The sequence below is a fragment of the Euprymna scolopes genome, chromosome 29 (assembly GCF_053919585.1).
Source record: "Euprymna scolopes isolate OS-2025 chromosome 29, ASM5391958v1, whole genome shotgun sequence".
In the NCBI taxonomy this organism is placed as follows: domain Eukaryota; kingdom Metazoa; phylum Mollusca; class Cephalopoda; order Sepiida; family Sepiolidae; genus Euprymna; species Euprymna scolopes.
This window is the reverse complement of record NC_136510.1, coordinates 78,318,083-78,462,261: the sequence shown is the minus strand read 5'-3', so window position 1 is coordinate 78,462,261 and position 144,179 is coordinate 78,318,083. Positions and strand designations below refer to the sequence as shown.

Sequence of the window (144,179 nt, the reverse complement as noted above, 5' to 3'; positions counted from 1 at the left end):
TGGAAGAAATTAAAAGCTGAAACAGAGAAGGTGAACAAACTTCTCCTATACATCCCAACAGATACTGTTACAGATTTAGACAATATAATTTATGCAGGTGCCAATACAGTAAGTATGAAGCTTAAAGAAAAAAACAAGATGGGAAAAGAAAATGGACTGACAAAACCTGGATGAGAATTCAGGCTGAAAACTAAAATCAACAAACTCTAAAAAGAAGTGAAAGCGATAAACAAGATGAAAGCGACTAGTAGAGGATGGAACAGTAGAAATGTGACTAGCAGGAAGAGGTTAAACAAGAAACGGGAAGAACTGAAACAAAAAATGACAGAAAAAGAAGGTAGACTAAGACAATACAGATACAAATCTGAACAATGCACGCAAAACAAGACCTTTGAAAACAATGAAAGCTAATTCTATCAAAATCTGAATGGGGGAAAAACACGAACAGAACAACTGGACTCGACAGAAACAAAGCACTACTGGAACCAGATATGGGAAGAACGACAGAATCATAAGATAAACGCTGAATGGCTGAAAGACATGAAAGATAGTATAATAATAACAATAGTAATAATAGTAAGAGTACTAGGAACAATACCAAAAAACTTCGAAAACAGAGTGGGAGAGATTGGAATCAGAGGGATTGGCTAAAAAGATACAATGGATAACAATAATGAAAACAGCTGAAATATTAAGGGAAACCTTTGAATGTGGACACTAATACACATGATCCACAGGTACTAGCTGAACATACAGAAACTGTCACAGAGGTAAAACACAAGGAAACACCACATGGAATCATGAAAACTGAAAAGGTAGAATAGTATGTTAACCCCTCCTGCACCCTTCCCTTCTGTTTCCCCCACCCTTTTTTTTTTCTTTTTTAGTGTCATCATGCGTATTCTAATATTGATAACATGAATAGGTTAGCAAAACTATATACGATATCAGGAACGTTTTGGTTCTTGTTTTTTAAGAGATGGTGGTGTTTGATCAACATTGCTGGGGAAACATAATAGAATATACTGTTTTGATTTTAAACTCCACAAACAGTTTTCCATAGTAAATAACTGATGATCTCTGAAATGACAATAGGATTAGTATGAATTCCTGAAAGCAAACTAATAAAATGATTGCAAGAGATTAATTGACTCACAAGCAAAATAGATTTCCAATGAAGGACTTGGAATTAAAAGTTTGTTTATTTTTAATATAGTTTTAAAGGCTGAAAAACTTCCAAGACATAAAGGAGAACGTGTTTGAGGACACTTCTCAACCTCTAAACTCAACCAGTTTTTGATCTACAGACTTGAAATTTGGTATATATGGTATTCAGACATGTGACAAACGTTTTAATCGGTTTTCATCCAGATAAAAAAGCGATGCTAAGGGGTCAAAATTGTTACGTGAAGATCACCGGATTTTTAGATGTTTACTTAATGTTTCACAAATGCACATGCGTGAATGGTTAACATTACGGATTTTTTATGTTAAGAATAAGTAAGTTTAAAAAACTTCTTAAAGATTATGTCAAGCTTGCCTAATGGTTATCGTACTTGACTCACTGTCCTTAGGTTTTGGTTTCGATTTCAGCTCGAGTATTTTTTTTTTATTTACAAGAAGTGAACAGTTTTAAAAAAAAAACATAATACTTGCATGCACATGTCTCAGTTTCTTTCCGTTTTTTTATTTTTACTTCATTTTTTTAAAGGAACTTAATGTTACGTTTAATACCAGGCAACACTAGGTACATCTGCTAGTATAATTATAAAACTCCGGACTATCCGGTCGTCCTTGCTTGCTTGAATCTTGTCTTCAACACTTGAACAATTCCATTTTGACAGCACCTGTTTCGTAGCACAGAACCATTCATATAATTATTATGTCAATTTTTTAATCTTTTCCATCGTGATTCATCAGAGGAATAGCAACTCAACTTGAAAATAAATATATTTATTTGTGTATGGTTCAGAGGCTAAGGAATGAGGGTGGGGAGTTGTATGTTTTGATTTCGATTTGAGCTGATGGCACCTAAGTCACATATATATTTTTTTTAGTTTTGATCTCATTACTATATATTAGGTTTAATATAATAATCGATAAAGAATTGTCTCTATAATAATAAATATGTAATCTGCATGAATTAAAATATATCTAAGCGTGTCTTATGACCGAACAATGCCAGGTGGCCTGCTAGTAATATATATATATATATATATATATATATATATATATATATATATATATATATATATATATATATATATATGATGATCCCCGTTTTCTATTTACAAAATTTTAGTTAAGGTTTTCTCCTTTCATCCTTATGTAGTTAAATTCTGTTTTAAAATTGAAGACTTTTACAAAATCGGCTTATGCAAGTGCTAAGTCTATTTCTATTTAACAACTTTAGTTAATGCTTCCCCCCCCCCCACCATCCTTATATAAATGAATTCTCTTTTGTCATTATAAACATTTTAGAAGTCGGATTATGTAGGTGCTAAGTCTACGATAGGTTAAAGTTAATATATTTTTTTCCTTCCGAGAATTTAAACTGCATTCTTTATTTTTATTTTTGCATTCTTTTTATTCAAAGCTTCTTTAGACTATATATATATATATATATATATATATATATATATATATATATATATATATATATAGTGAGAGAGAGAGAGAGAGAGAGAGAGAGAGAGAGAGAGAGTCAATAAAATAAAATGACAATATAAAAATAATGTATTTATTCATTTATTCTATAAGGATCATACACCAATTAGGGGTGTAAGATAAGTAAAACACTTTATACCATGGTATTCCGAAGCCTAATTCTTCTCGTCAGAGAAGGAGAGAATATGCTAGGTAACATAATAGGGATGCGATCTCTAGCGATATTTAATAAATAAAGGCAAAAACAGTTTTCCTTATACTTTTGTGTTTCATCCTTGTTTTAGAACACATAACTAGGGCTAGGACAACAGCATATTCTTTTCATTGTTTTGACTCTCAAGTCTGTATCCGTTGATATCTTATATGCTTTTATATAGAGTGATGTGGTTCTTGGTGGATTAACTGTGTCTAACTGTGTCGGATATATACTCGAGAGTCAAAACAATGAAAAGAATATTCTGTTGTCACAGCCCTACACATAACTGGTCCATGTTGTTAGAAAGAAAATATTTATTTTCAATCATTTTTTTCCAATTTTGATATTTAGTTCTGATCAATATTTTACTGTTTATTGATTTTTGTTCTTTATCTCTGATAGGTTCTCTGTTCTCCAGTTTGGTTGGACTTGAGTCTTTGGAGCTGAACAGTAATTCCGAATACTACATTTGTGTCAATGACACAACTTCTATACTTAAACATGGCCGACAACGACATAACTTCTCTTCCTGCTGTACTAATGAGTGGCCTCCTTCAGCTTCACTATCTGTATCTGTCAAGCAACAAACTCGGCAGCACAATGACCCAAAACGATTTCAGTCGCCTGTTCGCCAGCCACAACAAACTACAAACACTCGACCTTTCCGATAACCGAATTCAGGGCACCCTGTCGAAAGACATATTCAAGAACCTGGATGAACTCAAAATCTTGCAGCTCACAAAAAACGAGATCTCTTCATGGGATGGTGAAACGTTCAAACCGATGAGCGATAAAATTGAGATCCTTGATATTCGAGAGAACCACATCACGACAATCAGCAAGTCGAATTTAGAATATCTGAACAGCTTGAAAGTTTTAAAAATTATGAAGAATCCTTTCGCCTGTAACTGTCAGCTTCGGTGGTTCCGTGACTGGCTTAAAAACACGACTGTCTTGATCCCCAACTTGGCGGAGATGAAATGCAACAGTCCTAAAGCATGGCAGGGAAAGCATCTTGTCGACTTTGACCGTTCAAAAATTGATTGTACTGACTATACCCCTTACTATATCTATGGTGGTGTCGCCATTGGCCTTGTGATAGCCTTAGTCATGACTTCCGTTATGTATTCCTACCGTTGGTACATTCGGTTCTATGCTTACAGACTAGGTAAGCGAATCAGATTTGGATTTGCTGCGCGTGAAGGTTACGAAGAAATACCTGGGAATGACTTGGTATTTGATCTGAATATTAACTATACTGATTCTGATCTTGAATGGGTTGTAGATAATGTCATGAACCCTTTTGATGATGGAGAATTTGGGGACATTAAATTTGAGGGTGAGTTTAAACTGTGCATTAAGGATCGAAATTTGAGGGCCGGTCCGGAAATGTCTGTCATATTGGAGAACATAGAGAAAAGTCGTTTTTCGTTAATTGTTCTTTCTCAGGATTTTAAGAAGGATTACAGGTGCGAGTTTGAGCTGGATTACTGCTGTAATCATTTCAAATACAACACGTCAAAGATAATCATTGTTACTGTTGGTGACCTTAGAGCACAAGATATTCCCAAACTCCTGAAACCCTTTCTGGAAAAAGACACTTACCTTAAATGGGAAGACAAAGACATAGCCAAAGAACACTTCAAGCAAAGTCTGTATGATATATTAAAGAAGAAGGAATAATTGTAATACATCTAATAGTACTTGGACGATAAATCCGAATCGGAATCGGAAATCAAAAAAAAAAAAAAAAAAAAAAAATCAGAACTTTTTAGGGGTATCAGAATTGAAAATATTTATACCTTTTTTTTTTATGCCGAAAATGATTTTTATTTCGTTGTCTTTTTTTATTTTGAACTTAATTTTCCATGGCTCATATTAATAATGCAATGATAAATATCTATTGATTTTAAACAATCAGTAAAACTAAAATCTATCGGTTACATGCATAAGTATATTTTTACGTTTGTGAAAATATATGAACATATTACATGGGGTTTTATGATAATCTGCACCCCCTCCCCGACAAAAAAAGAAATTTATATTTACAAATTTAAAAAGAATCAGAATCAGTAATTGTATCGGAATCAAGAAAAATATTGGAATTTTCCCATCACTAACATCTAGTACATGAAGTTGTCATATTAGATTTTTAAAGTTTTACCTAAATAGCATTTAAGCTGACCAATCAAACTTTGCTATCGACTATGCAGCTTTTATTTCTTACTATTGCATACTTAAATTATACTCTTCAATTCAAAATATGAATTAATCCCCTTTACATTATTTGAAGTGATCCTTCTTTGTTATTGTAGCGAAATTCGAAAATCAAATATTGAATTTCAAGTGAAAACCAATGGTATCTACTTGTCATGTCACAGTAATGAAAATATCAAAAAATTACAAAAAAACAATAAAATAGAAAATTAATTATAAATGAAAACAATTTTTTGAAAACAATTAGTGAAAATTAAGTTTTGCTAGATTGGACAAAGATTTTCAGTTTGCAATAACAAAGAAGAACCAGTTGAATTAAGGGTGCTTGTCCATCAAAATGTACAGGTGAAATATAGCAGTGTAACGCTTTCCGAAAACCAACCAATTGTGGCCGCAGTACAAAGTGAACAAAGAACAGAAAAGAACTTCAACTCGCTTTTGCTTTGTATCAACGACGTTTATCTTATTATTGTTACAGTCGCGACATCACCCATGCCTCTCACATGATATCGAACGTTATCTCATTCCATGCTCCACGACTTGTCATGTGATCGTTCTCTTCCTTTTTTGTATTCTTTACCGGTGACATCATTTTGCATGCATTTGCACATTTGCGTCTGCGTCCATGCTATGTTGCAACAGTTCCAAATAAATTAACAGGAAAACCCTTGAATATGTTTATGTATCAGGCAAAAGTATTTACACAAAAAAAATTGGAAAAATTAATGTGTAGAATTTTAATCTTGTATATAATAAAAGAGGTACAGTTTTTTCCCCTCTAGACCAAAATACCGTAGGTTTACAACAACAGATGACACATAAAAATTTATTGTATTTACGCTATTAGCCATTACCTTATTTAACTAAAGAACGCCATTCCATACACATTATTTTGTAATATTAAAAGATTACATTTATTACTAGGAGCTCCATCTTCATCATCATCCTAACCTACAGAAATAGTAGCTCAAATTTTACCCCCTCTTCGATAAGTCCTCTTACAACCCTGTTCTACACCGCGTGCATTTATACTTTTTCCTACTTTCCTGGGTCTAAGCCGTCATTAACTGACTATTAATTTCTTACACATCCCATACTCTTAACACTTTACCACTACTCGAATAATGATTTCTCCCTCCTACCATTCCTCACAATCTCATTGGTTGATGTCTACATATTCAGACATTCTGGATTGACTGAATCATAATTCAAAAAAGAACGCTACAGTGATTAACACAAACATGACTTCCCTGAGTAGAATCATTACATATTAAAAACTCTGATTACAAACTTAGTAATCTCAAAAAAAAAAAAAAAATGATTCGCACTACATTATAATTAATACTATCCTTATTACTACAAAATAAATTACTTAATTTATTTCTTATTTGTCGTGTTATTTTAACAAACGGAAATTGGAGTTTAATATTTTCATTGCTGTTTACATTTATTTCATTTACAGTGACAAATCATTATTAATTATACTTTATTGTAGTAATACAGATATAGTGGCAAATCATTATTAATTATATTTTATTCTAGGAATGTTTTTAATGTGCACCAAACCCTAAACAAAAAAAGTGGGTGCTCATTTTACATTAAATTGTGTTCATTGTTCGTTGACCCCACCCCTGAAAAAAAAAATGTGGCAATAAAGTGGGTGCTCATTTTGTGTTAAATTATTATAGAAAAGTGATCCCCCAATTTTTAGAAAATAACATTTACTCATAGTTTGGAAATTATTTATATGCCAAAGTTTCATACGTTATTTTCGTTTTCAGCACTGCTAAAAATGCATAATTTTTTAATTTCTTTAAAATGCATAAGCACCAAATTTTAAAGTAGATATTGATCTCGATTGCATATGATGGAAGAGCGCTGTACCATACGTCAGCATAACTTGGTGCTTATGATTTTTTTGGTACTGCGCAATTTTGAATTAGTTTTTCAGGTTAAATTCATGTTTTACGATATTTTTTTTTCTTACATTGTAAGGCTGAAGAACAGATTAGTTACTAAACATCCTCTCTATTTAAAGAATGGCTTTCATAATAATAACATTATTATTTCAACTTTTCGCATGATTACATTTTACATGATAACGTGATTAAATTTAACCCATTTAAAGTTTAAGAAGAAGCAGATTCACCATTGTTTGTTATGTAAATAAACCGTTCTGTTTATAATGTTTATTTTTACAGCTTAATTAAAACGGTCACTTTCTTAAATAGCGTTTACATTTATATTTGGTAACGTACAGGTGACTACTGGAATTTAGTTCCCTTTAAGGGACACAGGGTTTGATAGTTTTTTGTCACCATAACTCCAGTCTTGCCAACTAAAATACCTTGCCCTGAACTTTACCCTGAAAAATATCCTGAACCTTCCAGCAAATTTTGTGACAACCTCACTCCCAGGCACAAAATGGGGTGTCTATTCCGAAAGCCATTCTTAACATGAGGAGATTGGAGGTTGGCAAACAACAAAAACAACAACAGCCATTAATTTAGTTATTGCAGACTATTATCCTCATCTTTCTTTGTGAAACAACGTTTCGGCCAACTATTCATCTGGCCTTCGTAACCGCAACTAGATAGGAACTCTGAATCTCCTAACTGCATTCTCAGCAATTACTGCCATCCATAGTTGTCGTAATCTCACCAGTTGTTGTCATCTCACTATGCTGAGAACGCAGTTAGGAGATTCGCAGTTCCTATCCCGTCGCAGTTACCACCTGATGAAGGCCAGAGGAGCAGTTGGCCGAAACGTTGTGAAACAACTATAAAGATTAGGATAATAGTCCGCAATTAATAAATTAACAAGAATAAAAAAGCATTGGAAATGCAAAAGGATATAGGGATGGTATGCCAAAAAGTATACAAACAAGATAGCTATGAATGGCTAGGCACATGGAAATAGAATTGCATCCAAAGTATAGCCCTATAGCTTTTCTCCAATCTTCATTCCGTGCCATCATTACGGTTGTAAAAAGCTATAGGGCTATACTTTGGATGCAGTTCTATTTCCATGTGCCTAGCCATTCATAGCTATCTTGTTTGTATACTTTTTGGCATACCATCCCTATATCCTTTTGCATTTCCAATGCTTTTTTATTCTTGTTAATTAGTATTTTTACTTACAGTCTTATTTTTCAACTTACATTCATGATAGTATTGTCTTTTTTAGGAGGCGGCTCATTGCCGCCTCCATTAGTAGCAGGTCGCTTCCTGCTGGGTTTTAGGTCTTTGGGTTTTGGGCCTTAGGAGTTGCCTCTTGGTCCTCCATCGGTTCTATATTACATAGAGAGTGCTACCGCCTCTCTGATAAAACAGTTAGAGTATTATAAAGTTCTAAAATGTTCATACCTTCACTATTAAATTTTTCTTGGTTCATTCTTTGGCGTTTTGGCAAAGATTTGGCAGTTTTTGATATTTATATTTATAATAGTTTGTGCATGAGGCAGCTTTTTTCCCCTTGGGATCCCTGTTATACCGTGCTTTTGAGTCAGCACGTGAGGCAGCCTTCTTTTTTTCTGGTTCTTTGTTATAAAGAGCACGTGAGGCAGCTTTTTTTCCCTCGGAATCCCTGTTATACCGTGCTTTTGAGTCAGCACGTGAAGCAGCCTTCTTTTTTTCTGGTTCTTTGTTATAAAGAGCACGTGAGGCAGCTTTTTTCTCCTCAGAATCCCTGTTATACCGTGCTTTTGAGTCAGCACGTGCAGCCTTCTTTTTTTCTGGTTCTTTGTTATAAAGAGCACGTGAGGCAGTTTTTTTCCCCTCGGGATCCCTGTTATACCGTGCTTTTGAGTCAGCACGTGAGGCAGCCTTCTTTGCCTCAGGATTTGCATGATACTTAATTTTTATTATTTCAGCGTTTTTCTGATAGTATTCTTTTTGCTCAGATAATACCTTGACTTTGTTTTTTTCATAGTCTATATTTCTCTGAGCTTTTTTACTACGTGCTGACTTTGGCATTTTTTATTAAATGTAAACATATAACACTTATGTGTATCTTGCTATAATATCACTTATCTTATAGCAAGACAACTCTCGTAGAATTGAGATACTGCCCCGTCACCAATAGTTAAAGTGTGGAATGGTATATACACCAATAGTGTAGTTGTTATCTTTATATGAAGTCCTAATCAGTGACAGTGTGAGGTTACTTGGTTAATTTATTGTAGTTTATTTTAGAAAACTTACTTGTTTTTATTAGTAGATTGTGTATAGTAGCCACAATATCTAGTTATTTTTGTGGCTAGGGCTTGGATTTTGATTCTTTTTGGTCAGCTTCCAGTGAGTTCTTAGAAGATGACTTTCTTGCAGTTTCTTTTGCGGTTAATTTAACTTATTTCCTTTGGCGTTTGGTGAGTTCTTAGAAGAACTGGTCTGATCTACTTTTCTTAGCGAGCGAAGAGATTCAGCTGCATTTAACAATGGTTGCTATAGTGTATTTTTGCGCATGCGTGAGAATTTTAAGTTTCCTCCTTATTTTTCAATAGTTTGACAGTAGTCATGTGTCTTTCTGCCAAGAGCGACAGACGTCAGTGTTAGCCGTGATCGTCTAGAGGTTAGGACCCCACGTTGTGGCCGTGCTAATCTAGGTTCGAATCCTGGTCACAGCATTGACATTTTGTACATATTTTACAGTCCAAAATCTGAAGAATTATTTGTTTTTATAACATTGTTTTTTGACGTCGTACTTGCTGATAGGTTACTCTTATAACAATTTTGATCAACTGAGATAAAGATTTCGTGGTTTCATTAACGCTGGTGGGTTACTGTTTAAAGAAAAAACCTTAACGTTCACCTCAAATATTCAGCGTCCAAGAAATATAGGCCACTGGCAAACTGGAACGTCTGTGAGCATCCGGTGTATTATTTGGAGCTGTCCCTTTTGAGAGAAGTTCCGTGTTCGAAGTGGTCTGTCTACATTGAGTATATAGTGTTTAAAACTTGTTATTACACGTAATCTTATTTAATTATGGAGTTAGCTAAAAAGCGATGGGTCACTGCACTTCTCCGTGTAAAGAGCAGTCGATTGATGCTTGAACTGTTGTCAGAGACCGTTCGTACACCGAGATACATCGTCTCAAAAGAAAGAAGAAAGCAGAAGAAGAAAAAAGAAAGAAGAACAATTGGCCATTTTTGTATCCTTTTTTTTTTGCTCTCTTTTGACATTTTAACCGACGTACTGACACTCGCTGGATTCGTAAGACGCTTCTCTGTAAGAATATGTGCTTTTTGAAACTTATAAGTTGATTTTAGTTGAGATTTGGATAGTTTTGTTTTGTAGGCGTATATAGGCGTGTACAGGCCATCCCTATATAGAGAGTGCTACCGCCTCTCTGATAAATAATACTCATCTGAATAATGGATTCCAATTAAATAATATTTTTTTTTTCTTACATCACTTTAAAATGACATAATCGCCTTCAAGTCTGACATAAACAAATACGTGTTGCACCGTCACTTAAGTAAGCAAATCCTTTTGTTTCCACGTTTTGTTTCAAATTGTCTCATAGTATTATTCTACATCGAATTGCCAACCTCGTTAACCCTTATCCCAATATTTAACACACTTTACAAACAATACCACGGGACTACTTCCCAGCTGACTACAATATGATCGTTTTTCAAGTTCAATGTAAACAAATTCTTGTTGGGCAATCCTCTTAAATAATCAAATTCTGACAAGTTTCAATTGTTGTTTCCAATCCTCACAGTGTTGTCTCACTCTCCATCTGACACTCGTTGACTCTTGTCCTCGAGCCTTAATAATCAGTAACTTGTTAGCAAATATTAAAAAAAAACAAAAAACACTGTAAATTTTATTGGAATCTTTTATAAAACTATAAATACTGTTTTTTTTTATGAGAATAAGAAAAATGATGAAAAGTGAGGAAAGGGGGAGAGGGCAGAAAACAAGCAAACAAAAACATGTCATTAAAATGATTCCCAGAGAATGCCGGATATGCACCAATTAACAACGACCTGTGTGTATTGAATTATTTGGATTACTTTTCCCGTACTGGATGTCTAACAACATTTCAGCTAATGTAGCCTCCAACCTTCTTCTGGTGCATCTTGTCAAATTTGTGAATTTGTACACAAAACCCTTTATTAAATCCACAGGGAGAGGGGGAGTATTGGGAATCCCAGCTTAATTGCTATATAAGTAGTTTTAGAAATAGAAAGTTATGTAAGTATATTTTCATTTCCCATCAGCGAGTTGGCAGGGTCACAAAAGGTTAGGTTTGACAGGTATCAACCTAGATAGAATGCACCGGAAATTAGGGGTGACACGGGAATTGTGGTCGTAGGCTTCCGGTTGACGACCACATGGGCTGAGAGTGGTTTAGGCAGCAGAGGAAGCAGATCGGAGATTTCAGGTCCCTCCCGACAATCAGGGTCCGAGATGATAGGCTTGCCTTGAAATAAAAGATTGAAGCTTCAAATCCATCTTTTTGTTTATCGACGCATCTGTCTGCAGTGACCACTTCCCACGAGATGGCAGACCAGCGTCCAAGAAGATATCATCCGCTGGCCAAGGCAAGCAGATATATATGCATTATGTTATTTGCACGTACATGTCTCGAGACCTTCCAAGGCAAGAAACGGTGTAAGGATAAGAACACCCACACACACATATAACAGTGAACTGCGCGTAACATACGTAAGAGCATACACACGCACGCCCGCATATGTAAGAACGGTGATAAACACACAGACCCATAAAAGTACTCGTAACAAGAAAACATAAAAGAGAACAATTAGAAACAGAAACGTTTAATAATAATAGTAATAAATAAGTAATAAACAGGACAGCAAACATTTACGGTAACAGGGGTAGCTTGCTCTTTTTCTGCATCGGGCATGACTGGATAGAAGTCTTGAGTAATTTTTACTTGTCTTATTAATACTGTGATACTAAGTGCGTCCACCCACCTCCAGCGTTAATGTTAGGAAGTGAATCAAAATAAAAAAAAAAATTGTCGGAATTTAAAAAAAAAAAAAAAAAAATGGTTAGAAATGATTAACCAAAGACAGTACGATGAATATCCAGAAGTGGTATCGTTAGTTAGGATTTCTGAACTTGAAGTTAATATATTTAAGATTAGTTTTATGGCAGTTTTTAAGGTTTTGACAGTCGACGACAGTTTGCGTCTCAGAGCCGATCAGGAAGAGCTTTAACAGATGAGAAGATGAACTGATCAAGTGACCAAAATGCCTTGACAGTCAGCTATTAACTGAGAATGTTTGGCAGTCCTTTATAACACACGCTCAGGGGCAACTAATGTATACAGGATGTATCAAAGTTTTGTTTTCTCTTGTGAATTTATATTATTTTATCCACATTATATTTCTTTTGGTCTGTCTGCCCATTCCACTTTTTCTCAGAAACTATTGGACCAATCTGGTTGAAATTTTGTACAGACCTTGTTATGAGAAGATGCAGCAAACTTAGTATCACAGTATCCGTTCGATGCACAGTTAGGAATTAACAGTATTTAATGCAAAAATGAGCACAAATTTAACCATCAATTTTGGTATATAGCACTAATTCAAATTCAACTGGCTATAACTTTTCCCCATTTTTAACGGGCTAAGAAGTCTAATTTTTTTTATTATTGTAAACCAGTGCCTGCACTCTCAGTGATCGTCAAAACGATGTGGTCAAAAGAAGATACAGACAAATAGAAAACCATGGCAAACAGTGTTGCGGTTAGTGATTATCGAAAAGGATGCTATGGTTCATTCGCACTGAGGATTGAACCTTCAATTTACAGAAGATCGTCACTTAGAATCGATTGTTACTTAGCTATTTTTTTTTATCATTTGCTTCCTAGGAACGTGAGAATAACATCCAAGATGAGAATAGTAGTCTGAATAAGCCAAATAAAACAAATTACCAAATCCTTATCTAAAAAAATGACAAAAAATAATGTGCGTTGCTTGTTTTCTAAGAAAATCTTATATTTCTGGATCTGGAATGGTTTTTTTTTATCAATGCCGGTATTTGGTTGGTTGAGAGTGTAACATTTCAAATGTGAAACAGGAAGCGTCTGATTGTTTACACCAACGTGTACCTTTGTGGATAGGTGTTCTCACCAGTGAGCGATCAAGTAAACAAAACCAAATCAACAAAAGTCTTTCTATGCTTAATGTTACTGGTCTTTCTTTCATAGCTGATTCTTTTGTCGTTTATGACTGGCTGTTTTCTGTGTGGTTGCGTTGTCCAGTGGATGTTCAATTGAGATAAATCTACGTTGTCCAGTGGATGTTCAATTGAGATAAATCTACTCCTGCATGAAAACACGGAAACTTACTGAGGTTTCAAATGTTTTATTTAGAGAAAGAGTTAACTCATTGGGGAGAGACCATGTAACCAATTACTGCGCATCTCTTCTGTGCTGTTCCCAATGAGGAACTGACTTCTAAAAATCCTTTTGTTTCTCTCCCACACACAAAATACCTGGGCAGTCAAATTGACATTCCTCAGTCAAAGCATCTCAGACAGTTAGCAATAATTTAACTTCTCTCCAAAGAGAGAAGGCCAGACCTGGAAGGGTTGACCTTCTAGGACTACCCAGACCCATATTTAGCCCGACAGAAGTAAGGCCACCATTATTCATAAGGGCTCACCTCCTTCAGACTGGTTGTCAAGAAGGAATCCTGGACATGGTAAGAATGGCATCTCTGACCTTCTTGGTTAGACTGTGCATGAAAGAATGCTCTGTGAATCTATTTATCTCCCACCCCCTCCCCACGGTAGATAAATTAGATGCAAGGGTCGGAAAGTGAGATTGAAAAGCCAGCACTCCCAAGGACGAGCACTCTGTCCTGCAAAAGTGCCTGAGCAACCCCATGGGTATATTCCCTGGTAGGGTCAAGTTAGGCGATTAGCAATAAACTAACCCCTTCTTAAAGAGAGAATGCAAAGCCTGGGAGGGTGGACCTCCGAGAATTGTACAGGAACAGCAATATACTGCAATCAACATCGGAAATGGTTATTAGAAGAATGGTCTCTGTTGATTTTGGTGTCAAGGTAAAAAAATCTCAGTGGCACCAAGGCGTGAGAATGAATACTCTGATTGATGCCGAGGCACTATTGACCTTCTTGACAATTTTAACAATGTGTTTGTTCAACACAAATTGTTGCTAACAATAATGTCGAGGTTATATCCACAAGAAGATTTCATGATATTATTGCAGACTCATAAGGCAACAACAACAACTGCAATAATAATAATAATAACAATAATATCGACTGACACTACACCATATAGTCGAAGAGTCATAAAGGATAGAAAAACTGAGAAGGGAAAGCACTAACCAGACCTCCACTGAATGGGTGTGAAGATGATTCAAACCTTGGGAAAGCTTACTGTCACCTAAATTTCAGTGATGATTAATGGTCATTGCGAATGAAAAATAAATGGCAAGCGACTGTTACGATAATGCAAATTTATTTGCAAAAGTTATCAAAAGAGGTGGAGAGTACTGGAAATCTGGAGAGACTTGTTGTCACCCAGATTCCAGGAAACACCATCGAACACCACTGGTTGTCGGTGAGCAATCTATGATTACGTCCTACGTGAGGACTCCTAATGACTGCAAATAATAAACAACAGATGAAAGATATGACAATAAAACGGGTGTAATATATTCAACTCCTCTGCTATCTCACATGACTTAAATTTACAATCAGCCAAAGTGTTTTGGACTTTTTTGTTTTCCGTGTCAACTGCCAAAAGGTCAGCATCATTAGTGTCTATATGATCATATTTAGTCAGCATAACCATCTCTTAACCATTATATTTGATAAAGTAGAGTCTGAATAATACTTAGCAAGACATTTCGGTACTTGTACAGTTTAATCAAGACATTAAAAAATGAAAATATTAAAAAAAAAAAAAGGTTATATTGTGCATATCCGTTTTGAACTGAAGATCTCTGAAAAAAATTTCACTTAATTTAATGGAGTAATTTTTTTTTTTACAGCGGAAAAACACGTTTTTATGAGAACGCATTGAAGGCAGACATCTTGGATTTTTTAGATTTTTGTTTGGAGTTTAGAAACGCCGCGGGGAGATAACTCAATTTAAAGAGCCGACACTCCTTCTTCATCTTTAATAACTAATTTTTACTCCTAAAAATCTAACTTTTTGCTCTGTATCATAACAAATTGTTTTTTCACTGTAAAAAACAAAAACTACTTGATGAAATTAAGTGAAAATTTTTTTTTTTTTTTTAGAGAACTTTATTCCATGATAGATACATACAATTTAAACTTTTTTCGATATTTTCATTTTTTAATATCTTGATTAAACTGTACAAGTACCGCTATTTCTTTCGTTGAACAGTATTTTTCCTCTTGCGTCTGAAAGCAATGTTTTATCGACGCAAATTAAAATTTTTACATGACTTTAAAAATAAATTTGCCTTAGTTAAAAAAATAATAATTTGTAAACTAATAATTTGATTGGGCTAATCTCTTTGCATTTCATTTGAAGGTTAGTACTTTATAAAAAAAAATGCACATTTTTGTTTTTACATGATCGGTGCTATTTCAGACTTACTGAATGATGCATTATTCAAAATTTGGTTTCTATTTGTGGCATAAGGAAAGGGAGACAACTCGTTTTTTAAGACCAAGTCATTCATTATATATTTTTTTTTTTTTTTTTTTTTTTTTTTACAAAAAAAAGATCTGAACACGACAAAGCCACCTAAAAAGAAATATGTTAGAGCGCTTGTAACACTTTATCCGAGTAAAATTTAGAGATTGACCAGATACATAAATAAATGTATGAGTTTAATATTGACCAAGGCAATCTTTAAAAAAAAATCCATTTTCGATTTTTTAAATTTTTCAAATCTAACATCTCATATTATTCAGACCTTCTCAGAGAACATGTGGCACAATCAAGACAGTATAAGATGTGTGCAAAATAAACGTCAGTTATTTTGAAAGAATATTTGAGAGTTTACGGGTTAGAGATGTAGAACAGTTGAGGTAGCAATGGTCTGTTGGCATCCTTATCACTTCCATGTTTTCTTTAATCTCCCCCTCTAAACTGTAAAACCTCTACTTGAATTGTTCTACAACTGACTGAATAACACTCATCCATTCTGTCAACGTGACCATACTATCCCTATACTCTTCATAGATTAAATAAACAGTTTACTTCCAAATTCTATATTGATTCCTCCCACCTAGTTATACAATACATATCTTAAGACGGTTGGAGGTTGCATCGACTGAAACGTTATGAGAATAACTCAAAATGAGAACATTAGTTTTGATAATCCGAACCCTGATAGTTTACTATATCAAAACATTAGTTCAACTTTTTTTTTCTTTTTTTTTTTTTTTTTTTTTTTTTTTTTTTTTTAAATATTTATAAAATAAAAAGTAATTCATATCATTTCGATACTTTGGACTCCTGTTCTCATATTGAGTGTTATTTTTCACAATATTTCAGTTGATGTAACCACAGACCTTCTTCAGGAGTATCATGTCAAACTGGAAATTTTTTCTGTTGAACTCCGGAATCTTTCTGTCATTGGAACCCTTTGTTTAATCCACAAGGTAGTATGCAGACTGAACCTTCAACCTCCAGAAGTGTAACTTTTACAACTGAATTTTACCAAGTACTTTATCCGATATGCCATGAGTTATATATATATATATATATATTATAGTATGGTTCAATAGTAATAATGTTCAAAAAATTAAATGAATTCAATTCAATTTATTTGGCAAAATATAAAACAATTGTGCTTCAGTTGCCAAGTAGGGAAAGAATGGTAGAAATTTACACAGTAGAGATACACTGTCCAAATTCACCTTGAACTGTTGCGCTGTTGGTACCTTTATTACCTCCCTTGAAAATCTATTCCAAGGTCAAGGGATTCTGATCGAGAAAGCGATTCTCCTTTTGTTCAATTGAAATCAGTGGTAAAATAGTTTCCTGTAGTGTTTGCGTAAACCTCTTTCTGGTTCAGATTTTTGGAGTCGGCTTTCACTGGACATATCTGATAGACCCTACATCATTTAAGTAGCCAGTCTTTGAACTCTCTCCAGATACTGGATATCATATATTAGATATAGGAAACTGGCCTGGACAGCATACTTTAACAGTGGTGTAATGATGAAGATCAAGAACTGTTTTCATATTATTTGGATTCTTCAGACTTAAGTGTTATTTCCACAATGTTTCAGTCAATATAACCTCTAACCTTCTATGGGTGTATTTTGTCAAACTTGGGAATCTTTCTTTTGAGTTTGGGAATCTGCACAGAATTACGAACCCTTTATTTAATCTACAAAGGTAGAATGCTTTCTGTCAGCCATGACTGGGTAGAAGTCCTAAGTTATTCGCAATTGTATTTTGAATGTCGAGGATTGAACCTTCAACCTCCAGAAGAGTAACTTTACAACTGAATTTTACCAAGTACTTTATCTGATATGCCACAGAACCTTGCAGATTCCTGATTTTGGCAGAAAGATTCCTTGAGTTCAACAAATCACACCTGGGTAGAAGTACTAAGTAATTCGCAATTGTATTTCGAGTTAATTTTATTTATTGCGGACTATTATCCTCATCTTTTATTAGTTGTTTCATGACATTTTGGCCAACTATTCCTCTGGCCTTCCTCAGGTGGTAACCACGACGGATAGGAACTCTGAATCTCCTGACTGCATTCACGGCAATTACTGCTTTCCGTAGTTGTTGTCGTCTCACCACGTTTTGGCCAAGTAAACCTCTGGCCGACTTTGGGTAGGATTGAAACCGCTATCTTCAGACAATTCTCACCTGGAACCATAGAGATTTGGTTATATTGTTACGGTATGTTTGGTTTAATTGTTAATAACCTAGAACTAATTTGGTTTAATGCGGTTTTAATGGTAGCCATCTTAAAGCTGAAAAGTTTGAACTATTTTTTTTAATTATAGGAGTATCGATTAAACAATGTTTGTGTGTATTTTTGTGTATTGATATTAATATTAATAAATAAATTAATAAAAAAATTTTTTTTAATTTTCTATTTATAAAGAAAATACAACTTTGTTATATATGGGTCGTGGAATTCCATTCATTTGCAAAATATCTAGCTAATTTACATATTCTTTTAAACATTCATTTTAATTAATTCCTATTATTTATTTATTTTCTTACAGGATGATCATCTTTAATTAACTATTACATGTAATTATATTCATACAGATATTCTACATGATTTATACTTTCAAAATATTTGCGTAAAAAGATTATAGTAAATACAAACCTTTCTATATATTTATGTATGCTGTATTTGTTTTTTAAATTTTGCCTACCAAACTCCTCTGTTAGTTTTTGGTCTATAGACATGAAACTTAATATATATTCGAACCCATGCAAAACTTTATATTTGTGTTTTAGCCGGGGAAAATTGGTGCAAAAGTGTGAAAATTAAAAAAAATGGAATTTGGCAGGTGAAGGTCAAACAACTGTATTACGAATATGCATGCATAACGTAATAGTTATTGGTTCATGTTTTAATTTTTAGCCTTGCAGCAAACATGTCTTCATAGCTCATTTTGGTTTCGATTCTCAGTGGTGGTACACGAGTCATTTTTTTTTTTATTTTTAAATCATTACTATATATTGGGTCCAATGTAATAATAAATGCAAACCCTGCATTAATAAAATATCATATTTAAGTGTATTTTACAACCGGGCAATGCCGTGTGGCCTGCTAGTTTATGATAAACGATAAAACCGAAAATAAAAATAAGAAAACAAAATGAAATGAAGATAGTGATAAGAGAAAATGGGTCTTTTTTTTTTGTGTTAATAATTCTGATGTGCTTCAAATCCATTTTCTTTAACTAGCGAGAGAATAATATAGGTTGACTTTCGGAAGCCTCGTAATTCTCACTTCCCTTATTTCGTCCTTTAGTCCTCACATTCCATAGACAATGTTTCTGATAAAGAGAAAAAAACTGATATTTTCTGGGTTGCAAACTATCCATCTAACACTTACTGGTTAGTTTTTCACCTTAAATTATCAATAATTTTCCACACTCTTTATCTGTGCCTAAACCTAAACATAGATTCCATGATCAAAGCTTCTTTCTTAGAACTGCACGCCTGTGGAATTGTCTTCCGTTTTCCTGCTTTCCAGCTTTCTATAATATGGTTGTCTTCAAGTCCAACGTGAACAAGTTTCTGATGAGCCGTTCCACCTAAGTTAACAAATTTACCGAACTTCCATTACTATTGATTATTATATTGTCCTTTTGACTACTCTACACTCTTAAACCTTTATCCTTGAGTGGCCTATCGGCCTTGATAAGTCTATGTAAAAAAAATAAAAAATAAAAAAATACACACACACACACACTAGCTGGATGCCCAGCATTGTTCTGTCGTACAACACGCTTAAACATGATATTTTAATTTATGCAGATTGCATATGTATTATTATCGAATCATCCTCTCTTGAATATTATATATTACAAGGAATAATTTGTCTAGTGGACTAATTTGCAAAAAAATTTTTTAAATAATAATGATAATGTCGTTCATCAAATTCCGTCTGTTTTTGTTTACAATATCACGTCGGGTGATATTTGGGCTTGATAATGAATGCGCTGGAAAAGTCATTTCTGATTAATATTTAGTTTTAAAATATGCAAACAAAGAAATGGTTTGCGGCGATTTTAAATGATACCTATTCTTTTATCGTAAATTGAATTCATTAATAAGAAAAAATTAAAAATAAATGGTGAGGTACATGCAAGCTTGAACAGGGGATCATTCGATCTGTAGTTAAATGCTCTACCACTCGCCTATATCTCTAGATGTCAATAATACAGTTTTTTTAAGAAATCATTTGCTAAGATTTTATTATCTCCTTTGCCAGTGTAACGCAATAATAAAAATAAATAAAAATGTTAGGATGGGATTTTTCGATTTTTGATACGTATTGGATTAATCTCTGTACAAAACATATCTAAAACATAAATTACCTTTGTGTAAAATTACTGAACCCATGAGGAAGGAACACACACACAAAATGACTTTTATATAATACTAGCCTAGGTGCCTGGCGTTGCCCGGGTGTTTAGAGGTGTGTGTTGAGCAAAAAAAAAAAAAAAAAAAAAAAAAAAAAGCTAGTAGGCAGGCAGACTCGAACCTGTACCGCAAAGAAGGAAAAGAAAGTAAAAAAAAAAAAAAAAAAAAAAAAAAGGTGACGTCTTTGCTATTGCGCCCATCACCAAACTGGAAGTGACGTAGGTTTAAATTAAGGCTAGTCAATCGAAAAGAGGGGATGACTTTCAAAAATATCGACGAAAAAAGCGACCCTTCCCTGTAGAAAAGTGTCCAGTTGAGAGTGAAGGAATTTATGTTTTTAGCCAATTTTTCGATATTTGTCGTCCAAAGGGTCTAGCTTCAAAATGATACTGATTTTGTGAAAATCCATCGCCTCTGTCGAAAGTTTTAGACAGACATACAAGCATACATACATACAAACATTTAAACAGAGAGGTGACATTTATATTATACTAGCGGGGGTACCCGGCGTTGCCCGGGTGTTTGTAGGTGTGTGTGGAGTTAATTAAAAAAAAAAGGGGGGGGGAGTAGGATCGAACCTGAAGCCCTGAGGCGAAGCTTGAAACTAAAATCGGCCAGCCAGAATGAGTTACTGAAAGATGTTTGAATTTATTTAAGTAAGAACCAAATTGACAGGTGCGCGCCCAGAAGTCGTCGAGCGTTACGACGACGACAACATCAATGACCAGGTTTGTTTGTTATAAGCGAAGTAAAAAAAGAAAACAACGCTAAAACTTAACTTAATCAAAACATAAAAAAAAGGCACAAAAAAAACTAACATAAGGCAAACAAACAATGAAAACAGAAAAACGAACACGTGAAAAATGGCTTAAATAAGCCTGTTTCGATATTAAAATTTAAAAATTGGGTGGGTACCCGGGTGTTTTTGGGTGTGTGGTCGGGGTGGATAAGCGAAGTAAAAAAAAAAAAAAAACAGAAAAACGAACGTTACGTGAAAAATGGCTTAAATAACACTGGTTCAATATTTAAATTTAAGAAATTGAAAAAAAAAAAAAGAAAAAAAAGACATCTCACACCACGATTCGAACCCAAAACATTTAGATAATGAACCAACGCGTTAATCAACTGACCTAACGCGACATACATGTAATTTAGTCAGTTTTTCAACTATTTAAAGTAAATCAGGTCATGACGTCATCTGGTGCATGCGTAGAACCGCTCGTCGTCACGAGAAGACCGTTTTTGTTGACCCCCCCCCCTGTCGAAAATTGTCGATTTGGGGGTGAAAAAAAATTAATGTTTTGGGCCAATTTTTCGATATTTTTCGAGCGAAGGATAGGGCTTTGATATGATACTGAGTTTGTGAATTTTCGTTGTGTCTGTCGAAAGTTTTTAGCAGACACACAAACATACACGCATTTTCGCTTTTATATATATAGACTAGCGGGGGGTACCCAGCGTTGCCCGGGTGTTTGGAGGTGTGTGTGGTTTTGGGTAAATAAAAAACTCCGGGGGGGGGGGGAGTAAAATAAAAAAAAACAGTTTTTGTAGGTGAGTATGAGGATCAAACCTGAACCCTTGAGGCAAAGTTGGAAATTAAAGTGTGAAAAAAAATTGTGCGACATTAACCACTGGGCCACCACGACATACAACAGAAACATGTTTGAATTTATTTATTTAAGTATTAAAAACAGAATTGACACGTGGCCGCAATAAAAGTTAACTCTGCTGCTTCTATTTGACCTCATTAATGACTTTTGCTGCAGGGTAGCGTTTGGATTTGTTTACCCAACTTTGACTGTTTTTTTCCCCCAAGATGTTGGGGAGGGGGAAACCAGCTCCCCATTGTCCAGATTGAATAGCAATTGTCTGATATAAGTAGTTTGGCCCCACATTGATCAAAGCTGATTGCTTCTGGACGTTTCCCAGTGTGATTGCCGAGAACGTTGCCTTAGCTTTGAATTAGTTTTGGTTTTATACAAAAAAGCTGAATGAACACAAGATGGGCTGAAATAGCAATAATTTTGTAAAAATCGATATAAATAAATCTAGAGGCAACCTGCGTTCCCAAATCCTAGATATTATCTAGGGGGGTATATAAACAGTTCTAAGCGATAATAACCTCCCCCCCCCCACCCCCGGCAGCGTCGGCAAAAAAAGCCTTTGTGAGACATACATAAAATGATCACACACATTTTGCCTTATATATATATATATATATATATATATATATATATATATACACACACTTCTATAAATTTTGTTTTTTGTGTATTGATATTCATATTAAAAACACTTTTTTCCTATTTATTTAGGTATTTATTTGCTTCCCCACAAACCAAATGTGACACAAGGTCGTTTTTAATGTGGAGAGAAAACCAGCTCCCCTAAAATAAGGGCAAAACGGGGGCACTCTCTGGCAGTATCCAAAAATAGTAATTGTCTCAGTATGAAGGGTTTCTCCTACATTGACCAAGGACCAATTAACTTAAGTGAAGCATCAAAACAGATACTACACCCTGATTTTGGCCTTCAGGCCAAAAAAGAAAAAAGGCAGGCCTTTTTTCTTTTTATTTAAAAAAGAAAATACAACTTTGTTATATATGGGTTGTGAAATTGCATTCACTAGCAAAAGATCTAGCTAATTTGCATATTCTTTCAAACATTCATTTTAATTAATTCCCTATTAGTTTTTTTTGGTTTTCTTATGGGATGATCATCTTTAGTAAACTATTACGTGTAATTATATTCATGCAGATATTCTACATGATTTATACTTGTGTAATATTTGCACAAAAAGTTTATAGTAAACACAAAACTCTTTCTAGATATATTATGTATGCGTATATATTCTTGTTTAAAAAATTTTGCCTACCAAACTCCTCCTAGAGTTTTTGGTCTAACAGAAATGAAACTTCATATATATGGTATTCGGACGCATGTGAAATTTTATATTTGGCTTTTAGCCCAGGAAAATCTGTACAAAAGTGAAAATTAAAAAAAAAAAAAAAAAAAAATTAAATTTGCCAGATGACGGTATTACGAATGTGCATAATGTAGTAACATTTTAATTTTGAGCCTTGCAGCAAACATGTCTTCATAGCTCAGTCATTAAACGGCAGAGAAAAAAATAAATCGTAAGCTGTTTTGGTCTTGATTCTTGGTGGTGGCGCACAAGTTTTTTTTGTTTTTTTTTTACTTTTTAAATCATTACTATATATTGGGTCCAATTTAATAATAAATATGAAATTGCATTAATCAAAATATATTTAAATGTATTTTATGACCAGGCAATGTCGGGCGTCCTGGTAGTATATATATATATATATATATATAAAAGCACTTTACATCAAATGGCTTTATGCCTCATCTGGAGTGATTTTCATTAAAAAAAAAAAAAAAAAAAAATTTTCAAATAGTCCTTATTTACTTGCCTCTCCAATAAGGGCAGACTTGGACACCAGGTCTGCTTTTAAGATCAGGAAAATTCCTACTCTGTATAAGAGAGCCCTTGATAGAGACAAAAATTTTAATTGCCTTAGAATATTTATCTCTCTCCCATAGTGGGAAGATGTGACACAAGGATCAGAAAGTGAGATTAAAGAGTCAGCACCCTAGAGGAAGAGCATTCTGACCGAAAAAAGAATGCCTACACAGCCTTGTCAACATTCCTAAGTAAGGACACCTCAGACAATTAAACTAATTCCTTCTCAGAGGGAGAAGACCAAGCCTAGGAGAACAAACCTCCCTAGAACTATGCAGGATCAGTAACTTCACAGTCAACAGGGAAAAGGGCATTTCAATCATGGCTTAGTCTAGAAAGATTTCTACTTCACTGACAGGACAGAAAAGGCAAAGCATAGTATTAGAACATATACTACACTTTGCTCCTAGTCAAAAAAGCTAAGTTGTGTACATATGGTTATGTACTCGTACGTTTCTTTTTAAAAAGATTTTTTGTGGGGGGATTAATTCCAAAGATAACGTATTCACATGTTTCAAGATTTATTTGTAGACTATTTAAAAAAAAAAAAAAATTAAACAAAATTAAAAAAAAAATGTTTCTTGATATAATACGGTGATTGCAATTTTAGGTTATGCCAAATTGTATAGAAAAATATACTTACCTCCTCCTACTGCTGCTGCAGTTGCGGACTCGATAAACCAATGTCTTTGCTGAAAAAAATAGGAGGAGGCAATGCCTGGGAAGATGCCATCAGGATCAAATAGAGACCATACTTCATTATGGTTCAAAATCTCTTTAACTTTTTTTTTTTTTTTTTTTAAACAGATTTTATGTGCTGGATTGAAATTTTCTTTAGAAGTATATCAATAAAATCGAAGTAGTCAAATAGCTATGTAGTAAAAGTGTTACTGTGGTGTCTTAAGGAAGATTTTCCAATAATTATTTTCTTTTGTTAAACATCTTGCAAAAATTCACGCCATTATTCCATAGCATGATAGTTACAATTGAACCTTATAGAGCCATAATCATCCATAACACAAAAGCTGCAACCCGGCTAGTCAGATTACAGCTTTATATTTGAAATCTATTTAAATTAATTGAAGAATCTAATTTTAATCTGATCAAGTCGTATTTTATTGACAATTTAACTTTGTCTCAGGTTTAAAAAAAAAAAAAAAAAAAAAAAAAAAAAAAAAAAAGGCAACCACATTATCAAAATTACAACTAGGACATTTTTTTTGTACAATTATATAGCAGGGGCCAAATTTGAAAAATGAATTACAATGCTTGATTAAAATTACACAATATTTTTATGAGGGACGTTCCAAAAGTTCCTATTTTTTCTTCCACCCAAATCGACCAGAGGAGATTGCAAATTGTATTATAATGCTGACTGAATATATGCATTCATGATCTGAAAGTTGCATCTATTCATTGCAGATATTGACGGTATGAGACTAAGAAAGCAACCCTTGTCATGAACATGCAGCAGAAGTAGAGATGTGTCATTGAATTCCTGGCAAAAATGCTGATGACTATGTTAGAGGCAAATTCTAGAGCACAAGCAGCTCATTTTAAGGGTACTACTCCCGTCTTCGTAGCTCTTCAATTCTTTTTTTAGTCAAAAAATATAACAGGTTTTACTTTTTGCATGAGCCTTGTATTTATAGTTGCAGCTAGAATAAAAATTAAGAATTAACAAATATATATCTTCCTTATCTTAATGAGTGGCAATTTTTTATACATTATATATATATATATATATATAAAATAAAAAATTGCCAGCAAACATGTCTTCATAGCTCAGTCATTAACGGCAGAGAAAAAATAAATTGTAAGCTAAACGTTTTGGTCTTGATTCTTGGTGGTGGCGCACAAGTCATTTTTTTTTTTTTTTTAAGGTTTTATTCTAAATTATTTAAAATTGTGAGGTAGAGGTAGTGAAGTGAATACTGGCATAGAATGACAACCTGGAAGTTCAAAGTTGAAAACCTGTCAATTTCATAGGACCATTTTCATTCTGGATATTCGCAACGTTCATGTGGTTACTCCAATAAGTACTAGATTCTAGAAAGAATCAAGACAACTAAAACAAAGTTGTACTGGTCAAAGGACTATCATGCAGATTCATGTGAATTAAGTATTTTTTTTCTTTTTTCATTCCATTCAATATTGGATAAATAAATGAAGTTTCAACACCAAATTGTTCATAATGCCGAAAATGAACGTAAAAATTAGAAACAAGACAAATTATTTTCATAGCAAGTGCTTGTCTGAGCTCCAATCTATAGCCCCTTCCCCCACCAAACATTCATAAGAAAGTTGTTTGGCTGTAAACACTATCAATAATTTCCCCCAGTCTTTATCAGTGCCTAAACCTAAACGTAGATTCCATGCATGAACAAAGCTTCTAAGAACTGCACACCTGTGAAACTCTTCAGTTTACCTGCTTTCCAACTGACTACAATATGGCTGTCTTCAAGTCCAATGTAAACAAGTTCTTGATGAATCGTTCTCCTTAAGTAATCCAATTTACCAAATTCACACTTCTAACGACTCCTGATATTGTCCTTTTGACCATTGTATACTCTTTAACCCTATCCTCAAGTGGCCTCTGGGCCTTGATAAGTGGTGATTCCTTTATAAAAAAAAAAAAAAAAAAAAAAAAAAAAACACACTATTGATATTTATTAATACTCTTAAAGGAAAGTTTCAATCAACTGGTTTACATAAAAATAAATGTAGCCCACATTTAAGCCGCGTATGCCAAATAACTGCCTTCCGAAAATTTATGATGATCAGTTAATCCACAGAGATCCGAACACTCCCTTTTCATTAGCTGCTACATAAAAATTTAGGGGAGAGCGCCACTCCATTTCCAGGATTACTATGCTTACCTTTGATCATCTTATAATGCTGAGTGTTTAACAAAAGGGCATCTAGTAGCATTTTTTAAGTTTTTGGTATGACTCAACCGAGTATTGAACCTCAGTCTCCTCATCCATTAGCAAACACTCTTACTATTAAGCTACGAGGTGCCTTAAATAAGTTCATACACTTTTTTGTACAGACATTTAAAATTGTTATAGACTCTTGAAAATATGTTATTGCTCGAGATGACTGACCAATTTTTATGATTTCAGATTCAAATGAACAGCTACAGCAGAAATTGGAATACACGCTACTAAAGCCGGATTGTTACAGCTAGTCAATTTCAAAAATGCGATCTGTATGTGAGGACACTTTAGAAGAATGATATGCAATAAAAATCCATTTTAAGCTTGGAAAAAAAAATGCCACAGAAACATATGGAATACTTCAGACTGCTTTTGGACTATCTTGCATGAATCAAGCATCAATTTTTGAGTGGCATAAGAGATTCAAGGAAGGCAGGGAGTCTGTGAGGGATAATGAGAGGTGTGGGAGGAGTAAGTAAGTTAGAACACCAGAGTTGATTGGCCAAATAAAGAATTTCATGGATAAGGACCATCAAGTGTCTATAGAGACAATAAATGCACAATTTGGTGTCAGTGTGGGAACTATATAGAATTCTTTGCAAGGAACTGAAGATGCAAATGCACGAGTCCATAACTCCATCCTTTTAACAGACTATTTGACCAAGATGAGCATGAAGACCATCACCATCCCTATGGTCCAGATCTTGCTCTCTGTGACTTTTGGTTATTCAAGGAAAACCTTAGAGGCTATTATTAGGAAACAATTGAGATGAAAGAGAGGCTGTGATGAGGGGCATTGACACGCTCACACAAGACGACTTTCATGGAGCCTTCCAGAAGTTGTTGGAACGGTACAAGTGCATTGCAGTCGGAGGAGATTACTTCGATGGGGACTAGAGTTTCATGTGTGTACCATCAATGAAAGCGCCCATACGAAAAGGTCTGAAAATTTATTGAAGGCATCTCGTAAATGGGCGAGTTTAACACATAAACACATACCTTATGTTACAGTGTATAAGACGACCCTTAAAGTTAAAAAAATCATCTTTAAAAACCAATATTTCATAAGATACCGGGGAGTTCCAATATCTAACTTAGGTTAAACAAACATGGTTTCGTAATTTAGCAGTCATCCAATATAAATTTATTAAAATTTGCTCCAATCGTCTTATCTGACGGTCGCCTTATACACCGGAATATACTGTATATAAACACATTCATATGTCAAACTTTATGTGAATAAAAAAGAAAAAAAAAGATCACGTAGTTTAACCAAAAATAATTAATCAGTTAAAAAATAAAAACAAAACAAAAAAACAAACCAGATAATACTTTTTAGATTCTTATTTATTTATGATCCAGCAGTTTGAACGGCAAAAAAGGAAATTAAAAGTAAAATAAAAATTTTAGTGTTAAATACAAATAAAAGTGAGCTTCCCCCCTCAATTCTTTTTGTTGTTGTTTTCACTAAAAAATGGAGAAAAATTAAATGGAAAGAATGAATAATGAGTTAAAAGCTTGGAGGTTTTACAGCTACTGGTGATGAGAAAGAAACCACTGGAAATGCTGCCCAGTTGCTTGTTAACGGGCACCTGATATTCATTCAGCAACAATAGAAACTGAACAAAGATGAAATATGATTTATTTTTCTTTTGCTGTGGCATTGCGTCATTCTCCTTTAATGTGGACGTGGCCAACGAGGTGGTCCACCTCGCATTCCACGCGGTGGTCCACCTCCACGACCTTCAAACCTGGGTGGTCGACGTGGACCCATTCCTCGCATATTACCTTGATTCCAACCGCCTGGACCGCCAGGACCACCAAAATCAGCACCATGATCTCGGGGAGCCATACCTCCTCGAGGTCCACCACGTCTGGGTCCATCAAAACGAGGTCTTGGTCCACCTGGGTGACCACCATCAAAATTTGGACGAGGACCTCTCGACTGATTCATACCACCGCGAGGTCCCATAAAGCGACCTGGAGGTCCATGGTCTCGATTCATATCACCAGGACCTCCGAAACCACCAAACTGACCAGGAGGGCCCATATCCATACACCGTTCCCCATCAGGGAAGAAATCCGGTCGGCCCATTCCAGGATGATCAACCCGACCACCTGGTGGATTAAAACGCCCTCCCATTTGTTCAGGACGATTGTCATTAGAATCCATATCTTTATCTGGACGAGATCGATCTGATCGACGATTGTCCTTCTCTGGTTTGCTGTCACCACTGCGATCATTTTCTTCATTTGTGCTGTTTTCTGATTTGTCGGCTGGTTCAGATTTGTCGGTCCCAGTAGAACGATCAGGTTTGTCGGTGCTTGAAGCGGCACTGCGATCTGTCTTGTCTGTACTGCGATCAGTTTTACTATCAGTGGCAGATGAATTATTACTGCGATCAGATTTGTCTGCAGAACTGCTGCTACTACGTTCAGTCTTGTCGCCAGTACTACTACTACTACCACCACCACCACCACTACTACTACTACGTTCAGTTTTATCTCCCGAGCTACTGCGGCTGGATTTATCCCCAGACGTGCTACGGTCACTCTTGTCATTTTTGTCACCAGATGAACGATCAGAACGATCGTTTCCACGATCTGGTTTGCTATCACGGTCGGATCTGTCTGATCCACGATCTCCACGACTACTTTCTCTATCGCCTCTATCACTGCGATCAGATCTATCACGGTCAGATCTATCACTAGAACGATCAGAGCGATCTCGATCAGAACGATCTCCTCGATCTGGCCGGCCATCTCTGTCAGAACGATCAGAGCGTCCATCTCGATCTGAACGTCCATCCCGGCGATCTGAGCGTCCATAACTATCACGATCTGGTCGTCCGTAGCCACCACGATCTGGTCGTCCATAGCCACCACGATCTGGGCGCCCATAGCCACCACGATCTGGGCGTCCATCTGGTCGACCTCCCATATGATCTGGTCGTCCACCCATGTGGTCTGGTCGACCTCCCATGTGGTCTGGCCTGCCACCCATGTGGTCTGGCCTGCCACCCATGTGGTCTGGTCGTCCACCCATGTGGTCCGGCCTACCGCCTGGTCTGCCACCCATGTGATCTGGTCTGCCACCCATGTGATCTGGCCTACCACCCATGTGATCTGGCCTACCACCCATGTGATCTGAGCGACCGCCCATGTGATCAGGTCTGCCACCCATATGATCAGGCCGACCCCCCATGTGATCAGGCCTGCCTCCCATATGATCCATTCTGCCACCACCCATATGATCCATTCTGCCCATGTGATCAGGGCGTTGATGGGCATTATCTTGTCCACCGTCTGGATAACCACCTTGCATTCCTGAAGGCATATCTCTGCCTCCCAAGTTTTCAGGAGATTGGGCTGGCGGAACTGATGGGGTTGGCTCAGCATCACTCCATCTTGTTCTTCGCTGATTCTCTCCACGTCCAGAAGATTTTTTACCTTCATCCTTCGGCTTGGAGGACTGATAATCAGAATATCCACCACTGCTACCATATCCACCCATGCCATCGGATCTCTGGCGGTTTCCACCCTGCCATTGGCCACCACGTCCTTGACCGTAGCCGGACATCATTGAAGAGCCTGTAGACGACATACCACCATCATTTCGATTAGATGAGTAGTTTTGGTCATTTCGATTGTTTGGGTCTGGCCCTCCTTGCCCACCTGACTGATCATAGCCACCATACTGGCTTTGGTAGCCACCATAGAGCTGCTGACCACTACCACCACTATTCCCACGCTGGTTTGACTGATTATTAGCACCTCCATATTGACCACCTTGACCACTGTTATAATTGCTTTGGGCATCTGGATAACGAGTGGTACCATATGAATCTTGATTCCCACTTGTGTACTGGTTCGCTACCCCGCCACCAGCACCACCAGAGCTGTATTGGTTCTGATTTCTGTTGTACGAGCCTGATTGGTTACTGTTATACTGATTTGTCGGGTTAGTACTGTTGTTGCTATTGTAGAAATTTTGTTGGTTACTACGATACTGATTAGCTTGGTTAGTTGTTTGGCTATCAGAATAAGGGATTTGCTGATCGCTACTATAACTGCTTTGTTGTCCATACTGATTCGACTGGTTAGTACCATATTGATTTGCAACACTTGGAGTTTGTTGATAACTGCCATACTGGCTTTGAGTGCCGTATGCAGCGGGCTGTGCCGATCCGCTTTGATCTTGTAAGCCAGTTGAGCTATAAGAGCTTTGATCTGTCTGTCCATAAGAAGAATCTGCAGTAGTAGAACTACTATATTGTTGCTGCTGTTGCCGGCCATAATCAAAAGACTGACCACTACTCTGATAGGCTTGCTGGTCAGCATAAGGGGGGGAGCTGTATTGCGATGGCTGTGTACCATACTGGGACTGTACACCCCATGCTTTGGTATCTGGAGCAGGAGTGGTAGCCGCCACTTGCGGTGGGACACTTTGATTGAGTTGATTGTATGAAGAGTACTGGTCATTATAACCAACAGCTTCTTGTTTCACAGGAGGGGGAGGGGGTGGCGGGGGTGGAGCAGATGTACTCGCTGGTGGAGTGGTTCCATACCAGTTGCTGTTGCTTGCAGTATTGCCCATAGCACTGGTCCGTAATGCGGCGTCGGTGTCCGTACTTGTATAACTGCTCTGATATGACTGTGTACTATACGCAGGATTCTGGACACTGTAAGATGCCGGGGTAGTTTGATCACGACTACCCCACGCTCCAGAGTTTGTCTGATACCCGTAAGCTCCACCAGCTAGCTGAGTGGCGTAGCTCCCAGCAGCAAGGCCAGTTGATGCTCCACTGCTATACTGTGCTCCATATCCATCATAAGCTGCCCGATTCTCTTGCTTGGCATGTAGGTCCTGCCATTGTGGGGAATTCTCTTCCCCTTCTCCACTGTACTCTTGTTTGATAAAGTCCAGAGCACTGCTAGGATCCGGTTTTGCACGTTTTTCGGCAGGTTCAGACACGTCAGTTGCTGCAGGACCCCACCGTGATGGACGAGTTCCTTCAAATCGGTCTTTACCCCCAGGAGGTGGAGGTGGAGGTGGAAGTGGAGCTCTCTGACCCATGTTTACATCCATCTGAGGTTTTTCTGATTTAATTGCAGGATGAGAAGGCGGGGGACCTTGAGACATCCGTGGAGAGAATGACTTTGGTGAGGTCTAAAATATAAAAAGAAAATATATATTTTTTTTTAATTGGAAGGAATTTTTTTATATCTATTATACTAAAATTAAGTTGTTTTTTTTCTTACATTATTTGAATCACAAAATATATATAAAAATACTTTTGGATTTTGGGATTGAACTATGTTTAAGAGAAATCCAGTCTTAATCGTTCTAATAAGAACAATTTGTAGTTAACTCATACAGCAACTTATCTAAGTTTCTGTCTATCACCCTCCCTCACTGCATGTTATTTTGACCTCAATCGCTTTTATTTTATACACTATATCTACCACTATTTATTAACAGCCAAAGGTAATAAAACTAACTATAAAACAAAAGGGATTATATTATGAAAAACAATATGCAATATCACAAGTATTAGTAATATTTAACTATTTAAAAAAAGTATAAAGAGAGATGGAAGGGAAGATATATAGTGAACAGAAAGGTTCTGGATAATTTATTTTTTTTATTTATTCTTAAACATTGAAAACTGACATTTTCCTGTTTCAAAGAATCTAATCTGAATTCAATGGCTTACCCAACAAGTAGATTTTTTTTTTTTAATTTCGCAGCTGGTCTAAAGACCTACCAGGTAGTAGTAATTGCCTTATCATTCATTCAGTCAATTCATAAATTTATTTCATCTAATTAAACGTCTGTTGAGTATTTATACATCTCTCACATTTTATCCACTTTTAATTTAAAGGAGTTTAATGTAGGACCATTTACAATTTGTGATGGTAATTTATTTCAAGAATCAATTACCAATTGATTTAAAAATAAAATTATTATATGCGCTACAGTGATAACATCATGGCTGATCTTCAGTGATTAACTGCCACCATTACCGATTTCAGGTACTTTTGCAGCATATTGGTTCCAGTAACTACACTGACATGTGATCTGATTAACTACGTTGATGCCTTGATATGTTTATGCCTTGCATTTTGACATGGCAATAATCATAATTTGGCAGATAATTTGAATTTTTAAATACTCTGGTCACATGTCAATTCATATTTAATAAGATTATAGTTTTCAAAATTACAATATGCATATAGTAATCTGCCTATATAATACACTGTGTGGCAAATTATTAAGGAGATAACAGTTTTTTACCAGTTTCAGAAACTTACCAGTAGTTTCATATCAAAAGCTTCAGAAATGTTGGCAATGCTGAGCTGCACAACTGAAATTTTTATACTGTTTCGTGCAATGTAAACAACTTGCTATCGTAATTGCTGAATCCACGGTATTTGGGGTGTGTCAAATTATTAACAAGGAAGTTTGTTTCGTCAATAAAATGGGTCATAAAGGTGGTTTGAGTAGTTCTGAAAAGAGTACTATTACAGAACAGGTAGCAAAATGTAAAACTACCCTCAAAATATTGAAAATGGTAGGAAGGTACCATCAAACTGAAGAACTTTGTCAAGGACTTTACAAAAAGTACATAAGAAAGCTGATAAAGGTAAATCTAGAGTTGTTTCACACCGTTCTCTACTCCAAATTAAACGTGAAGTTGTTAAGGACCCTGGTCAGACAAGTCAAGAAGTGTTTGACCAAGTCGGATTGAAGAAGGTTTCAAAAAGTACTCAATATCGCCTTCTGAAAGAAGTGACAAAGTCTGTTAAGCCTGTGACAAAGCCTCCATTAAAAGCAACATCACATACAAAACCGATTGAAATGGGCAGAGGACAACATGAAAACGGATTTTTCCAAAGTTTTGTTCACGGATGAAATGCGTGTCACTCTTGATGGCTCAGATGGCCGGAGCAAGGGATGGGTCCTAGATGGATGACATAGTCATCAGCGTTTAAGGCACCAACAAGGTGGTGGTAGGATAATGATTTGGGTTGGGATTATCGAAAGTACTTAATTTAAGAGCAAAGACGAGTTGTGGGATGTTCTCTAAGAGGTATCGCGAGGAATAACTTGATGAAATCACAAATTTGACTAATTCTGTGGACCAACGTCTTTTACAAGTCATACATAAAAAAGGATCGCATACCCCTTACTAATTATGTCAATGTAGAAATTGCTATGTAGTTATTGTGTTCTAAGCATTTAATGTTTGAAAATTATTTCAATAAACAAGGTCTGGGTATATTGTTTTTTTTCCAAGCCTTGTTAATAACTTGACACACTGAAATCAACAGATATTCCTATCTTCTGCCATAGTTTCGCTAATACTGCTTTAAATACTTTTATTTTTTCACCTGAATAGCTGAATAGTATTGTAAGCACTTTCTCAAAATTTCATTGATTTTTATTCACTCGTTCCTTAAATATTTAAAAAAATGTAAACTCGTTAATAATTTGATACCCAGTGTACTAAGGATCTGGTTATCTTGTCTCTGCTCATTGGGTGATGTCATTTTGTGACATCATCCATTCCAACAGGTGGATAATGTCTTCCATTGGACCATCATGACATTTGATTTAGATGCATCTAACAGATACTGATGATTTAATATATTTTCAATCTAAGAAATTAAACAATTTCTTTAATATAAAAGAAAATATTTCAAAATATGTATTTTAGTTAATGGACAGAAATTATCAAATAATTTTTCTTAATTATTTTTAATATATAAAAAATTTCAATTTATTATTATTGAAATGTGATTAAATTTAAATAGCATTTTCACTTTAAATAATTTTGTTAAAATGGCATGCAGTTTAAGGACGTAATTAAACTTTAGTTTAATAAACTCTATACAGAATAAACAGGTGGACACATCACTAAAGTTAAGTGACATTGACCCTGGTAAATACTAAATGGGTGACCATTTTGGAATAACAGGTGCGACATATGAGAAAACTCTTTGCTTATTCCAGCTCTGTTTACAGCCATTCTGGACTTCTTGCCATTAGACAAGTAATACCAGTTTGGGAGAGGTGCAATTAGGATTGTGTAACCTGCTTCACTTAGGCACCTTCACAGGGAGTATTACTTGTCTTGAGAAAATGAACGAACCCTCTCCTTCCATTGTGACAACAACCAAACAATCCTGAAGACTGATTACTACACTCAATTGGACCAAATTGCTTACAGAGCAGAAAGCAAGTACCGTAAAAATCGCAATCATCTTCATTTGTCTTTTTTTAATATTTGGATTATAGTGTTTAAATTTAACAGAAATATTATGGAAATAAATTTCTTTTCAAATACTTAAAAATTGGTGAAAAATAAAATTGCATTTATCATATTTATCAGTTATTTCGTTTATAAACCAGCAGAATAATTTTGATGCTGTCCAGAAAATAAACATGCATATTTTTACAGCAATATTTATAAAATAAAACAATATCTTAAAAATAAAATTATAATATTAATGTTGTAAAGAGAAAACATCTAAATATTTTTTTTTTAATTTAACAAAAACCTTAAAATAAATGTTCATTCATCAAAGATATTTTTCCCTTACCTATACTAAAACTATATTATTAATATACTAAAACATTAAAACTGATAGATGTTTTCAAACACATTATTCTAAATAATAATAGTGTTATTATTGGCAGAGAAATTAATTTTGTTCATATTAACCAGACATTTTGACTTTTCCCAGCTTAACAAATTTACAACCATATGTAGATTTTCTTATTTCAAATTGTAACATCTGTAAAATTACATTCAATTATGGTAGCTGAGTCATTAAATTATTAACTGAAATAAATTGTTATAAAACTATAATTTTGTTAAAGCAATGTGTTGTCTTAATCTATTCATAAAATTATTGGATGTAAAAAAAAAAATTTTTTTTTTACAAAACTTAAAATTTTCACACATTAGGATTTGCTAAGAATTTTAAAGCTAGCAATTTTCTATCTGACAGATTAAAGACTTCCAAATTACTCTAAAAATTTTGAAGAGTCATGAAGTAATACATTCTTTTATTTATTTTTTTTTTAACTATTAAAATATTTCTTCACAAAGAAACTGAAATGCATTTTGGTGGATTTTAGAATAATTAGTCGCGTGCAAGCGACTCTTTAAGTCACTACGTCAGAGTTGGTCTGTCCGTAACACTTTTGTGCTTGGCCTTTTTGGTTAAGATCAAAGGTCTGTTAATAGATGCTGTTCTTAGCTTTTTAAGTTTTTCTTGGCCTTTAGGCCAAGAAAAAAGTGTAGTATCTGTTCTTACTACATGCTGTACTTATGTTTGTAACTGTGATATAAAATGGGGGATCAATTTTCTGTATTAATTTAATGTAAAATGATCACCCACTTTACAATCAGTCAGTCTCAAAGTCATTCAAATCATTCTCCAGATCATTCAAGTTGTTTTTGAAGGATTCCAGTTATTTTTTAAGCATTCAAGTCATTCTTAAGGTCATTCAATTCATCCTTAAGTTCATTAAAGTCATTCACTTTTTATTTATTTAAGTCATTTCAGCCCATTTTTCGATCATTTTAAGAATTTCATGTCAATCCTACAGTCACACATTCATTCATTACATGAGAGCACGTGACTAATGGCTATTGGCCTTGTTTTCTTTTTAACTTTATTTTATAGTATCATACTCAGTAAATAATTGATCGAAAGTAAAATAAAAATTCTTAAATATAAACACAGGGAAAACACTTACATAAGAAAATTGTGGAGTCATCAGAAAGCAAACTAGTTTAAATTGTAATAATTTTTAACACTTACCAAATTTCCTAATGTCAATTGTAAATTCTTTTAGTTAAAAAAGAGAAGAAGAAAACTTACTTGCTCTGTATCATGTTTGAACACCTTATCTCGAGCCGGGCGCTTGTTCTTGCCTTCTTCATTGTAACTGGAAACAAAAAAAAAAAGTACAAAGTTAACTGATATTCATACAAGTGGCATACAGTTTTACAGTGGTGACGTTGGTGCCGATGGTATTATATAACAGATCTGGAAGGTAGAAATAAAAGTGGAATAGTCAAGTCAATCAAAGTGGCAGGATACAAATCAGAAATGAAAGTTATGTGGAACAAGAACAACGAGGCAGTTGTTATTGTGGCAACAAGTAGGGCAGCAGCGATAAACAAATTGGCATATTACCGATCAATCGGCCTTTGATAATCGGACGATTAACAATTAATTGGTTTTCTAATGTTGATTTATCAGCAAATTTTGTTCTTATAAATGATACTAATATTAATTTACTCATATTGTAAACAAAGACAAGTTAACTCCTTTTATTGCTTGCTGTGAAAATTCACCGAAAGGACATGTACCGTCTATATCATATTTTCAAATAACGGACATAGCTTGTTGCTAACATGAAGCCATTTGCAACTGGGTTGACTTTGAGGCAAATAGAGATAAGCATATGGATAAAATTTTCTCTTTTGCTTCTTATCAAATTAACATTATTTTGTACTTTAAATTACTGTCAAAGAAAATTACTACTCTTTCAGTTTTCATGTTGAGCAATTGTACAGTAAAATTGCAACTACATGCGAACCGAAAAGAAAACGTTCTTCAGACTTGTTGCTCATATTTGGATTCGTGCTACCATTACATTTTTTTTTTTTTTTCTGGTTTTGGATAATGTATATTTTATTGAGATAAATTATTAATTAGATATCAGGCATAAATAATTTAAATATGTAAAAAATTAAACAACCATAAACCATTATGGTAACCAGTTTCTGCTGGAAGTATTCTGATTTCAATCCCAAGAATACATTTGTCTGCAAGTTATGCCATGCAATCATATCAAGGGGTGGCAATCCAGCAAAATCTTTTACAACAAATAATATGTTAAACTACTTCAGAAAAGTTTGAGAAAAAGCAAAAGTTGCAGATAAAGTAAACATAATGAATGTTCAGTGGCAAACATTCCAGGAACAGGTGGCAGCAACTAGAGGCCTCCAGTGAAACCCCAAATTACTATAGAATCTACTGGCCAAGAAGAAAATTTAGGATTATCTGATAGGAGAAATTATTACTGTTGATATTTAACCATATTCTGTAACATCTGGCATTGGATTTAATAGGCTTATTGCAAAACTTTGTTCAAATTACTGTATTTCATCAAAAAAGTATATCACTGAAAAAATAATTTCAGATATATTTTAAAAAGTAAAAACAGAAATTCAATTAGCAGCATTTCTTTGACTACAGGTATTTGAACAGCTACTACAAATAATGCTTCCTTCTAGAGTTTGGCAGATCACTGACTTTCAAATGACTTTGAACAGTGCAGAGCTGTGCTTGAGTGGTTCCATTCCCTGGTGTACACACAGGTGCAAGAATAAGTGAAGAATTGCAAAATATTCTGGAGAAGTATAAAATCTCCAATAAAGTTTAGCAAATTAACTGAAATACAGGATCAGCTTAATTTGGAAAAACAAACTCATTCAAAATGTGATCACACAATGGAATTCAACATATTACATGCTGAAAAGGAATTTAGAACAACAAAAAGCTCTTTATGTATGCTGTTGATAAGATTCTTACTGTAACAACTTATCAATGGGAACTTGTTCAAAAAATTGCCCAGTTACTTGATCTGAAATCACTAAACGAAGTAACAGAACTTATACCATATTGACGATAATACCTACAATTTTAGCTCTGAGGTTATTTTTGTCAAAAGCTGTCCAATCTAATTCTGATATTTCTGACTTTAGTGGAATCCTTCTTACCAACAATTCAGTAAATCAAGAAAAACAATTATTTATTAATGATAAAACTTGCGACTACTTTTCTAGATCCCAAATTCAAATTTAAAAAACAATGACATGGAAAACGCTATTAAGGATTGGATTCTACATCTACTTTCTACTGATGATAATGAAGTAGAATCAGTATATCCTTCAATCTCTGCTGAGGATCAAGAAGATGAAAGTGAAATTGTATCCGTTTCAAGCCTTTTTGATGAATTAGCTTCAGATAAGCGTAGAATAACAAATCCAAACTGAGCAAGTAGAGGCCAAGTTAAATCTGAATGCAAGAAATTCTTTCGAGCACTTATAAGTGCTCAAAAGAACTTGGTCATTATGTAGCTTTATCACTACTTGCAAGAGGTGACAATTTCAGTGGTAGAACAAGATACAGGAGACACTTCTGAGGAGTTAATTGGCTTCAAAATGTTTGATAACAGCCAAACACTTAACATGTCGTTAAATTGGCAGTTACTGTGTTAATATATAAAAGCTATCTGAGGAGTTATTTGGCATTGATGAAATGGTTTAAATTTAATAAGTAATTAATCAACCGATTACCAATTAATCGTCAAAGTGGCCGATAAAGGCCGATTATCGTTTACCTGCCAATTACTCGGTGCATCCCTAGCAACAAGGATTATTGCCGTCAAGGTAACCAGCACACCCCCTTTTTTCTGTAGAGAAGAAGAAGGCTGTTTAGGAAGTGTTTCTGGGAAACAAACAAAAAGAAGGCTAAGTAAAAGGAAAAAACTTAAAGCACCAAATTAAAGACACCCAAAAGAAAAAGAAAACAAGAAACCATTTATAATGTTAATACAATGCAAGATGAGCCCTTTTTTTCGGACCAATAAAAATATGTGTGCAATTTATATTAAAAAAAAATCCTTTTAAATCAATTCAACATTATTTTTAAAATCAAGAAACGAAAAAGTGAACACATGAAACAACTTGTTCTTTTTACATTCAGAAATTTAGTGCAAATAATGAGTTAAAAGAAAAAATTAAAAAAAAAAAAAAAGTAATGTCGGATGTTCGACATTAAAAGTAGAAAACAGGTAGGGTGGACAAGGGGGAAGGTGTTGTGATTACTTACTGCTCCACAAGTTTCTGAGCCCTTTCTTTAGGCAACTCAATGTATTCTATAGTATCAAATAAGGTTTTGCAATCATAGGGCAACGAGAAGTTGGCCTTCATTTCAAGGACAGCTTCCTCTGGTACAACTTTACCTACAGAATACAATCATAGTTCAGAAGATTCGATGAAAACAAATACATAGCAAGAAAAAAAAGGCATTTTAATTATTTTATATTTCACACATAATGGTTATTTCCAAATTAATGTTTTTATATATTTTTGTAAAGCAAAAATTATGAAATCAATCTGTAATTATTTAAAATTTTGATTACCTTGTCGCATTTTTTTTTTCATTTAAAAGATTGACAATATGTACGAGTATCTAATTATCAGAATAATCATGACAAAAACAGACTTGAAAAAAATGTTTTGTTTTAGTTCAAATATAAAAACAATCATTTCAAGTTAGAAATTAGAAATAGAATTGGATACTGAAAAATTAAAAGTCAATAAATAGTAAGTAAAATAAGTTATAAAAAAGAAAAAAAATGTAAAAGTACTTGAAACTATTGGTTTGAAGTTATTGATCTCATACAAAGGTATTAATTATTTTCTTCTTCCCACAAGAAATCAAATTATTCAATTGTACATTCTGTGAAATTATCAGGATATATATGAATCATCATATTCGGTTTAACAGTGGCATATGTTTGACAGCTATTAGAAATTGAATTCCAAACTAACCTATCTTTAACGAGGTCTTTGTCCATCTCAACTCCACCTTTGTTTCCATGTTTTCCTTGACCTTCTCTGCCAACTGAATCTGCCACCTCAACTGTTCTACATGTACTAACCCAAGAACTCTCATCCTTTCTTTCAACGTTACCAAACCAACAGAATCCCAGGTTTTGCACACATTTACCTAAACTGTGCAGATTTAATTTTCCTCAGAACTGGTCTTTAAGACTCACATTGCACATCTATCGTATCATTTGTGTCCATGCAACACATCTCCCCCAATTGTCATTTTCCAGGTTTCTCTTCTATATATTACTAGCCTGGATTCCTGGGGTTGCCCGGGTGTTTGGAGGTGTGTGTTGGGAAAAAAAAAAAAAAAAAAAAGTGGTAGTAGGCAGGCAGGCTCAAACCTGTACCACGAAGGTGGAAAAGAAAATGAAAGAAAATCCAACGTCTTAGCCATGACCGGAAGCTTGAAATTAACCAAAGTCAATCCAACGGTGAAGATGACTTGCTAAAATGTCAGAAGAAAAAAAAAAAAAAAAAAAAAAAAAAAAATCGACCTCTCCTTGTACAAAACGGCAGAGTTTAGGGTGAAGGAATTAATGTTTTGGGCCAATTTTTCGATATTTATCATCAGAGACATCACGCTTCAAAATGATACCGACCTTGTCAGGATCCATCGCCTTTGTCAAAAGTTTTTGCAAGATATGCAAACATACATACATTTAAACAGACAGCTGAGATTTCTATTATAGATTGCACTGTATACACATAGCTGATAGACTTTTCTTTTTGTCAGCAGTGGTAATGCTCTGCTGGTTAGTGATGGAAGAAGTTTGGGCAAGAATAGTTAATTTGTTATAATACTGGCAGTAACCCGTCAAAATTCCAGTTACTTTCTTCATCCGTTTGTTGTATGACATTCACCCTAGGCAGATTGAAGCGGCTTCTTCCAAAGGAGGAAGTGTCAAGGGCACATAAAATTCACAGGTTATCCCCAGTTGGCTGTATCTTCATCTGCATCATTTACTATTAATATTTACCTTGAAATAATATTAACACATAAGACATTAAGAAAATTGTTTTTTCCCATAAAAATAATTATCATTTTAATATTCTTTAAATAAAATTATTGTTTTTAAAAACAATATTCTATCTTATTGCGAAAAAGTGTAGCTAAATATTTACTATTAAATTTGTTATAATCTAAATCATTTCAAAACAAGCTTGTCCTTCTTACCATACCGACTAAGTTTGAGCTAAATATTCTTTAAATGTCTCCTTTTTAAAAGCAACTGGAGGTGTTAAAATTACATTAAAATAAAAAGAATGCAAAGAGTAGGTTTTTAAAATAGCTCAATTCAATGCGATGACAAAATTCCATCTTAGCATAATTTTAAAATGAATGCAGCTGCATTCACATGCAACAAAACTGTCACAGCTTCTGAACACATCCCATACAAAATCAAAGTGGAAATTTTTGTCCTTTCTGTAGTTTAATATGAACTTGAATGTGTTAACTGCACTGTCAAATTACATCAGAAAGTAGAAATTTTCTAAAAGGCACATCATATGTTTCATTACCTATCATAATCTATCCGATCACATCAAAAGTTGTGAAACCTCACTGGCATCCCATCAACATTGTCCGTCATCAAATGTAAAATCGTAAAGTTCTTTACCCAGACTAAACTTTTCAGTATAGGAGCACGTGAAATTTGCAATTGAAGGCATGATACAAGGAATCCAGTCGAAAGGTTGGCAAAAAATGGGTTGTGAATGGACAAACATGAACACGTGAACACTTTGGATCAAAATCACAAGATTTGGAGACTCAGTTATGTTAGTGCGTATTCTGCAGTTAATGGAGAAAATGTTGAATTATATAAAGTCGAAATAAAAAATGAAAAACAAAAACATATGACAGCAGTTAATTTTCAATTGATTAACTCATCTTTGATGATTGGACAATTTCATTTCTTTAAATGAACTGGAGATAAAATTCTCTCTCATTTACTGACTACAAAAGAAATGTTACATTTTTTTCAGAATTGGAATTATGCTATCAAAAATAATTGAAAGCGGAAGCAAACTAATATTTAAGTTCAAATAAAGTAACAACTAACAGAACAATGTAACACTGTTTCTGTATCCTTCTTTTAATATCTCAACTGTCAACATCTGTCTAAAACGCTTCGGTTAGATATGATCAAAAACTCCAACCCAAAGTTTGTCTATTTTTGTTTACAGTGAATTGCAACTTTTCAGTGACAACAGATTTAAATAAGTTATTTTTTGCATGACATCTAGATGATCTAATCTTAAAAAAAAATAAAATAAAATAAAGGGGGGGGGGGGGGACTAACATATGTATAAACATGAAATGTCTTAGTATATTATCACATTGATAAGAATTAATAGGCATTAAAACTTTCTTTACCACATAAAGATAGGAGAAATAGGTGCTTATTTAGAATTAAATTTTAAAAAAAAACAAAAAAAAAACAAAAAAAAAACAATGTATGCACCATCACAGAACAAAGATATCATATTCCAAAAATCATAAATTAGTTAATTTTTTTTATTTTAAACTAAACCTAACCAAACATTAAATTTTATGATGAGCGAGACGTTACATTTTAAAGATCCACTAAGGTTTACAAATAAAGGGGAAACAACTCAATTTGAACTGTCAATATCAAAATTAGCCTCCTAATGACCATAAGTTGCTATTAAAATCCCTAAAACCATTTAAAAAGATTGTTTTCTATATGTAGAAAAACTACTCAAAGCAATTTTCATGATTTTTGGAATATGACATCTCATTGTGTGATGGGTACATACATCAAAGATTTTTCTGCAATTTAGTTTTTCAAAGTAGATTTGATTCTAATTAAGCACACAAAAAAATGTAATATTAAAGCAAAGAAAAAAAAAGCACAAAGAGCATAAAAAAAAAGCTTATGGAGGGATAGAAAGAAGCAGTGAGAAAGAAAAATAAATAGAAAATGAAAAAATAAATAAAACAAAGAGAAGGAGGAAAAAACAAAATGAGAGGAAAAATAAACAGAAAAAAAAGGAAAGAGATTTACAAATCTCATTTATAAAGCAAGATTGAATTTTTGTAGTAGATATGAAAATACAATAAGATGGAAAAAGTATTATATTGAAAATATGCATATTATTTTTCATGGATAAGTTACAACATTAGAAGAATAACCACAAAATATTTATGCAATAAAAGTTGAATGGTTTTTTTAAGAATAACTTTTTTAAGCAACCAAAATAAATTTGGAAATTGGCAATTTGCACTATTTTATAAGATGATGAAAATGGGAAAAAGATTTTAAGAATAAAAAGACAAAATTACCATCTACTTTAGTTCTTTGTTCAGAACGTCGAATCAATTCTGCATCTTCACACACAAGCACAGCTGCTCTCCGATAAAATCCCTGGAATCTCCGCATTTTACGTTTGCGGGCAGTGGCATAGACATTGGTCTGATCTAGGATGATGTTACGTCGCCTGTTGGAAGCTGAAATCAAATTAGTTGAAAGGTGGGTTTATATGTATATTATTTACTATGTGAAGCAAACAAAGTATATTGTTGAGAATATGTTGAAATAATAAAAAAGAACATTTAGGCATGTATGGATTCTATGTAAAACAAAATAACGTTCTAAACTGTATTTATTTGCATAGGATTTATTTAAAATAAACAAATCATTATGAAGCAGAAAGCCCTTTATGATTAAATTAAGATACCTTTGATTTTTGTGAAATTTTGATAGACATTGAGACGTGAATTAATATTCTCCCAATTTCTGTTTCTTCAGGAATATAATATGGCTACAACCTCTCATTTGAAAATTCAAATATTTCAGATTGCATTAAATTTGATCCATAGTCATGAATATGTAAAACAAAGTAAACGAATTAAAATTTGCTGAATTTCATTTCTTAAGATCCCTTAAGCTTAAGCCTTACTTTTAGGCATTTTCTAGAACCAAAATCACATGATGGATCTCGATCAAGATTGTAATAAGGATTCTTAGTATCACATTAAGTATCATATTTTAATCTTGGTAAAGGGGCATAAGAGTGGTGCAAAACTGTTCTAGGAATTCATTTTATCCATTATATATAACTAACGAGGGTAGATTTATATTATTATCTCTATATAAATAAAATGAACTCATTTTTTCTCGTCGGATTTTGACCTTAATAGGATTAAAAATCAAAATATTTCATGCAAATATAATATGCACAAACGGCAGAACAATATCTGAGGTGTGTTATAGGCTTATTATTTCTCAAATTCCTCGATAATCTTAGATTTCTATACTTTTTCTGCTGAGAAGTCACGGCCAAAATCGGTTAAGATCAATGGAAGTGGTAAAATATTTTCTCTCTAATAAATTGCTCCTCCCCCTGCCACCACTTAACACCGTTTGGGGATCGTTCACGAGGAACAGTTGAGAAGAGAACACCGGTTTGGCTTCGTAGTTCTTTCATGTGAAGTTATTTAAAATCACTAAACTAAGCTGCAGTGCTCTGTGGCATAGTGGTTAGCGTGCTGGACAATTCACATTATATTTTCACGTTCGCGCCGACCTACCGTAGTCGGTTTTTTTTTTTTTCCTAAACAACTGGAATGGACTTTACTTGGTGGCCGAACTGTTAACGTTGCAGATGTTTTTTTTTTTTTTTTTTTTCTTTTTCACACTTTATTTTCCTACTTTTACTCATGACTCCGGGTTTGATCCTTCCTACTTACCTACCATAACATTTTTAAAAACTAAAGTCCCGGAAACAAACACTCGGGCAACGCCGGGTACCCCCGCTAGTATATAAATATATTAATGTTACAGAAGCAGAGAGCTTTAGAAGAGAAACTTTTCTCTTCAAGGAAGGGAAACAGAAGTGATAACCATAAAAAAATAAGCACCTATGTAAACAACTTTACAAGATTGCTGGCCTTTACAATTTTATTATGTTGTAAAGGCTAGCAATCTTCAAGTTATGTTAAACTTTAATTATAAATCTAAGTAATGAGAAAAGTATGTCATTATTTTTGACGGTATGCATCTGCAATTCTGAAAATTATAAATTGACTCCCATAGATACTAATATTGCACCAGGTTTCAAGAAAAATCATATATATATATATACACACACAAATAGTGAGCACTTATTGATAGTCCAACGTGAGCAAATAGAACAATAAAAAGAACAAGGTAAAATAATAAAAGTTTTTTTGTTTTTTTTTAACATTTTTCACTCAACATGTTTTAAGAATCCAATATTACAATTCTTGACATTTCGATTTATAATATACTCGTGATACACAAAGAATAAAGTCTCGATCATTTAAAGAAAAAAAATTGTTAGAAGTCAAACTTACCAACTTGGAAAAGTTTATTGAGACATCCAGTTGCTTTCTGAATGAGCACATCCCAACGACCATGGAAAAACCTTTTTCGTGGTAAACCCATCACTCTCATTTTATCAATGAGTGAATCAGTCCCGATAACGTAGTACTTCTTATCAGGGTGGACCTTATTCTGGTTTAAGGCCCATGAAGTCTTGCCACATCCAGGTAATCCTACCATCATTATCATCTTAAAAAAATTTTTTTTTAAATTATTAAATAAAAAAAATAAAAAAACAGTATCAAATAATACTATTTCAATTCAAATGGTAAAACTATGAAAATGTATTTGACAGAATAATTTACATATCAAACTCACAGGAAATGTGACTTTAAAAGACAGAGTTTATTTGTTTTATGGTATATCTACCTCTTTTTACTTGCCTCTACATAAAGGCAAAGTTAGACAAGGTCAGGGTTTATGTAGGGTATTTAGAACACCTCAAAAAGGAGCAAAAATTAAAGCCTGCTCCAGTCAAGAAGGATTTCTCCTCTGAATAAGAACAAACCAGATCATAGACCAAAGACCCATTATAAGATGATTGTATGCAACACTTGAAAGCAAGTCAATATTTTATGAAAAATGGTATTGTATAATTCAACTGGATAGAGTTGATAGGATCAGAATTCTACATAGACAAATCTATAGTCAGGTGAACCCATTATGTACTAATCATGCACCTGTAATAATTTGGTCATCTATTCTTGTGATGTGATCTAAAATGGTGTATCTTTTTTGAAATGCTTCAACAATTAGTACTTGTCCAGAATTCTATCCATATTAAGCTAAAATCAAGAAAAATTTGTATGATGTACGTAGCCATGATAAAAAGGTTATATTAAAAAATAAAAATCCTGAATTAATCAAGTACTTTTATTTTTAAAAAAGAAAATCAAATGTTATGAGTAACCAAGGAGAGAATGTCTCACATAACAATTTTGAAAACAATCTCAAGAAAGCAAGGGAAACAACTTAATATAATTCAACCTTGCAAGATTTATATTGCAACACGTACAAATTCCCATTAATCATTTTAGAATGATTTTCTTTATAAAAATAAAACAACTTGATCAATTTACCTGATTTCTAGAACATGATATTTTACTTTGTGCGACATGCAATAAATTATACAGATTTTTCTTTATCTTTTAATGTAAGGGTGGATTCTGAACAAGAACTCAATCTACACAAGAAACCCAAGTAGAATTGGAAACTGATAAGTACGGACACAATATTCAGTTAACATAAAAATTAAATACAAACCTCACACTCTGATTTTGTTGCAGGACCTTTGGGTGCACGAACTCTGTCGCCCAACAAAACATGGTCAACATAAGCAAAGCCTGGAGGAGGGGGAAACCAAGGAGTTGTCTGGCCAAAATTCACCTTAAACCTGAAATAGCAAAATACATAAAATCTTATATTTAAAACCAAATCAGTCTCACTAAGGAAATAAAATATAATAAAATTTGGACATACATTCGATATATTAGTCAACTAATGTTATATATATATATATATATATATATATATATATATAGTCCTGGTCAAAATCATAAGACTACTTAAGAAAGTAAGCGTTTATGCATAATATCAAATTTTTAATCAAACAGATGGTTGAAACCATTGCCAAAAGGGAAAATATGATGGAAAAAAATGAAATCTGCTTCATTCGAAACCTTAACCCTGATCTAATAATTATTTTTTAAAAAACAAACATTTTCAACTGGTCAAAATGATAAGACCACTTTAATAAAATCAGCTAGTTTTGAAAAAATGAATACGAAAAGCTTTCTATGTTACTAAAAGCAATTTGTTAGTGGATAAAAAACATCTTACTAAATTATAAATGGCAAAAGGGAAACCATTATCAGGATTTGAGAGAGGAAGGATCTTTGAGCTTAATAGGGGTGAACTCTCACAGAGATCCATTGCAAACGAAGTCAATCGTAGCAAAACGGTCATCACAATTTTTTTTTAAGAAATCCAGATCAATATGGGCACAAAAAGAGTCCAGGTCGACCAAAAAAAATAACTCATCACTGGATCACCGTATCAAAAGAAGTTAAAAAAAAAAACTCCAGTATGAGCTCAAGTCAATTGAAAAGCCAAACAGTAGCAGAATGTAGTCCTAAAACCATCAGAAGGCATCTGAAAATGAAGGGATTCAATCATTTAAAGCGACTGCAGAAACCACGTCTTCTTGAACAGCACAAGACTAACCGACTTAAATATGCTGCCAAATACGAGACTTGGGATGAAGAGAAGTGGGAAAATGTAATTTTCTCCAATGAGAAAAGGTTTGATCTAGATGAACCAGATGGATTTCAACACTATTGGCATGATAAAAATTTGCCCAAAGAGACTTTTTCAACTCTGCATAGTGGAGGAGGGTCTTTAATGATCTGGGGTGCTTTCTCGTCAGCTGGGACCCTAAAGTTGCAAGTAGTGAAAGACCGGCAAACATCATTGAAGTACATTTCAATGCTTGAAAATGCTTCTATCAGGACTGAAGGTCCACGTCTGTGTGGAAGAAATTGGATTTTCCAGCCAGACAACGCTGCGATACACACTTCTCGACAAGCACAAGAATACTTTTCTTCAAATAATATAGAATTGTTAGATCATCCAGCATGTTCTCAATCCTCAATCCCATTGAAAACCTTTGGGGATGGATGACAAAAGAAGTGTTCAAGGATGGAACCCAGTATGATTTGATAAAGGAACTTTCTGATTCAGTTTTCAGTACATGGGATAAAATTCCTTCGCAACTGAGAAAAAACTTAGTCGCAATCATGACAAAGAGAATTTTTGAAGTAATTTGAAATAATGGAAGTTATACTAAATACTGAGACCCTTTTTAGTAATTTAAAATTGCCTTTTGTTAGATAAATCATCAGTGGTCTTATCATTTTGACCAGGTGAAAATGTTTTTTAAAAAATAATTATTAGATCAGGGTTAAGGTTTCGAATGAAGCAGATTTCATTTTTTTCCATCATATTTTCCCTTTTGGCAATGGTTTCAACCATCTGTTTGATTAAAAATTTGATATTATGCATAAACGCTTACTTTCTTAAGTAGTCTTATGATTTTGACCAGGACTGTATTAGTGATATGACGATTCCAATATAATTACTGATTCCATACTGCGATACACACTTCTCGACAAGCACGAGAATACTTTTCAAATAATATAGAATTACTTTCTTAAGTGGTCTTATGATTTTGACCAAGACTGTATTAGCGATATGATGATTCCAATATAATTACTGATTCCATACTAAATTACCAATTCTGATTCATTATAAATCATTAAATATTTAACTACAAAATGATTATTTTGTTCCAGTCTAACATCTTAAATGTGTATATATTTTCTCAAACATGTCACTGTATAAACACATCTTAAATGTGTATATATTTTCTCAAACATAGAAACACACATGTGAGAGGGTCAGCTATAGATTTTTCATTTTACTGGAAATTTAAATCCAAATATTTTTTATTTTATTATTACTACCAACAGTAGAAGATTTTGTTTTAAACAAAATTAAAAAGAGAATAAAAACTACTGATTCCCAATAATATATATATATATATATATATATATATATATATATACATATATAAAATATGCATAAGTTGCAGTTGTTATCCATTTGTTCACAAACTTTTCCAAAAGTTTTGGAAAAAGAGCTACCAACACTAACACAAAAAAGTGAGTACAACATTACAGTTTCTGCATTTATATTAAACATCCATATAAAAGGAAAACAATTTTACTTTATGTATAATTAAAAATTTTACAAATTAAAATGTGAATATTAAGAGGTTCAGGGTTTGAAGCACAAGTACACATACACAGCATAGATAGTTGAAAGTGTCTAGAGGTGTTACAGTTCATAAATTTACTGAAACACATTTCAATTTATATCATAAATCCACACACACACCCACAATACCAAGTACATCATTAGGTCCCATCCCCAAAATTGTATATTATAAAATTTATGGGCTAAAGAAAGGAGGACATATGGTTCCTTATTCGATTTCTGGCAATACTAGTAGAAAAAGAATAATTTAGCTAACTACTTTGGGTATTTTCTTTTTGCAAAACAATGTAAATGCATCTTTTTGTTTTATACATTACAAATTGTGTGTGTGTGTGTGTGTGTGTGTGTGTGTGTGTGTGTGTGTGTGTGTGTGTGTGTGTGTGTGTAAAGGACCCAATAGAAATTCCACAATTATTTTCTTCAATACAATATTTTGTAAGGCTCAAAAGTGAGTAAATGTCATCATTTTAAGAAGATGATCCCATTTTCTAGTAAATATACTAGTAAAATATTAATTTTTTTTTTTTTTTAGCTTTTTTTGAAATCTATTTCAAATTGAATTTTTCAATAAATATATTCCAATTAATAAAAAGAAAGTTTGCTGAATTTATAAAGTTATATCCTTTTACTGTTTGTACATTTTTCTACAAATTTTAGTTAATAAGCTTAGCTCACTAAGTTTTGTAAATTAATATTAAATTAACTTGGGAAAACACCAGTTATCCCCTACTTCATTGTTTACGTGTACTACTGCATAGAGTTTAGATGGATTAGATGCATTTGACTAGGCATGTGCATGTTGGCAACATTATGGTTATGTTAAGCGATAGATATCACAATTTTTATATATAGATAAAAACTAATTAAGAAAAGACATTGTATGCAGCAAATGAATAAAAAATTAAAATAACGGTAAAACTTGCCGAGAACTCTGTTTTACGGTTGTTTGAAAAATGGAATGGAAATTTAAATTTTGTTCCGCTTTAATTTTTTTTTATTTTTTAAATTGCACATGCACCCAAAAAGTAATAGAAAGAATAACATTCAACAAAAAAATAAATAAATAAATAAAAATACAATTTTATTAACAAAAACGAAATAATTTAATTTTTAAATAAAAAAAAAAAAAGTCAATTTGGTATATATATATATATTTTTTTTTTTTACATTAAGTCCAACTCACTTGGAAATGTTGACTTTTGTAGGTTTTCAGGAATACTTATGAGTACCCCCCCCCCCATGTTAAGAACGGCTTTCGGAATTTGGCACTTCGGACATATGATCATTTTGGACAATACTCCATGTTCAATAAGAAACTTACTTAAATCTTGTTTCTCAAAATTTTACTATTGCATAAAAATTCTTATATTTGCAACTTATACACATATTGATGGTTGTGCTATCCATTTTTTTAAACTTAATTTTTATCAATTTTTTTTTTTTTTTTTTAGGCGCATGCGGAATTAAAAAAAGATTAAAATGGAACAAAATTTAAATTCCCATTCCATTTTTAAAACCATAAAACACAGCATTTACCACAAGTTTTATCAAAATAACTTTTCTTAAATGTATTCTCTAAGTTTAACTAAAATCATAAGAATGCAACAGAAACGCATTAAATTACTACAAAATATTATCTATATCAGATATTGAATAGATTAACTATTTGAAAATAAATTCATATTTTTAAATATTTAAGAAAATAGATTTAAAACAATTTTACTTGTATAATCTGATCATGTTTTCTTCAAAATCAGTGAAACAAAAACAATAGCTTTTAGAAGTTTAGGAAGTTAGTCTCAGTAGTAGTTACCTCTCCTTCCCACAACAGGAAGATATAAAACAGAGAGCAACCCCCATAGGCATTCGCCAGTAAGGAGTACCTTTACACCTTCTTAAAGCATGAGAAGATAAAGCCTAGGAATAAAGCACTTAAATATCACCATAACCTGTGTTGGCTGGAAGTGGGCATAGAGAGACTAATCAGTTCGTTGGAGGAGGTGTAAAGAAATGATTTAAGATCGACGTAAATTAAGGAGCTAAGGTCCTAAGATGTCCATAGCATAGACGTCCTCCACCACTAAGAGAAAACAATGTTAACGTTTTAATAAATGGTCCTTTTCAAATTCAGAATATCCTGTTTTCTTTTGTTGTTGTGAGAGTTAAATTCTAGAGCAAGAATTTGTCTCATGTAGACAATTGTTAACAAAGGGTATCGGTCACAGGAGTAAATGACACAAAGTAAGATTTGTGTTATGATTTGCATCTGACCCCAGGTATAATTATGAACTTTTATTGGATTGTGACTTACTAGACATCGGTTCTATCCTTGGAGAGGAAGTATATGTAATAATCAACACAAATTTCCTCAATTGGTATGAACAGTCTAGATTTTTAGAATTTGTTGCCACATTTTTCAAGTTTTATAAATTTCATATTGTGTGTACAAAAAAAAAAAAAAATAAATAACTTACTTGCAATTCTTGGAAAGAATATGAGGGAACAATGCTGAGTCTTCTTTACTGACAGCATGATTATGTAATGGACAAGCAACACCATACCAACGTCCATTCTTTGAATAGGAAATAGTAGGTGGCCTGGATTCCAAATCCAAAAGGCATCCAATGACGTCACCAGCTCCAAATGGTTCTCCATAGTTTGTAAATTTACTGTTCACTGAGAATTTCCCAGTACCTCCAAAACCATACGAATTTGGTTCTTCTCCTAAAAGATAGTTTTTTTGAAAAAGTGTTTCAACATTTTTTATGTAACTAAATATTTAAAACATTTTTCAGAACTAGATTGAAAAAATAGAAGTTAATCTTAGCCATAAATTTTTGGATTATAAACAAGTTGCTAATTATAGGAAAATCAATATGAATAAGAAATAATTTTTAATTAAACAGAGTAAAACAATGTCATAAACAATGTGAAAACAGATTTATTGAAAACATTTTGTCCAAGAAATGCAGTTGCACTTATAATATTCAATCTAAAAAAATTCAATGATAAATTTTAATTCTGACTAGTCCATTTTTATTTATTTCTATGCTATTGGCAATAAAATAACATTTCACTCTTATTAAAAAAATAATCTGATTCACATTCTTCAGTAAATATGTAAAAAGAAAATCAGCTAACAGACATAACTCTTTTAGAAAGAGTTATTGCTCCTTATTTGTTTCTGCTATGATACCAAAACTAATAAAAAAGGTATGGCTGTAGAACAAAAATATTTATAAAAACACATCTGAACATAATGGATACCAGGTTATAATACAGTTAGTCTAATATTTGAAGTTGTTTTGTTTTTTTTATTTATATCATCTATAGATTTGATTGGTTCGTTAGTTCTTTTTTGTTACAGCATATTAAAAACAATCTAGACCAAGTGTCAGCAATCTGGACAGAGGGATTCAATTGGTTATGCAGTGTCTCTCTGAATGGCCATTGGTATTAAATATAATGCAAATAAATTTTCTCAGCCTCAAACCACTATTCAAAAAGTCTTATTTTTGAAGATTAAAAAAAGCAATTCATTTTATAAAAGATAATAGAAAAAGAATTAACACTATAAAAATTTTTTTTTTTTAATGCAATATTTTTCTTCAAACAAAATCCTGTGGGAATTATTTAAAGGAAACAATTATAGCGCAATAATTTCTCTACATTAGGTGAAGTATTTGATAGAAAGAAAATATCCAGGTAGTTGTCATGAAAACTTGTTCTTAAATGACATGGAGGTTAACCATTTGCACAAACTATTTTTTATTCAATATTAATTAGATATTGAAAGTCCAGTAGTTAGGTTGGTGGGTCAGACAAAAACCATGAACCAGATGAAAACTAATCAAAAGCCAAACTTGGTTCACAGGTTGGAAATTGCAGACACTTGATCTAGACAATCACAATAAGAACAAGCAACATAATTAGTGCTTATTTTCAGATTTGGCTGTAAATAATAATCTCAGTACTTACCTAATTGAAGAGAAGTCTTGTCTAGAGACCAGCCAAGTCTCACCACATGAGGATGCGTTTCTGTATGGTCTTCACCAAAATTAACTGGAAGATGTTCAGTTACATGAACTTCATAGAAGACCTGGAAAACATTAAAATTACATTTCAGAAATAATCCTAATCGGAGTTTTATTAAAATAATCTACCATCGCATCAAATAAAAATAGTGTTTAAATTTATTTTTATGCTTAAAAAGACTTGGCTTATTATTTAATCTATATTTTCTTGGATTTTGAAGGTAATATCTTATTTTGACCAACATCTGTATTACTACTAACAGCGAATATTTTAAATGAAACAAGAAATCTGGAAAACCAGAATTTAATCGGTATTCGAAACTTAAAATAAGTTCAAAAACTGAATTTGTAAATGGATGTTAAGATTTTGAAGAAAGATTACAAAATATATTTCATAACATTTCCAAGTACTGCAGAGCAATACTATCAGACTAGTAGTCCAAAATATCTATTACATTATTGATAAGTTGTATTATTGAGGAGTTATAATATTAAGAAAAAATTTAACCACCAAAATTAATGGCTTTGTTCTAATGTTATAAAAATGTACGACATTGAATAAGTGAAAATTAGTTTTCTAAATTAACATTTTCAACTTAAAAAAAAAAAAAACTGTCCAGAGGACGGATGTTAAAAAATTGTTGAAATTCAAACAATTTGTTTTAAAAATAAAGCATTTTCAAAAATTACTTTAATTTTATTAGTTTTTTTTTTTTAAACCATAGCATTTAAGTTATTTGGTAGTTGAATTTTGATGACCAAGTATCACTTTTAAAATTAATTTTAGCACAATAACAATCACCATATTTTTGAACGAGATATTTTAGTTATTTTTTTTATCAAGTTACGTTTGTATGTACAAGATACAATTCAAAACTAAAAACTTATCCGTATGAAATTTGGAATACAGTTACAATGCATAAAAGAATTCAATGTGTGCTATATTTAGTTTTATGCCCTTTGTGACAAATTCGGATACCTCTGATTTTCGTGTAATTTGGATATTAAGACATTAACTAATATTCTTCAAAGTTCAGTCTTCTGATTAATTTAAAACAGGAGTATAATAGGGTACATTCTCCAATTTGAAAAATTAAATTTTTCAGATTTTTTTTTCATTAAATTTAACCCATAATTATCAGACAATTAAGATTCCTTGAATTCCAATTTCTTTTTAAGACCCCCATAAGCTTAAGCCTTAAATTTTAGATATTTTCTAGAATAAAAACGATGTAATGAATCTTTATCCAAGTTTGAATAAGGATTATCGACACATCAATATATGTTCATCTTTATAAGGAGACAGAAAAGAAACCTATTCTGTCAAGGAATTCATCTTACTCTTCCAGGGTCGGATCTTCAATGTTTGCACAGTTTTTATTTTTAAAATATTTTTTAATATCCTCATTAAACGTAGTCAACAGATCAATCATGCTATAACTAACGTTCCATTTCCTTTGCTTCATTCATAAACAAAATGTCAGTTTAATTACAACACTGATGAAAAAGAAAATTAGTGTGAAGAGAAAAAGAAATATTTGTGAGTTGACACCAAAGAAGTTTATGGCCACTGAAATTGAAGCGAGAAAAGTAGGGTTTTGTACAGGAGTTGTTTAACTCAAAAGGGAAATTAATTTTTCATAAGATTATTTGATTCTGAAATTTTCAGTAATGGATTAGGATACGTTTTTAAAGCACATTAATTCCTTTTCAAGTCATTTTGTACCATACAATGCATTTATTAAGAAAAAATATTTTTTTTGGTAAGTTCTGGAAAGTCATTTAAATTGTATCTAGTTTTTCTTTTAGGGAACTGGAGATGCTTTTATTTTTCCCAATAGTCTATCAAGAGATATGCACATTTTTTCAAACAGCATACACGATAGAAGATAGGATTCATTCCGAGCTCATAAAAATTGAAAATAAGTTCAATATTGGTCAAAATATTTTAATAACCAAGAAAAGTACCTGTCAGCAATAAAGATAATTATACCACCAATTACTTAAAACCAGCCAGTAAATTTATGTAAAAACATCCGGTGACATTTTAACTATCTTTTATCCTATTTGCAAAATCATGAAAAGAAATTTCACTCAACTACAAAGTTTTGTATTTTATAAATGTTTATATTTTGTTAAAAGTTGTATAAAAAAAATATAAATAAATAAAACAGCTTGGTTTTATGGCATATCAACGTTTAATGCCAAATTCAGTCACTTTAGAAGATGACTTTGACTTAGAATTTTTCATGGTATAAATTTCTGAATAATTAGTTTCATAGTCATTTTAAAACAGTAACATGTTTTTATTCATCACTTAAATTTCTTTATATAATCCCACTGATTTTAGAAAGATCATTATAAGTTTAAAAAAAAAACAAAAAAAAACAACAACATTTTTTTCAACTCAAACTAAACGATTTTATTTTTCAACTATTACTTCAAATTGCTATAGCTCATGGATTTCCAATCTGTGTGGTACTGCCCTACTGGGAAAGATCCAGAGGATGGTAGCAAGCTTTCAAAGCAAAGTTATAGTTTTTACTTACATTTAAGGAACATGAAAATGTGCTTTTAGAAAATTCCCATTTATGGTAAAATCTCACATGCTTGTAGCATATCAACATGATCTAAACAGAATGCACCATACACCAACCAGATTAAACAGTCACCAAACAGCAAGTTTTCATACAAATTGCAAAAATCTTGTAATACATATGAATCAACCATAATAATATGTATGGCGTTTCAATTTTTCCTATAAGTATGATACAAGTTGAAGCATAGAAAACGCTAGTGAACCAGTTATAGATGATCAAAAAGAAAGTCCATATAATATGGTTTGTCCATTTAGAAATATCCAACATCTGCGGTAAAATGGACGTTTTGATAAATGACAAAACATCTAATTTCCTAAATTAAGCCAATTGCAAAATAAGCTGGAAAAGTAAAATTAAGTTATAATAAAAGAAACTTGCAACAGTAGTCTGCCAAAAGTTGATGCCACTCCTTACAATTCCATTAAATCGCAATCGTCAAAAGAAATCATCAATTAAAACTGAATTCAAGATTTCCATAATGAAAATATTCGACAGATTGTAAGAGTACCCTAATACAAAATTGAATCATGTATAATTTAACCGAGAAAAAGTGAAAAACCCTGCCATTGTGGATCAACGAATTTAGTGGCAGAAAGAATTCAAAAGGTGGAAAATAAGCAAAAATGAAAAGTTATTAACTATAGATTTTAGGTAAAAAATAAAATATAACTCTTTAAGTGAAAGATAAATTTGGAAAGATTTCAAATTAAAACTTTATTTTTAATACAGATTAAAAAATGTCGAAAGTTCTGTTTGAACAGGCATATCAAAGAAAATATTTTTTTTAATGCTTTTTGTTTCATTTCTATTCTCATACTTTTTCAATTTTATCCAAAATCTTAAATCTGATAAACTGCATTTTTGAAAACAAAAAAATGTTTATAAGTTGCACATGAGAAATCAAAATACTTCATCAATGTTGATTTCACATACACGTGCGCATATATATATAGATATACATACACACACACAAGATATTCAAGAAAATTCTGACAAACCCATGAGAAAAAAAAGACTATCCAAGATTATTATCAGTGGATAAATCCATATATTTTACAAGATGATACATATTTGTCAATAATAATAATAAAAAAAAATTAAAAAAAATGCCTTGCAAAGAGATATGGAATTACTCTGCAACTGTGTTGATTAGTTACTTATGAATGTAATATGAAATTGAACCAGCAGACGTTTGTTTTTCATTGAACGGACCAACCTACAGTGTAAATTAAGACTGAAAATCCAAAATTGTAACATCTATCTGATCACGTGTGTGTCAGAAAATATTAGATTTGTGATGACAGTTGAAAAACAAATTGAATCAGAGATAACGTAATCGTACCAGTGCAACATCATAGCAATTAATGAACCTTTACAAGCACACAGCAAAATGTACAAGTTCTACATCATCTATCACGATGAGATCAGTTTCAAACTTTTTTTTTTTTTTTTTTTACCAAGAACACCCTATTTTCTTTTCTTGGACAGCCGGACACTTAATAAAATGAATAAAGTAGGAATCCAATTGTAAATATTCACTTGAAAGATATACATTATGTAGATGTTTTTGACATGTTCGTGGATTAAGAAAAAAAAAAGTCGGGGCAACAGCAAAAAGTTTTATGAAGTTTTTAATTAAAAAAATATTTTTAAATTATCAAGTCTCAATAAGCATTATCTAAGCAGACCTCAATTGTTTTTTTTTTAACGAGCTTTTTAACATACCAGTGGCAACATTTCTCGATTAAGATGATAGCATGCATTGGTTAGAATGAGACATGCACAGTGTTAAAATAAAATAAAAAATAAAATCAAGAGTGGACATGATTGTTATTAGATGTGAATATCTCACATTGGTAAAAAAAAAAAAATATATATATATACAAGTGTCTAATAGAAGATAGAGAAGTCATGCATGTAATGAGTGATGATTACAATAGTTCGGGGGTTTGGAATGGCCATGAAAAAATATTAACTGCTACTACAACTCATTAACACCATTTAAAAATATGACCAAAAGCAGTAGAACAGTCACGACTATTATAATTGTAGGATGTATACTCGTCTGCATGCAAACACCATGAAATTATTGAGTCATCACTTTTACCGAGAAGAACCTTTTTTTTCTACAGATTTAGTAGAATGCAAAACACTTTTCATCATAACCACTATCATAATAGCCATGTAGGATCAGTTAAAAAAAAAAAGAAAAAGAAAAGACTGCTGATTGAACAAAGCCAAAGAAAAAAGGTGTGGATGAAAAGGAATAAGCCCATAATACTGGAAATCTGAGGAGATTTGGTATCACTTAAATTCCAGAGAACATAACATTTTTTTGCAACAAACATTACTATTGACAATATAAAAGAATTTTTAAGGAAATATAAATGGGAAATTAGTTTATTTGGGGTTACCTACAAATGTGTGATATATTTGCATTAAAAATAAAAATAAAAAATTTAATAGTCAATAGAAAATATAAGCATGTGAAGTTATCAGTTGTTAATGATCCATTGGAGGTTTTTTTTTTCTTCTGCAATTCACCTTCATATATTAGTGCCCTTCATTAATCCAACAACATCCTACAGTAACTTCATATGCTTATATTTTCTATTCAATTGTTACATTTGCCAAGCTTTTGTGTTTGGTAGAGAATCCATATCACTTAATCGCAATCAAACTTGGTCAAAATATCAGTTATGGTCTAATTTAAAAACTTAATTTTAAGATATAAATGACCAAGGTCTCACAAGAAAGAAAAAGAGTGATAACTTTGGTTCTGTTTATCATAGAGACTCACTCTACATGACCTATTTTATATGGTCTGCACCATTAACAGTTTGGTCACATTTATTGATAGAATTTCAACTTCTAATTTTAACAAATTTAATGTCTGGGTTTGATGCGTTTTGATAACATCACACAAAATACCAACTTGATTACAGTTTTTTAGTAATCCAGGTTTCCAGAGCATAACTTTGGAAATACTTTCATACAATATGGAGAAGTAAGGCTCTTGTGTTGTTAGGGGTAAGTATACAGTCTCGTGATTGACTGTTCTTGTTTTTAATGCGAGTAGGTAAACCAAAATAAATTGTTTGGGGCTAATTCCTCAACAGTATTTCTTTTAAAATCTTTTATATTGCCAACAGTAACATTTGCAATCATTAGCAATGACTTGTATGTGACCTCTTAGTGAGTATGAAATAAAGGGTCTAGTTCGGTCAATTGTTATCCAAAGAGAAAATGCTGAAATAAAATATAACTCTTGTACAATTTCTTGACCAGTGTATCAGTGTACAGCTGAAAGTTTTGTTTTGTATTAGAAAAGGCAGAGATTTTTTTATGAGATGGAAAAAAAATATATTAATGCCATAAATGTTCTTTAACTCTGTAACAAAAAAAAAAAAAAGAAAAAGACAAGCTATGATTTAGCAAGGCCAAATGTTTTTTTGTTTTTTTTTAAATTTATTTACTGTAATTATTTAATAACATCAAATAAAAAAAGCTGATAGTGGAATTCAAAAATCACCTGAATTATGAATAAAGGAAAAGCCAGATTTAAGGCATGAAAGTGGATACAGTTTGGTCTAAAAACTAGTTGTAATCACTGATTAGTCACAAGAAATTAAGTCACCATTTCTTTATTTTTGGGGCAGCATTAATAAAACCTGTCATGACTACATACGTGTATGTACAAGATTTATCCTTAAACTATTTGGCAAACAAAAAAGTTCTGTCCATTTTCTGATTAGCCAGTGAATGAGGTTGAAATATATACAAAATATGTGTAGCAATTATTTTCAAATTCAGGCGACTGGAAGTAGAAATATCAGATGTTATATATATAAAAAAAAAAATTTAAAAAAAATACACACCGGGCCAGCTATCAGTTATACATCGGACAGCTGGAAGGATGATGAAAGTGTCTAGAATTTTTGGCGCCGTTTTCCTTTTTGTTATTATACCATATCCTTATTCAATCGAGTGCTTACCAGTGATGAAAAGTGGCTTCTGTACAAAACTCCCAAGTGTTCCAGACATTGGTTGTCTCCTTAGGATGTTGTTTCTTGCACAGTGCAAGACCACCCATGCAAAATTATGTTTTGTGTCATCAAGTGGCTAATTATGAACTGCTATTAACAGGCGAAACGATCACTGGAGATCTATACTCGCAGTAATTGAAACGTGTGTAACAGGCATTATGTCAGAAGGAGCCAGCACTCATGAATCACAAAGGTGTGCTTTTCCTTCATGCCAATGCCAGGCTACACGATTAGTCAGGGATACCATACAGTAACTTGGGTGGGAGACTGTGTCATAGACTTTATTCGCTTGACCTTGCACCAACCGATAACCACCCCTTCTCCCTAGATAATCATCTTTGTTAGAAATCTTTCATCAATGAAGAAAATTTACACCAAGCCCTCATGGTCACATCCAAAACCCCAGTTCTATAAGGAGATTGAACAGCTGGTGACATGTTGGTAGAAAATGCTAGATATTAATGGGCAATTACCGCAAAACATTCTTTTTTTTTAAGTAAAAAAAAAAGAAAAGTTTTGGTTATCTTGTAATTAACCAATCATGAATTTCGGAACACAGCTGCTAGGTGTATGCAAGTTTTATGAAAAGGGGGAAGACACCCTTTTAAAATTCGATTTTTTTAAAGATTTTTGTTAAATTTTAACAATAGGACATCTATTAATATTCAAACTTTAGTTTAGTTTTAGAGTATTTTATAAAGGTTTTAGGAAGTATATAGGCACAACCTCCTATTTGAAAATTCAAATATTTTTAATTTACAACAATTGAAGCAAGATTCCCTGAATTTCAATTTCTGTTGAATCCCTCTTAAATTTTAGACATTTTCTAGAATCAAAATCATGTAATAGATTCTGATAAAAATTGAAAAAACAATTCTAAACATAAGATTTAGTATTGTCATTACCTAGATTTTAATCTCCATAAAGGGGAGAGGGCATACAACTGATACAAAACTGTTCTACTCAGGGAATTGATTTAATCCATTAAAGATGGATATTTTAGTTCTTACCTTAAATTGTCTGTGTTCACCAATTCTACAAGTCATCATTTGGATATTTATGATATTCATATTCCAAGAGTCTCTTCAACTCAACTGCAGGATATTTTCATTGAAGTAAGACACTCATAATTGTAATAAACATTTTCATATAAATTTTATAAATACCCATTCTGTCATTTACATCAACAAAATAGGTCAGTCTCTCAAATCCAAAAATTTTTAAGATTGGATCAAACACAAGAATTTGTCAGTTGAATAAATTGGAATTCATCATTGTTGCATAAAATTGATCAGCTTGGAATGCTATTAGGTTCACGATAGCATGTCTATCTCTTAGAGAAAGAAAAAAAATGTAACTTAAAATATTTTTTGTCAGGAGGAAAATGTTGATGTTAGGTATAATGTTCTCAAGATTAAATAAAAATGGAAAGAAAAGCAATAAAACTTGCACACATTAAGTAAATATGAGGAAAAGTAATATCTATGATCCAAGTTTATGAAAGTTTTTATTTTTCAATAAAGAGGAATACTAAATTAGAGAGGAGGCAAACTTAACTAAACTATCATGCAGGAAAAAAAAAAAAAGGTGTCAAGAGTTCAAGTAGAATCTCACTGTACTTACTCAAAGATATGAACAAAGATTTTGTTTTTTTTGTTTGTCTTTAATTCTCAAAAATAAATTTGTAGCAATTTCCTACTAAAAGCTGGGTTATTAATGCTATTTGAAACAAATTAATTAGACAGAAAATTTACCCGACCTAAACTGAATATAGGACAGTATATAAGTTGTTTTTTGTTTTTTTTTTTAAATCCCAAGAGACTGCAAGAAAGTTTTAAAATTCTGCAATTTCACTATCGTATCTATAATTTTGTAGTTATTTATTCAAAAACTCCTTGGTTTTGCAATAGACCCTTATAAAAATATATATTCTCGATTACCTAGGATGCTTATATAAGCATGCTCAACATATTTCATTTGGATCTGAGGAGGTAGAATATTATTGCAGGGATTTGCATGAACAGAAAATGACATTGACATTTACTCATCATTTATTACTTGTAGATATTAAGAGTGAAAACAAAAAAAAAACTAATTCTCATGATCTTGTAAAATGAGTTAATGTAAATAAAAAGTCAGATTCAAGTTTTTCTTGAACTATGAAAAACAAAACTCATGCAAATGAGAAAGTAGACTCTCCAAGATTGTTAAATAAGCACAAAACAGTATAACACACTTAATGGCTGAAGTAGCTGAAGATATGAAAACAAAAAATATTACTATGTTAAATTTTGTGTCAATAGTTATTCACAATAATTGAAATATTTATCTAATATATAAAAAAAGTCAGTTGGACCCTTGACTTTTAAACCCATATAACATTGCATATGATTTTGACTAGTAATTTCTGTTTTTATCGTTGCAGAATGTTCTTTACACTCTAAGGAAAATGTAATTTGCTAAAGCTTCTTTCAGAAAATACTTATTCCAGCTAGGATGTTCATTAAACTGGAGACACCTAATAATTTCTTTATTAATTCAAAAGTTTTTTTTGATTGTTAAGATATTACTGTTTTTCGACAATGTCAGCAGTTAGTGAAAACAGATGGGAGTGGATATATTTAACAATATTTTCGTATTTCTTTCTGTATTCAATTACTTTCTGGGTATTGATGTGAAATCGCCCAACGCACTGATGTATAATTGCACTAAAAATTTATTTTAACAAATTTCAATGTTAAAAAAAATACACTGTAAGGCAATACATATTTTTCCGTTTTTCTGTTTTACATTTTGCACAGATGGCGATAATAATTTTGCACAGATGGCGATAAGAAAAAATCCTCAAGGTTATTACTCAACATTCAAGTTTATTTTCTGGAAAAAGCATTAAATTTTATGCATTAAAAATATCTTTGCTTCTTTTCTGTATGTTTTTGAATTTTAATAACAAAAATGGAATCACAAAGTACTAAAGCAAATGTCTATCGAGTTTAATAATTTCTGTCCTATCGAGTTTAATAATTTTATCCTTTGACTGTTAACAGAGAAAGAATGATGGAAACAAAAGTGATAGACTTTAATAAACAAAGAGGGTCAAGCAGCAGTGATTAGGTTAAGACAAATTTAGGAAATTGGTAAAAAAATGTAATTTTTAAATATAACGCAATCTCAGAAGGAATATTTTAGCATTTATTTTGTATTGTTAACAGTATATAGAAAAATCTGCAAGAAACAAATGTTGATTAATAGCTTACAATTAATCCTACAGCCTTTAAAAAATTTTTTTAAATTGTAATAAATTCCAAATCTTGCAGATGAATCAACTATTTTGGTTTAGAAAATTAGAACACTGATCACTCATCAATATTTGAACTGCAATCTCTGGAGATGGAAAAGACAAATCTTAAATGGGAAGTACATATATTATTTTATACTTTCAGTCCTAAGTTTTACTGATGATGAAGAACCGATTTAAAAAAAAAAAAAAAAAAAAAAAGACTTGTCCATGACATCGATTTAACTTTGTACTTTTCTCTAAAATTTCAAGTTGTTCTGTACAATTATACTAATTACAAATGAAAAATCCATGAACAAATCTGGGCATTTTGAGCAGACTACAAATATTTTGATGTGTCAACAGTTCAAACACTAATTATTATTCTCACGTGGAGAAATATATTGCGATTGTCGAAGATCTCCAAATGCTTACAAATTTTTTAAGCAAATTAAAATGCAAAGTAAAAAATTAAAAGGTAAAAATATCTGAAAGAGAAAATATGTGATGGTGACATTTGTGAATACCTTTCCTCTGGTTATGCCATAGGTGGCCCTGGCTCCAGCCCACGTGAAACAGAACCCTTCTGGCTCAGTCAAATTCTTTCCTCCATAGCTGGATAAAATATACACATAGCAATACAAAATCCAAGTGATGATAAATGTGTTACCTATAACAAGGTAATCATAGCAGTTAAGTAGTTCACAACAAACAGAGTTTTTTTTTTTTTTTTTTAAACAAAAAAATAAAAATTATTATAAAAAGATAATACCGCTATTATATAATAGTAAATATTCAAGAGTGTTTAATATTATCTAAGATTATGGACAGAAAACTGTAAGGATTTAAAATGAGATAAGGGAACAATTTTTATAATCTAAATTTTCAGTGGATTTTTAAGAGGGTAAAAGAATTGTTTTTTTTTTGTACAAGCAAAATGTGAAATCTAAATACTTAAAAATGATAAAAACAAATTTATAGATGTATTTAGTTTATGAGTCACCCTTCCACTCCATTCTTTTAAATCATGTAAAACTAAATTTATATAATCAAATATTGACTTACATTACATTTGCACAATTATTTTTCAATAAGAATTTAGTACATTTTAGCATCTTCATTGGAGTTGCAGGCTATCATTGGTAAAGTTATAAACTATTTAGTTTCAATTTCCATCTGGTAATGACAGAATGAAATGTGATTTTGTCTTCAGCACACCATACTTTTCCCCAACTTTAAGAAATTATTGTTTTCAGTTAACTAATTAAGGAGAAAAATTTCACTTCTTTTTATCTTTATAATGAAGTAAAATTAACCCCGCCCTCATTTCATTGACCAGCATAGCTTTATAAGCAAAAGCTGAATTTATATAATTCTGCTTCGTATGCCTTTAAAACGATCTTTGATCCATGTTTCTAGAAATTATGGGTTTACTTTGTCCACAGATATTCCTATATTTTTCCTGATCAGAAATTTTCTTTGAATAGTAATTTCAGCGTGGAGATACAAATCCCAATAGTATAAGTGCTCTTCTCTTGACCCAGACCACTGTATCAAAAATAAGGTATAAATCTAAATAGCGGAACTATTTTTTTCTAACACTATGCTACATACGTTCATAAAAATTACCATGCTGACTACCAGGTGAGCGACTACTAAAACATTAAATAGCACCATTTTCCAAATTATTTGTGAGAACATCTAAACGATATGCATAGAAAATAAACCATACATTTTTTCTTTAGAACATAAAATTTATTATTAGGCACTATTTCTCCAGTTTTGCTCATCAGATATGCATTATTTGCTTCTAAGCAGCTGCAAGTCATCTTGACAGAAAGAACTGTGGCCTTCATAAAGAGAAGGCTTCTTCAGAATAACGTTAATCTGTTGATGTCACATCTTTGATTTTCTTTTTAGATGTCATTGTCATTTGATATACAACCAGATTTAAAAAAAAAAAAAAAAAAAAAAAAAAAAAATTTTTTAATTCTATTTTCTAACACAGCATATTATTTTTCAAATATTTTTTAGGTCTAAATTTCTAAATATGAAATAATAGTGAGAGTCATCAGAAAAATTTCTACAAAGATAAACAAAATTCATCACTTATTAATCACTAGCAAGGCTAATCAGAATTGCCCGGGACCAGAAAAAAAAAAAAAAAAAAAGACAAGGTTAAAAAATGTATAACATCTTTATATTAAAACTCCTATACAGCTATCAATCCATCTAACTTTCTCCATTTTTTTCCAACCCCACCATCAGTCTTTCACCTCCACTAACCCATTCACCTCTCTTGTTATAATGTATCGAAAATAATGAATCAAATCATTCAGATCAATTTTAAAATTATTGCTCCCGGACAACAATGCTCATCTCCACTCAAAATGATATTTGTTTTAATTTATTCTCAGGCAATACCAAGTTTCTTAACTTATGTACAACTGTATTATCATACACACTTGCCTTATGATATGGAACACTGACTTCAGAACAGTGCTGAGTATCTTTTCAGGTATACAATAGTATAACAAAATACAATGAAAATCTTTCTTCTGGGTAACATACGGTTTAAAAATTATCTGCTTTATGCAAAATTGCTCTATCTAGGATACTGACCAAAGATAATACTGTTATTACTATAAAAAGGCGGGCAACACCAAGTTAAAATATAGTTTTTTTTTTGTTCTGTTTTTTCAAGCAACACGCGTTTAAACATATCTGCTCTATCTAGGATGCTGAGCACTTTTTGATTACTATATACCACTTACCAAATGTAGTATTGTAACCTTACATTTATTGCTTACATTGCTTAAACTGAAACCATTCAAATAAAATTAAAGATGCCACCAGAGCACTATTAAAAAAACATGTTTTGTGAGTTTCTTGTCACCAGCCCTACCATGTAGTTCAAAGAAAAGAGTCATTTTCAGAAAGAATACACTGAAATTAAGAGTATTTTTTCTTTCCAAATTATGGTTTCAACCCCCTCTAAACGTTCAGTATTTGGGCTAATTTATTTAAAAAAAAAAAAACAACAACTTTTATCATTGGATAATGGAATGGATAAGAGATTTTTTATATAGAGGTGCCTGCGATTGGCAGGTGTTACTTACCAGTTGATTATCAAGTCTTGTGCTCACCACAAAGACAATTCGGCATTTTCTAATTATGGTATGCTGAACTTATATAGTGGATAAATAACATGTTTCGCTGCTTTTGACTTCTTATATATTCTGTAATTAAAATACTCTATTGATATTTTTCTATGATGGAGTTCTGGTGTTTATAGAATTATATGTGACAGTGATAACTGTAACTTCACACAAAAAGAAAAGATTTGTTTTTTTTATTATTTCTGTGTTCTCCAACTGATTGAAGTGTGTTTTGTTTTTAAATTTATATATAAAAACTGTCAGTGATCATTAATTGTTTTTGAAATTTGTGGAATTATTTGAACTCAATTATTCAGACTTTGTTGTTTTTAATTATTGAATGAAAATACTATTTCTTTAACAGATAAAAATTCATTTAAATAAAATATAGCAATTTATTTTTAAATTTCGATACAAACCGATTACAATTATCAGATATCAAATCAGATATTAAGATATAAAAAAAAACGTCACTGAAAAGAAATTGTTAATGAATGAAAAAAAGCAAAACATTTTTCAAAATAGAATCAGAATTTTTAATCTTTTTCTTTTAATTTTGTAAATGTTATTACTAACATACAAAAGAATTAAAAGATATGGAAATTGTACTCGTTTTTTAATACAAGCTAAAATAATGTCAGTTTATTACTGAAAACTAAGATGCCTAATCTAGTTATCAAGACTAAAAATGAGTTTTCCGTTCTTTCAAAATATTTGAAAATTCCAGAGTTAATTTTATGGTAAAAGATTCATTTTCTTAAAATATTTTTATTTTTACAGTAAGGAAAACAAAAGCACTAACAAGAAAACTACTAACTTTGGAGAAGGGGGAGAAAAAAAAAAAAAAAAAAAAAAAAAAAAAAAAGGACAAAATAAATTATAATTAGCATCATGCAATATGTGAAGATCAGTTTTTAAGATCTATAAAATAAATCATTGGATTTTTTTTAAACAAAACCTGAATATCATCAGATTATTCAAGTTTAATTTTCACTAAAATTAACTTATACTCTAAATCAATTCTCATCTTCATAAATATCCTGCCAATCTACCTGGAATTAAACAAATTAGTTGAAGTCAATTCTGACAATTTACTTTTCTCCTTTTCTTTCAAAACTTTACACTATTTTTATCAAACATGGCTGAATAGACAGCAACAGATTCGGTTGCCCCCCGCCCATTCATCCTCATTGTCCAGGTTTGTATACTATTTTTCATTTTCAAGTGCCAAAAATCAAATACAATCTGTCATAAGAGAAAAATATCTTTAAAAATAGAATCTGCAAACTGATTACTGTTACATAGATTTAACGAGTGAATGATACGTCATGTTGCATTTACATATTTTGAACACATGATTTCAGATGTCGACACAAAACTGTCTACAGTGTTGAGTGCTCTACTTAATCTTTATAATACATTTTAATCTCTAAAATGAAAACTAAAACAATCATAATATCTTCAAAGAAATACAATGAAATCATACTTTTTTTTAATATCAGGTTTAAAACTTGAAAGTAAACCTATTGGATTTAACTTAACGAGTTCTTGCATTTGTTTTTTTATAGTTTAAGTAAAGAACCAATATGAATTAACACTACGAAAAATTAGTCAATTTTTGGAGTGAATACTTTAATAATTATGAATTATTAATTTCAATATATTGATATTTTTGTGGAGGGGGGGGGGTATTGTTTAAAATTTATTACGACAATGTTTCTCTATTAAACTATAGTAGCACAAAATGTTAACTATTTTGCATTCAATGCATGGATTATTGTAAATAAAGGTTCACACAGCACAAATGTTGATATAGTAATTATTTTGTGCTGCTGTAAGTTTTAATGCAGAAAACATGGTGAGAGCTATAAATAGAAATTTAAATAAAAAAATGAAAACACTTGTTTAGGATAGACATGTCTGAAGATATCACAACGTCGTACTATTTATTACAATATTAGATATTGATATGCAAACGTGTAGATATATTTACAAATAAGATATCAAAAAATGACAATGCAAAGTTTATAGCTAGGATAATGTTAACATTTTTGTGTGCATCATTAACCTTTAAATATATGTACATGTTCTTGCTAAATAATACATTGTAATAATTTGGGACATATATCCTTTACAATCAAAATGATTAAAAAAGAAAGCAAAAAAAAAATACAATACTTTCTTAAATACTTGTATGTATCTTGAAACAGTTTTAAATATTTATGACTATCATAATAATCACTCCAAAAATTTTCCTGTCTAAATGTATTTTTTTTTTTTTTGTTATTGTAAGAAAAGCCTCAATCGAGCCAATCATATAGAACTACTTAAAATTGAAAATGAATTCATAATCTCGTTTCCCCAACCCTAATTGTTCTCAATCTAGAATGTATTGAAATATCAACTAAAAGAAGAACAGTAGGAAGCTCAGATCCTTACCAATCAGGGTCAATTACTAAATTTAAATCTGAATTGAAAAAATCCAGAGCGGTGACTGCATCGTCTATTCTCGGCTCATCTGTTCCAGAAGCAGAGGAATCTTGTTGCTGCCATTTTGTAGGACCTCTTGGTGGAATGCTGTGGTAGGAAAAAGCCAGTTCTTGCCTTTCAAAAATCACATCAATCAGACAAAAAAGGAAAAACAAATGAAGGAAGGGAAAATAAAATGCGCGCACAGACAGAGGAGAAAAAAAAAATGTTGCAGGGAAAGATTGAATTTTGAAACTTTTTTTTTTTTTTAGCATTCTTTGTAGAAAATGACAATGAAAAACCAATTGTTTAAAAACAACAAAACTATTATAAGCATTCTTTGGAATGAAATAAAGTGAAGTAGAACTCAGTTTGTAGCAGTAAAAAAGGTTTTAAGTATATTCTGTAAAGAAAATAAACATCAACTAGTTTATACCAACTCCTTGAACAGTGTTGGTACAATATCTGGTTATGCAAATTTCCATCTTTACTTCAATCACTTTATAGCTAATGCAAAGGTGAAATTTTGTGGAAAATTTTTTATATACAATAGTCTGATGAATAAGTAACTACGATGAATGTCTTTACACTTTGTTTTATTACAAAAAAAAAAAAAGAAAAAAAGTAATTATGCTTATAAGCAAAGACAGTTCACTTTGAAATAATACTGAATACTTTTTATGCCTCATTTTTTGGATGATTAAAAATGTCATCACCATATTCGATTTAACATCTGTTTTACATGCAAACATGTGTTAGACGACTTTGAAAAATCAACTTTCAAAACTAACCTATCTCTGCCAAATCTTTATCCCTCTTTCTCTGAAGATTATTCTCAACATTTTCAGGTTTTCCTTGGTCTTCTGTGAACTGACCATGCTACCCCAACTTGTCTACATTTATTAACCCAAGAAATCATCCATTCTTTTAATGTAATCATACATACCATCAATGTCTCCTGTTCTGCATCATGGACATCTTGCATTTGAATATATTTTTAACATTCGATTTCAGATAAGTCAACACAAAACGGTCTACAATAACAAGTGCTCCACTTAATCTTTATTTTCATCTCTAAAATGAAAACTAAAAAAAATCATGAATTGTGGCAAGACAATTTCTGATTCAAACTATAACCTTAAAAGGATATGATAAAAATGATATTTTGGTATCTAATATCTAACTATTAAATAACACAACCTTTAGAAGCTAAAGTACTCAGGAAATATCTGGAAACAATCATCATAGATGATGATTAAATGCTGGAAACTTCATTAGTGAAACACTTGTTTTCCCTGAACTTTTCTTTCTAAGTATCAGCCAGATTTAAAGATAATTTCTTTTATACTTTTACATAATTTAACATTTTAGTTAATAAAACTGTTACAAGTAGTATATTATTAAAAATGTACAAAAATAAATTAGTACTGATAAGAAACTATGTCAATATCCAGGCTTAAAAATAACGCAGTGAAAGCGAGGATGTCGGTAGTAATAAAAATTGGAAATAAAATCAGAATTGCTTATCACTGATATTAGATACCAAATCAAAAGATATCGTGCCCCACAAGAATCAGAGCTTCTCATCAAGATATTAAATGTGCAACAAATGCAGCATTAAAAAGTCTATTCACTAATAGCAAATGGAAATACTTAAATACATTCTCAAATGTAAAGCAATTTAACTGGTACCCATTTATCAACCAGTGAATGATGAAACCAGGGTTGAACAGTTGGAGTGAGTTGGAGGTTTTAGCTGGAGTCGAGTCAGAGTTCTAAAAGTACTAGGAGTTGGAATTTTTTTTTTATCTGACTGACTCCTTAAGTCGGATAATTTTTTTTTTTTTTTTTTTTAATTATTTTTTTTTTATACATGGTTTTCTTGTTTGGTTTTACCAGTTGCATAATTTAGCAGTTTTTGTATGGTTTTGCTTTTATTTTTGGAGACATATCATTTTCTACTGTACTACAATACTTCTACTTCATCAAGATATTTCAATCCATCAGATCCCTGCAAATCCTGTCTGGACAGCTGTATTAGTATATAGATCTGCAGAATAAATTTCCACATAGGGATCAAGGAGTTGGAGTCAAAAATATCAAAGGAGTCGGAATTGGCATCTTAGGAGTTGGACTTACCATCCAACTCTGCAACCCTGGATGAAACATTGAGTGAACTTGAACATACTCTAATCATTCAGTTGCCATAAAATCGAACAAAGTTTCAATTGTTGTTCCATAGTAGATCAAAATAAAATAGCATAAAGCATTTATTGCATGAAAAAAAAATGAATAAACAATAAAAACAAACACTTGATTGTAAGTGTATATTCTAGTTTTTAAATAGAAAAAAAACTACTTCTATAGAATAGTATGCATGGCAAAAGTGTGGAGAGTTTATAAAACTTGAAAAATTACAGAAATTCATGATAGCTGTATAGAAAATTTTTATGCAAGATTTTTTTTTTTTTTTTTTTTTTTTTTTTACTTTGAAGGATGCATAGACTATTACAGAGAAATTTTTTTGGCAAGAATGTTACATGAAATGTTAATGAACGAACCTAACAATTTTTGAGGAGACAGTACAAAGTACATGGTACTTAGCTTCAATAAAGAATGAGACTTTGTTAGGCTCCACCTCCAAATTCAAAGTTGTTTTGCATTCTAAAATTAGGCCTATGAAATGGCATCTTATAAAAATATCTAGAGAGGTCGCGGAATTCAGGTTTTTCAAAGTTTACATTAATACATGATGCATGTAAATTGTTATATTGTTTAGTTATGTAGTGAAAATTCAACCAAGGTAAAACTTTCATACAATTAGCTTAATGGACATTCCACTTTTCAGATCCAAGAATATTAGTAAAGCATTTTGAACTATCCAATGAGATGTTTCTCTGGAACAATAAATTTGGATTCTAACCAAACAAAAAACATGTGTAACAGTATATAATGGTACTTAAACATCATGAAAATTATGTATATTGTGAACTAAGAACTTCTCGATGCATGATATTTATTTACTGTGATATTTCTTCTTTGAATGCACTTTTTATCCAAGTAGTTATGCCTCCTCTGTAGTAGTTAATAATTAAATGATTTCATCTTGCAAATAAATTAATCTTGCTTATAAATTAATCTAAAATTAAAAAAATAGTTTAAAAAATCCGTGGCTATAAAAGCAAAGAGCAAAAATGTATCTGCTGCACAAGCTGTCATCACATTTTTTAACAGAAAGGTTGATGGTTCAAGTATCACAAACAGGCCATTTAATGTGAAAAACTGAGTAAATATAGTGAAATTCACTAAAATTTAAACTCATTTATTTTGGAGGTTATTTTGATAAAATTCGGATGCAAACAAAAGTTCATTTTTTTTCTCTTTATAAATATAGAATTCTTTCTCTGGTGTCATCAATAGAATATTATTTTCTAAATTACTTCAAATTAGGTTGTTTCGGTGACAGGCAGACTTTTTTTTTTCAATGTTGAAGTTTTTCAACTTAACGTGCACAACATTGTGTCTGTGCACATAAAAACAGTTCCATCTTGAAGAAAAAAGTCCACTCGTCTATATGGTGTCTATAAGATTTTAAGTGTTTGTTCACAAAATAAATCCAAGTTGAAACCTTTATTGAATGAAATTGGTATGTGGTCGTATTCCAGATTAAAAGTGTATCCATTTTTATTTTATGACAAAATAAGTTTACAGGTTGGAAATAATTTTCTTCATAATCTTAGCAAGCATTGGACTTGTTTAATATAGATTGCACAAAAAAAGTATTAACTTGTATTAATTTTGTACATATTTTTTTCTTCATAATTTTTTTCAAAAGACTATTTGTTGTTTCTCAACATTCCAAATGTTAATTTTTTTTCCCAAATTACAAGTTTATTAAACATGAAAACTTTGCTTTTCATTTTCTCCAATGCACATCTAAAAGCACACTGAAGATAGCTTATAGAAAATTTTTTTTTTTTTTTTTTTTTAGATAAAATTCTAAAATCTAATTGGCAGCTCTGTTAATTTGATAATTGACCAATATTTTTTTTAATTAATAGGAAAAAAATGTGTGGATGCTCATTTCAAATTTGTAGATTATAGTGTTAGTTTGTTTTTGTTAAATATTTAGTTGTTGATATGTTAAAAAAAAAAAAAAAAAAAAAAAAAAAAAGGAGGGTATTTTGCACATAAAGTTAAAATTAAATAAAATAGAAAATTCTATTCAGAAGCGAAGTTTAAACATTATGAATCAGGATATGACATCATGGGAGGAAGTGTGTGGCAGAAAAACTAGAAAGTTCCAGGTTATGAGAATTAAACATTAAAATGACCAGATGTGGGTTTCGAGCCATCATCCACCAGAGGGGAGCAGGTGATAGGAAAAGATGCAGTTTATCCTGACATATTTGCTATAAATTACTGAAAGTAAATTAAATCTCAGAGCAAGTAATGAAGTTATTTGTTGTTCTTTTTAATTACTGTCTTTACTCCAACCAAACAGACAGTAAAGAAGACGAGATCAACCTGTGTACGACTGCTACATTATTCTGACGTTCTTTACAACTAGACATCTCCAACAACTTCAGGGAGACTAATAGCTACTGTTCGTTGATGAAAGATCTGTGGAGGATTAAAGAATCCTTACCTCAGCCCAGCTATGCTACACTTTCGAATAACTAATTGAAGTTTATCTTTTGAATATAGAAAATAAGCATTTTTATAAAAAGGAAAAAGGCCTTTAAGGCTTTCTTTGCTGATTGCAATTATTAAAGCATTTTCATATCATAAAATTAGAACAAAATATATTCATTATCAATAAAAAGAAAAGGGTTTCTTTTTTACTGCTATAAAAATCAAACTGAAAGAGTTTTTCTTAAAACATATTTACCAGGTTAAAGCAAAATATTGTTGAAATTCTCAATTACATATGGCAAGTATCCAATAATAAACTCACATATGAAAAGAGCAAATCAATCAGCTGTGAAAACACAATACCTGAAATAGATCAGCAGCACTAGTGAAACAGATTTTCTTCTCAGAACAGTTATAAGTTGAAAGTTAAAGTAATAGTTTTTAAATTGCATGTTTGTACATTTCTAAGAGTATTGGGTGGCAGTAAAATGGCATATTAAATAAACAAAAACATATCAAGATAAAACATTAACATCTTTTGATCTAACATTGAACCTACATAAAATGAAATAATTTGTATAATGAAAATAGTATTAAAATGTATAACTTCATAGAATTGATATATCTTTAATGCTATAAAATAAAAATTTAAAGAAATCAAGTTAAAACATTCTACTATCAACATTAGCTGATACTGAGGATTTATAAATATAAAACTTAAAATTTAAACATAAAAACGATAAAGATGTTCAAAATTCATGCGATGAAAAGAAAAAGAAAAAAAAAGAAAATCTTTCTCCAAAACTTCATTTTTTCCATTTAGGCCCTTAACACTTAATGATTATTTGCATAATAATTTGAATTAAAAGAAGTATCTGGCTGAAGGTTGCATTTTGAAAGGAAAAACATTTCAGGTCCTTTTGTCATATTGAGGCAGACGCATGCATATGTTAGAAATGCATGATTTAGCCAACAATGAAGATGAAACCATAAACTGAAAAATAAAAAGATCTTGGAAAATATAGTTTTGTTTTGTGTTTTTAAATTGGCATTCAAAGAAATTTTGCAGAGTTTCTAGAAACAAATGACAAATCTAGAAAAAGAAGTTCAGAAAAAAATATGTACACTGAAAAATTAAAAATTTTTAAAACAAAAAGTGGGAGAGGGTAATTAAAAATGTTCAATGCTAAAATCTACTTGAAATAAAGCAAATAAATTTTGTAGAGCTCATAATTTTGTTTTAATGAACTTTCTAATTAACCGAATAGTTCTGTTGATGGAAGAAAAGATAGAAACCAAAAGACATTTTTGATATAAAATGAAAGAATTATCTACTTGTCATCACAATTGTAACATTGAAATTCATACTATTGCATTTAACTCAATTTTTTTATGATTTTACTCAAGCAATTACCAATAGTATTTTCAGACAAGTTACTAAAGTTATCATGTGCACAGTATAGCTAAAGCCAAAACATGTCAACAAACCAAATATTACAAACATGTCAACAAGAAATATAATTTAAAGCAGGTTGCCTTCAGTTATTAATAAACAAAAACAATTTTTTTTAATTAAAAAGCAACATTACACAGTAAGGAGAAGAGAGTGGATCTTATCCTTTTTAACAAAGTTGTGATCGTAAATAGATTTTTATAAATATTAAAAAGAAATTTTTTAAAAATAAATAAATAACAGTGGAAATGAAAGAAAACATGAAAAAATAAATTTTTTTTTTAGTAATTATAAAAATATTAATTTTGTTACTGGTCTCCAGTGGTATAAAAAAGATTATCAAATGAATGTTAAGGATAAGAGGGGAAAAACGCAAAAAGAACATCAGAGATAATTTTAGCTGATTGTGTATGAATAAAATACTAATTAAATGTACAAACCTGCAGATGTTGAAAAGTGGAAAATATCACATTTTACATAAAGTTTTTAGAAAATATGGTACCTTAAAAAGGTAATTCTCAAATTCAAATAAAAATAGAAGTAAATTATTTTGTGCTATTCAAAAATCAATTACTTTTGCAAAGTGATAAAAATCTTTCATGTTTCTACTGAGCTGTTAAGCATCAAATGGTAGCAGGACAACAGATTCAAATTACATTCCATTGACACACAAGACTTTCTTTTTAATGAAGAAAAATTATCTAAGTATTGCCCTATAGAAGAAAAATGGGTAAAGTTGTAAATGAGGATTTTTTTTTTATCCATTTCAGATAAAAATGTGATCAAAATAATCTATTCTAGAAGATTATCATTTTAAAACCAATATTTATGGTAGGAATATTAATATAAGTATTTTATTTGCTTTTAATTATTTTTAATTTAGACATTTTAAAGAATGAAAAATAAAATTAGTTTGTGCTCAAATTTAAAATAAAGAAATGAAAAGCCAAATTTTTATATTTTTATGCTAAAAAGTATCAGAAATGTTCAAAGACAATGTATTAGCAATTAAAAGCATTGAAGTAGATTGCAAAGAGTTGCAGTTCAATCCTCGTCTTAGTCACTATTTCAAATCGTTTTCTTTTTCATTTTTTTTTTTAATCAAATACATGTATGTATATGTTAAGATATTAATTCTGTTCATTCTTTTTAAGGAGGATTTCGGCAATTTGCAATTGAAAAATTCCCACTGAGTCAAAGCATTATTCAATTAAATTCAAAACACTTAAAATAAAAAAAAATATTTGAATATTAGACATTATGTAATAGTTTTCTCTTAAAAAAATGCAATGCTAATATACGAATTTATTCCATATATTTTTATGCAAGAGAATATTTTTCTTTTATAATATATAAAAAAAAAAATACAAAACCAATACAACAGCAAATGAGACCTATATTTCTGCTTACAAATTTTATATTTACATATCTGAACACATTTCTGCTACAGAAAATGTGTCCAATATCATATCGGTGAAATGGATTACAAATCTTTAAATAAGCATTTTATATAGTCTCAAAAAAAAAAAAAAAAAAAAAAAAAAATCATGGTAACTACTGAGTATCTTTCCTTATTGGAATCAAAGGAAGCAAATAAACAATTGATATTAAAATTTCATCATCTTGTTTAGTTCACTCAAATATTCACTTTCAACTTTCATTTGTATTTTGTTTTTTTCGTTTCTATTTTTGCCTTTCAATAAATAGAAAAAATACTGGGGAAAAAAAATTAAATCGTATCTACTCGAAAAAAAAAAAAAAAAAAAAAAAAGATACTTCTGTTCTTTTGAAATGGTTTGGAAATGTAACAAAAAAAAAAAAAAAAAAAAAAAAAAAAAATAGCTGAAGAATAAAATTACATGCAAATGTTTTAAATAAAACAAGAGAACAAAAATGTCATGCAAATCAGCACCAAATAAGTTTGGCAACATTCATAGACAGAAAAAAAAAAAAAAATTAAAATGGAAAGGATTCATGAATGGAAAAACTTAAAGCCATATGTTGAGACATTGTAGTTGTTGAACATATTCATAGATAATGAATGAAGGTAACTGTAAAAAAAATTATTCCACTCTTATAATAAAGAGCAATGCATAATTATTTGAATGTGCATCTGTTCTGCTATACAAAAAAGTAAAACGAATTCATTTCAAGTATTTTGGTTGGTTGGTTGGTTGGTTGTTTTACGGCATATCAACCTTTTTCAGGTTATTTAATGCCGAATCTAGTTATTTTGAAGAACGATTTTTAATGGAGTATATACTTTTTTTTAAGTCAGATTCTATTTAACCCATAGTTGGGACCCTAACAGGTACTACCACTCCGGGTCAGAGTGGACCTGGGAGCAATGGCAATTAAAGGGTGGCTCCACACTCCCCAAGGGCCCGCAAGGTGGGGGCCTTACCATCGGATATAGTTTTAGGTCATATCCAGGACCGTTATATAAAGGGTTCTTTTTAAATTTTTTTATAAAGGCCAATTTTTTTAAGATATGAGAGTATGGTGTGGGGATTGTTTTTATTAAATAACTCTTTAATACTGTTTTCTTTGTAGAATCGATTTCTTACTGTTACAAAATCAATACATTCAATTAATATGTGTTTGATTGTGAGTGGTGTTTGACAAGGTATACAGATGGGTTGGCTTTCTTTTTTAGGAGATATGAATGGGTTAAGTGAGTATGGCCTATTTTTATTCTTGTTAGTTTGACTTCTTTTCTATTTAGTTTTGTATTTTTTTTTTTTTTTTTTTGGCATGATTTCGTGAAGTTTGTTAGGGTGTTAATTCCAGTAGGTTTGCCATTTCTCTGTTGTATATGCGTTGATACGTCTTTTTAGATCTATGTATGGAATTTTAAAATTTGCATCGATTGGGAGATTTAAGGCGTTTTTTGCTGCAGAATCTGCTAATTCATTACCTTTAATACCGGAATGGCTCAAGTATTTTGGGAGAACTGAGAAAGCAAATAGTAAGTCAGAAACCTATCTGACCTTCAATCTATTGCCATAATGAGTTTTCTTTTTATACCGATTTATACAGCTTTTCTTTTTCTTTCTTATTAACTTCAGTTATTTTATGTGAATATGAATATTAGTGAGAACATTGGCAAAGGATAAATATTTTGATAGCAGATGTATACATTTCTAAAAAATAAAATAAATAAAAAGCTACTGACAAGTATACATTTTTGCATTATCTATTTTGTAAACGAATTCGGAAAAAAATCAAAATGTTTTTTCAGTTAATTCAAAACTTTTAGATTAAACTGACTTTTTGATTTTTAATGAATGGTTTTATCTGATGTAGCTTTGAATGGAGAGTAGAATTTTCGTAAATTCTACATAGAAAAAAGGGGGAATAGTAATGGTCAAATTTATATAAAAATTGCTAGTCCTAGGTTGATTTGCAATAACAGTTTTATAAATAGATATTCACATAATTTGTTTTTATCCAATTGAAGGTAGCATGAAATAATCAAATTCCTATAAAAAATATTAAAATCAAATATATCAAATATTTGTTTTGACATAAATGTCAATTAACTAGATTTAAAAATATGCAAATTGCATGCAATAGTCATCCAATAAAACATCTGAAATAATTACTGTAATTGTTTTACTTAATGATAAATTTTAAAATGTACAAAAACCTAAAAGACTATATTATTTTATATATAACAACATTTTAAGCAATATTTTTTTTTTAACATATTTGGTTTAAAACAGATTAAACCTAATATTTGGGAGAGAAGGAAGGTTATTTAATTTTACATTTCTGAAACCTAGGAAAAGTGGTTTTAGAATAAAAATAAAATGTTAACAGAATCATCATTTTTGTATTTTTGTTTTAAAGATTTTACAAGTACTGGTTGCTATACAAAAATAAGCAAGAAAATTTATTCTATTGTTTGAGATAGTCATTTCCTTATTGAAGCATAAAAAAGAAAAAAAAAAGCAAGAAAACTTTGCAATTAAAATCCATAAATATGATCCATTGTTGGAAATTTTATCCATAACAGATTATTTTAAAAACTGAAATGCAATTTCTAAATGATTTTATGCATGTGTTTAACATTTGCCAGAAATTTGTTAGTCATCATCAGATCCGACTTAACATCTTGCTTTACATGGAGGGGGCGGGGTCTTCCATAAAATTATGAATTATGTCTTAAGCAACAAATAAAAAGTGTAAAAATTACAAATCAAATTGATGACTTGGTATGTCTAGAAGAAATGGTGGAAAAGTGCAGAAAAGGAGGTAAACCATAGAAGATGACATAATAATGGTCCGGGAATTTAATAAATTAGCAAAACAAAGTGAGAGACAGAAAGTCTTGGAAACAAATAATACATGATCGATGGTATTCTGCAGAATGCAGAGGAACTGTTTGACGACAACCGCATTTTATAACTTTGGGGAGTCATTGTAAATTGTTGTAGAAATAAATTATAGTTAAAGTGACCTTCATAAAATAAGATACCTTGTTAGATATTCATTTAATAAAAGAGAAATTAAATGTTGACAGACAATAGGAATGATTTGCATAACATTTTAAGAGACTAATAATAAAAAAAAAAAAAACATTTTCACAAAACCTGTAAACTCTAATCAGCATCAAATTCAAAGGGGAAAAAATAGATATATTTTAAAAGAAACAGAAATACTTTACTTTTATTTGTTGAGCATTGGCTTCTTGTTTTGGTAACTTATATACAATTTTATTTCTCATTGAAAAATTGGTTAAGTGACTGAATCTTTTAAAAGTATCTAAGGAAAAAGAACGCTTGTGTCAAGACAGTTAAATCTCTTGAAATTAAACTAGATATTTCTATATGATAAGCTTAAATAACCATACATTACAACCAAATCTGCTGTTCTATTAAATTGAAATGTATAACTTCACAAATACATTTAAGTCAAACTTTGAATTTATTAAATGTCTCTTAAAAAAAATACATTAAAGTTAAACATCTTTAAGTAGGCCATCAATTTCTTCCAAAATTAAGTTCACCTTCTAAGTAAAACCTATGAGTCAATATATTTCAGAATAGAGATGTATATTTTTATATCATTTTGTAATCTTTTAGTCCATTACAACACACCTAGTCAAATGTTGTTTTAATCAGTTCTAATATATTAGTTCATAATAATTTTGCATTATAATGAGTTTCAAACATCCATTTTAAGTTATTTCTTTACGGAATGCAGTCACTTTTAGTAAAAAATGAAAACAAATGAACATGGATATTGAAATATAGTGAGTTTGAATTTATTTGAAAATACAAACAATGAATTAATTTAAATTTTTTTCATTGGTAATTTTATAAAATATATTACATTAAGTATATCCAACTTTAAGAAAATTATTGGTCACAATCTTGTAAGAATTAATTTATGAAGGATTTTTAACTTGGAAGACAATATGGTGCGGAATAAAATAGTCATTAAAATCAATATGATCAATGCAAAATCCCCAAATAGTAACAGCTTACATAAGGAAAGAAAAAGAATTTTTAAACCAATAGCTTAGTTGACAATGGTTATCAAGAAGTATAAAAATAAAAATATTTATAAGCCCAATCATGAAATATAAATTATTTTCAATCAATTGAGACTTAAATTTGACAATTACAATTTAATAATTCAGTATGAACATAATAGAATTTGAAATTTATAGATAAACTTAGTAATAGTATGTAAACAGGCTGAAAATAAAATCTAACTTCCAGTAAAGACTTGTCTAAGCATAACATCAAAACGTCAAATACTATGTTTTAGTTTTTCAAGAATCACATTACATTTAAAAAGGAGACTCTTCCTTTGCATATCAAATAATTAACATGTCCACTTCTCTCTGCAGAAAATCACACTAGATGACTCGGCTATAAAAAAAGATTGCAAATCATTTTGTATTGAAAAAGAAAAGAAAAAAAAAAAGTTAATTTTCATGCATTGTAAAAGAACAGTTGAAATACTGAAAAAGAAAAACACCTTTCAATATTACAAGGAACTTGTCATTTAAATCAGCCGATTGAAGTATTCAAGTCAAATTATTTTTATAAAATGAGCAGAAATGTGTACAAAAACAACTAAAAAGTTTTGGTCGAGTTAAAAACATTGTGGCACTTACTTTCTTAAAGTTTACGAGTTCAGCTTAAATCAATCTAACATATGGCTAGCATTATGTATCTCAATTGTGATCGGCAACATTAACCATGAAAAATATAGCTCCAATCCCTTTCTATCAACATAGCAGCCTTTAATACACCAGTAAAAAGATAAGTTTAATAAACTTGTTAGAATCCAGTAATAAATCTGAGAACATGATTCGTAATTGATTTTAAATGTGAATTCAAAAATCACCAAACCACTATGATTGCGATTAAAATCCATAATTTGGAAGGGGAAAAAAATGTGATATTTTAATTTCAGTTATATCTTTTCACTTTTAGCCATTTTAAAAGTGTACATGATGCTTTTTGTCTTTTAATTGTAATGATAAAGTTGAATTACATTTTACAGAAAACATGTTTTCTGTTTGTAACAGACATGTTTATTATTGCTTAAACTTTTCTAAATATACATTTTACACCATATATCATACAGCAAAAACTATTGTTTCTAAAACATTTTAGTGTTAACCTTAAAACATACTTTTTTTTTAGAAGAATTTAATCTAAAATATTAGTATAATTTTATGTTCTCTAATACCTAGCCAAATTAATTTTCACATAATTGTAATTGTTTATGAACTTTGAATTCAGTTCCAAAGAACATTTCAATTTAACAAAATGGTTTAGTGTTCCCATTCTTATTGAGTAAATTACTATGGTTTTGTTACATTGTACATTGTCTATTACCATGTTCAACTGTTCCAATAAAGTTATACATAAACAGACACTAATAGTTAAGGGTAGATTTAAAACAGATGCAAAAATATGGTTTACACCTATACAGCGCTCAATGTGTTCTCTGACAGAGTACCATAACAATAAAATAAATTTAGGATTTATTTAGCCATAACTGCCGGTTTCCTGCTTGCTGAGATTCTGTAAATGACTACCACAGTTAACCTCTATTTTTGTTATCATTCCTATATAAATGGATTCTCCGAAAAAGAAATTCTTTGCTTAACATAGATGAGATTGATTGAGAACTACAACAGTATGTACTGTATGATGGTTGACACCAAGCATTATGAAAATAATTTACAGGAGAAAGAAATAAAATTCAATTCAATCCATTTTCTAGGTTTGATTAATTTTTAAGTGTTCAAAGTTTCCAATAAAAATAATGTAAACATACAAAAATTGATTATTTTCATTTGCAATGCCAGATATATTTTTTTCTGTAACATTGAAAACTGAAAGTTAATTTTGACAACAAACTTATGAAGAATTGAAATATTTTATAAAAATTTCATATGACAATTTTTAAATTCATACAAGTTATAAACTGAAAATATTGCTGCAAATCGTTTATATTCACATGTGAGCCATTGTACATTCCTCAGGTGTTTTTCATTTTCAGTTAGTGACTTAAAGAATTTTACACTTAGTCACATTCTACATCTTTTACAAATCTTTGTGTTCTCTATCAAATTCTTTCTCCATGAACTGAACTCATAGCCTTGAGATAAACACCACTTTTAGAGTATCTGTTAACCAACATTTTTGTCCAATAGAACAAATGCTAATGATTATTTACCTTTATGCATGTTTATTGTGGCAGTTATTATTACCCGTGCCAATTGCAGTATTTTTGTGGAAGTGATCAGTGGTGAACGTCCCAGACACACTTCAGATCAACCATTTGTTTGGTTCATGCAATCAACCAATGAGAAGCCTCCAATCTCATAAAAATATCGAATTTTGGATTCCAGTCAGTTCGCTATCAGCCTCCTTCTCGACATGACTGAACCACTGTTGATTGGGACGGCATGGATTCTTTGCCAATTGGATCTACTGCTGCCATCTTTATTCTACAGAATCACTCAACACTAGACATCATAATTGCATTGATTCTTCACCGACTAGATTTACTACTGCCATCTTTGTTCTACAGAAACACTTAACATTAACCCCCCCTATCCTCGACTGGCCTCCAGGCCTCGATAAGTGGGGACTCCTTTGTTTAAAAAAAAAAAAAAAAAAAAAAATGAGAACAGATTAAATGGGTTCAGTTCAATATTCACAGAAGATTAGAAACTAGGATAAAGGCATCTGCTGATAGCTAACATCCAATGGCAGAAACATGAATATAGCAATCATGAATTTCAGATTAAATCGTTTCTAAATATTTTTTTTTTTTTATATATATTTAACAGAACATGCTAAACTGTTGGATTTTGAGACATTTTCTTTTGAAATAAAGTTTACTACAAAAAATAACCTTTTATCCAATTTTTTTAATGCTATGAAAAAACAAAAATACATATATCAGCAAGTGATCCATCTCCTTTAAAATTAAAATATATTTTCAATAAAAGCATTTGTTTCCATTAATGCCAGTATATTTACTTTTCTGTGAAATAAACATATACCAATATAGCATGGTTTCATAAATGCTAGCCAACTTTTCAAATGTTTTGTAAATGTTATTAAAATACATACAGAGAGAAATTTTTGGTATGAAAAAAAAAAAAAGGTTGTTTTTAAATAAACAAAACAAAAATAAAAATCAAGAAAACATTGTGCAAAAATCAAAGTCTGAAAATATAAATTATGCAAATGTCGAATTCAATGGAATCTTTTGTAAAATGGCTCCTTAAATAACCAGCTGAAATTTAATTGGCTAAAATAGAAAAGTACAGTGACAAGCAATATAAAACAATGTTGCAACTTTATAATACAAAACAATTCAAATTCATAACATTCTTTGCAATTTCAATCTTATATATGAAAAACAAATGCAAATTTACTGTATTTTTACATAACTAAACAAAATTGTACAGCAAATTAATTTTAAATTTAGATTATATTTTAAATTTAAACTAAAAATAAAAAAAATGAAAAAAAATGGGAGTAGATTAAAAAAATGCCTATCTTAAAGCCAAAACTATTTTGTTCATGCATAAATTACTTATATATAAAGCTCTTGAAAAGAAAAATTTAATTTTTTTTTTTTACCTTTCTCTGCGGGCTTCCTCATAGGTCCGTTTCCGAACATGGCCAGCTGCAGCTGCAGTGGCGGCAGCTGCTGCATGAGCAGCATGTCCCGGCAAAGCAGCAACAGAAGGTGGAGTGGATGTTGGGATCAGTGTGGCAGTGGTTGCTCCAGCTAAAATTGGCTGACCTGGAGGTGGAGGGGGAGGCATGCCAGGGGCCATGGGAACAGCCATCATATATGGGGGAGGCACCATCATGGGCACAAATCCTGGATACTGATTCATAATTCAGGAAATCTGTATAAAAATCAGATAAGTAATATTATTTGAAAGTCTATAAATAAAAACTTGGTGCTGGGAGGGGATTTTTTTTTTTTACAATATATATTGGAAACATGCTAGTCATTTGTTAAATACACTTAAGTTAGCTAGATTGATACAAAAACTAGTTGAATCTCATAAGGAATAAGATATTTTCAGATGGGTATTGTTTGCTGCCCAAGGCATCTCATGAGTGAAATAGTTCCAGCAGAATTGCACTGTGTTAGCTCTAGAGTACCCTCCCCCTTTTTAGGGCGATATGAATCTTTCATACGGAACCAATCTAGGGTTTAACTTTATCTTTGTGAGGAAACAAATATGAAGAATACAAAAGTCTATTTTTAAGCAGATGTAAGTAATAGAGGTGATAATTTTGGCAAAAGTATGATTGAAGTTAGATTTTTTGTTGCTCCACCTCAAAAAGTGGGGAGTGAGAGTCAGCATTTTTTTGTTTTGGTAGGAGTTTTTTTCAGCAAACACACAAAAAGATGATGTAAGTCTATATTTGTAATGGGGCAAAAAAAAAAAAAAAAGTCTGCTATGTTAAATAATTTTAATAAAAAGATATAGAAATCTATATATTCAGCTTGGATCATTTATCACCCATGAACAAAATTTAAAAGATGATCCTCACAATATATGTTAGAGATGCTTTATCATTTCAGGTCATGAGATAAAAACAAAACAATTTACCAGACAATGTGGAATGTATCCACAGTAGATTAACCTAAGAGAACACAAAAGGTTAAAAATCACTTTTATAATTAACAAGTTTTTCTATGTACAATATCACACATTTTTTTAATGTCATAGTCCAATCATCAAAGATGAAATGTAAAAAAGTAATTGAGAAATAAATCTGATGTTGCATTCATGAAATGAAAAGTTCTAAAATCGAATATAACAATGAATAGAATTGTTGTCAATTTAAACGTGTCATTTTATTTCTTCAAAAGAGATTTAACTGACTAAAATACTTTGTTTAAAAAGGGATTTAAGTTGTCACAAATGTTCCTCTTATTTACACATGACTAAAAAGTTATGCTATTTTTGGAGTTTGTTCATATACAACGGGGGAAAAAAAAAAATAAATAGAGAATATTTTTTACAATATCAATACCAGAGTTCAAATCTCATAAGTCGATAGGATTTTTTAAACTGGATACGCATTTTATATATTGAAAGATCAACAAAAAAAAAAAAAGAAAAAAAAAAAGTTACATAAATATTTACTCATGTAAATACTAAGTAGCACCCCATCTAATTGTTTTTTTTTTTTTTAATATTTTTCTTTGTACTAGCTATAAAGCAGCAGAAGCTAATTAAAATGCAAAAAATTGATAGAACCAGATCATGTACTAACACTGCCCAAGGAACGAGTATAAACTAGTTTTATATAAAATTAAAACCGCAATAACTGTTTTATAGTAAAAGACAATTCTTAATGCTATTAACACGGTGAGAAATAATTTCAAGACAATTATTAATTCATAAACTATACATTCAGAAGGAGGTAAATAGAAAAAAAAAAGCAATATCAAGAGTTTTAATCATATATAGAATAGATATATAGATTGGCAGCTGTTGCTGTTTTCAAGCATACTTTAGTTGTTGCTGCTTGAAATGGATGTAGTCATAATGAAGGATTTGTAACTATGATGTACGCTCAGTGTGTTTACAGTTCAATCTAGTAAACTACAAATAACCAAGTTTTCTTAACATATTTTATAAATACCTTCTAATAAATCAATGCTGTGTCCCAAGAACAGAGAGTACAAAAGACTAAGGAATTATAAAAATGTTTTTCATGCCAGGCATTTTTAAATAATAAAAAAAATGAATCTATTATTGTATTATCTTTTAATGGAAGGGAGTTGTGTAGTATCAGTTGTCATACGACCATCCTCTCAGGAATTATTTCCATTTTTTAAGAGGGTATGGGTAATTCTCACTTGAGGGTGGGGGTAATGTATTGTATGTTCTGTTGTTTTGACCCATCATACTCACAGACATTACTTTCTTTTATGAGACATCCTCTCAGATATTACTTCCACATTTTGAGAGGCACTATACTATATGTTCTTTTGTTTATGATACCATCCTTCTATTATTATCTTTGTTTTTCTTTTTTTTCTCCTTTTTTTTTTTTTTTAGAGGGGGGGAGGGTCTGTTGTCATATCACCCTCCCAGAGATTAATTACCCTTTTCAGTTATTACTTCCCTCTTTTTTTAGGGTCAGTGTAATATATGGTCATTCACCTTGATATCCTAAAAAACTAGCAAATCATATGACTAGATGGAGCACATTTTTGCTAGTTTAATATATACTAGCAGGGAGTCTTGACATTGGCAAAGATTGAGTGAGGATCAACAAATATTCCATAATTGCAATACTTCTGCCATCAGAATTAGTGAAATCATCCATTTTTTAATTAAATTTATTGATTGCCTGCTCTAGTTGGAAACCCACCGCAGTATACCGGAAGCAGTTTTACATGCCTCACCACAGTGACTTAGTTCACAATACATTGTAGTCTACATTTTGATTTTCTAAAATTAAATTTTTATAATGGCTTTAATGAAAATTTTAAATGCAAAAATTAAATATCTTGGTTCAATTATACTCTAAACAGAAACATTCATTTCAAATGCGCCCATCTTATCAAAGAATCTGTTGATTTTATATGTCAGGTCCTTCTGCTAGTATGGTAATAAAACTTCTCAAATGCACTTGTGATGTTAAGCTATATAAGGGTGTTAACTTTAGTCAAAATCGGACTGTTCTTTTTTTTTTAAATCAGATTTTGTTGATTATCAGAGACATTCCCACACAAAACCTAGAGTACATTTGTGTGAAATTTCCAAAAATTGCTCCAGCTGTTTCAGAGTTCAAAGGAAACACACACACACAAAGTAACTATTATATATAAGTAGAGATAACAAATATTGAGCCTGCAAACCAGGAGTGATCATTATAAAATTATAGAGAATAAATTCACAATGATGTCACGACTTCAATCAATTACCTCGTAACCTTTATATTCATATAAAACTTCATTGTTCTTATATAAAGGATTGCAATGTTTGAAGTGTGGTTATAGGTATCACTTTCTGTTTGACCAGCTGTTGATATTGAAATTTCAAAGAAAACGTTGAAATATCATGTCTCACAACCTGTTAAAAAGATGGACATCTGTCTCTTAATATGATCAAACACTATCAACCTGCATAGTGGATAGATTTTTGTTTTTAATGGAAATCACTCCAGACAAGGCATTGAAAAGAAAAAGTGACCGTGTTATTTAAAATGTACATTTAAATATCGAGTGTGGTCAATGTTTGGGGGTTTGTGTGTTTTTTTCTAACAATGGATTGTTTTTCCTATGGTAACAACTGGTTTAAGTTTAAAAACTTGAAAATTCACCTACTAAAATAAAAATCATTCGCTTTCTATAAAATATATTTTTTTATTTATTTTTGTTTTAGATTTTCCAAAACATTTTTTGAGTAAACTACAATATTAGGTAAGTTCCATCCTTCTTTGTTGACATTCTTTGTCAGCTGATTTGATTATATATGAATGCTCTGGAGAAAAAAAAAAAAAAAAAAAAAAAAAAAAAAAAAAAAAAAAATCACTTCTAGTTAATGTTTACCAGTTTTAAAATATTCTTTTATTCTGAAAAATAGCCAAGTATGTTTGCATATTTTATAATTGGTAAACATTAACCAGAAGTGACTTTCCAGGGCATTCATATATATCAGATGAGATGACGATGAGTATCAACAAAGTACAAAACTTGATTTTAACCAGTTGTTTATTTAAAGTAAAATGGATTTCAACCAAAGATGAAAAGTTTTCAAGAAAGTTTAACAACTGTTCAATTAAAATTTACGCTTGTGTACTTTTAGCCAAACCAGAACAAACCAAGGACATGAAATTTCAATGGAAAAATTTTACACATAAATTCATCATATTAGTCAACATCATATAAAATATATTTGTTAATACTTTTTTTATACTCTAGAAAATGTTTGGAACATTACGAGAACAAAAAATCAGCGACTATGCAATATTAGTTAAGAAAAAAAATTACAACAAATAACTTTTACCAAATGCGAATTTATTGATCTGCATAGCTTTTCAGTTTTGGAATTATTTTAATTTAAGCGTTTGAATGCAGATTATGTAACAACAAAACAGGCTTGAAAAATTTTTTTTTAAATAATGCAAAGTTACTTGATGTGATGAATCTTCAGTCATACTAAAACACACACACACACACACACACACTAACTCATCAATCGATCAGATATTTACTTTTCAAATTAAAGGACCAAGACTGAAAAGCTACAAATCAATGAAAGATTAAATTTTCTTGCAATAGTTGTAAACTTTTTGGTACTTCTGCTGCTTACGTTTTTTTTTTTTTTTTTTAAGATAAGATTTTCAAGTCAAGATTCAATTTTTACGGTTACCTTTTTTTATTAAATTGTTAAGTGAAACTACAGAATAGTTAAAGCCCCTTCCATCATTAATAACAGATTTCTAAATAATAAAGTTAATTAAAAAAAAAAAAAAAAACAGGCCTTTATGTTTCTTAAAAGATGTTTATCATAATTTGTTTTAGTTCATATTTAACTTTTGATTGCTTGAAAAATAAAAAAAATCATGACAAATGTTGAAAAAACAAGAATTCATTAGCATTTTAAGTCTGACTAAATCAAATTTAAAAATATCTAGAAAAATAATTATCCGTTTTCTGAAACTATTTGAATGTCAACTCGTAAATTAAACCCTTAAAAATCTCAAGAATAAAGCATATACATTTTCTTTAACTAAAAATTGCCTAATTATCCACCCCAAAAAGTGGGTTAGTTTAAAAAATGTTGGCAATCATAAAATGGCAACTGATTTTCAGAAAGTATGAATCACGCAAAATGTAATAAAATAGGAAATGCTTATTTAATTAAAATATTTTTGAATGGACACAACTAATAATTTATTTAAAAAATGTTTCATATTTAATTTGGTATAAGTTTTTTGTTTTTTTTTTTTAATTCAGTAATACTCTAAAATTATTGAGGACGTCTGTATACCGAGGACTTTCCTTAGTATTCAAAATAAATTTGTAAAATATTGTTCAAAAAGTTAATTTTAGCAATTACATTACTCAATTTTTCAGAGTCTCAGATTTTTCTGAAATGATGGCAGTGTGAAGTAGAGATGGGGTAAAAGAGAGTGCAAAACCTGACTTCTTTTTCGTAAAACGCTGTCGATCCGTACCTCTTTAAGTAAATCATTTAGTAAAAATTCTCATTCATTTAATTATTTTTTAGTAACTCTAGTTTTCAAGGTTTTCATTCATTAATTTATTTATTTATTTATTTTTTAAGATTATAGAAAAAATTTCATACACTATTGTTTACACATTCATGCATGCAAGGAATAATTAGATAGAAAATTTATGCTAAAACTATTACCATCAAAATAAATATTTTTGAGTTCTGTTGATTTCATTATCATAAACTGCTGAGGCTTTTTTTTTTGTAATGTTCCTAATATTTAAAAAAAATTCTTTTGAATTTTTAATATCTATTTACATAAAAAAAAAAAAACAATGCCTTTTTTTTTTAGCACTTAAAACTACAACTTTAGTAAAAGATGTTTTTTGTTTACATAAAATAATATACTTTCACTATGATTAAAAAAATAATGAGTTAATTATATTCTGTGGTCATAATTAAATACTGAAAATGTCATTAAAATTGGTTGATTTTCTGAATTCTGGTGAATTTCTTAAAGTAAAGGGAGAGATCAAAAATATGTATACATTTTGGGAGTCGGCCAAAAATGGCCGAAAAATCAAGTTGTTTTTTAAAACGAAATTACATTTATTAAAATCCATTATTTCTGAGTAACTTTTTTTTTTCCAGAAAGATAAAATCCTGAATTTTATCATATAGAAAACAGAATAATGTAAAACTTTTTCTACTATTTTTAATTAAATTTTAAATGTTAAATTTTCCCAAAAAGTTAATTGACATTTTTTGTCTTGCACAAAAAACGTACATAAATATTTTAAAAAAAAAAAAGGTTTTTGAAATAATTTATTTATTTATTTATTTATTGTCTAAGATTTAGGATGATTTTCTAAGAGAATATGCAAAAATATTATAATATAAGTACCTGGATTCCACTTATTCATATATGTAACCAGTTATTTCGTGTCAATCTAGAGTCTAGATCGACACTGTTTACGCTTACGTTTGATAAGAAGTAAACTATGGAAGACCAAACAGGCCAAAAAAACTTATTTTTCAGTGACGAAAATTTCAATGTATTATTAAGCTGAGGCTGGCCAGTACCAGATGGGTGACCATTTGTATGAGTTTGGTTTTTAATGTGGGGTTTTAAAATGGGGGGGGGGGGGCAATTTAAAGCAGAATAAAAAAAAAATTATTTCAGCGCGTTTGGTCCACCGTAGTCGAAAGGCGGAAAACGTTTTCAAACGGGATCGAAAAAAATGCTATTTTTAACACAAAGGGCACAATATTTATCGAATTTTTTTTTTTTGGGTATCGATTCTTCAAAGCATGCCCTGTTTAATAATGGTCATGCATTATTCGGCTCACTAAAAAAAAATTGTTAATTTATTTATCAAAGATTTTAAAATGGCTTTTTTCGTATAAATATTAAAAAAATTTTTTTTTGTTTTGCTTAACTTAAATTAATTATTTTACTTAACATATTCACCGAATTTCACACTTCAAAACTCAAAAGCGGGATAATTAAACACAATCGAAGTTCTGATATTCAGACGTCAAAATAAGGTAGGCAAACAATTTTTTTTTTTTTTTTTTAATCTATAATTCTGTCCCTTACAACAACACAATATGTTGTGTTCAGTTTCAGATGATTATTTTAAGCATATTTGTTCCCACTTCAAAACAAGGGGGAGTTTTGTAAGCAAAAAAAAATATATATATAAATATCGTTTATGAAAAATAAGTACACCGTTATAAAGTTCATTCTTCTCTTAATAATCGCTGAAAATTTCGTATTGATCGGATAATTACCTGATTTTTGGTAGATTTTTAAAAAGACGGTCCGTCAAAAAGTACTGACCTGGCCCCCCAGTTTTGGCGGTGCCTAATTCATTGCAAGCACAGTCTGTAAACTACAGAAGTATCTTTCTTTTTCTGTTAAGTATATGGCACAATCCAAAAAAAATTATTTTAATTAATCACTGTAAACAATTAGTATATTACAAGATTATAAAAAATTTAATACATAAAACATTTTTAGTATTTCATCCTGACATAAAGAAAATTCTAATATAGTTTAAAATTTTATGTAATTTGATTGTTAGTTTTATAAAAAAAAAAAAAAAAAAAAAAAAAATTTAGCAAAACAGCAACTATTATAGCGGCGGACAAAATGGAGGTGGGTTGTAAGGCTTGTTTTAACAGTGTCTCTCTAAAATTCTACCAAAAATCAGGTAATTATCTAATCAATATGAAATTTTCACTGATTACGTGAAGAACGAACTTTATAAAAGGTGTAAAGATTTTTTATATTTAATATATATATATGATGATTGCTGCATCTTTCCAGATGATCGCCGTCACACGGAGTTCTCCCAATCTCGTTATCCATGCCATCTCAGATGACTCTGTACTCTTGCTGCAAATTTGCACATCTTGAAGCAGATGTGACATAGAAATTAAGCAATTTCCACAGAGTTGACTTACTCTAGAGGTTGAAGAGTATTGAACAATCACGTCTTCACAAACCAGCAATAGACTTGCAAACTTTGCTGCATGTTAAACAGATCGTTTGGTTCGGACGAATAGGTGCTAAGTTGATCTGAATAGGAGTTTGTGCGACTTAGGAGAGGACAACTCTTACAAAAAATCTATAGTCAAAGCAATTACCGGTCATCTTGCAATGGCTTGTCACTGGGTTATTGGTGCGGAGGCTTAGAGAGTGGCAATCGTGTCGTACAAGCGCTTGTCACTTTAATACAACGATGTACAGATGTTACTTGGGATCTCATATATATATATGTCAAAGCAATTACAGGGTGTCCACAAAGTCTGGCTACTTAATGTAGTCAGACTTTGTGGACACCCTCTGTGTGTGTGTGTGTGTGTGTATGTATATATATATATATATATATATATATATATATATATATATATTTCAGAGGAAACATAATTTAATTTAAATACCAAAAAAAAAACAAGAAATGGGCAGGTGAAATTAAAATTTTTTTTCCCTAAGGCCTTATCGTCTGACCCTCTAAGAGGAAACGTCAGAATGATAGATTAAAAACTAAGAAAAACGAATGAGGGAAGAAGGGAATTTTAGTTGCAGTTGGAAGAACAGTGGAGAAAAAAAAAAAAAAAAAAAAAAAAAAATCTCACTGTTCAGGTGGTTTTAAATCAATGAATATCTCCAACTGATGTCTAAGAATCTTTTGTCTACACAGGCTAGGTCGAGAGTTGTTAATAACTAACGCCTCAATGATATTGAGATGATAGTTCGACCTAGCACTGTATAAAACAGAAAACCACCCATCGGAATATTGATCGGCACACCTATTTATACTCAACAGGTGATCGCCAATGGCAGACTCATGAGCCTGGGAGTGCCCGGATGCTCTCGAAACCTGGTGTAGTCGAATATCCCGAGGGATATGTTGGGATATTCTCATTTCTAATCTTTGGGACGTTTTGCCAACGTAGTCAGCTCCACACTGACAAACGAATTTATAAACAACAGAGTTCTTTTGAATGGTTGGCAAAACATCTTTACGAAAAGAAGAGAAAAAGGTTCGAGTTGTGTAAACTACTCTAAGCATAGTAGCTGGAAAACATCGTTGAGTAGCAGAAGAAATCCTTTTAACAATATGAAGGCCATCAGGACCCAACCATGGTAATTTTAGATAAATGGGACAACGTGATGGACCAATATGTTTACCGCTATTAAATGTAGTAATTTTACGTTCAATAGTAGATTTTATTATATTAATGGGATATCCATTATTAAGAAAAATAGTTGTAATTTCACCAAGTTCCGTATCAAGACGGTTTGGTGAACAAATCATAAGTGCACGATGCGTAAGAGCGCTAATGAGGTTTATTTTTCTAGACTGAGGGGCAAAAGAAAACCAATTAAGATAGAGCCCTGTAAATGTAGGTTTTCTATAAACAGAGGTCTCAAACGTAGTACCAACTTTAGAAACACGAACGTCGAGGAATGGGAGAGAGCTACAGTCTTCAACCTCCATAGTAAATTGTAAAGATGGATGCAGGTTGCAAAGAAGACCAAGAAACTGTTTAGCTTCGCTCCGAGAGGGAAAGCATGCAAAAGTATCATCAACGTAGCGTGTATAGAATGCTGGCTTAATAATTTTGGAAAATAATTCGTTTTCCAAAAATCCAACGAAAATGTTGGCTAACGAAGGACCAAGAGGGCTACCCATTGATATCCCATCAATTTGACGGTACATAATGTTGTTGAAACTAAAGGAGACTGATTTAGTAGCAAGTTCCATTAGTTCAACAAAAATTCGTTCAGGAAATTGTGGAGATTTTATCGTTACGTAGTAAACACCTTTTTCTTTGGGCCATGGTTTGGAAAGAACTATCTTTCTTTGATAAACTCCGTTTTTCTAGGTTTTTATCCATCGGCGATAATTTTACCCGTATTAAATGTACTTCTTCTTATGATAAATATTTAAAAAATTTAATTACTAAGAAGTTTGGGATTATAACAAATTTGGATAAACATATATTTAATTATTCTTCTTATGTTTTGTCCACTACAGAAGAATTTGTTTTATCTGCTGGCTTACAATTTTGCATTCCTCCCCCTTCTGTTGATAAAATCTCAGTATTTAGTGAAATTGAATTATTGTATACTCAATTAAAACACCATTCGCCTATCTCTACTGATGAATTAACTAGTGTTAAAATTCAGTTGGGCGAATTAGGTCGGAGGTTTTCTGCCATAAATACTAAATCTAGTGATTTTGTGTGGCAGAAAAATCATTTTGAAGCTGCAAAATTAATTAGGTCTAATCCCGACATTTACCTTTCTCGCCCGGATAAAGGATCGGGCGTTGTTATACTTAACAAAACGGATTATATCTCCAAAATGTTACAAATCTTGGACGATAAAAGTAAGTTTCTCCGTTTGGGTGATTTATGCCATGATGATACTTTTCGTATGGAAATAAAAATCCAGAAAAGATTTCTTCAACTTCATAAAAGCGGATTTATTTCTAAGGAGATTTATGATAGAATCCGACCCATCGGTTCTCAAAGGCCTAGAATGTACGGTTTACCCAAGGTCCATAAACCCAACATTCCTTTGCGACCCATTTTATCTATGTTGGGTTCTGCACAACACGAACTTGGTAAATGGCTAGTTGACCTTCTTAAACCTGTGCTTTCTTTTTATTCGGTCCATTGTATCTCTGATTCTTTTCAATTCGTATCTCAGATACAAAAATTACCTTTATCTAAAAATACCGAGTTCTTGGCTTCCTTTGACATTAATAGTCTTTATACTAATATACCTTTGGATGAAACCATTGGTATTTGTGCTGACTATCTATACCGTGGCCCCTTAAAATCTCCACAATTTCCTGAACGAATTTTTGTTGAACTAATGGAACTTGCTACTAAATCAGTCTCCTTTAGTTTCAACAACATTATGTACCGTCAAATTGATGGGATATCAATGGGTAGCCCTCTTGGTCCTTCGTTAGCCAACATTTTCGTTGGATTTTTGGAAAACGAATTATTTTCCAAAATTATTAAGCCAGCATTCTATACACGCTACGTTGATGATACTTTTGCATGCTTTCCCTCTCGGAGCGAAGCTAAACAGTTTCTTGGTCTTCTTTGCAACCTGCATCCATCTTTACAATTTACTATGGAGGTTGAAGACTGTAGCTCTCTCCCATTCCTCGACGTTCGTGTTTCTAAAGTTGGTACTACGTTTGAGACCTCTGTTTATAGAAAACCTACATTTACAGGGCTCTATCTTAATTGGTTTTCTTTTGCCCCTCAGTCTAGAAAAATAAACCTCATTAGCGCTCTTACGCATCGTGCACTTATGATTTGTTCACCAAACCGTCTTGATACGGAACTTGGTGAAATTACAACTATTTTTCTTAATAATGGATATCCCATTAATATAATAAAATCTACTATTGAACGTAAAATTACTACATTTAATAGCGGTAAACATATTGGTCCATCACGTTGTCCCATTTATCTAAAATTACCATGGTTGGGTCCTGATGGCCTTCATATTGTTAAAAGGATTTCTTCTGCTACTCAACGATGTTTTCCAGCTACTATGCTTAGAGTAGTTTACACAACTCGAACCTTTTTCTCTTCTTTTCGTAAAGATGTTTTGCCAACCATTCAAAAGAACTCTGTTGTTTATAAATTCGTTTGTCAGTGTGGAGCTGACTACGTTGGCAAAACGTCCCAAAGATTAGAAATGAGAATATCCCAACATATCCCTCGGGATATTCGACTACACCAGGTTTCGAGAGCATCCGGGCACTCCCAGGCTCATGAGTCTGCCATTGGCGATCACCTGTTGAGTATAAATAGGTGTGCCGATCAATATTCCGATGGGTGGTTTTCTGTTTTATACAGTGCTAGGTCGAACTATCATCTCAATATCATTGAGGCGTTAGTTATTAACAACTCTCGACCTAGCCTGTGTAGACAAAAGATTCTTAGACATCAGTTGGAGATATTCATTGATTTAAAACCACCTGAACAGTGAGATTTTTTTTTTTTTTTTTTTTTTTTTTTCTCCACTGTTCTTCCAACTGCAACTAAAATTCCCTTCTTCCCTCATTCGTTTTTCTTAGTTTTTAATCTATCATTCTGACGTTTCCTCTTAGAGGGTCAGACGATAAGGCCTTAGGGAAAAAAATTTTAATTTCACCTGCCCATTTCTTGTTTTTTTTTTGGTATTTAAATTAAATTATGTTTCCTCTGAAATATCTCCTTCCATTCTGCTGTACCAAAAATTTACTTACATATATATATGTATATATATATATATATATACACACACACACACACACACACACATACATACATACATTTTTTTTCATACATAACCTTACCAATTTTGGGTCACTCTTGCCCTTATGATAAAAAGCCAAACTTGAACAACTTCCTGTATGAGAGAGATGAGGAAGAATGTAGAAAAGAAACAAACAGCAGGTCTTCACATTCTTAGACTGAAACTCTGAATTTTGAATGGGTTTAATTTTTCACTTTTTGTGTTTTCAATTGTGAAATTCATTTAATATGTTATAATGGATTATTATCTTTCGGATTAGCAGTATAGTATATAAAAAAATTATTTTTCCGAGAAAAAAAAACAAAAAACAAAAAAAAAAAAAAACATGACTTAAAAAACTTTTTAAATAAATTTTATAATTTTCCTTATAAAGCCCAATGTTGCCAATATATACCATTAAATAGAGGATGCTTTAACGAATCGATACTGTTACGGACCGGTATGAAGCAGAGTCGGGGTGGATGTCCCCTGGTAAGAATCTTATGACTCTAGGTCAGCACTTCACCCTACGTCATCCGTAACACAATATAAGTAAAAATAAAAATAAAATAATGACAAGTAAAGTGTCGGCCACGATTTATGACCTATTTGACTCATTGTCTGAGGTTCTCATTAGCACATTTTGTTCCGAACGATTCAACCTCAAAGCAAGAATGACAACGCTAGAATCTTAAAACCTGAATTTTATTCAACATCCTTAAATTTAATATCACACCGCAATAGGTTGAGGTGAGGTCGGATGATAAAAAAGAAAAGAAAACAAGGTGACAAAAAAAATAATAATATAAGAGAAAATGTATATACCAATTCCATTATGGTATGACAGTTCGGCCAAGGACAAGGAGCGGGGATATTGGGATGGGGAAATCATAATAGTCACTTAACTTTATTCAATTGGACTTTCGTGTTTCATAATGTCTCCGCAAAGTTCATCATTCGCGAGATTTTTCCTGTTTGGTTTCTTCTTGGATGGGGGACGCCCGTCGACATGACGATATTTTTGTTCGTTGCAACCCTCTTCTTATTCATCTTTAATATCTTCGCTGTGAACTTTCCATGATGTCCATTCTCGGCCGAAAGAATTCAACTTCTGTTTATTTCAGGGAAATCTGTTTACGCTGCGCTTTGGGCATTCCTGAGCATCACCGGCTCATAGCGAATCTTCGTTTTTTTTTTTTTTTTTTTATTCATTATTCGCTCAAATGTAAACAAAACAACCGGTCCATTTGACACCGTTCACTGGTCTCCCCAGTCTCTTTTTTTCTTTTCTATTTTTTTTTCTTGCCTCTCAATGTTTTTTTTATACGAACGCTATCGTTTTTCACCGTTGACAAAATGCTCAGTTCAAAAACTGCTTTCTTTATTCGTCCGCGTCGATTTCACTTTTTCTTTCTCTCCCTTAGCTTCGCTGACAGTGGGCTCTCTCTCGCATTGCATTTTCAGAGGGAGGGAGGGGTGTGTGTGTGTGTACGCCTCGAACGCTAGTGCGTTTATTTATTTGTTATTTTATTTTTTTTATTGAATTTAAATTCACGCTCGTCGTTCATATTTATATTTGAATTTAAATTCACCGTTTGCCGTAGGCGTTCCCTAAGAGATAAAAAAAAAAAAAACTATTTCTTATTCTGTTATGATTATTTCTTAATTTATCAACCGATATCAAGCAGCCTCTCTACCAATATAACAATACCAAAAAGAAAAAAAAAAAACTGAAAGTTTAAAAGTTACAATATTTATTTCTGCAATTTGTTGTTTACATAAGAACCCTTGAAATATAATGGCAGATAGGCGCTACAAACAGTTATCTCACTTAAAGAAAAACACTCAAAATTATAAGATTGTCGGCTGGGTGTTTGTTGACGTGTTCAAATCAACCAATGAAAGGATATAAAACAAGCATTCAAAATTGACCAAAAGCGATCATCTGCCCATCATTTTCAAATGAAATTCAATAAAATATTGAATCCATTAAAAAAACAAATTTTAGAGTTTTTTTTTAAACAAAATTAGGGGAAAATACAGTATAATTTAGTTTATGAAAAAATAGTGTGGTTCACTTGTTATCTATATATATAAAAGCGAAAATGTGTGCATGTATGCATGTGTGTTTGTATGTTTGCATGTGTGTCCGCTAAAAACTTTCGACAGACACAATGAAAATTCACAAACTCTGTATAATATCGAAGCTCCATCCTTTGCTAAAAAAATATTGAAAAATTGGCCAAAAACGTTCATTTTTTCACCCCGAAATCGAGGACTTTTGACAGGGAGGGGGGGTCAACAAAAACAGTCCTCTCGTGATGATGACCGGTTCTACGCATGCGTCAGATGAGGTCATGACCTGATTTACTTTAAATAGTTGAAAAACTGATTAAATTTCATGTACATCGCGTTAGCTCAGTTGGTTAGCGCATTGGTTCATTATCTAAATGTTTTGGGTTCGAATCGTGGTGTGAGATGTCTTTTTTTTTTTTCCGATTTTTTAAATTTAAATATTGAACCAGTGTTGTTTAAGCCATTTTTCACGTAGCGTTTGTTTTTCTGGATTTTTTTTTTTACTTCGCTTATCCACCCCCGATCACACACCCAAAAACACCCGGGTACCCACCTATTTTTTTAATTTTAATATCGAAACAGGCTTATTTAAGCCATTTCTTTTTTGTTTTTTCGATTTTTACATTTAACATCGTTCGTTTGCCTTACATTAGTTTTTTTTTGTTTTTTTTTTCGATGTTTTGTTTATATATTTTATTGCTTTTAAAAATTGAGAATACAATTAAGTAAAAAACAAAAGATTTTTAAACAACAAAATTAGGCACAAGGCCCTACAAGAGATTGGGGAGGGGAAGGGTTCAGGGTCTTTGTGATTAAAGTGATTAAAAGTAATAAATGTAGACTTTGGAGTCTTACGTTTGACTGGCAACATTTACCAAAATACCTCATTCACTCTATGGATCTTAATCTAACTAATAAATCCCCAGCGTTTAAGAGTCAAAAACATATTTACAATTTATAAACAGTTGTCTGTGTGTTTGTGTATTTTTTTTTGTTTTTTTTTTAATTGTGTGTGTGTGCGTGTGTGTGTGAGAAAATAAAATTCAATTTCATTAGAAAATAAAAAGTTTTTGAATTAAGAGAAAGATTATTCGTGGAGTTGGGAAAAAACTAATCAAAAGTGTTCATATCAAAAACAAAAAAATAAATCCTACTGGGTTGTTACTGTACTAATCTAGGTGACTAGACCCCCCACTGTTTTCCGGGGAACCGAAAACAAGCAGGGCGATCCCTAATGGGGATTGGGAAAAATACCTTAATGGAAGTGGGAGAAAGCAAAGCAATGGGTGGAGGGGGGTTGGAAGGTGACCTCTGAGTGGGGGAGTGACCGGGGATGTTGAAAAAACAAGGATGTGGCACAAAGGGGATGGGCAGACTCAGAGGTTCTCTAGTACCAAAAAATAAAATCAGGAATAGGATCCCGTTTGTACCATCAGTCAAGAGTCTTCTTAAAATGACTTCGCTAGAACCTAAGCGGGATGGGTTCCAAAGGACCCAGCACCGCCCCCCGTGCCATGCTTAAGGAGAGAACACGTATTGAAACTTGGCCCCTCGACGGATGCACAGACTAGTGCTGTGCACCCACCTCTTGTCAAATTCCACTCTAGGCAACCTCTTCCAAATGCATCTAATCTTTACTTTAAGCAAATGTTTAAAGTAAACGATCAGATCCCGATCCGGAACAGATGTCCCTTCGCGGACCAACTTGAGGCGCGTGATCCAAATCACCATGCGCGCTACTGTCAGGATCGCCAGGAAAACCATTCTTTCCTCCCTGGGGAACGGCGGCTCCATGTTTGATCTTGTCCCGAAGGCCAAGAACAAGGGGTTTTTTTTCACACTTTAATTTACAACTTTGCCTCAAGGGTTCGGGTTCGATCCTCATACTTACCTACCAGAACTTTTTTTTTTAATTTTAACCCCCCACCCCCGGAGTTTTGATTTACCCAAAACCACACACACCTCCAAATACTCGGTACCCCCGCTAGTTAATTAGAAAATAAGAAATGGAAAATGATTTCATGAAATTAAACATAAATTCAATCTTTGAAAATAATAGAATTTATTCTAAATAAAATAAATAACAAGCCATGCATGCGTGGTGGTCCCCCTCTGGTGCTGCATGTGAAATGACGCCACAAAAACTAGTGAAGAAATGAGGAATGTGAGAAGTGTGAAAGGCCAACGTTGCCATCACGTTTTCACTAAATTTCAGAAAAATCTAATGGATGGGGCAAAAGTTATAGGGTAAAAAGTGTTATTTTTTGCAATTTTGGGGCATTTGTGACCTCCTTTAGAGCTCTTGGAAATGTTGAATCCCAGTGAAAATCCCTGAATTTTAGTGCTAATTTTTGCCAGAATCACAGATATTTATAATAAGAACAATGGGCTCTATATTTCGCCAAGTTTCAGAAAAATTTAATGGATGGATCAAAAGTTATGGGGGCAAAACATGTAATTTTTGGCAGTTTTGGCGCATTTTTGACCTCTTTTGAACCCCTAGGGACACAACGGGAATTTTCACAAAAAATTTTTTTTTACTGTGACCATCTATTTAATGAAATACAATTTGTGGCAAAATTTCAGGAAAAACTAATGGACGGTTATCTGGCAATCGTCTGGAATAACGGACACACGGACTCGCGAACAGACGCCATTGAAAACATAGGTCTCTCTCTGATAAATCGAGGGACCAAAATTATTCTGAGGAAAATAAGGAAATTATAAGAGCTGCATAAAAATGATATTAAAACTGAAATATATAATACTAAATTTACAGTTAATGTAAAATATATATCAGAAAACAAAGCAGTTTTGGTTTAGTTTTTTTTGTAACCGGTATAGGTTTCCCTAGTTTTAAAAAGCTTACATGTCAAAATGGCATCTCTCAATTACAATATGACTCATCATAAAAAAAAATGGAATTATTTGAAATTCTGGCATTAATATTCTAATATTTTTGTATATTCTCATACCTAATACTCCTAAATCTTATTTAGACATAAAAAATTAATTTAATTGATTCAAAAAGATTTTTTTTTTTTTTTTTTTTTTTAATATTTAAAATTTTGGTTTTAGAGTAAAACTTACAATTTACAATTTAAAATATTAAAAATTATAGAAAGAGTCTTATATAGGCACCGCCAAAAATGGCCGCAAAATCAAGTTGTTGTTGTTTTTTAAAACTAAATTACATTTATTAAAATCCATTATTTCTGAGTAACTTTTTTTTTTCCAGAAAGATAAAACCCTGAATTTTATCATATAGAAAACAGAATAATGTAAAACTTTTTCTACTATTTTTAATTCAATTTTAAATGTTAAATTTTCCCAAAAAGTTAACAATTGACATTTTTTGTCTTGCACAAAAAACGTACTTAAATATTTAAAAAAAAGGGTTTTTGAAATAATTAATTTATTTATTTATTGTCTAACTAAGATTTAGGATGATTTTCTAAGAGAATATGCAAAAATATTATAATATAAGTACCTGAATTTCAAATAATTCCACTTATTCATATAGGTAACCAGATATTTCGCGTCGTCGTAGAGTTCAGATCGACTCTGTTTACGTTTTCTTTTGATGAGAAGAAAACTATGGAAGACCAAACAGGCCAAAAAAACTTATTTTTCAGTGACGAAAATTTCAATGTATTATTAAGCTGAGGCTGGCCAGTACCAGATGGGTGACCATTTGTATGAGTTTGGTTTTTAATGTGTATGTGTGTGGGGGCCAGGCTCCCCAAAATGGGGGGGGGGGGCAATTTAAAGCAGAATAAAAAAAAATTATTTCAGCGCGTTTGGTCCACCGTAGTCGAAAGGCGGCAAGCGTTTTCAAACGAGATCGAAAAAAATGATGCTATTTTTAACACAAAGGGCACAATATTTATCGAATTTTTTTTTTGTATCGATTATTCAAAGCATGCCCTGTTTAATAATGGTCATGCATTATTCGGCTCGCTAAAAAAAATTGTTAATTTATTTATCAAAAATTTTAAAATGGCTTTTTTCATATAAATATTAAAAAAAAATTTTTTTTTGTTTTGCTTAACTTAAATTAATTATTTTACTTAACATATTCACCGAATTTCACACTTCAAAACTCAAAAGCGGGATAATTAAACACAATCGAAGTTCTGATATTCAGACGTCAAAATAAGGTAGGCAAACAATTTTTTTTTTTTTTTTTTAATCTATAATTCTGTCCCTTACAACAACACAATGTTTTGTTCAGTTTCAGATGATTATTTTAAGCATATTTGTTCCCACTTCAAAACAAGGGGGGGTTTTGTAAGGAAAAAAAAAATATATATATAAATATCGTTTATGAAAAATAAAGTTATAAAGTTCATTCTTCTCCTAATAATCGCTGAAAATTTTGTATTGATCGGATAATTACCTGATTTTTGGTAGATTTTTAAAAAGACGGTCCGTCAAAAAGTACTGACCTAAACTCCAATTGTTCAAAACGTTTTTTTCCCAAAGCTTACTGGGTATTTTTTTTATCCATAAAATAATAATAATAATAATTTGAAAAACGCAGGTCGAGCCAAAATAAAAAAAAAACAAACAAACAAACAAAAAAAAACAGGCCGCAGGCCGCACACGCCAAAATTCTTTCCTTTTCAGAATAATGAACGCTCCCTCGAACGTATTGCGTACAACATCGGAGGCCGATGCAATGCATATTTCGCTATGTGGGGCCTCCTCACTCGTGTACGTTCGAAAAAAAAAAAAAAAAAAAAAAAAAAAAAAAAAAGAAAAAAAAAATCAACATGATTTTTCTAGGTGTTTTTTTGCCATTAAAAAAGTTTATAATTGCAAATACTTAAAGTTTGCAACATTTAATCACTAAATAATTTGAAAATGAAACTTAATTTATAAATATATTTATTATTCAACGGTACTAGTGCGCTTTGTGAATCGGGCACATGTAAGCGTCCTTTTGGGCTTGCCCGGAACCTGATGTAAAACCGCCGAGCACTGGTCAAAATTGATCAGCCAATCAGAAAGCGACAACAAACCCGAACGAGATTGCTCAATAAACCACATAGCAGACGATAACTGACAAATTTTGAAAGAAAAAATTGTTGAGCTTCCAAAATAAATTAAAAAATGTTTGAAAGTTTTTGAAAAATATTTCATATAAAACAATATTACGATGTTTTTATTTCATTTTTTTTTAATTTCTTCGCTAAATGTTACCGATTCGTGAACTAACCCTAAATCCTACACCCTGCCCCCCCATTTAGTTTTTTGTACATCTATGTTATCGCGTTGAAATAATATTTAGAAAACTATTCTTAACATGGGGAGGGTGATTTGTACAATTCCCTAGTTTCACCTGGCAATTAAATCGTAAAATTTGAATTTAACTTGAAAAGACTATTTTAAAAATAGGGCGGTAACAGATGCACAAGCACCTTTTTGCTTTCATATTTTTTTAGTATTCGTATTGGGTGAATGTTGCTATTTTCTGTTTCGTAGCGTTTGTAAAATTTGTTCGGCGACGCTCGGCATAATTCGGCGATTTACATCAGGATGCTTACATATATAGCAACGGCCAATAGACCCAGAAAAAACAAATTGCGTTTTTTTGTTTTTTTTTGGGGGGGGAGGGGGTTAACTAATTAAAATCTATTAAAATCCATTATTTCTTAACTTTTGTTTCTTTAATTTTATCATATTAAAAGCAGAATATGATACTTTTTCTTTATTTTTTAAATAGAAATCTAAATTTTTCGAAAAACATTTGATCCAAGTTTTAGCCGAAGCCGCAAACAAAATTTTAATATTTTTTATAGTTGTTTTTAATTAGTTAAACTAATATTTAATGTTTTATGTCCAAATAAGATTTAGGATAATTTGCTATGCAATAATATTAAAATATCAGTACCTGAATTTCAAATAATCTAATACATAAAAGGCTATAGTCTGTGTCTCCATATTTTCAAACTATCTCTTTCCGAAGCTAAAAGTCGCAGAGCAGAGCGCCACTAGAGGCCTCAAATGATTAGATATTTTATGGACCGTTCTTTTAACCGGTTATAATAGTTTTTAAGGGGGTCAAAAATGGAAAAAAAAAATCGTTATACATTTTTTCAGGCACCTGTCGTCAGATCAGAGGAAGAAATCGGTATTTTAAACTATGCCCGAAGCATGAAATAAATATCAGAAAAATTAAACTAGATAATTTCTTCCGGAAAGAATTACCACGTGCCCAGAGTAGTGTAAACACCCTCAACCTCCTCATATTAAGAAGGGCTTTCGGAATACCCCCTCTAACTTCGAAAGCCATTCTTAACATGGGGAAGTTAGGGGGATAGACTATGCTAATTAGTTCTTTCTGGAAGTAATCACTATCTAGTTTCGGTCATAGTTTAAAATACCGATTTCCCCCTCTGATTCTGACGACAGGTGGCCGAAAAAATAAATAAATAAATAAAAATGACAGTCTCTATTTTCGGCGATAAACTGTAGTAGTGGCCAAAAATCAAACAAAATTAAATTAAATGGTATCTTTGGGTATTAAATTTTGGTAATCGTGAAGAAAGAGAGAGCCTGTTTCCTCCGTTTGACTATAGGTGGCGTTACTGTCTGTCCACCCAGTTACGGAAGCACAAAATGTATATAATGCCACCCTTGAAATAAAAATAAATGTTTTTGTTATATTTTAATTTTAAACATGGTTTTTTTTTTTGGGGGGGGGGGGTTGCAAACATATTTAAGTTTTGTTTTTTGCTTTTTCAAACATATTTACGTTTTTTTTTTGTTTGTTTTTGCAAACATATTTAAGTTTTATTTTTCCAAACATTTACGTGTTGTTGCTTGTTTATTTTAAAACAGTTACGGTTTTTTGGGTTTTTTTTTTTTTTTTTTTTTTGCAAGCATAAACTAAATATTTTTGAAATATCTTTCTTTTTGAAAAGTTTGCTTATGCACTTATTGGTACCGCGCTATTTTTTAATAGTAGTTTCAAGTAAGATTCAGGTTTTACAATATCCTTTTTCAAATATATATATATATATATATATATATATATATATATATATATATATATATATATATATATACTTGCGGAAAAGGTAAAATAAGTGCAGAAAAATTAAGAAAAAAGGGGGGGTCCATAAAAAAGATAAAAGAAAAAACGTTGATTTTTTTATTATTATCATAAGAGCGTAAAAAATACTCGCGGAAAAACGGTTGTACCCATAAATATGTTTAAAAGAAAAATATAGTAAAAACATTTAGTTTATGCTTGCAAAAAAAAAAAAAAAACGTAAATGTTTAAAAATAAACAAGCATCAAAACGTAAATGTTTGGAAAAATAAAACTTAAATATGTTTGCAAAAAAAAATAAAACTTAAATATGTTTGCCCAAAAAAAGAAAAGAAACATGTTTAAAATTAAAATATAACAAAAACATTTATTTTTATTTCAAGGGTGGCATTATATACATTTTGTACTTCCGTAACTGGGTGGACAGACAGTAACGCCACCTATAGTCGAACGGAGGAAACAGGCTCTCTCTTTCTTCACGATTACCTAAATTTTTAGGTCAAAGTACGAAATATATATGGGACGCTGGGTTTGTATTACTACACACAGATTCGAAAAAGTTGTCAAAAAACAAATATATAACAAATAAATGTTATCAAAGGCAAGATAAGTTACTTTTCTACCTAACTGGATAATTTTCTAGTGTTTTTATTCAATGTAACATGTTTATTCAGCTCGAAAAACAGTGTTTACCGATGTATTGGAAAATTTAAAATGGCGGCCGACTCCATCTCTAAGACGGTAAGTTTGGGAAAAGGAGTTATAAATAAAAAAATCAGTCAAAATACTGTTAAAAATCCGCCGAATATATGTCAGCCTAAGTCACGGTTTTTAGAGCTGAATAAACATGTTACATCGAAAAAAAAAAAAAAAAACACTAAAAACATATCTAGTTAAGTAGAAAAGTAACTTATCTTGCCTTTGATAACATTTATTTGTTATATATATATATTTTTTTTTTGACAACTTTTTCGAATCCATGTGTACAGTAATACAAACCCGACATTAAAAATAGTTTTCATTAAATATTAATTTATATTATTAGATGGATGGGGAATCATTTCGAGTTAAAATTAGAGTTTCATTGTTAGATAAACACGACATCAGTTCAAATCATTTTGTTTTGCTTCGGCTTCTTCACATAACGTTGCTGTACTTTTCTCAATTTTAGATGCATAATACTAACTAGACTTTTAGCGGAAATGATTCCTCATTTACTAGTATATAAAAAAAAATAAAATAACGCTTAATTTGAATACCTAAACAGATTTTTTTTTCTTTCTTCCATGGCTCCTGTGCGGTGCGATGCTTATAAATTCTCCAGAATAGTCTTTAAAAAACATGCTAAGAACGGGTTTCTAAATAACGTTATTTTAGCACGATCCGTATTCTGCATAAATTCTATCTTTTTATATTGTCTCCCACAGACTTGGGGTTAGTGTTGGGATTCAGGAAGGGTTTTTTTTTTTTTTTTAACTCTAACCCAAGTTTTAGGTTTGGTTTGGCAAAAAGTAGGTTTCGTTCAGTTCAAATTATGCAGAAGCGCCAAGAAAAAAAAAAATGCTTTTTATAAAACAACCATTAACCAACACTACGTTCGTGGTGGTATTACGAAAATATATTTTAAAGCAGAAATTTTAGCATATTAATTGGGTTTTTTTATTCGTATCACAAGTGACAATAAATTGCCAATAAAAAAAAGATTAATAGGGAAGTAACAAATTAAAAAGACATTAAAATTAGGACTAGAAGAAACAAATAAAAGATGGAGTTCCTAGCGGTAGTAGTAACAGTCAACGTTTTAAGATTTCTAAATAGAAATGGAGATTATTTTCAAAATATCACAAACCGACAAGAAAAATATACAAATTACATTGTTAATAATAAAATATTGAGTTTTGTTTTTGGGTTTTTTGTTTTTTAATTGAAAGCAATTATTAAAACAGGAAAAAAAAAAAAAAAAGCCGTGTCAGTGACATGCGTGTCCCTAACAGAGAATATGGAGGTGGCCATAAAAAGAGGGCTCAACTTTTTATCTTTTCAAAATTTATTGAGACGATATTTTAACAAACGAACAAAAATAGTAGGCCGAAAAGGGTAAAATAATTCTCGAATATCATCCTTATATGATAAATAATTATCTCTAACGAAACTTAATCACGACTTGGTTTTATTAAAGAAAGCATGACTGAATACCGACTAAATGGCCACGCTGAATCGGGTAAAGAAAATACAAACGCACTTAGAAAAGTGGAATTTATTTTACAGACTGCTTTCGAAATAAAGAAAAAGATATATATATTAATGAGCAATGAAACTTAAACGAACAAATTTAACACAATTAGAAAATAGATAAATAAATAACTTACCAATTACTTCATTAATTCGGTTTTAAAAAGAAGAAAATCTTTAACAGGCAAAAACGAACAACCAATAGTAAAAATGGCGTAGAGACTAATGCCAGGGAGCGGTCTTAATTATGAAAGTGATCGCTTGATAAATTTTCAGGGAATACTTTTATTCTTCTACGTGTCTCATCTTGTCCGATCTTCTTATAAAAATATAATAGTATATTATAATTAATACAATTGCACATAGAAATATACAAAAGAAAAGATTGTGTGTTTAAATGTGATATCTCACATGTGTAGAAAATTGCAAATAATGATTGCTCCCTAAAAGGAAATTTTTTTTGTTTGTTTGTTTTAAGCAGCTCAAATGTCGGCTTTTTTTTTTTTTTTTTTTTTTCAACGAATAATAACGCTTTCATTTTTCTTTTCTACCATTTGAGAATTATAAAATATATCTCACCAAATTTTGTATTTGGATAGAAAAAATTTACACACAATTTTTATAAATCGATAATTTATCTTAAAACTAAGGTGTTGTTTTTTTTTTCCCTGTTTTTAATATAAATTATTATTCCGGAACTTAATGTGAAAACAAAGTTTATAAATAATTGAAATAAAAGCTAGTTATTTACTTTATTTACTGATTTATTTTAATTGTTTCATGAATTTATCTCTTACTTGCTTGTTTGTATAGTTGTATGTTGTAACCGTGCACACTGGATGACGTTACAAACGGAAAATTACGTCAAAAAGCTACCATGAATAGGATCAGGAGAGGGAGTAGTGTGAAAGGAGACGGGGATAATAATATCCCGGAACTGGAAGCTTATCACAACAACAGGATACAGACTTGAACGTATTGTGAAAGGAAGAGGGTGCCACAAGGAAGAAAAAAATTTGACTTGTTCATCAAATTCCCTCTCTTAAGTGGAAAAGAAAAAAATGGAAAAAGCAAGAGAGATAAAACGAAAAAAAAGCAAATAAAAATTAGACACATAAAGTGAATTAATTTAGTCCAAATTTTATGGAAAGAATAAAGGACATTGCTTTTATTTTCCAAAGCAAGGGTTAAATTACTCTTAAATACCAATTACAAAATTAAAACATGCAACATATTGACTTTGTTCTGCCTTGATAGAGTTCAAAATAGACTTCGTAGCCTCGTAGGAGATGCCCTTTTCTCTTCCTTGTAACCTCTATCTCACAGAAGAGATGTTGCGAGTCTGTCTCTGATGTATCGTTATTTTCATGGAAAGTGTTCGACTGAGCTTCAATCTATGGTCCCCCCTCGCAAAACTTTCACAAGAAACACTCGTCTAGCTGTAAACACTATCAATAATTCCCCCCACTCTTTATCTGTGTCTAAACCTAAACGTAGATTCCATGAACAAAGCTTTTTTATTAGAACTGCGCGCCTGTGGAATTGTCTTCCGTTTCCCTGCTTTCCGGCTGACTACAATATGGTTGTGTTCAAGTCTAACGTAAATAAGTTCTTGATGAGCCGTTCCATATAAGTTATCAAATTTACCAAATTTTCATTACTAATGATTACTATATTGTCCAATTTCTACTGTACACTCTTTAACCCTTATCCTTGAGTGGCCTCGTGGCCTTGATAATGTGTTGATGCCTATGAAAAAAAAAAAAAAGAAAAAGTCTAATGTGAACAAGTTCTAATTGAATCGTCCCCCTAAGTAATCCAAGTTACAAAATTCCCACTGTTTACTATGCTAAAATCCCAATGACTAATGTATACCTATTAACCCTTATCCTCGAGTGGCCTCTGGGCCTTGATAAGTGGTGACACCCATGTAAAAAAAAAAAAAAAGAAAAAAAAAAGGAGAATACAAAAAGACATTATAAAAAAGGGGATCTCTAATGTTGGAATTTATCTTGCTTCCAGATAAATTCGACGCTAAAGTAACTAACCTGAAAAAAAAAACAGCATGAAACAAAAGAGGGGAAAGGGGTAAAGAATAAAATATAAAGGTCTTGCTTTGAAATGAAGAAGAAATTTTATTTACAATAATAAGTTGCAAATTTTTCCTTTTGCGGGCATTAAACTTATGAAACGCCAAGGTAACATATTATGAAAAAAATAACAACACTGGTTCTTATAAAGATGTGTGTATCCATTAACGAATTTGAAACAAAAATGTAGTAGGCAAAACAAACCAAAAAAAAACTAAAACTAAAAACAACTAAAAACAGACAGAACAAAAACTCGCTTCTCGCAGACACGTGGGTCGTAACAAGCACAATCTACTCGCCAGAATCACCTACACAAAATCTGCAGAACGCTCCCTCTCCTTTCCAGTGTCCTGCCTTTATAGCGGCCAGGAACAACGTATTTGCATAATCGCGCGAGAGGAGACGTGATTCAACGATAATTACATTGGGTAAACGCTAATAAAAGCCCATGGATGCCATCTTGGAACTCTCTCTTCCGCTCAGCCCAAAGCAGATGCTGCGCGGCTTACAACTTCTTCCTGAGACAATACTTCGCTGACAATTGCTCTCATGATCAGGGGAGCCACATTCAAACCGAACCCCAGACGGGTCAGGCAATATTTTTTCCCATCGATTTCCACAGTCTGGTATGGCCACAGTGTCTCATGGACCCGGACTTGTAGGTATACTCTCCTGAGGTCCAGAAGAGACACGTTAGCACCTTTTTGTCTCCATTTGCGCAGCTTAGCCGCACAAACATCTGCGTTGGCCGTAAACGTGTCTACGTAATGATTTAGCTCCCGGTAGTCCATTACCGGGCGCACATTGGCTTTGTTCTGCTGCATCACAGCCATCAGGGGAATTAGGCCTTTGGGAGGTCCCAATTTATCCTCTGGGTACGGCACGAGCCAACCATTATCTATCCAGGTGCGGAGCTCCTGCGTGTATTCTTCACGGATTTCTGCCGGCACTGGGTATTCTGACATTCGATTGTGTAGTCTTTCAGGGGGGTGGTCCTTAGACCACTTCCACGATGCGGTCCACGTTCGGTTTTGATGATCAAAGGTGGCGGTGAAATCCGGTTCATTAATAGAAATGGCTGCGCATTTAATATTTTTCCTGTCGCCCAGCCACACTGATCCTGTAGGGTTGACAACGACACTACCCAGAGCTTTTATGGTGTCGATCCCTAGAAGTAAGTCAAACCCCAGCGGTTTGCCACGCACTACCAACACATCGATTCTAGCAGACACACCTTTGTCAGTGGACACAGAGACCGCTCCAACACCGCAGCACGCATGGGACATTCCACCAATCATTTTGACATTTACGTTCGTTTTTCTCCAAGACCGACACCGGTCTGCATGTAAAATAGTCCTAGAGCATCCTGTATCAATAAGCGCCAAACATCGCGTCCCATGCATGCTTATCACCGGGAGCGTCATGTTCGCATCTTGGTGGGGAAGGAGACTGGCGCTTATGCGTCCCCGTGCTCATTTCCTGAGCAATTCCGAGCCCAGTGTCCACACTCACCACAACGGTAACACCGTGTTCCACGTTTTCGACAGTCTTTTGCAAAGTGGCCTTTCGTATTGCACTTGAAACAGGTCACACTAACAGGAATATTCTGGGCCCTGTGGTTGTTGGGTAAGCGTGTGGCCGCAACCACGTCCTGATTGTGTTCCCCAGTCGTCGTCAAAATTCTTGCTCTCAACATTAGTTCCTCCATGGTCAGGACTTTGATGTTCGGCACCTGTTGAAGAGCAATTGAGATAGCGTCAGGGAACCCAGTGACGAAAGTCAATTTCGTGAGTCTCTCTAAGCCATCTCCTGTGAATCCGGCCAATCCAACCAACTGCCTGATTTTGTTGGCGTAAACATGCACACGTTCGCCAGCCCATCTAACCATAGTTATTTTTCTGTATGCTGCAAACGCGTCATCGGTAAATGCCTCCTTTAATCGGGCCTCAATCTGGTCTATTTCTATTTGATCATCCTCCTCCATTTCCATGTAGAGGGCCAGTGCATCACCTTCCAGATATAAAGGTAGCAGACTCGTTACATCATCCACCTGCTGAAGTTGTGCGACAAGTCTCACTTTTTTCAGCCATGCTACAACATCTCCCTTGCCAGAGAACGGCTTGATAATATCGCTGCTTATCTGCACCTCCGCCATAGTTAAGCCGAAATAGCTTGAAACAAAAATGTACTAGGCAAAACAAACAAAAAAAAATACAACTAAAAACAGATGGAACAAAAACTCGCTTCTCGCAGACACGTGGGTCGTAACAAGCACAATCTACTCGCCAGAATCACCTACACACAATCTGCAGAACGCTCCCTCTCCTTTCCAGTGTCCTGCCTTTATAGAGTCCAGGAACGACGTATTTGCATAATCGCACGAGAGTAGACGTGATTCAATGATAATTACATTGAGTAAATGCTAATAAAAGCCCATGGAGGCCATCTTGGAACTCTCTCTTCCGCTCAGCCCAAAACAGACGTATCCGAGGTAAGCTCTCTATTTCTCATTTTGGTTACTGCTAATTCTGCTACAGAATTCAATAATAATATTCAAAATAGTATCTCCTAATCACACTCGCATATGAAATTAATTTTAGGAGCGTACTCACAAATTGAAAGCCAGTCAGGCATGTGCCTTTTTCTTTTTTTTTGTTTAAAGTCCTTTTAGAATTTTCTCTCCCTCCATGTTTGCATGCAAACTGTAGACACACACAGATGGATTTCAGAATTTCGAAAGAGGAAGAATCTCGCGCTGGGCTCGTGATGTCATTACAGAGCTAGCATTTCCCTTTTCTCAAATTAAAGGGAGTTTCGTACAAATCCAAATTATACAAAACTAAAAATCATAAAGGATACGAAATACAAAAAAATCATATATAAGAACCAGACAAATAAAAATAAATGCAAACAGGGGGGGATGCACCACCACCGGCACAAAAAAAATTCCAACACTCTCCCCCAACAGGAAATGGCAGTCAGCCCACAGTTGGATGATACCTGTAAAATTTACAATACAAAAAATTTTTCTTTATATATACATATACCACACAATGCAATGTATGGTCAGGAACTCTCCAGGAAACACATATCAGAGCAAAAAAGCAGAAAAATTCAAATAAGCTCATTCTACAAAAATCCACGTGAAAACATTCATGTTTTAGGTTAGAACAGAGGAGTACATAACCAAATTCACAAATTTAAAACAAATCTTACGATGCTAGGTTGCAACAGAAGTTTGAACAGAGAATATTCTGCCAGGTAATTAACTATTTGCATATAAGAGTATAAAGGCTTGAGAAGTTCACTTACCATCCAACCTCCTCATCCTTCTATTATCTCTGGCGAATACCAAAATATCTCAGCTCCCTCGTAACCACAAGAGTCCAGTGAGCTACAAGAGGGGCGAATCCAATCAACCCTATGCTTTGATAAGTTCTTCAACTTGGTGGAACGAAATAAAACTGAATCCCCCCTCCTGCACAAATTGTGCAAGACAATTACAGTTTTAAACGTTTGCATAGCCATATACATATAGCCAAACAAACAAAGTTGAGTATAAATGTCAGAAACACCTAGGTAGCTGGAGATGTAATGCTTATGGAAGACTCCTATCAAGGAGAGATCCAATCTTCTTGAGTTCAGCACTGAAACAAACATCTCAGCATTAGAAAACTCTCTTCTAACTAAGCATAAGATAGTCCTGAGCATCTCAGAAACACCCCTGGACAAATCAAGCTTGACTTTGATAGCTCTTGCAATACTGCAGTAGGCTACGTCAAGGCAGATCTTCACAAAATATTTAAAAACAAAAACACCTGCATGTGACTCCAAAGTAGGAAGCGTTCTACTTAAAGAAACAACTTCATAGAATGAAGGTTCTGCAAGCGATGTCTGAACAACATATCCTACATTCTCGTAGGAACTCGGAGAAGCTGAACTACACACCATATAGTCAGCAAATTCGACAGGATCCCTCATGGGATTCTTTATCGAGTTACACTCAACCTGAATCTGGACCCCCCCCCCAGTCCAACTTGAGTTCACGTAACTCTTCAAAAACCATTCTCCTCTTGATTTTTACACCTTCACAGGTGGATATAGTGCTTTCTGCCCTATATCCTTGATGGAGAATTTCTCTCCCAGTGCTAACATTAGCACTTAAAGTGCACAAAGCTTGTACTTTCACACAGGATAGACTCCTGTCCTTTAACCACTGGTTATTGTCAGAACTATATGACCGGAGTAATATCCCACCGTCCTGATTAAGTTCCTCGGTATTCTGACAAGGTTGTGGAAGATAACCACACATGCGAGTTTTCGAACTCACATGGTTAGAGGGCAAAGTAATTTCAACATCCCATGGAAATCCCTCCATAAATTTCACAATATTCGTGCCCACACTTACTAAGTTGTGGACACGAGTGGTATCATTCATGATACCTGGGAATCTCACTCGCAATACCTTTTTCTTTAGAATACTACAGGCAAACTGCCCGCCAGAAAAATCAAACTTCAGCACCTGACTACGCAGATCCTCTGAAGTGGCACTTGCAACACTGCTTTCAGACCGTGATGCAACATCTTCCAAGCCAAACTTGCCAGCAACTCAGCAAACAGTTTTCAGAGTCTGGACATTCGGGCTTAGTAGTTGGTAACTCGCCAAACATCTCGCTAGGGTTTTCGAAGATCACAGGGTTACACAGGGAATCACACTCCACACTATCTGCCAACCTCAAAAGAATGAATCGAACCTGGGACGAGAACACTACAAAATTAACAGCATCCGCTTCTACTAGCGAACAGTCCACGTCCTCACGTAAGGAACGATCACCAAACAACTCAGTTATATTATCCACCGATGCTAACCATTCAACAACATCGGCCTTCATTGTTATAAAATAAGGCTTAGGTAATTCCTTCTGCAAACGCAATAAATCCAAGATGGCGATAATCCTCCCTAAATAAACTTTCGTTTCCTTACAAGGAATCCAGAAGAACGAGTGACCAACATCGTGCAGCGTTTGTTCCGTTTTAAAAAATATGGAATAAATCCAAACAAATACAAATAATAGGCGTTCCAATATTATACACAAAAAAATACACACACAAAGGTTACAAAAGTATTTGCATAAAATTCCTTCCTCATAGCACAAACAAAACAAGACCAATACAGCATATTGAGCCATGAAAATATTAAGGGATACAATCCCCAGTTACAAATTAAAAGAGTCACTATGATTCAAAATTAAAATTAAGTGAATCTAAAATTCAAACTTCTATATGGAAATTAATTGACTGGAAATGAAGAATAACGTTTAACACTCTTTATAGCAGTATTCTCACTGAATACGACCTAGGGAAAGAGTGGGAAGAGAGTTTAAATATACAACTACGTCGGGGGAGGGTACATGCCACTATGTCACATGTGTATCTTCAAAGGAATTCAAATAACCAAATGCAAATACGGGCCAAGGCGAAGAAAAGGGAACTCGTCTTTTCACAAATTCTCAGAATAACACAGTCCACAAAGCAAATGGGTATAAACTCGCTATAGAAAATTATAATAAATATCTTCAACGAATAATATAATATTTCTAATAATATCTGGTTAATTCACAACCCAGAAACATTTAACACATGTGAGAGAACGCACGTGTTTATTAAATCAAAATAATGGGGTATATACTTATTCCTTTTTTTTTTCTAATATGTTGAGGAAAATACGTACATACAACTAACACCGACTTCAGACACATCGTCTCTATTTACTAGGCTCCCCACGAGGGTATAGTTAGATAAAAGTCGTTTCTTAAAGTGGGGAAAATCCAGCTTCCAAAAAATATCGAACACGCTGAATTAGGACGAAAGTAAAATTACCTTAGTCTAGTAGGATTTCTTATTCGCTGACTAGGGACAGAAAATGCTATAGTTTCTCCCAACGTAAATCGCAATACCCATGGAAATTCAACTAAAGCAAGTAAAATGTAAATTATATTTTGAAGGAGGGTTACGAAAGTTACAACTTCAATTCTAAAGGTAGAAAATGGAAAGTATGCGTAATGCTTAATCTTTTTATTAAGAAAAATATTTATGAAAAATTGTGCGTAAAATATTAGTCAGATATAAATAAAGACACTAGACGTATATAAAAATGCTAAATTCGGGAATTTTTGTTAAGTGAATGTTGAACGTTGGAAACACTAAATTGCATTACACGTTTTCTAAATTCAGGACATACCAGTCGTTGAATGTTTTAGGGGGACATTAAGATACACGCCAATTTACATCTTAAGAGGGAAGGGAATTTAGTAGCTGAAATATCTGTACGGGCCATGGAGTGCGGGGAGGTTACAGAAAGAGTCAACAAGTGGGCCAGAGATAGGAGTGTATTTAACCCTGGCTAAGTAACACGTTGACAGCATGAGAATAAAACGGGTCTCGAAATAGAGAGGGGAGGGGACACGCTTCATATCATACAAGGCGTATAGTAACTTAGTTCGCTAAATTATTTGAAATAACAGACCACTTAATTCGAAGAGTATTCTGAAATAAGGGAACATGAGTTTGTAAAATGCCTTCAAATAAAAGCAGTAAACTTACAAAATGCTTCTAAATAAGGGAAAATAAATTTGGAAAATGCCTTTAAATAGCGGAAGAAATTCACAGTAGTCAAACGAATCTAAGTGACGTTGATAGTGTCAGGTAGCGGAGGTAATAGAAATTTCAAGAGGTTAAATTCAATCCTAACTTGAAAGAAAAGGAATTAACACGTATCTCGATTGGAAAAGGGTACACTTAATTTTCAAAGTGTCCCAAATAAGGGACAAAAAATGGCTAAATGTATTTAATATAGAGACAAAGTTTGCAAAATGCATTTACCGAAAGAGAATTAATGTATCTCGATGAAAAGGGAATATACTTTACTTTCAAAGTATTCCGAAAAGGGGAATAATAAATTCGCAAAATGCATTTAATAGGGGACAAAATTTGCCTAATGCTTTCAAATAAAAGCAGAAATTTTCCAACTACTTTTACATAAAGGGGAGAAATTTGCAAAATGTCGGAAAACAATCTGCAAAATGCCCCCAAATAAAAGCAGAAATTTCCCAAACTACTTTTACACAAAGAAAAAATGACAAAATGTCGGAATTTATCTTGCTTCCAGATAAATTCGATGCTAAAGTAACTAACCTGAAAAAAAAACAGCATGAAACAAAAGAGGGGGAGGGGGTAAAGAATAAAATATAAAGGTCTTGCTTTGAAACGAAGAAGAAATTTTATTTACAATAATAAGTTGCAAATTTTTCCCTTTGCATGCATTAAACTTATGAAATGCCAAGGTAACATATTATGAAAAAAATGACAACACTGGTTCTTATAAAAATGTGTGTATCCATTAACGAATTCAATAATAATATTCAAAATAGTATCTCTTAATCACACTCGCATAGGAAACAAATTTTAGGAGCGTACTCACGAATTGAAAGCCAGTCAGGCACGTGCCTTTTTCTTTTTTTTGTTTAAAGTCCTTTTAGTACTTTCTCTCCCTCCATGTTTGCATGCAAACCGTAGACACACACAGATGGATTTCAGGAGCAAGACCGTGTCGCTTGTCCAGATAGGAGATTCCAAAATTCCTTGTCACGTAAAAAGGTATTTTCTTTAAAATAATTTCACTCCTTCTAAAATACATGCAAAACCATAGTCACGTAAATAGTTTCCAGAAGTACGTCTCGTCACGTTTCCGGGTATTAATTTCTTGCCGGGTTTTCTTCTTTGAAGTAGGCTCGTGAAAATTCCATTTTCGACGCCGGGCAATGAACAACACGTTCACTCTCCACGTCAGCAGAATTTCAAAAGAGGAAGGATCTCGCGCTGAGCTCGCGACGTCATTACAGAGCTAGCATTTCCCTTTTTTCAAATTAAAGGGAGTTTCGTACAAATCCAAAATATGCAAAACTAAAAATCATAAAGGATACGAAATACAGAAAATCATATATAAGAACCAGACAAACAAAAATAAATGCAAACAGGGGGGGATGCACCACCACCGGCACAAAAAAAATTCCAACTCTCTAATTAAGAGACAGTCCTTTTCAGTATTTTTATTGATTGGAGAAAGATAAATTTATAGTTCAAAAAAAAAAAAGAGAAAAAAAATAACATTTCTCACTTTCCTACACGAAATAAGAAATAAGAAAGATATATGCAGAAATATAAAATCGTCTTATTTAGTTTTTCTTCTTTTCAATCTTTCTCTTAGAGAGATGCTCTCTCAATCTTCTGGGACCTTTTGATCCTAATGTGTTTTCTTTTCGTGAAATAAAACAGGGGTCCCTCTTCGAAGGGTAGTTCAAATAATTTCACCTTTGGTGTAGACTTTTTGCTATGTAATTTAAAATCTGAAACAAATAATTTCCGTTGGTAGAGTCTTTTTTGCCCTTTATTTTATGGAGAGTGAAACAAAATATGTTGAAATTGTTTAGGTATGCCTCTCTCGTCATTATTAATTAAAAAAACAAAACAAAAAACGTGTAGAAGTTTTCATGAACGATAAGGGAATTTCTTTTATTTCAAAAGAATACTGGAGACAGATGAGAATCTTCTTGTTCCCACCTTCTATCCTGTCCAATAGGAAATATTTACATCTATTTCATATTGTCGGAAATTTATCCTCTTTCAGATATAGTCAACGCGAAACTACTAGCCTGCAGAAAAAAAATAAAAGGATGCAATGAAAAGGGGTTAAAGAATAAAATAGAAAGGTCTTGTTTTAAAAACGAAGAAGAGATTTTATTTACAAAAAGTTACAAATTTTTCCCTTTGCAGGCATTAAATACAAAAACAAAGAACACCAAGTAACAAAATATAATAATAAAAAAAAAAGCTGGTTCTTATATTGAAAAAGTTGTATCAACGAACAAATACAGTATTAAAAAATTCAAATAGTACTTCCTAATCACTCTCTCAATAAATACAATAAATTTTAAGAAATGTACTCACAAAGTTGGTGGCAGACATCACATGTACATTTTTTCTCAATTTAACGTCTTTGAAATTATATGTGCATATCATTGCCGCATAAATAAAGTTTGCAGAAGTTTGCCTCGTTGCGCCCGGGTATTCTTTTGCCGGATTATACTTTTTTGAAGGAAAGGTTTGGGAAAATCCTCGTCCACGACAGGCAATGAAGCGTGTCCAATCTCCTCGCCACCAGAATCTAAAAGAGGCCGTTTTTCATACTGGAACCAGTGACGTCATTATCAGGGAGCTAGCATTGCCTTTTTATTCAAAGTAAAGGGTGTTTCGTATAAACCCAAAATATACAAAAGTAAGTTGAATAAAGGTCACAAAATACAAAAAATCAAATATAAGAACCAGAATAAAAATATAAATGTATACAGAGGGATGCACAATTGTTGGTACAAAAAAAATTCCAACAATATAGATGGAGTTCAAGAAACTCAACCTCTCTATTGGGAAATTCAAGAACTACTGAAAATGGCCAAGGAATCCTTTGTAGCAGATGACATTGCAACAAACATAAGCAGTGAATTCTCGCAGCAGAGATTTTGAATACACTTCCTTCCTGGCTTGTCCAATCAGAAACCAGCTCTATCACATGACTGAGTTGATAAAAGGTTAAACCGGCAACACACTCTCTTTTTCTTCCTAGATCTTAGATTGACAATAATTCCACGTAGAATGGTACTGTTCACCCCCAACTTTTTTTTTAGGACTCAACAGAACTAACCCAGCCTTTGGGCTTGGGGTTCGATTAAGACATGAATGCAAACAAGCGGTCCTGGATATGACCTAAAACTATATCCGATGGTGAAGCCCCACCTTGCGGGCCTTGGGGAGTGTGGAGCCACCCTTTAATTGCCATTGCTCCCAGGTCCACTCTGACCTAGAGTGGTAGTACCTGTTAGGGTCCCAACTATGGATTAAATAGAATCCGACTTAAAAAACAAATATACTCCATTAAAAATCGTTCCTCAAAATAACTAGATTCGGCATTAAATAACCTGAAAAAGGTTGATATGCTGTAAAACAAAAACAACCAACCAATAAAAATAAGCCAACATGACTATCTCCACACATGTTCAATGCGGTGCATACACGCGAACCCTCTTTCTCATCCTACAATACATTCTCTAATCTTTTGTGATACACGTTTCCACTACTACTTTAGACACAAACATACATGAACTCTGTCACTTTCAACAAGCCTGTTTAGTCTTTAATCTACGTCTACACACAGGAACGCTTTCCATGTCTAACCCTTTCTTTATTCTTACTAACAAAGATAATCAATAAAGCTGTTTTTAAATGTTAGAATGAGATTTCTTTTCTCAACTTTATTTCTAAAGTTTCTTCCTCAAACACTTTTCTTGCACCTCTCCTCCCTCACCCTTCATTGACTACTATACTCTCAGCCATGTCAATAAGGAGACAAGAGGAAGAATGAGTCACAGTTGAGTCATAACTGGCAACAAGTACAAACTAGCCATGCAGACAAAAAGGCTAACACTCCATCACCGCCCCTGTACAGTTTAATGGTTGAGAGGGTTGTTGCAGTTTCAACCAAAAGAAACAGCTCACCAAAAAAGGATCCCAATTCAAAACGTAAAAACCACAGCCGACGGCCCTTCGACAAGAACTTTGACGTGAATAATTATCCCGTTGAACTCCGAATAGTACAATTCCTACTAGAATAATATTCACAACTTTCCTAGCTTCAATTTGATATGACACATGAATATAAACCTCAAACAGATGATTCCTTACAGCACTTTAAAGATACAAAAACAAACAAAACTCAAAAACAAAAATGACGACCAGCACTGCAAGCCACAATATTTACAACTACATCTGCCAGACGAGTATAAATACAGGTTTTTTTTTTCAACAAGCAGTCAATTGTGGGTAGATCGCCGCACGGCAAGGTTGGACCTGTGTGCATCCCAACCCAACTCAACAGCAGCAGCAGTCATGTTCACACAGAACGGTTTAGACTACCTCCCCAACAACGGCCGAACCCAGTAGCAGCAGCAGCGACCACTCACCATCGACTTGCTCGATTTCCAGCAACCCAGCATCCCAAGTCAGCGCGTATATCCTGTATCCACTGGAAACAACCTCGTAGCTGTATCAGTTCAAACACCAGCTGGACTCCAGTTTTTTTCCGAAAAATAAACCTGAACGGATTTATATTCATTCATGACAATACATACTGCATATGTCATCTCTTCTTTGTGATTGTCATTTTTCGTCTTTTTCTTGTCTGTCATCTTTTAGTTGTAGGGTCAATTGCCACCGTCATTCGGCTACGCAACAGGGTTAACAAATAAAATTCTCCAAGCAAGTTACTATCACTATTCCCCTTAATGGTAAGATTGGCTAGGTTGCTTGTAACCAGAAATTGCTTGTTTGTCCCTGTCAACTAGCCTTCCCACAAAGACCCTAATGTGGGGCATATGATCAGCAGCGTAAAGATGGTCAAATTATGAACGAGATAACATTTTTCAGAAACTTACCGGTAGTTTCATATCAAAAGCTTCGGAAACGTTGACAATGCTGAGATGCGCGTACTATGAAATTTTTGTACTGTTCCACGCAATGTAAATAACTTGCCATCGTAATTGCTGAATCCACGGTATTTGAGGTGTGCCTAATTATTAACAAGGCAGTTTGCGTTGTCAATCAAATGGGTCGTAAATGTGGTTTGAGCAGTTCTAAAAAGAGTACTATTACAGAACAGATAGCAAAAGGTAAAACTACCCTCGAAATATTGAAAATGATAGGAAGGTACCATCAAACTGTGAAGAACTTTGTCCAGTACCCTACAAAGGTACATAAGAGACCTGATAAAGGTAAATCTAGAGTTGTTTCACGCCGTTCTCTACTCCAAATTAAACGTGAAGTTGTTAAGAACCCAGAGCGAACAAAGCGAGAAGTCTTTGACAAGGCAGATTGAAGAATCTCTCAAAACATACTTGATATCACTTTTTGAAAGAAGTGGCAAAGTCTGTTAAGCCTGTGACAAAGCCTCCATTAAAACAACATCACATACAAAACCGAAACAAATAGGCAGAGGACAACATGAAAACGGATTTTTCCAAAGTTTTGTTCACGGATGAAGTGCGTGTCACTCTTGATGACCCAGATGGCTGGAATAAGGGATAGGTCCTAAATGGACGACATCGTCATCAGCGTTTAAGGCGGCAACAAGGTGGTGGTGGGATAATGATTTGGGCTGGGATTATCGGAGGTACTTTAGTTGGCCTATGGAGAATCCCAAAAGGCATAAAAAATGCTTACATAGCTTTCCTGAAGGAGTACTTTGAACCATGGCTGAAGAAGCAAAGGTTGACGTTCAGAAGAACCATTATTTTTATGCGGGATAATGCTCCCTCGCATGCAGCAAACAAAAGCAAAGAGTATTTGCAACAACTGGGGTTCTCTGGGCTATGGAAAATGGAGTGGACTGCAAATTCACCAGATTTGAACCCAGTTGATACCCTTTGGAGTATCATGAAGTGGCGCCTCTATGCAAGTGGACGCTAATTTAAGAGCAAGAGGTATCACGAGGAATAACTGTTGACGAAATCACAAATTTTACTAATTCTGTGGACTAACGTCTTTTACAAGACATTCATAAAAAAGGATCGCATATCCTCTACTAATTATGTTCATGTAGAAATTGTTATGTAGTTATTGTGTTCTAAGCATTTTTTCCTAGTTCATTTAATGTTTGAAAATTATTTCAATAAACAAGTTATGGTATATTGTGTTTTTTTCTCAACCTCGTTAATAACTTGACACACGGAAATCAACAGATATTCCTATCTTCTGCCATAGTTTTGCTAATACTGCTTTAAATACTTTTATTTTCTGACTGGAGTAGCTGAATAGTATTGTAAGCACTTTCTCAAAGTTTCATGGATTTTTATTCATTCGCTCCTTATATATTTAAAAAAATGTAAACTCATTAATAATTTGATACCGAGTGTATATATATATATATGTATATATATATATATATATATAAATATATATATATATATATATATACAAAATAAAATAAAAATTACAATTAATTGATTTTTCTTGATTACATTTTGTCTCGGCAGCCGTGTCAAACACATATCTTATTTTTCTTTTATTAATATTATTGGATTTTTTTCCCCTTTTCCTTGTACATATTTGTAAATTATTCCATGGATTTCGGCCTTTTGGATTATTTTGGACCATCTTTCAATTACGTGATTTCCTTGGATTTTAGTTGTGCGAATGGAAATTCAATTAACTTTCTTGGATTTATATTTTTGGATTTTACCATCATTGGATAATTTACCTTTCACCAGACTATCCATTCACGTGAAATCACCTTTTTCTTCACCATATTCCCTCTGCTTCACTTTTTGTTATCAAGTAAGATCTTTGACTTACTTGCAGTTTCATCAAATACTTTTGTATGCAAAATCCGATCCCGCCTTTTGCTAAATCCTACCCTCTGATGAGAAGGAAAATATTTCTTCGAAACTCCATGGATTAAGGACTATCCACTTATTAAGTGTTTCCTTTTCAGATTAAATATGTTTTTAACTCTTTTTCAAAGTGTTTTTTAACATGTTTTATTAACTATTTGCTCTTATTATAAGCTCTATCTCCTATTTTGTTTTATCGAGCTTTTACATCTGGTTGAGATTACTTTATAAATATTAATTCTTTAATATTTATAGTATACTTTAGTTTTACCATCTTGGATCATTTTGGTAAATTTAATTGTAATTTTTATTTTATTATAAGCTCCCGTTCGGTTGAGCTTTTATTCTCTCAAGATATGTTTGAAAAGGAACACATTGCTTGTCCGCCAAAGATATCCCTATTCCTACCCAACAAGAATATATCCACAAATTTGTTCTCACTTTGAACACTTTCCTAAAAAATATAAGGTGGAAGGCTTATCACCATGACTTAAGCATTAAAAATAAACTTAAAGCGCCTATTTCCTCTGAAGACCAATCTTACCCAGAAATCTTAACAAATGAACTCCCTATCAACTCTTATAGAGAACAAAAGAAAATTGAAAGAATTGCTGCCAAATTTTACGGATTAAAAACCACTGCCCACCCCAAATACAACCCTTACCTTGAGGAGTTTGAGAATTCCATGTTAAATGTAGTCAAAAAAATTAAATTTAAGAAACAAAAACACCATTATAATCCGGTTACTCGAAAAATAAATAATTTTGCCGAAAAAGTTAAAAAGAATAAACATATATTTGTCCTTGCTGATAAGACTAAAAATTATTATAAACTTGACTGTCTTACATATAAAAGACTTTTGTATAAAGAACTTAATAAATCTTATAAAATAGTTCCTCCTAAGACTTTAGATTCCATTAATTCTGAAACTAAACATTTACTGACTTCTATGAATATTCATAACTTCACTGAAATAATTTCTCCAGGTACCCCTAGATTCATCCTCAAGAATTATAAACCTAATTTCTATGACAACCCCTCCATCAGATTGATCTGCCCATCTAACTCTGACTTAGGTGCTATAAGCAAAAATATCTTAGATAGAATTATCCCTTCTATTAAAGAAAAAGTAAGTTTCCCTCTTTGGCTAAATTCAGATTCCGTAATTAATTGGTTTGTCTCCCTTAAAAATAAACACCTCCTTAACTTCATAACCTTTGACATCCAAAATTATTATCAATCAATTTCTCCGATCCTTTTAAATGAGGCTCTAATTTTTGCTATGAGAAATTCTGACTTAACTAGAAATTAAATTAATTTTCCTAGCGAGAAAGTCCCTTATACAATTTAACAATAAGTTTTGGACTAGAAAGGACACCTCTGATAATTTTGACATCTTGATGGGCGCTCCTGACTCTGCAGAAGTTGCCGATTTAGTGGGACTCTTCTTACTGAAAAAACTTAAATACCACTTTAAACATATCCAAGGGGGCCTTTATAGAGATGATGCCCTTTTTACTACAACAGCCAGGCCAAGAGAGTACAACAAAACTATTAAAAAATTACATAACTTTAATATCTTCGGCATTTCTATAATTACCGAACCAAACAAAAAAACTTCTAATTTTCTAGATGTTACACTTAATCTTAACACCGAAACTCATATCCCCTATCATAAATCCAACCTTATGCTTTTATACGTCCATAAATCTTCTAACCACCCCAACTCAATTATAAATCTATAGTACCATCCGTCTCTAGAAGAATTTCTGCTCTTTCTGTTGATAAAAAACTTTTAATCAAAATGCTACTTTCTTCAATAATGCCTTAAGGAACTCAGGACACAAGGAAAAGATGAAATACAACCATTATGCTCCTCCCACAGGCCACCTTAAATCTGTAATCACACATAATATGACTCGTAAGAAACCAGTTCAAATAACAAGATCTGCCGCTATCAATAACAATGAACCAGTCTACATATATAATCCAAACCAAAATACTAATCATAATACCTCTAACCAACCCAGTCAGTTCAGGAGAAAGAAAAATATTTGGTTTAATCCTCCATTTAGCGTAAATGTCAAAACTAATATACCTAAGGAATTCAACATTGTACAAAACTCTTTCAAATACCCACACAGATATAGTTCTATTTTCAATAAAAACTCAATCAGGATTTCTTATTTAACAATGCTAAATTTAGCACAAAGAATCTTAACATCTAATAACAAAAAAATTAAATCAGCCCAAAAAATCCTTTTCCCAATTAAACCCAAAACTACTGTAATTGTAATAACAGACATCTTTGCCCACTCAATAATGATTGCATCCATAAAGATGTTATATGTTCATGCACAATTACTGAGCTCCCACGCAATCCTCCCATAACAGACACTAATATTTCGTCTTCAAGGTATCCTTCTTCCCATCCTCCCTCTGATATAGTTACTAATCCAATATACCACTCGAGTAGCCCCTCCATCTACAATCATACAACTAGCAATAATAATAATAATAATAATAATAATAATAATAATAATAATAATGAGAATAATAATATTTCTCCTAACAGCCATCCTAACACTAACAATACTCATTATCCCCTCCAAAATAGTTCTTGTACAATCATTGTCCCACCATTTGTTGAACACTATGAACAAAATTCAAACTATTTAACTAATACAAATCAGCAAATTAATATTAATATCAGACCTCGAGCTTTTAATAAAGTACATACATATATCGGCGCTACTTCAACATTAATTAAGATTTCTTCTTTTAACAATCATAATTCTAATAATAACCAAGGAACTTCTCTAACCACTTTAATTAAAAAACTTAACTCTAATAATACCTGCTTCTCAATCAAATGGACTATCATAAAAAAGTTAAGTCTTATACTCCAGGCTCTAAGTCATGTCGCCTCTGCACAACCGAAGCTATAACTATAATTACTTCCCCTCAAAGTAATAATATAATAAATTCTAAAAACGAACTGATCTCTTTCTGTAAATATAAGTCCAAAATTGATTATGGTAATTTTGAAATTACATAGTTATTACTTTAACCTTTCAGATAGATATATAATTTTTCTTTAACATCATCGTTTTTTCTACATTTCTTAATATTTTATAACTTGATAATCCTTTATTTTAATTCTTTATTTCTTCTTTGATTGGCCCGTTTTTATCTGCAATTTCCGTTTTAGTCTTTAAATATTCCTATCTATCTAATATATCAATCTACCTACACATTCATATCCTGTATGTATATTTACTTATATTTTACTATATGCATTTACTTACATACTTGCTTGCTTTATCCAGAATTTGCAGATACCGGCCATCCTCTCCTCTTAATAAAATATTTTAAATTTTTAATTTTATATTTTATTTTTTATTTATTATTTAGTTTTTATTTATTCATTTATTTATTAATTTATCTATTCCATTTAATATCTTTTAACAACTCTAGCTGACATTTTCTTAAGTAATAACCTGTACATTTCAGTTGACCTATTTTTTGCCCCATATTTTTCGCGCCTTTTAACATCATTTTATCTGGGTCATTTTGACATTTGCTTTTCTATTTTATATTTGATTCTATTACCATTTAATTTTTTTCTCTTCTTCTTCACTGATTTTTCTTAATTACATTTTGTCTTTGCAGGCCTGTCTAACGCATATCTTATTTTTCTTTTATTAATATTATTGGAATTTTTTCCCCTTTTCCTTGTACATATTTGTGAATTATTCCATGGATTTCGGCCTTTTGGATTATTCTGGACCATCTTTCAATTACGTGATTTCCTTGGATTTTAGTTGTGTGAATGGAAATTCAATTAACTTTCTTGGATTTATATTTTTGGATTTTACCATCATTGGATAATTTACCTTTCACCAGACTATCCATTCACGTGAAATCCCCTTTTCCTTCACTATATCCCCTCTGCTTCACTTTTTGATATCAACATCTTTGACTTACTTGCAGTTTCATCAAATACTTTTGTATGCAAAATACGATCCCACATTTCACTAATTCCTACCCTCTGATGAGAAAGAAAGTATTTCTTCGAAACTCCACGGATTAAGGACTATCCACCTATTAAGTGTTTCCTTTTCGGATTAAATATGTTTTTAACTCTTTTTCAAAGTGTTTTCTAACATATTTTATTAACTATTATCTCTTTTATATATATATATATATATATATATATATATATATATATATATATATACAGAGTTAGGATTCATGCATGAACCACTGTTCATATCTTGAGTATTCTTTGCACTACGTTTCGGTCAATGCAACCTATAACCTTCTTCAGGTGTATCTTGTCGAACTTGGAACTCTGCACAGAACCTTTTATTTAATCCACATGGATAACATTGTCTCATTCCGTTAGCCGTGGTATAAAATTTAGTCGTAAGTGAAACATGTCTAGAGGTCAAAGATTCAATTCTCAGTACAGGTGATACTAAAAATACAATTGCGAATTACTTAATACTTAGAAGCTACCTGATCATGGTCGAAAAATGAATGAAAGTATGCTACCCCTGTAGATTAAATAAAGGGTCCTGCTTGAAATTCTGGGCAGATTCCCAAGTTCAACATGGTCCTGGATATGACCTTAAACTATATCCAATGGTGAGGGCCCCGTTTGCGGGCTTTAGGTAGTGTTGAGTCACCTCTTAATTGCCATTGCTCCCAGGTCCACTCTGACCCGGAGTGGTAGTACCTGTTACGGTCCCAACTATGGGTTAAATAGAAACTGACTTGAAAAATAACAAATATATTCTATTAAAAACTTGTTCTTTAAAATCTTTGGATTCGGCATTAAATAACCTAAAAAGGGTTGATATGCCGTAAAACAAAAACAACCAACCAACCAAGTTCAACAGAAAGATTCCCAAGTTCTTAACTAAACCAAGGTAGAGTTCTGACCTGTAGCAGTAGTAGCAGCAGCAGCAACAACAACAGAGAGGAATATGAATGAATACATGTCTAAGAGAGTGACTGTAGCCTTGGAGAAAGATCTCCAGTCTGTAGTGCAATAGAGACATAAATGGATGGTAACATTCAATGCTGCCAAGATTAAGCTTCTTTTCTTTAATAACTAGCCTGGGTGCCCAGCGTTGCCCGGGTGTTTGTAAGTGTGTGTTGAGAAAAAAAAAGTTGTAGTAGGCAGGCAGGCTCGAACCTGTGACGCGAAGGCAGAAAAGAAAATGGAGGTGTATGTAAGGGTGTTGGTTGAGCAAAATAAAAGAAGGATAATTGCGAGTGCAAAAAAAAAAAAAAGAAGTGGTTGTCGACAGGCATGCTCGAACATGTATCACGAAGGAGGAAAAGAACGTGAATAAAAGATGTGACATGTTTGCTGTTGTGCCCATTGCCAAACCGGAAGTGATGTAGGTTAGACAATCAAAAAGAGGCCATAACCTTTGAAAATATCAGCGAAAAAAGCAACTCCTACTTGTAGAAAAGTGTACAGTTGGAGGTGAAGGAATTAATGTTTTTAGCCAATTTTTCGATATTTGTCGTCCAAAAGATCGAGCTTCAAAACGATACCGATCTCATGAAAATCTGTCACCTTTGTCAAAAGTTTTAAACATACATGCATGCATGCATACATACATACATACATACATACATTTAAACAGACGGGTGAGATTTATATTATAGATTACAAAAAACCTTCTCAACCCCTGATTGCCATGACTAATAATATGCTACCTGAAAATTCTTTGCTGAAACTCGTCAGGCAGCATTAATTGGAACAATTGCTTTGAAGACATTGCCAAGGTAGCTGTGAAGAAGGTAGGCTTCCTCTACTGTGCTAGAAAACTACTCACACATCTTATATCTCTACAAAGTCACCATTTGCCCATGCATGGAGTATTGTTGCCACTAGTCTCACGCTCTTAGATAGGGTCCAAAAAAGGCTAATAGGTCCCACATTCTATCAACGAAATTCTAACCTCTGTCCTATCACTGCAATACTGCATCACTGTGCCTGTTTTACAAGTATTTTTATGGAGTGTGATCTGATATCTCTCTCTGTGGAAACTATGTTGCTGCCCAGATACGTACACTCAGCGACTTCTTTCAGTGTTGATCCAACCAAAGCCCTGATCTCTCCCTTCACATTGAAAGTCATCTCAAAATTCGCATCTCAAAAGCATGGACCGCATTCGATGGGCTACATTCAGTATGGACTTCGAGATTGGCTGACAAACTGAAAAAGCAGTTCTTCAGGGCAGTTGTAGAGTTTGTCCTTGTTTACGGTGCTACAACCTGGACACTCACCAAAAGATTGGAAAAAAAACTAGACGGCATATACACCCGTATGCTAAGAACAATATCAAATATATCTTGGCAAAAAAATCATCCCATTAAGCAGCAACTTTATGGCAATCTACCTGCCATATCTAATACCATCAGAGAAAGACGCCTACGATTTGCCAGTCATTGTCTGAGGAGCAAGCATGAATTGGTGAGTGATGTATTGCTATGGACTCTACGACACGGACACGCAAGCAGAGGACGACCTAGATCCACTTACATCCAACAAATAGCACATGATACCAACTGTGAACCTGAAGATCTGAGGCAACTGATGGAAGACAGGAAACTCTGGAGAGGAAGAGTCACATTGGTCCGGGCAAGGAGCCCGTCATGATGATGATGTGATCTGATGAAATCATTGCACTTGTACTCCTTTGGCGTACATACCCCCGAAACACCCATTTAGAAACAATACTCCATCTCTTCACTGCAAAGGTTCGCAGATGCCGGAAACTCTCCTACTCTGATAGCTTCTTTCCTCAGACTGCTAGGCTTTGGAATTCTCTCCCTGTTTCCTGCATCCTTGACTGTACTGACATGCATAAGTTTACATGTAATGTAAAACAACATCTCACTCATCTCCTTACACAATTCCCCTGTAAACATGGTCCCAATAAGTAGATCCTTACATCCAAGTGGCAATATGCTGTGTTTAGGAGGGGGGGGTGAACATTAGTAAAAAAAAAAAATTTAAAAAAAAGCATATACACATATGTAACTTCATAGAAACAGAGATATACTAAACTGTTGCTCCATCGTACAGTATATCGATACACTAAGGCTGACTGGGATAGCTTCCGTACATTTATATCTGATCTACCTCTGCATTCCATGTTTAAAAAGGATGTGTCCTCTATAGTATTAGACCTGACGGAATGGTTAATTGTAGGTATTGACCGTTTCATACCTTCGAAAAAGTTTCAGCAAAAACCTAACAGCCAGCCATGGTTCTCTCTAGAATGTGCTGCTGCCATTGCGCACAGAAATCACTTTTTCCACTGTTTCCAACGTAATAGATGTATGAAAACTAAAGCCGCTTTCAGGACTGCCAGCAACCATTGTAAGAAAGTAATAAAGAATGCAAGAGAGTTGTATGCTCAATCTGTTAAGTCCAAAGTAGCTGAGCAGCGGCTTGGTTCCCACCAGTTTTGGCAAATTGCAAACAGAATCCTGAACAGAAGCGTGTGCTCCATCCCAACTATTATCAATGGACCTGAGGTAATCTCGTCAGCATCAGACAAAGCCAAACTCTTTGTCAAGAACTTTGCAGCTAATTCTACCCTTTGCGATCAAGGCCGCCAACCCCCAATATTTCCTCCTGTATCAGAAAACACTCTATGTGATATACATATATCTGTACGTGTTGTTGCCAAGCTAATCAAAAACCTTGATTCCAGTAAAGCAACTGGCCCTGACGGTATTCCAATTATAGTACTCAAAAAACTTCAATCTTAACTATCGCCTATACTTACAAAACTGTTTAAACGTTGTCTTAAGGAGAATAGTTTCCCATCTCCCTGGAAAATCTCATCAGTATGCCCTGTATTTAAGAATTCAGGTGATCGTTCATCCCCCTCTCAGTACAGGCCAATAAGTCTCCTGTGCGTCATGAGTAAGTTGCTGGAATCTATGTTAAATACAGAAGTAATCAACCATCTCAACAAAAATAACCTTCTTAGTGACACTCAATATGGTTTCCGTTCTGCTAGATCTACAGCAGATGTGCTTACAGTTATATCTCATAGGATTAGCAAATCTCTCGACGGATGCAACCTTTCTAGGGCAATTGCTCTTGACATATCTAAGGCCTTTGATAGGGTATGGCATAAAGGTTTACTTCATAAGATCTCTAGCTATGGTATTGCTGGAAATGTCTTCTCAATTATTAAATCATTTCTTTCTGATAGGTTCATAAGAGTAGTAGTTGAGGGGCAAAAATCAGAAGCTCACAGTATTAATGCCGGTGTCCCTCAGGGGTCCATCCTGGGCCCAACTCTTTTCCTGATCTACATTAATGATCTTCCAAATCACATCCTTACATCATTTGTAGACATTTATGCTGACGACACTACCATTTATGGTAGCACATCTAAGACAGTAAACGACCAAGTTCTCTCCAATTCTCTCTCCTCTGATCTTGAGCACGTAGTACAATGGGGTAAGGAGTGGCTGGTTACTTTTAATGCATCTAAAACCAAGCTTCTCTCTTTACATCATCAACATTCTGATCCACATCTGGCATCAATTGAAATGAATGGCTCTCGTCTTCAGGAGGTCTCAAGTTTTGACAAGCTTCTTGGCTTGACCATTACTCCTGATCTTAAATGGAACACGTACATCAAATCTGTTGCCAAAGCCGCTGGAAAAATGGTGGGATCTTTCTATCGATCCGGTAGATATCTCACTGCTGATACTATTCTCTATCTATATAAGAGCCAGGTACGTCCAAGGATGGAATACTGTTGCCACATCTGGGCAGGAGCTGCTAGAAAGGACTTGTCCTGCCTTGATAGAGTTCAAAATAGACTTCGTAGCCTTGTAGGAGATGTCCTTTTCTCTTCCTTGCAACCTCTATCTCACAGAAGAGATGTTGCGAGTTTGTCTCTGATGTATCGTTATTTTCATGGAAAGTGTTCGACTGAGCTTCAATCTATGGTCCCCCCTCGCCAAACTTTCACAAGAAACACTCGTCTAGCTGTAAACACTATCAATAATTCCCCCCACTCTTTATCTGTGCCTAAACCTAAACGTAGATTCCATGAACAAAGCTTCTTTCTTAGAACTGCACACCTGTGGAATTGTCTTCCGTTTTCCTGCTTTCCGGCTGACTACAATATGGTTGTCTTCAAGTCTAACGTAAATAAGTTCTTGATGAGCCGTTCCATATAAGTTATCAAATTTACCAAATTTTCATTACTAATGATTACTATATTGTCCAATTTCTACTGTACACTCTTTAACCCTTATCCTTGAGTGGCCTCTTGGCCTTGATAATGTGGTGATGCCTATGTAAAAAAAAAAAAAAAAACTACCGTGACCCGTTGGGTCAGTATTTGTTATATCTAAATACTGTTAAAACTGAATCTTATTTGTTTGTTACCTTTTTTGATACTGCACACTAAAACAGGTTAGGGTTAGGGTTAGGTAGTATTTATGACGTTAGAAAGGAATGACGTCAGAAAGCAAAGACGTAATCCACTAAAACAGGTTGAAGGCATCAGGAAGATTGTTTATGACGTCATAAATGCTGAAGTACTGAATGGATGATGTCATTATCCTTTAAAACAGAAAACCTTCAATTCTTGTGTTAATTGCCGGTAGCCTTGAGGTAAGATTCTAGCCTACAATGTCAACGGTGGCTTTGTGACTGGGTTCAAATATCACGACCGACTACACTGATGATTGCGGATAATATTTAAAAAAAAGTTATTGAAAAATATTATTGTTAGAAGCCCCTTTAAGAAGATTAAATTTAGAGAAAGCGGTCAATTAGCATATAAACATAATTCTAAACTTCCTGTTTGTAGAATACTCTAATAGCCATTGATTATGACAAGCTCACTTACACGGCTTCATAAGTATATAAATTGATTTCCATTTAAAGGTTAATTCCTGGTGGTCGAGAGGCAAAAACACTAATCCACACAGCCAACATTCGCTTTGTTGACTGGATTTAAATCTCCTGACCAGCAGTAATTATCATTTTTTGCACTGATGATTGCATAAGCATTAAAACTAAGATGAATGTACAAAATGTGTAACGATCTTTTCAATTTTGATACATTTTTGACCCCTTAAAATCTATTTTAACCGGCTAATGACTCACAAAAGAACAGTCCATAAAAATCCAATCATTTGAGGCCCCTAGCACCGCTCTGCGAATTTTAGTTTCAAAAGAGATGGAGTTTAAAATATAAAGACAGACAGGCAGACATATAGCCTTTTATATACTAGATATAACTTTATACAGAGAAAAGATATATGTCAGTGAAAAAAATAAACAGGGTTTCATACAAGTGAGCCATACCTTACCATCATGCTTCCCAATTGGCTTTGATTTAGATAAATCAAAACCTTCTTTGCCCGAGTGACGTATGCCCCCTCCCTGGCATTACTCCATCTTTCCATTGAAAGGTTGTCTTATTGCCAATCGCCTGTGACATCTATACCTGGGAATGCTGACCTGGCACAACTTGGTAGGGTGTTTGTATTAAGTCGAGGATACATTCTTGACAATCAGTCTGATAGGGGTGGGCTATTGTCGAGCTATTGTGGTTTCTTCTATGATTAATACAAGGTGAACCATTCACTAAGCATCAAACCTGTGCACGCTTTTCATCATATATCCTATATTAAATCATCAACCATCCTCATATTGCAGGACATGGTATATTCAGCAACTAAGAACACAATTAGAATAGGAGCTCCATCAAAGAATATATTTCAGAGTTAAATTAAGATTTTTCTTCCCCTCCTCCCAACAAGACTTATTGCCATTTGGAACATAAGAAGTTACTATTCGGGATCGTGTCTAATAGGATACTGAGGTGAGTTGGGCAGTCAGGTGTCTGTTGAAATTACATTTAAACTTCTGCAGGTTAATACAGTCAGGAAAACAGGAAACAGGGAGGGAATTCCAAAATCTACCAGTCCGAGGAAAAAAGCTATTAGAGTAGAAGGATTTCTAGCATCTTGGGAATTTTGCTGCTTGTTGGGTTACTTAGGAGCATGCTCGTCGAGGAGGCACAAGTGCTATGAGTTCATCATCAGAGCACATTCTATTAAAGTACTTGTAAAACAGTCACGGGGAAGCAACAATGTGGCGATGGGACATGGGTGGGAGCTTGGCTGATAGTGTATAATCTATTAGATTTGAGTGAGAGACTAGTGGTTGGTGCACTAGCACAGATGTGGCAACAATACTTCATGTGTAGCTGAATTGTGGCTTTGTAAAGATTTAGGAGATACTCTCTAGTGTGAATAATTTTCTAGCATGATAGAGGGAACCCGCCTTCTTTGCAGCAGCCTTGGCAATGTCCTCAATATATTTGTTCTAATTCATGTTGCCATTGAATTTTAAGTTGAGGGGTTTGAAGAATGAACTCTAAGGTAAGTTGTTACTTATTATAACTTGTACTTATCTGGTATAACTACATGGGTGTAGATGTGTTCATACCAAGTCTTATATGTCATACATCCTTCATAATTAGTCTGAAAGAGATCATTGTGGTTTCTTCTGATCCTGCTCTGTCATGCTAAAGTCTCAGGAGAGCCACCCTCTCAAGGAAGAAGGAAGAAAGACGAAGAAGACCATGTAGTTGAAAAGGCTTGAATCCCTGACATCATCAATCAGCCGACTGATGAATAAAGAAATCATCATCTACATTTTGTAACTGTTTGTCTTTGTGTCGTCATGACAACCGAAAGGTAAATGTGTTTTGTCTATCATCATCTATAAGCAACCTTTGTATAACTCTTCCCCCTCAAGTAATAATGTCCCCCTCTTCTGTGTTAACAAGAACTGTATAAATGTCTCCGCTCAAGTATTATAATATGATAAAAGAATTATCATCCCAGTCTGTTATGATGTAAGTAGTATATAAATGTCTCTCCCTCAGTATTGTTATTTTTTTAATTTTTTTTTTTTATATTTACACCCCAAACAAGGCATGTTACCACTTTGATGTAGGGGGTTACTATCAGGGACCTAAGTTGCAGTGGTACTATGTAGGGAGTTTAGCAGCAAGATGTCTGTTCACATTACACTTGAACTTCTGCATATCAGTACAGTTGGGGAAGCAGGAAACCGGAAGAGAATTCCAAAGTCTTGCAGTTCTGGGGAAGAAGCTATTAGAGTAAAAGGCTTTCTTACATCTAGGGATCTCTACTGTGTAGGGGTGGGACTTTGCTGCTTGTCGGATTTGTCGGGGGTATTTTCATCGAGGGGGTAAAAGGGCTTGTAGTTCGTCAGAGCATCCACCATTAAAATACTTGTAAAACAGGCAGAGGGATGCAACATTTCGTCGGTGGGACAGGGGCTGAAGTTTAGATGACAGTTCGGGACCTATTAGGTTGGCGACTCTCTTTTGGACCCTGTCCAGGAGCGAGAGACTAGTAGCAGATGCACCAACCCAAACGTGACAGCAGTACTCCATACATGAGCGAATGGTGGCTTTGTAGAGGTACAGGATACTTTCAGGCATAAGTAACTTTCTAGCACGATAGAGAGAGGCCACCTTATTTGCAGCAGCCTTAGCATTGTCATCATTGTCGTTATCCTTGTTATGAGTCCCCTGTTATATGTGTCACCAATATGACCCCCCCCCCTACACAACATTTGTAAGAGATACCAAGCAGTCTTCTGAAGCATCTCATTTCTGAAGCCTGAATCCTCTTCTTCTAATTCTGCTGTAAGGCTCCATGTTTAACAAGCATCTGATGCATTGGAAAGCATGTAAAACCAGACCGCTTGCATACCTTCCATCTACAACCAAATCATGAAATTGTAGCATTTTTCGTTATTATGTTGTATGCCTTAAGAAATGTACACATAATTTTTATGATAAGTAATACAACCAAATATAAAATGGATACAACAATATTTATTGACAAATCGACCAAATCACATTGACAAACCAATTCTGATTCAGAAAATGCGTAAGAGAAACAAGATTGGAATGTGTGTATGCGTGAGGGGAGGAAGCAAACTTGAAACGTATATGATGAGAATTTTTATTTTTTATACTTTCCTATATTTATATAAGCAGATTAAATGAAGCATTTAAAACGACATATAAATAGGTTTGTTGAATTGGATAAAATGCAACCAATGTAAACATGTGCAATGATGCATGCTTAGTGAGGTGCATACATACATACGACAAACTGTAATAGGAGTAATATATAACTAAGAGAGGAGATACTACCCATTTTCTTAACATTTTTTTGTCTCTTTGAAATAATGTTTTTTCGTATATGATGTAAGCAATAATTTGTATTATTTAGATTAATCAAACTAATGTTCTCATCTTGAGTATTATTTGCACAACGTTTCTGTCATTGTAACCACCGACCTTCTTCAGGTATATAAGTCGCCATGTTTGATATTGGGAAAGGGGGATAACTCTGTACTTCTGAGGATTCATATTAAGGTTCTGGTTGAAAGTAAAAATTAAAGATAAAATTATTGAAGCATTATCAAACAAAACATCAGGAAATATTGTTTCTAAATTATTTATAACTCCAAAAAAGATAAAAATAAGAGACTACTATAAATAAATGAAAAAAACCACATGATATTCTCGTTATTTTTAAAGTTTTTTGTTATGAATATTTTTGAGATGAGGATTGATTATTCGTATGATTTGGAATCAAGAGGCAAGTCACAAAGAAATCTTTCATGATTCACACACACACACACACACACACACACACACACATATATATAAGGATAAACAATATATAAAAGGTGTGTTTGAAGGTTTGTCAATGCAGGAATTATTCAGTTGTTATAAACAGATAAATAAATAAATAAATAATAATAATAATTCAATAGTTTTAATATATAAAATTTATATACCTGATTATAGATGGAATATTCTCAACTGTAGATAGCAAATTTATCATCTACAGTCGAGAATATATCATCTATAATCAGGTAAATAAATATTTATTAAAACTATTGAATTATTATTATTATTATTATTATTATTATTATTATTATTATGTATTTATTTATTTATCTGTTTACAACAACTGAATAATTCCTGCATTGACAAGCCTTCAAACACATTTTCTCTCTCTCTCTCTCTCTCTCTCTCTCTCTCTCTATATATATATATATATATATATATATATATATATATATAGAGAGAGAGAGAGAGAGAGAGAGAGATTTTTACATTATTGGTTACATATGTACATAAAGGTTTCAGTGGAGACCCAAAAAAGAATTGATATCAATTCTTTTTTGGTCTGATGAAGTTTTGTCCCTGAATTGGGTACTCAACTGAAACATGTATGCACATATGTAACCAATAATGTTTGTGTAATAAACAGACTATATACCAGCTCTGCCCTGCATTGAGCACTCTTTAAAAAGCACGTGAGTTTCATTGGACTTACATCTAGGAAACCAATGTGTATATATGTGTGTGTGTGTGTGTGATAAGGCAGAAGTAAATGGTCAGAGCTTGAAAGCAGTAGACCATTTCACCTACCTTGGCAGTACACTCTCTCATGCTGCCAACATCGACATCAAAATCACCAACCGCATTGCCAAGGCAAGCAGCTCCTTTGGCAGACTAAGGAAAACAGTCTGGGAACGAAGAGGAATTCAGCAGCACACAAGAGGAATTCAGCAGAACACAAAGGTAAAAGTGTACAAAGCAGTGGTCCTGACATCTCTTCTATATGGTTGTGAAACGTGGGTCCTCTACAGACATCATGAAAAACAACTAAACCACTTCCATCTTCGATGTCTTCGGAACATCTTGAACATTCGCTGGCAAGACAAGATCCCAGACACTGATGTTCTTGAGAGGTCCAAGCTCCCAAGCGTCATCATTACGATCCGCAAAGCGCAAACCCGCTGGATAGGCCACGTGTATTGGATGACAGACTCGCGCATACCAAAACAACTGCTCTATGGTGAACTCCGGTGCGGAATGAGAAGAGCTGGTGGACAGCACAAACGGTTCAAAGACACTCTGATGTCCTCTCTGAAAGACTTCAACATTGACGTGAACTCATGAGAAAGCAGTGCTTCCGACAGGCCAACCTGGCGCCGCTTGGTACACGAGGGCTCTCTGCTCGCGGAAGCAAGACGAACTGAATCTGCAAAAGAGAAGCACGCTGCGCGAAAAGCACGAGATGCTGAAGTGGGCGTTTTCAGCCCCTGGTGTCCAACAGGTGGCAGGGGCTTCCGCGCCTGGATTGGACTGATCAGCCACCTGCAGACACACAACTAGTTGTCTATGGTCATAATCGACTCCGATTGACAAACACACACACATACGTGTGTGTGTGTGTGTGTGTGTGTGTGTGTGTGGGTGTGATAAGGCAGAATTTATATTTCATGCATATCTCGTTGAACAACAGTGACAATTCCTGTTTGTTTCTTTTCCAATCCATCCTTTCAATTTGCCGGTGATCTAATGTTCTGCTCTGTTGTGAACAGCAACTCACCATAACTGCAAACGTTTTCGATTTTAAACAATTTTATTGACTTTCTCAATAAATTCACCAATAGAAATTTTGTAACTCATTATGTCCCTGACAAAGACTCATGAGAGCCAAAAACGTTTGCCGTTATAGCGAGTTCCTCATCACTTCCTAAGGCTAGAAACTTCTCCAGCCAACACACGAAAGGAAATCAAGACATACGTTCAACAACCCTCATCCCGTGTCTTTGATTGGTTAAATCAAGAGGCAAGTTGTAAAGAAATCTTTAATGACTCACATACAAACCATCTCGCGCATACGTTCACTACACTGGCGACAGTCAGGCGAACAGAAACGAATTGCTTCTCACAGCTATACACACAGTAATAAGAACAAGATAAAACCAATGCACACACATACACAATGCCACGCTCCCAAATGCTCACATATATACACATATATTACTTACATATGCATATTTACACGATGAACATATTGACTAGTGACTATTCAACTTTCTTCACCAAACACAAATTTGCATAAATGAACATTTTTATTATTGAAAGTAACTTTTATATTCTTTTCTCTTGAATAGAAATGTTTTGTTATAATTTTTTTTTTTACTTTTTGTCTTTACAAAACTCTGTTTATGTTTTAGTTAGCACTTACTAACTGGTGACCCTTCCATTATTTCAATGTTTCATTTATTTGCATTTTGTTATGCATGCATGTTCCATATATTTATCTGTTCATTCCTTTTTTTTTCATTAAAATATAACTTTTATACCAAATTCTTATTAAATGTCCATATACTCATAGACGTTATCGCCATCGAAAATAACCAAAGCCAGGAACCACACCACATTATAACATACCTCTGTGAATGAGAACACACTACAGAATCATGTTACTTTTTGTATTATTTGGATTCTTTGGACCAGTGGCATATCTAGGGTATGGCAGGCATGGCCCATGCCATGGGCGCCACTCTGACATGGGCGCAAAAATTGCTTGACAAAAATTAAAATTAGTAGTTAGGTATATCTAAGATATAAATTATTAAGAAAGGGCGCACATTCAAACTTTGCCATGGGCGCCATTTTACATAGGTACGCCACTGCTTTGGACTACTATTCTCATCTTGAGTGTCATTTTCACAATGTTTTGGTCAATGTAACCTTCGACCTTCTTCAGGTGTATCTTGTCGAACTCAGAAATTTGGACAGAATTTCGAACAGGACCCTTTATTACTGCAATGCTCTTGTTCTACCAGCCATGACTGGATAGAGGTCCTAAGTAATTCGTGATTGTATTTTTCGATCACCCACACTGAAAATTGAACCTTTAACTTTCAGGAGAATATGACTTTTACAATTGCTTTTTCCAAATACTTTAACCACATCACCACGCGTTCTTGCAGCTTTTAAAAAAAATTTTTTTTAAATATATTTATCATCCAGCAACTGAAATAAAAAAGGAATAAAAAGAAAAGAAAAAAGGGGGAACTCTATTGATTAAAATCTAGAAAAACCACCTAGTAGAGACAATTCTCCATGACAGAAAATAAGTCTTTATTTATGACTGCTACAATAATAAGGCATAACTAAAGCTGATATATGTAGTGCGTAAGATATCTGAGGACACTTTAAACACTTTTAGAAAAACAGAAAATGAAACTGTTAAATCATTGAAATTTACAAAAATTTTTATAACTGTTATGTCGTCATGGAATATAACTCGATGTTAAATGTGGAAATTACAAAAAGACATCGTTTTGGCACCAAATTATTTATTTATTTAAACAGAAAACTAGTAAAACATTAGAGCACCAGATTATGTGAAATGCTGTGTCAGCCATCTTGTCTTCCCCCCTTCTGATCCAGGGAAGATAACTCTTTTCTTTTCGGTTATTTCTCTTTATAACAATAACAAAACAAAAACGTATAATATTAATCTACGTTTTATTCTGTACATATCCTCCTTTGGCTTCTACCACCAACTCAATTCGAGTTCAAAAGCAACTGTGAGCTTTTATCAGGTGGTCTTTATATCCTCCATTGCTCAGCCTATTTCTTCCATCAGATTTGGAGTTATGGGGATGCTTATTAACTTCCTTTTCAACGACACCACACACGTCATAATCCAAAGGATTATGGTCTGGTGAGTTAGGAGGTCATAAGTTTGGTGTGACATGATCATGAAAATTCTCGACCATCGAATCCTGGGTGTTGAGAGCTTTATGTCATAGTGTCAAATCTTGTCCGAAGACACAGGCTCTTCAGTAAGCTACATTGTCTATCCAAGGCTTAACAATAGTTTGAAGAGTCTCAACATAGGCATCTGCATTGACTCTAAGGCATGATGTGCCCTTCACAGCTAAAAACATCAAAAACCACCACTGGCGATTTTTAGAAATCTTGCAATTACTGAGTTGCTGTTTTGCTTTTGTAGACACTATTATAGCGTGTCTTTGCATTTCATTAGTTATAATAATATCTATCATGAGATCTTCTGAAAAAAAAAAAATTAATTAATATATTTTTTATTCAAATTACAAAAATATAAGGGTCCTCAAATACCTTACACACCCTGTATTATGCATATGAATAGATTTTGTTATTACTTATCAATGCTTATTTCTACAATCCAATATGAGTTGATTTTGAAAGTTTTATCCATTTTTTTTTTTACCATCGTTTATTTTAAACAAGCCTGGTTGCCCGGCGTTGCCCGGCGTTGCCCGGGTGTTTGGAGGTGTGTGTTGAGCAAAAAAAAAAAAAAAGTGGTAGTAGACAGGCAGGCTCGAACCTGTACCGTGAAGGAGGAAAAGAATGTGAAAAAAAAAAAAAAAAATGATGTCTTTGCCATTGCATCCATCACCAAACAGGAAGTGGCGAAGGTTTAAAATTAAGGCTAGTCAATCGAAAAGAGGCAATGACTTTCGAAAATATTGACAAAAAAAACCCCGACCCCTCTTTGTAGAAAAGTGCCTAGTTGAGGGTGAAGGAATTAATGTTTTTAGACAATATTTCGATATTTGTCGTCCGAAGGGTCGAGCTTATAAAACGATACCAAACTCATGAAAATCCGTTGCCTTCGTTGAAAGTTTTAGGAAGACATACATACATACATACATACATACATACATACATACATACATACATTTAAACAAACAGATGAGGTTTATATTATAGATTAAATTCTTACCTTTCAAGTATGAGATCTTGCAATTAAAGCTGTAGATGCTGGACTTTTTCTCCAACAAAAATAGCAAGAATCTTAACCACCATCCACTCTCTAAAAAGAACTGTGATACGAGGAAAAATATTTATTTTCTCCTTATCTTTTAGCGGCCATATTTGAAAAAAAAAAAAAAGAAAAAAAGATACATTGCTTTCTTACCCTTTCAAATACTATTTAATCAAAAAGTGGGTGATAATTTTACGTAAAATTTATACAATAAATTGGACTCTCACTTTATGTCCATTTTTAATAACATTTTTCCCCTGTTATTTATGTTTCTAGTTGTTAAGGTGTAATTTTCATTAAAAAAAATGTGTAGTTTACGTTTTATTTTTCGGTTAAAATAATTTTTGGAAGTAAAATATCTTAAATTTAAATTCCTTAAATATTGATCACTTTTGCAAAAAGAATCATTTCTGGCAGAATTTGCTGATAATGACATCAATATCACCATCAACCATGTTATGCTTTAAATATATAACGTTAGGAGTAGTCGGCTCGGCGTGTTATTAAAAACTCATGGGCGAATGAGCTTAAAAATAACAAGCAAACACAAACTACTAAAAAGTAGGTCAGATCAAGCCGAGAGGAAAATAGGTCAAGGTCATATCGTCATAAAATAGATTAACGAGTACATAGTTACGCGAAATGATTTGGGAGAAAGATAGCAGGCATCACGTGGTGAACGCAATACAAAAACAAAAAACAAAAAACAAACTCAATCTAAATGTTATGCTTGAATGATGAAACTGCGTGGAGAAAACGGCTTCATATTCAATTCGAGAAATGGTCATATCCGACAAGTTGCCAATTAAAAAGATCAACTACTCAATGAACAATGAGATAGTCATAGAGAGGGGAGGAGACTTTTAATGGAATGTGCTCTGATGAACTCCTTGCACTTGTACCCCCTCAACGTACATATCCCCGATAAACCCGCTTAGCAACAAAATCACACCCCTTCACTGTTGAGGTCTCTAAAATGTCAGAAAGTTTTCTACTCTAATAGCTTCTTCCCTAGAACGGCTAGACCTTGGAATTCCCTTCCTGCTACCTGCTTCCCCAACTGTACTGATATGCAGAAGTTTAAATACAATGTAAACCAACATCTTAATCTTTCCTAGGCATGGTCCTAATTAGTAGCCCCTTACTTCCAAGTGGCGATCTGTCTTGTTTGGGGGTGAAGGTGAGTAAAAAAAACAAAAAAAAGCAAAAAAAAAAAACCGAGGGTCGGAAGATGATGACTAGTGAAGTCGAGACTCGGATGATTTCTGTGCAGAAGGGCAAGAATCCATTGAGTTTGGTTGGAAGGGCAAATATAAAATAAGAGACACTGAAATGGAGTCACATTCTATATTCAAAAGCAACTTTATTTGTTATCTTCGTTAGTAGCATGTATAAGAGAGAAACAGGTTAGTAGCTGGAAGCGTTCTTGTTGACGGAGAGAATAGTTCAGTTTAAACATGTTGTAGTCAGTAGTAGTCGGGATAAAGAATTAGACAGGTCTGCGATGTAGACAAACTAAGCCCGTTAATGGAGAAAGAAAGGGACAGGTGTTCAGTGTGTTTACATGTTGTAACGGATAGTAGTAGTGGGCGTCTATTCTATGTATCGATGTGAGTAGTCCTGTAGCTTGTAAAGAAAGTTCATGTATGTATGTGTTGCAGACAAAAGATTAAAGAATCCCGTAGCATGAGAAAGAAGGTCGGGTGTGAAGATAACCATATTGGTTAGTTGTACTCATGTTACCTGGGAGCCAAAGCCCCTCAGTGATGTGTGCTGCCAGCCAGAG

General features: G+C 32.8%; 2 protein-coding genes across 3 annotated transcripts in view; one reads left to right on the top strand and one right to left on the bottom strand.

The window, feature by feature from the left end:
• LOC145252737 (toll-like receptor 4) overlaps positions 1 to 5,739 on the top strand; it is a 12,593-nt gene extending 6,854 nt beyond the window's left edge. Inside the window, 2 exon segments of the mRNA XM_080112604.1 lie at positions 3,266 to 3,489; positions 3,491 to 5,739. Coding sequence (XP_079968730.1) covers positions 3,266 to 3,489; positions 3,491 to 4,546 — 1,280 coding nt within the window. The 3' untranslated portion in view covers positions 4,547 to 5,739.
• A 22,160-nt stretch (positions 5,740 to 27,899) lies between these two features.
• Positions 27,900 to 109,075, bottom strand: LOC145252736 (uncharacterized). 2 transcript variants are annotated; one of them, XM_080112603.1, is made up of 12 exons: positions 108,846 to 109,075; positions 84,280 to 84,554; positions 69,034 to 69,171; positions 63,964 to 64,051; positions 53,458 to 53,578; positions 51,954 to 52,203; positions 46,909 to 47,038; positions 45,618 to 45,834; positions 43,584 to 43,748; positions 39,492 to 39,624; positions 36,468 to 36,534; positions 27,900 to 31,740 (listed from the first exon to the last, which is right to left on the bottom strand). In XM_080112603.1, the coding sequence occupies exons 2-12, from the start codon at positions 84,540 to 84,542 to the stop codon at positions 28,249 to 28,251; spliced, it is 5,064 nt and encodes a 1,687-aa protein (XP_079968729.1). In that variant the 5' UTR covers positions 84,543 to 84,554; positions 108,846 to 109,075; the 3' UTR covers positions 27,900 to 28,248. The 2 variants fall into 2 exon arrangements, with proteins under 2 accessions (XP_079968729.1, XP_079968728.1); XM_080112602.1 differs by lacking the exon at positions 108,846 to 109,075 and adding an exon at positions 108,186 to 108,323.
• Between the last annotated feature and the right edge of the window lie 35,104 nt (positions 109,076 to 144,179).

Coding starts and splice junctions, on each gene's coding strand:
- LOC145252736 (XM_080112603.1), bottom strand. CDS start 84,542: ATGAATCAGTATCCAGGATTTGTGCCCATGATGGTGCCTCCCCCATAT. Junction 52,204..53,457: donor CAAGACTTCTCTTCAATTAG/GTAAGTACTGAG, acceptor ACTATCTTTTAG/GAGAAGAACCAAATTCGTAT. Junction 45,835..46,908: donor CAACAAAATCAGAGTGTGAG/GTTTGTATTTAA, acceptor AATTTTTTTAAG/ATGATAATGATGGTAGGATT.